The 125,912-nt window shown below is 48.5% G+C and overlaps 2 long non-coding RNA genes across 3 annotated transcripts; both read right to left on the bottom strand.

Moving 5' to 3' along the window:
• Positions 1–17,074: 17,074 nt before the first annotated feature.
• Positions 17,075–83,046, bottom strand: LOC139049558 (uncharacterized). 2 transcript variants are annotated; one of them, XR_011508398.1, is made up of 6 exons: positions 82,819–83,046; positions 77,991–78,179; positions 66,121–66,331; positions 51,039–51,247; positions 46,473–46,683; positions 17,075–17,279 (listed from the first exon to the last, which is right to left on the bottom strand). It is a non-coding gene; the product is annotated as an uncharacterized lncRNA (long non-coding RNA). The 2 variants fall into 2 exon arrangements; XR_011508399.1 differs by lacking the exon at positions 17,075–17,279 and adding an exon at positions 44,924–45,132.
• An 11,900-nt stretch (positions 83,047–94,946) lies between these two features.
• On the bottom strand, positions 94,947–124,635 carry LOC139049559 (uncharacterized). The gene is made up of 3 exons (XR_011508400.1): positions 124,469–124,635; positions 100,672–100,883; positions 94,947–95,142 (listed from the first exon to the last, which is right to left on the bottom strand). It is a non-coding gene; the product is annotated as an uncharacterized lncRNA (long non-coding RNA).
• Between the last annotated feature and the right edge of the window lie 1,277 nt (positions 124,636–125,912).

The raw sequence follows: 125,912 nt of genomic DNA, 5'->3' as shown, positions 1-125,912 counted from the left end.
TATACTCCGCCTACTTATAAAATTAACGATACTGCCATTATTTCCACGAACTCTTTTAAGTATCTTGGCATTAACCTTGCTAGTGACTTATCATGGTCTTGCCACATTAACCTTATAATAAATTTATATAATCAAGCAGTTGGGTATCTCCATCGTAACTTGCTCATGACACCTTCTTCCTTAAAATTACTAGCTTATAAAAGATTTGTGCTACCTAAACTTGAATAAGCTTGCGCAATATTTGACCCCCATCAGTCTAACCTTATCTCAGCCGTTGAATCTGTTCAGAATCGTGCCACTAACTCTATTCTTTCAAACTACTCCCGATACTCTAGCACATCCGCCTTGAAGTTGCAACTAAAACTCCCTTCTTTCGCTTCCCGTCACCAAATTTCACGTGTCTGCCTTTATCGCAGGTTTTTTCCATTGTTCGCCCCGTGACAGCAAGCTCATCCTACCAGTACGTCGAACACCCCGCACAGGCCATCCAAACAGCGTCATCCCGCATCCTTTCCGAACAACTACATTTCAGAAATCATTTTTATCCACCCAGCTCGCAACTGGAATAACCTTCCCTGCGACTTAGCACTAATCCCTGATCCAGCCCATTTCAATATTGCCATCGAGGAAGCCATGTCATCGTCATGATTCTCATGTACATTCATTGTTAACCGCCGTTCTTGCGCCCACCCCTCATGTAATGTACCGCCAGGGACCCTTGAGGTTTAAATAAAGAAAATAAAAAATAAAAAACTCTCCTAAACGGACGTGAGGCAGGAAACACAATCCATGTACTAATTCCCTTAAATGTAGACTGAGGCACAAATTATTTCACACGGGCAATAAGTCAGTCCACAGCAGTCAACAAATAAGAACAGTCTTATATTATCTGTCACAACCTTAGCGCCTGTGGTTACAACCAACTGTGATTGTGCCTGTTCCCCCCCTCCCCAAATTCTGAGTTAGCGTTGAAAGAAGGGCTTCAGGCGCATCACATTGGCTAGTTCAGGCCGTGAGCGGCAGCGCTGTGATTGCAGAATAGCGTCTGGCACGACTTCATGTCCTGTGTGGGAATACGTCACGTGATCTTGTAGGGTCCGAAATAGTGTCGCAAAAGCTTCTCGCTAACTATTCGCCGGCGTATTGAAGTCCAAACCCAAAGAAGGTCGCAGGACTGGCACTCGACGTAACGTCGTCGAAGATTGTAGTGTCGGCTTTCGGTCCTCCGCTGGTTCTTGATCGGCAGGCGGGTGAGCTGTCGGGCTTCATCGACGCGGTGAAGGTAGGCGGCGACTTCCAGAAAAACTTCGTCGGTGACGTGCGGCAGCATGGCGTCGAGAGTCGTGGCCGAGTTCCTGCCGCAAGCCAGCTTACGGTGCGATCTGCGCTGTTTCTCGCACAGCCATGTTGTGAGCGAAGGTTGCGAACGGGAGGACGGCATTGCACGTATTGTGTTCGATGTCGACATACATCGCTAACATGTCGGTGAGCGTCTTGTTCACGCGTTCTCTAGGCCGTTCGTCTGCGCCTTGTAGGCAGTGGTCCTCCTGTGACTTGCCTGGCTGTATTGCAGAATGGCTTGGGTGGGCTCCGCTTTAAAGGCCGTTCTTCTGTCGGTGATGAGGGCTTTTGGGGCGCCATGTCGCAGCAGGATGTTCACGACGAAAAATTTCGCTTCTTCCGCTGCACTACTTTAGGACAGGGCTTTCGTTTTGGCGCAGCGCGTAAGGTAGTCTGTGGCCACGACGATCCACTTGCTTACAGATATTGATGTCGGAAATGGTCCCGGCGAATTCACCACAATCTCCTGAAAGTGTCGGCAAGGACGCTCGATCAGCTGTAGTAAACGTGATGGCCTTGTCGTTGGTGTTTTTCGTCGCTGGCTATCACGGCCTGTCTTGAGGTAGCAGGCGACGTCAGTGGTCATGAGTGGTAATAGTACTTGTATTTTTGCGAGCCTACGGGAAAACCCAAGGTGCCCGGCTCTTTGATGGTCGTGCAAGACTTCTGGCCGGAGTGCTGCTGGCACAACGACAAGGTAGTTTGCACGGAGTGGGGAGAAGTTCTTTTTACGAGGAAATAGTTGCGCAAGGAAAACGAAAACTAAACGAAACAAAGAACTCGGTGTCTAGGAGGGAGAAACGATCTACGCGAGCCAAACGTCGTGATCGGCACGGATAGCCAGGCGGCGACGCGCCATGAAGGTGGACCCGATCATGGGGCTGACGCCTCGATGGGACCGTACACTATCTCTCTTGGGAGCACCATGCAGGCGCATGACTCCTCGCCAGCAGCACGGCACATATCGCAGGGGACCTTTCCCACCAGCCGCGCTACGGCACCGCGATCACTTCAGAGCGGCCCCGCATTAGCGCGCTGTGAGCGGAAAGAGGAGCCGCGTCGCATAAACAGGAGGGTTCGAGTGACGCACGCTGGGAGTTGCAAGGGGAGAGAGCGGGAAAAGTTATTAAACGCAAAGGTATTGGGGCATTCTCGCACCGGTCTCCGCAGGGTGTCCGCAATGCGCTCAAACGACACGAAGGCAAGATGGATGGATGGATGGATAGATGGATGGATGTTATGAGCGTCCCCTTTGGAACGGGATGGAAGGTTGCGCCACCAAGCTCCTGCTATTACACTGCCTAATGTCCTTACCTAAGTTAAACAAAAAAGCACTATAAACTACCCCACCCAAATTTTCTGATCCCCTATTTCGAACTGTGCTTTTGTACGTCTCCGCTTTTTTGTCTTTTCCCTACTTTTCTTCCACCAATCCTCTAATCGCCTCTTACTAATGCCTAATACGGACATGTTTACTTTTCCAGTGCTCTCGCTGAATCCAAGTGCTTCAAGGAGGCCAGTGGCGCCTAATCGACCGCTGGGTAGACGTCTTCACATTCTTATAAAAATGCTCCATATTCTCTCTAGCTTCACCGCAGCAAGCACATGCTTCTTCCGTTTAATATCTTGCTTTTATAGGTGCGTGTTCTAAGGCATGCCGATCTTGCTTTGAGAAGTAATCAGCTTCCCTTTGAGTTATCATAAATTGTTTCTTTCCTGATTTCATTTTTCCTCTTAAGTGGTTACTCATGGCAGTTTTCTTTGCCATTGCTGCCACCTTATGAGATCATTTCAGGCTCTCTTATTTTCCGCTTGACCTTATTTGTTGCTGTGTTGCCCACTCTACAGTCCGAATACTTGCCGGTAAGCTTCCTAATTCTTTTCCTCCACTGTGAATCAATGTTTTCCCTGTACAGGCACCTGAACACTCTCCCAGCTCCTTTACTTTCTTCCATATTCCTCAGCCGTTCTTCACACTCAATTTTACTGCGCACTTCCCTCACTTCAAAGCTAGTCCAGCCCATATCACCATGCACAGCTTCAGCTTCAACACAGCTTCAGCACAGCTTCAAAAGCGGGCGAGTGGCGCGCCACCTGTCGCTAGATAGCTCTGCGTGTGCGCCAAGCGCAGAATAAATGTAGCGGAAACGTATTCGCTATTCGTGTAACTGCGACTTCTGTAATTTATATGCTTATAATTACCAATATGCACCGCAACATAAGGCAACACCTCATTCACTAGAGACGCTTTTGTCGTGTTTCGAACCATCGAACTCATGGCTGAGTGGTAGCATCTCTGTCTCACACTCCGGAGGCCCTGGTACGATTTCCACCCAGCCCATGTTGTAAGTTGTTTTTATTTATGAATTACCTTCCTCCATTTTGCGCTCACAGCCAAAGCCGCCGACGACACCCGCTTTTCTGGGACACGAGCTCCGTAACGCTGTTACGTTAATACAAGGCGAAATACCCTAAGGGCAACGTCGGTGTATCCTTGTAAGTGCTCGACAAGGCTTCATAACTCTGCATTTGCTCGTTGCTATTGGGCGGTGTTGTCTGCAGTTATTGTTCCTTGAAAGGCGTCGTTGTCGAGTTCGCCTTCCAGTGGCGTGTCAATAGGGGTGCGCGACAGGCAGTCGCCGTCAGAATGCTTCCTCCCGGACTTGCGCATCACGGCGATGTCAAATTTCTAGTGTTTGAGACTCCATCGTGCTACTTGACCTGATGGATCCTTTAAGCTTGCTAGTCAACGCAAGCGAGCTGGTCGCTTATCACTTTTAAGCGCCTGCCGCATATGGAAGGTCGAAATTTCACCGTAACCCAAATGTCCGCAAGACAGTCTTTCTCCATCGTAGAATAATCCGCATGCGCTTTTGACAGTGACAGGCTAGCGGAAGCTAATTATGCTTTCTACTCTGTCCTTTCTATAAACTAGCACGGCACCGAGGCCTACGCTGCTTGCGTCGGTGTTCATTTCCGTCTCGGCGTCTTCGTCGAAGTGTTAAAGCACCGGTGGTGACTGCAGCCGTCGTTGCAGCTCATAAAAGGCGTCGTCTTGCAAAACTGAAAACAGCAAGCGCATTTCCATCGGCTGCTGGTTTTAGTTTTCCGGATAAGGGCTGACGGACCGGCCCCCGGCTTGGCCTGTGTATGGTCGGTGCTACGGTGACAGGTAACGGCCTGGGGACGGCGAACAGGATTGTCGTCGAGGGCTCCACTGAGTTACGGCGAGGTAGTGGGTGATATCGTGAGGGCGTTTACCTTGCTGAAGGAGTGGAGCGTAGACGGCGGACCCTGGTAGTCCCATTTTACGGTATGGGCACAAGCGATAAACGTGAACCGCTTCTCCGCAGTGATAGCAGAACGGTTGGTGGTCGGGTGTGCCCCAAGCGCCGGTCTTCCTTGGGATGCTGCGCTGGGCCACTGTCGAGCTTTCTGGCAGCGGCGGTGGTGGAAGACGGAACTCTGGTGCTGCAGGACCCTGGTGTGGGCGCGGAGGGGTACCATGGAGGCGGGTGACGGTAACTTATGTCATAGCGTCTGGCTAGAGTTGCGGCGATTGCGGCTGCAAATGACATATTCTAAGTGATCGTTGTAGTTCCTCCTGGACCTCCTCAGTGACCGAGGCCATTTGTAGTTGTGACGGAGGCAAGATATTGGGCACTTCTTCACGAACAGTGGTCCTGATGGTCTCTTGGAGGCCATCGGAACCAAATGCTTGGATGGCGCCCTGCGGCGTCGTGAGCACTTGGCGTTCATCTAGCGCGCATTTATCAAGTTTTCTCAGTCGTTGTTTCCTCTCTGAAGAACTCAGCTATGGTCTTGGTGGGGTTGCGGATCAGTTCGGCGTAAATTTCTTGCTTGACGCCCCGCACCAAGACGCGGACTTTTTTTTTTATTTCTGGAACATCCTGCCAGAAAGAACAGGTCATCTCTCCCGTGAAGATCGCGATGGTCTCATTGAGCAGCTGGGCTCGGCTTTCTAGTTGATTTTGCGTTCGCTGTTTGGCTATGACGTTTGTGAATGTCTGCAGGAAGTAGCTGCACAACAGGTGCCACTTTGTTAAGATGGTTTCTCGATTCTGGAGGCATATCCTGGCGGCGTCTTACAATGCGAAAATGACATGGTGCAGCTTGTCGTTGCTCTTTTAATTAGTAAATTTCATACCTCTCCAGCCATATTTCCGGGTCCACATATGTTTATCCCTGGTACGTCGGCGTTCCCCAGGGCTGCTGCAGCACGATTGGTGTTGGCGACGCTGGGGCTGCCCTTGTAGCTGATGTCATGGCCGTGCACTTCCTCGTCTTTTCAAGTAGAAATCTGTACTGCGGTAGCAGTCCTTGCTGCCTTCGGCCATCTCTCTGCTACTTGGTAACGTTGGTGTTGCCCTCGGGTGTCGGGCTTGGATCGCGGCTTCGCGGTGGCGTTCGTTACATGAACGCACGGGCACCTTCACCAGATGGCGAAACACAGCAGCAAAAGTGTCATTAGTTTCACTAAATTGTCAATTTGCGAACATGGACCCTGCAAGTTACACTCAAAGCACAACGATGGCTGCAAACACAGCCGGTTATCGTCGAAAAATTGATCTGCCGGTGAAGCGCAATGTGTCGTGTGAGGTAGTGAGAATAACCTACTTGGAAGTTTTGAAGAATGCCGCATAAGAACGCCTCAAGCAAACACGTCTCACTGTGTGTTCGGTGTATAATGACGACAAACAATAGTGGCAGACGCAAGGTAACAGGCACCAGCAACTCACCACACTCATATTTTGCTAACACTGAAGAAATGAAACATATGGGCCCTTAATATCACCGCTAGTTATCGTTAGTCAAAGCAAGCAACACAGAACGCTTGGCTTACGTCGATTTCCACAGTGAGTCGGATCCGTGTAATATTTTGTCTGAGTAATTTTCTCACCAGCGCTTGCACAGACGCTTATCTCGTTAAGAGTGATGATGTTCTCAAGTAAAAAAAAAAAGTTTAGGATGCATGCCGCTACCGTTGGAAGTTTCGCCAAGTCCTTTGCGCCCTTGTTTTGAATGCCTTACGCCATGGATATATCTATAGGAGCATAGTGCAACTGGCTTAGCACAGTTGCTGTAAAGTATTTTCTCTGCCTACGAGGTACGGTAGCTTGCGTTATTACTTACACCACATATGCAGCACAGGGGAACTGGCATAGAAGCTTTGATGCGTAGCGCCAACTATACAGCCATTGAACAGCGAGGACTCGAGAGACTCAACTGCGTAAATGGCTAATGACGCCTTGTCTTCACAAAGAGAGACTTTACTTGGAGAACTAACGTCAGCTATTGTTCCGTATAAACCTTCAAGTTCTTTTCGCTTGCACCATTATTTCTGTAACGCAGTTGCCGCAAAAAGCATTTCCAGTAGCTTTATAGACTAAGCATAGAGTCCACTTTTTGGACAAGCCTATTCGCTGCGTACAACGGAAGCAGCGCACAAAATTCACACCGTGAGAGAGAGAGAGAGAGAGAGAAAAAGAAACAGTACCTCAGGATTGACGTATCTGGACACACGTGCAGAGCAGTGTGGACCACTGTTGTCACTGTTCTAGCGCTGGTTACTACGCTCTCACCTTATGCCTGGTTGAATGTTTTAATGCTTCGTCAGGCGCAATATGTACACCACGTCTGTATGCAGGCGTAATTAGAGTTCCTCTATAGGATATACGAGAATTCTAGGACCACACTTTCTGAAGTGACCACAGTCCATGCCAGCGACGTGGAGAGCCGCCTGTGTACTACCATAAAGGTGTGGATCTATGACCGCCATATTGACAACCAGCCTCAAGAAGAGGGAGTTCCGAAGCCATGTGCTGCGTTGAATTAGGGCAGTGTATTTTGTACACCATGCTTTTAGCGCGTAGTAACGAACCATAGGCGATCATGCACAAGCCGGAGTTCTCTACGACGGAGTCCGCTGTGACAGAAAGTAGAGCTTTGGGAGATGTTAAGCCCGAAACCTATTTGAGTTTTGTGTTTCCTCGGTAAGTGCCTGCGCAAACTCGCTCTTAATTCTGTAAACTTGTTCGTATACGCATACCTTCCGCATCGGTTCTTCGCAAGCCAGTTTCGTGCTACATGTGCTTGCCCCTTGTACAAGTCCACAGCCCAAGAGGCCTACTGGTGTATATCACGGAAAAATATTATGGTGCTTTACATGCCAAAATCACGATCTGATTATGAGGCACGAAGTAGTGGGGGACTCCGGCTTTTTGGAGCACCTGGAATTTTTTTACGTGCACCCAAGTCTGCGTAGACGAGTGTTTTCGCATTTCGCCCCCATCTACTAAACGCAAGCTCTCGGCATGACAGATCGCTTTGTGCGCTGATATCCAAGCCCCGTGCAAGTATCGAGAATAAGTTTCCGATCTGATACGCTTCGATAGCTTGGTTGGAAGCGCTTTTCGGGCTTTCGTTATGCTGGGCTTACGAGGAAATTATTTCACGGCTTCATTACTGAAAAACCCAGGCGGTAGTAGTTTTGGGAACACCGGCTGCGTGTGCGTTGCGTGTCATATGAATGGTATAGTTATGTCTAACTGCGTAGTATTTTAGCTGAAACTGCAAATTTCAAAATTTGAGGCACCTGTTCTAGAAACAAAAAGAAATTGGCATACCTGCGTTTTGATAGGTTCAGCAAGTCGACGTCTTACGACTGATGCAGGGTTGTCAATGCGGAACGTCGCTATTGGCGAAATAGTTCGGCTGTAGGGGTCGGGCTGTGATCCTCTTTGGCCATGTCTTGGGGAAGTCGATGGCTACCGGCTGGAAGTAGAGTCTGCCGTCTGCTGCTGGGTGAAGAATTTGCGACGAAGACTGTAGCAGCGCCTGCGCGACGTGAAAAAGCCCTTTCGTTTGAATATAAATGAAAAAAGTAAGCGTTCAACCATCGCATGATCTGATTCACTTATTTTAAAATGTTTTCCACACGAAAAAACAAGAATGTGCAATTTAGCCACGGATGAAACTGTACATGTGGCATTCCAAATGAAATGGCGCTTACAGATTGACGGCATATCGACACATGCACTTGTTCATCCTTTTCCGGTGAGCGCATTTCACTCGCTACCAAATGTTGAACGTTATCGCTCGGTGGAGGACGCGCCTCCATACATCGGAAGTTTCTCGAATGGTATCGGTGGTTCTATTCGTTGTCTGTTGTCATGGCACGTTGTCTGACCAGATTGTACGCGCGACCCGATTTCTGCAGTGCGGTATACAAGGTATACGCATGCACCAGCGATTATGCTGGCACGCTTAGCACGCTGATCAGATTTCGACGATCGCCGACTGTGCTCACCGCTATCGTACTTTGAGTGTCACTTTCTGTTGTGGGCTCAGATCCGTCCACTAAAGAGTTATTTTCATGATTCGCTGTTTTCGCTCCTTAGTTCATCGTCACTAGAACGTGGCATCTGGTAGAGGTGCTTTGCGTTCATGTACAAGGTGGTCCTTCATAAAAGGGAACACGAGAGCGCATGGCCTGTGCTCTGCGGAGGCTGCTTAGAGTGCCATCAACAGGCAACAAAGGGAAGTGCGCACGCTTGTAGCGCCATCTACTGGCGGCCAGAATAAGCAGACACGGCTGATAGGCAAGCGGGTCTGGACTGCCTCCCACGTCAGGTGGATGCGCAACAGGCGGGGCATGCAACACAGCGTCTGCTGCTAGCAAACCGCACCTGTTACGCTAGCACCTTGGAAACATGGAAAGATCAACATATGCCCGCTAGGTAATAGGCAATCCCAGCGTACTTTAATGCGCAAGCATTCTTTGGGGAGTACCGTACCAAGATGGGCCCTCCACGCGAAATTTGTAATGCCTTGCATCTGGCTGAAAATGCGTGAAATTGCGACGTTACGACATTTATATTTATAAAGCTTATAGTAGTGTAAATGTAGATGATTGGTAGCTTTATCAGTGATGAGGAAGAATTGAAAAAAGATTGATTAGAGAGTATAACCATACAGATACATAGGGTCCACAGAAAATCCATTGTGAAGCCTATAGTAGGGCGGGGCCAACTTGAAATTTTGGTTTGGTTTGAAAAAAATTTTGGTTTGGTTGAAACTTGAAATTTTGGTTTTGAAAACGAAAAGCATCAACCTAAGGAGGTGGAGTTGCTGTACGTCGAAATGCCGAAGACAATCCGCCGACGTCGACAACGTAGCATCGACGTGCCGCCATCCCTACAAAGCTTCGAAGCCAAGAATACGCGAACCAAGGAAGACCTGACGACGTGACGTACCAGACATTTACTGCAATGTAACGCCAAGAACTACCGGCCTTGATGTTCTGGTAGAGGATCACGACGTAACTACTTTAGGCATTGCAGCAGCCGACTTTCTGTCGTCAGTGCACCCTTTCTTGGCCGACAAGATGATGAAAGTCACGAGTGCCTCTAGGCTTCTGGAGGGCCCGTAATAACGCTGACCGGAATCTGCATAGAAACAGTTCATTACCGGACCTACCCTGCCACCGTCGTTGTCCGGCTACAATGCTGACGGGACGTAATTCTCGACATCTATACGTCCTGAGTCAACAGGGTGCAGTCATCGACCTAAAATTGATAACTCTGTCGACAAACCAAGCGATACTACTGAAGGGGACTCTAGTTGGAGACCGAATCAGTATCGCGCCGCGCCAGCATGGTTTCCGTCGCCGCAGAAGCAGCCGGTGACATGAATGCCATCGTCGAGAATGACGAACAGCTGCTGGGTGATTGGTAATTGCAAATGGTAACGCACAGTTACGCCGAGGAAAAGTACAAGTATTGGTGACGAACTTCAGCCACGAACATAAGCACCTGAACTGTGGCACAAAGATCGCATGCCTGGGAGAAGTCACAGCAGTCAGCAGGCACGTACCCAGGTGGGGGAGCCCGGGTCCCCCTCCCGAAATCAGATGGCATACACCCCCCCCCCTCGCCACCCACGCGACCACTCCTCACACATTCCTAAAGCGCTGCCAGATCGATGTTGAGACTTGGCAGCTATTCATCGGTCAGCATTATGCTGGCTTTTTCACTCCTTTTGGATGGCGGTAGTTATCAACATCTCTTGGGATGTGAAGGCCAGTTTTCTCATAGATTCGGCGCCCGCGAGATTAACTCGAGATGCGTTCATTTGTCACCATCCATTCAGCTGTCACGTGCATAGCTGTTGCTTTTGTTATTTCAACCTTCTTTGTTTAGGCTCATCCTGGGACCAGGAAAGGGATGCGGCTGTTAGTCAGCTGGTCTGTACTCTCGTGGAACGAGTTGCGGGCGGTGAAAACGCCAATTGCGTTTAACGTTTCCTTTTGATTCATTATTTCCTTGAATGACAGCTCGTCGCGATGCTGGCAGATGCCCGGAATCATATACACGTGATATGGGTTAGATAAGGTGAGAAATAAAATTATGTGAAACAGCGTCCATCACGAAAACCTGCAATAACCCTCAAACCCATAATCAAGATGACTGTCGCCCGTTACCTCGTCTGGTTTTTCCCTAATTGTATAGCACTTTTCGTGCAAAATTGGCAACTGGAAACAAAAATTGCAAGGAGTTGAGAAATCAAGCGACCTACTAAGGGAGAGAGCCAAGGCAACAAACAAACAGCAAGGAAAAGAGAATTTAACAACAAATATAACAAATATAACCGCTACTTCATAAAATATTCATGGATCAACATCTTTTTATTTAAATAGGAAGTAGAGAAAACGCCGTCGGAAGCGGAGAACAATTACGTGTTTTGAATGACGCTTTTACAGTTATCGGTCGAACCACCTCACGTAGCCACTTCTCTATTGTGCTTCTGTGGGTGTTTTTCTAACCTTTCGCGGTGGGCGCAGTACGTCTACAATCGCAGTATCCTGCGCTCTACGCGGTTGTATGGGACTGGCGGCCACACAGCGGTACGCAACTTCCCAAATAACAACACGAGTCTTTTCGCACTTGGAGCAGTAAACGAGGAATCCAAAACAGCTGTGATTGTTCCGCAAATATATACTTCGCTGTAATTCTTCCAGAGCTAATAAAAAAAATGCTACTAAAGTCGGAGACAACTTAAGTCTACAGTGAAGCCTCGCCCACGCCCTCATTACAACCAGACACTGTTCCTCCACGAGGCTGGAAATAGTCCGTACTTCAAACTTTTCCTGTTACCCAAATAAGGCGGTAACCACAAAAAAGTAAAATTATTAGCGCTTAATTTTACACGTTTTCCCTCGCCTATTACAGTGGAATGACGAAAGCCCAATTCTTTATTGAACTGAAATGCTTGCTTCGCTGCAACTATTTGTTGTCAAGCTTCACTCCAGTTGGCAGTGAAGTTTCATGAGTAAACCGGCTCAGCAGTGAAAACAACTGTACCGCAGACTTTTGAAGAGTGAAATATACTCAGACTCCGTACACTTTGTCCATGTCTGCTGCATACCTCATTGGTTCCGCCGATGGAAAAACTCTTCAAGAACAGCGGACGATCCGGAGCTATCAAGCACGACGCCATTTTAATAAGGCCGCATGACGATGATTTTGTTTGCTTCTGTGATTAACTGGCGGAGTAATATTGCTACATGCGTGTGGTATTTGTTTGAACGAGGCGCGCGGGTGCCATCACTCCAGAAAAGAGGCGGAAGAAGGAACTGGGCTCGCGCTGTGAATCTAACCGGTCAGCGCTGCAAGCGTTGTTGTAAATATAACCTATAAATAGTTTCTCGTCTTACTGACTCGTCTTTCGCGTAAGAATATCTACAGAAGTTCTGCAGCTACCTTAATTCTACACAAGAAAAGCAGGGCGATACCTATAGAGAAAGGGGTCAGACAGGGAGACACAATTTCTCCAAAGCTATTCACCGCTTGCTAAGAAGAATTCAAGCTATTAAGCTGGGAAGGCTTAGGAGTAAAGATCGACGGCGAATATCTCAGCAACCTTCGGTTTGCCGATGACGATGTTCTATTCAACAACAATGCAGACAAGTTACAACAAATCATTGGAGACCTTAACAGAGAGAGTGTAAGAGTGGGGTTGGATATTAATATACAGAAGATAAAGATAATGATAAATAGCCGGGCAAAGGAACAAGAGATCAGGATCACCAGTATGCCTCTAGAGACTGCGAAGGAGCACACTTACCTAGGTCAGTGCATCACAGGGAACAGATTATGAGAAGGAAATTCACAGAAGAATAAAAATTGGCTTGATCGCATACGGCAGACATTGCCAGCTCCTGACTGGAAGCTTGCCATTATCATTGAAAAGTAAGATGTGCAATCAGTGCATTTTGCCAATGCTGACATATGGGGCAGAGAGTCGGAGACTGACAAAGATGTTTGAGAGCAAGGACCACGCAAAGAGCGATGGAACGAAGATTGCTAGGCATAACATTAAGATACAGAAAGACAGTTGTTTGGATCAGAGAGCAAACGGGTATAGACGATATTCTAATTGACATCAAGAGGAAAAAATGGAGCTGGGCAGGTCATGTAATGCGCTGGTTAGATAACCGTTGGACCATTAGGGTTGCAGAATGGGTACCAAGAGAAGGAAAACGCAATCGAGGATAACAAAAGACAAGGTGGAGCGATGAAATTAGGAAATACGCGGGCGCTAGTTGGAATCGGTTGGCGCAGGACAGGGGTAATTGGAGATCGCAGGGAGAGGCCTTTGTTCTGCAGTGGACTTAAAACAGGCTGATGATGATGATGATGATGACGACGACCACGACGACGACGACGATGATGTTGTTGTTGTTGATGATGATGATGAAGGTGGTGGGCCCCCTCCAAAAAAAAAATCCTGGGTATGTGCCTGGCAGTCAGTGATGTGATGCGCTTGTTCTCCTTTGAATATTGCTGAGGATATAACGAGGGCGCGTGGTCTTGAACCACACTTTAATATTGATAAATCTTTTCCCTGTTATAAGCAAGAACAGCTCAACGGTATCCTTCAGCTATGAAAGGACTGCTTCTCGTCGTCATCAAGGATCCGACAAACATCAGTTGCTAAGCATTGCATAATGACCGGACATGTGGTCCACCACTCCGCCACACCCCTTACTCAGTTTCCACGCGCAAATATGATGCTATATAAGTATCAAATCGGCGAAATTCTCCACGACGACATCATCCAGCTGTCGAAAAGTCTGTGGGCGTATCCTGTAGTCATCGCGAAGAAGGAGGCTAGAATTCTGCATTTCTGCATCGATTGGCACAGGATGAACAAAATCGCGAAGGACGTATACGGCCTCCTTGTGGGGGATGGCTCGAAAAAATTACTAACGGATGCGAAACTTTCGTTACCGAGAAGAACTAAGGCATTGGCATTTTTAGTGACTTTTAATAAAAGACTGAGCGAGGTCAAAGTGACTGCGTCAGAGAAACACTAGGAAAACAATTAATTACTAGACACTTGACGATTAGAACTAAAATCCCGGGGAATCAAGCACTAAAGTCTCACAGAGTATCGCTTGCTGCTCTTACTTTGAGGGATAAGGGCAGACGGTAGTCGACAGGCGACGGCGACAGGTAGCGGCCGGGTGACGGTGAAGTGGATAGTCGTCGACGGCTTCACTGAGTGGCGGCAAGCTAGTGGGGGATTATTGTGAGGGCATTCGTTTTGCTGAGGGCTTGGAGTGTTCACGGCGAACCCTCGAAGTCGAATTTCACTGCATGGGTACCAGCGACCCTCGTAGTCCCATTTCACGATATAGGCACCAGCGATAAACGTGACCGCTTCTGCGCAGTGATAGCAGAGTGGATGGTGGTCGGGTTGCGCGCCAAGAGCCGGCCTTCCTTGGAAGGCTACGCTGTGCCACAGTACGGCTTTGTGGCAGCGGCGTGGAGGCGAAGGGGCACCATGGCGGGGGCCGATGGTGGATTATGTCATCGCGATTGGCTGGAGTTGCACCGCTTGCGACTGCAACTGAGGAGCTTAAGTGGTCGCTGTAGCTCGCCCTGGACCCCTTCAGTGACCGAGGGCACCGGTGGTTGCTACGAAGGCAAGATGTTGCGCAGTTCTTCACGCACTATGGTCTTGATGGTCTCTTGGAGGTCATCGGAGCCCAGTGCTTGCATGGGGCCCTGCGGCGTCGTGAGCACTTGGCGGTTATATTATGTTGTACGCATTTACAAAGTTTTCTCAGTCGCCGTTGCCTTTCGCAAGAACTCAGCTATGGCTTTCGGCGGGTTGCGGACCAGTTCGGCGACTTTTTTTGCTTGACGCCCCGTATTAAGAAGCGCACTGTTTTTCTCCCGCGACATTTCTGGGTCCGCCTGCCGGAAAATACGGGTCATCTCTTCCGTGAAGAACGCGATGGTCTTGTTGAGCAGCTGGACTCGGTTTTCTAGTGCAGTTCGGGCTCGCTCTTGGCCCACGACGCTTGTGAATATCTGTAGGAAGCCGCTAAAGAACAGGTGCCTCTTTGTTAAGATGGTTTCTCGATTCTGGAGCTACGTTCTGTCGGCGCTTTACACTGCAAAAAAGACATGGCGCAGCTTGTTGTTGCTCTTTTAATTGGTAAATTTCATATCAGTGTAGCCAGCTTTCCGAGTCCTCATATGTTTATCCGTGGAACGTTGGTGGTTCCCTGCGCTGCTGCAGCACGATTGGTGCTGGCGACACTGGGGCTTCCATTGTAGCGGCTTCCGTGGCCGTGCACTTCCCGGTATTTTCAAGTAGAAGTCCGTAGTAGGGTAGCAGTCCTTGCTGCCTTCGGCCATCTCTCTGCTACTTGGTAACGTTCGAGTTGTCCTCGGGTGTCGGGTTGGATCGCGGCTTCACGGTGGCGTTCGTTGCATGAATGCACGGGCACCTCCACCAGATGGTGAAGCACGGCTGCAAAACCCTCAATAGTCTGTCTAAATTTAATTGAGCGAACCTGTGCTAATAAAAGCAAGTTGCACTCAAAGCACAACGATAGCTGCAAACACAGCCGGTTATAATCGAAAATTTGATCTGCCGGTGAAGCGCAATGTGCCGTGTGAGGCAATGACAATAACGTACTTGGAAATTTTGAGGAAGGGCGCATAAGAACGTCTCAAGCAAACACGTCTCACTGTGTGTTCTGCGCACTATGACGAGAAACAGCAGTTGCAGACGCAAGGTAACAGGCACCAGCAACTCAGTACACTTATATTTTGCTAAACACTGAATAAATGAAACATTTTCGCCGTGAATATCACCGCTAGTTATTGTCAGTCAATGTAAACAGCACAGAACGCTTACCTTACGATTTCCACAGTGCGTCGGATCCGCATAAGTTTTTGTCTGAGTAATTTTCTCACCAGCGCTTGCACAGACGCTTATCTCGTTAGGAATGATGTTCTGAAGTAAAAAAAAAAAAAACGTTTAGGATGCATGCAGGCCGGTTCCGTTGGAAGCTTGTCTCTTGCCTCCTTGTTTTGAATGCCTTGCGCTAAAAGCATTTTTTCTGGCTACGAGGTACGGTAGCCCATTTGTTACATACCAGCAACGCACTTGTCGCAAAAAGCATGTCCAGTAGCTTTAAAGCCTTTTGGAAAGCCAATTCGTTGCGTACAACCGAAGTAGCGCACAAAATGCACACAGTGAGAGAAAAAGAAACAGTGCTCCAGGATTGGCGTATGTGGACACACGAGCAGTGCAGTGTGGACCACTGTTGTCGCCGTTATAGCACCGGCTACTGCGCTGGTTTTTTGTGCCTTGTTGAAACTTCTAATGCTTTTTCAGGCTAAATATGCACACCGTGTCCGTATGCAGGTATAGAATTTGTCCCCCTTTAGGATATACGAGAATTCTAGGAACACGCTTTCTGAAGCGACCACAGTCTACGCCAGCGAGGTGGAGAGCCGCCTGTGTATTACCATAAAGGTGTGGATTTATGACCGCCATATCGACAACCAGCCTCAAGAAGAGTGAGTTCAGAAGCAATGTGCTGCATTGAATTAGGGCAGTGAAGCTTGCACACCATGCTTATAGCGCGTAGTAACGAACCACAGGCGATAGTGCACAAGCCAGAGTTCTCTACGGCGGAGTCCGCTCTGACAGAAAGTAGAGCTTTGGGAGATGTTAAGCCCGAAAACTAGTTTGAGTTTTGTGTATCCTCGGTAAGTTCCTGCGCAAACTCGCTCTTATTTTTGTAAACTTGTTCGTATACGCATAACTTACGCATGGGTTCTTCACAAGCAGTTTTGTGTTACATGTGTTTGCCCCCTATACAAATCCACAGTCCAAGAGGCCTACTGGTCTATTTCACGCAAAAATGTTATGGTGTTCTAGGTGCCAAAACCACGATCTAATTATGTGGCACGAAGTAGTGCAAGGACTCCGGAAATTTGGACCACCTGGGCTTTTTTAACGTGCACCCAAGTCTGCGTAGACGAGTGTTTTCGTATTTCGCCGCCATCTATTAAACGCAAGCCCTCGGCATGACAGATCGCTTTGTGCGCTGATATCCAAGGCCAGTGCAAGTATCGAGAATCAGTTTCCGATCTGATACGCCTCGACAACTCGGGTGGAAGCGCTGTGCGGGCTTTCGTTATGCTGGGCTTACGAGGAAATTATTTCACGGCTGCATTACTGAAAAAGCCGGGCGGTAGTAGTTTTGGGAACACCGGCTGCGTGTGCGTTGCGTGTCATATGAATGGTATAGTTATGTCTAACTGCGTAGTATTTTAGCTGAAACTGCAAATTTCAAAATTTGAGGCATCTGTTCTAGAAACAAAAAAAATTGGCGTACCTGCGTTTTGATAGGTTCAGTAGGTCGACATCTTACGACCGATGCAGGGTTGTCGATGCAGAACGTCGCTATCGGCGAAATAGTTTGGCTGTAGGGGTCGGGCTGTGATCCTCTCTGGACACGTCTTGGGGAAGTCGATGGCTACCGGCTTGAAGTGGAGTCTGCCGTCTGCTGCTGGGTGAAGAGTCTGCGACGAAGACTGTAGCAGCGTCTGCGCGACGTGAAAAAGTCATTGCTTTTGAACATAGATGAAAAAAAAAAGTAAACGTTCAACCACCGCATCATCTGATTCACTTACTTTCAAATGCTTTCCACACAAGAAAATAAGAATATGGGATTTAGCCATGGTTGAAACTGTACATGTGGCGTTCCGAAAGAAATGGCACTTACATATTGATGGCATATCGACACATGCACTTGTTCGTCTTTTTCCGGTGACGGCTATTCAGCCGCTACCAAACGTTGAACGTTATCGCTCGGCGGAGGACGCGCCTCGATATATCGGAAGTTTCTCGAATGGTATCAGCGGTTCTATTCATTGTCTGTTGCCATGGCACATTCTGTGACCAGATTGTACGCGCGACCAGAATTATGCAGTGCGTTATGCAAGTTACACAGGCCCCAGCGATTATGCTGGCACGCTTAGCACGCTGATCAAATTTCGACGATCACCGACTGTGCTCACCGCTACGGTTTTACTTTCAATGTCACTTTCTGTTGTGGGGTCAGATCCGTCCAATAAAGAGTTTGTTTCATGATTCACAGTTTTAGCTCCTTAGTTCATCGTCACTAGAACGTGGCATCTGGTAGAGGCGCTTTACGTTCATGTACCGGACGCCCCCGCAAAGCCGTGGGACCGGCGAGAATCTTTAATAGACCGCCAGCGCCGCCCAACATCATCGAGCCAGCTGCAGGCTACAATATCTGTCCCCCGAGCAAGAACTTGTTCCTCAGATGAGCGATAAGTGCCACGACAGAAGCCACAATGGCAACTTCAGTGGCACTTACACCGAACGTGTTGCAGCAGCCCAGTGAACCACCAACCTCCCGCAGGTCTTCATTCTTTACCTGGAAAGCTGGCTGGAAACTTACGAAAAGGTCAGCGCGTTCAAGAAGTCCAACTATGACGACAAGCTGCGTCATGCATAGTTCTCCGAAACTAAGCCGCATAACCCCCCTCGTCCCTCTCCCCCCGCCCATGCCGGCACTCCTCAATCATGTCCCTAAAGCGCCGCCAGACCAGTCTTGAGACTTGGCAGCTATTCGGCGGTCAGCACTGGAATGCTGTTGCAATATTATGGCCGAGGTGTCGAAACGATCACTCACCGGGTCTAGGAAAAGGCCGCTGAACTGATGGCATGAAGCAGCTCGACATTCTCCCAGCTAAGAGATGGCGGAATATTTTCGCCTTTCTCGTTATTTCGATGCTTGTTCCGAAATCTCAACGTGCTGCCGCTGGAAAGGCCGTACTGGTCACTTTTCAACGATCTATGTTTCACAGCCATCCCCCCGAAAATCGAAATTTGAATCAAACCGTGCAATAACCGTTCAATCTATAAGAAATATTAATGTCACCCGTTACCTCATGTGGTTTTTATCCTTATTTGTAGAACACTTTTCGGGCGCAATTGGCAACGGGAGAAAAGAGTCGCATGAAATTCAAAATTAAGCAATCTATGGAGAGAGAGAGCCGAGGAAACAGCCAAACTAGAAATAAAAGCAAAAAATAACAAATTTAGGCGCTGTTTGTGAAAATATTTGTCCACGAAAATCTTTTTATTTAAAAAGGAAGTAGAGGAAATGGCGCCGGATGTGAAGACTGGTTCTATGTGTTTCGAATGAAACTTCTAAAGTTATCATTCGAACAGCCTGATGAAGCTACTTCTTTGCTGTGCTTTTGTGGATGTTTTTATAAGCCTTTGCCGTGTCGTAGTGCGCCTAGAACCGCAGCGTCCAGCGCTCTACGCGGTTGTACGGGACTGGTGGCCAGGCTTCATTAAGCAACTTCCCAAATAAGGATACGAGTCGGTTTTGGCACCTAATTTGGTAGAGAAGTAAACGAGGGATACAAAAGAACTGTGATTGTTCCACAAATATATCGTTCTCGATAATTCTTTCAGAGCTAATTAGAAAAACAGTGGTAGAAATCTTCATTTTACGCTTTCGCTTGTTGACTTGTTCTTGGTTGTTTCCTTGCTGCGTTTCTTACCTGCGTGAGCCAATTTGATGTGGTTCCTGGTTTGTCATGTAAAGGATAGCTGTATGTCACAGACATGCTTGCGAAATACACCTTGTTTCGCTTCTCTTTAGTGGGTGTACGTGCTTTTATAGCGAATGGTGAGAATTAAGGTTTCTGCTAGTATAAGTACACCGCCCCTCATTTGCATAGAAAAGTTACTTTGGGGATGCGCCCCCCTCCCTCCTGAAAAAAAAAATCCTGGGTACGTGCCTCCTCGAAGCGAAGAATACGCAAAAAGGAGACCTGACGACCCGACGTATAAGACACTCTCTGCGATGTAAGGCTAAGAACTACCGACCTCGATGTCCTGGTTCATGATCACAGTGTCACTATCTTAGCCTGTACAGGAGCCGACTGCTGTGTCAGCGCTGGCCCCTTCCTTGTCCGACAGGTTGAGGAAACTCATGAGTGCCTAGGAAGGCCATCAAATCTTGGCAGCTGGAGGACACTTAATTACGCTGACCGGAATCTGCATGGCAAGGGTTACGGATGATGACCGGACTAGCCCAGCGACCGTCGTTGTTTTACAACAATGGTCATGGGTCGTAATCCTCGGCATATACTTCTTGAGTCAATGTGGTGAAGTCATCGACCTAATATTGATAAAGCCATGCGATACCGCCGCAGCGTTCTCACAGTAATCGCGCCCTAGGTGTACTTGAAGACCTGAGTCAGTAACGCGCATCGCGCCTCTATCATGATTTTCGTCGCCACAGAAGCAGCCGCAGGCATCAAACCATCGTTGAGAGCGACGAACAGCTACTGGTCGATTGTCAAATTGGTGCTGCAAACAGTATCGCACAGTTAAGACGAGGAAATGCAGAACTATTCGTGACGAACTTCAGCCACGAACATAAACACCTGAACAATGCACGAATGTGGCATAGCCGGAAGAAGTTGCAGCAGTCAGCGATGCATTTGTTCCCGCTTGGATTTTGCCGAAAATATAACGACGGCGCGTGGCCTTGAACCACTTTTTGATATTGATCCATCTATTCCTTGTCATAAGCAAGAACAGCTCAAAGGTATCTTTCTTTCTTTCTTTCTTTCTTTCTTTCTTTCTTTCTTTCTTTCTTTCTTTCTTTCTTTCTTTCTTTCTTTCTTTCTTTCTTTCTTTCTTTCTTAATACTGTTAACCCTCGCTTGAGGGTTGTTACAGGGAGGGAAAATAGTACAACACAAGCAAATTTGACACTTCATAGCATCAGGTTGGGTGTTCACGATAGAAAATATCAATCAAGCATTCAAATTTGTGCACATCCGTCTGATCGACAGCAACATCAGGTAAGGCATTCCACATTTCAATTGCATCCATTCAATTGCACATTCAATTGTATCTTCTTGCTATAAAAGGACTGCTTTTTGTCGTCATGAAGGATCCGAGAAAAAGCAGTTGCTAAGCATCGCATAATAACCGAAATATGCGCTCCACCCCTCTGCCAGTGCCTTTACCCTGTTTTATATATAATATATATGGGGTTTCACGTGCCAAAACCACTTTCTGATTATGAGGCACGCCGTAGTGGAGGACTCCGGAAATTTCGACCACCTGGGGTTCTTTAACGTGCACCTAAATCTAAATACACGGGTGTTTTCACATTTCGGCCCTATCGAAATGCGGCCGCCGTGGCCGGGATTCGATCCCGCGACCTCGTGCTCAGCAGCCTAACACCATAGCCACTGAGCAACCATTGCGGGTCTTTACCCTGTTTTGTGCACAAACATGAATCTATATAAAACAACAAATCGACGAAATGCTGCACGACGAAATCATCCAGCTGTCGAAAAGCTCGTGGGTGTCTCTTGTATTCTTGGCGAAGAAGAAGGATAGAATTCTGCATTTCTTCGTCGATTAGCGTAGCCTGAACAAAATCACGATGGAGGTATACGCGCTCACTGTGAGAGATGTTTGGAAAAATGACTAATGAATGCGAAACATTCGTTACCGAGAGGAACGAGGTAATTTGCATCTTGAGTGACTTTTAATAAAAGAATGGGCAAGTTGACGTGAACAGAAGCACTATTAAAACATGCAACTACTACACACTTGAATAATGGAGCTAAAGTCCCAGAGAATCAACTAGTAAGGTCTCAAAGAATTACAAAGTCCCACGCCGCGATAAATAATGTTTGTGAATGTTCACCTTGTGGACGTCGATATATTGTCGGCGGGTCGGTATATTCCGCTTCACAATGACGCCAGGGATGAGCGTGATATGGCCGTACGGGTCATGGAAGGCCTAGGAACGAACAGCAGGGTAGGCCTGGTACAGTCTTGTCCCACAGAACCAACGGAAGGCCCAGGGCTGGAATTAGTATCAGTCCAAGGGCAGGGTACCGTGGCCGGCTGAGGGATCGCCAGGTAAGTGGATTAACCAGGTAGCAGCTGGGCTTCGGTACGGGAACCCGACGAGCTCTGGCTGCCTGGCACTGCTCGCTTCTGATGATGATGATGAAGCCTCAATTCTGTGCTGTTCCTCGAGCTTCTCTCGGCACTTGTTTTTCCTTTTTCTCATTCTTCACGTGTTAAATCGCTATTGGTCAAATTTGTTCGTTCGTAATTTCCGGTCTTCTTTTTCTTTACCTTCCATTCGCCACACGGAACGATCATTGCCTCTTCGTCGTCTTCGTCGTGCTCGCGTCATTTCGGACAAGCACCGCACAGCACCACGGACACCGCCTACCACATCTGAATACCTCGCACAAAATAACCCCCTTCCCCCGCTTCTTTGTGAAAGATAAAAAACTCTCCTAAATGGGCGTGGGACCGCAAACACAAATATTTCCGTACAAAACAATCCATGAACTAATTCCCTTATATGTACACTGAGGCACAAATTATTTCACACGGGCAAAAACTCCACAGTAGTCAACAAACAAGAACAGTGTTATATTATCTGTCACAAGCTTAGCGCCTGTGGTTACAACCAACTGCGACATTTCCTGGTGCCCCCCCCCCTCCCCCCAAATTCTGAGTTAGCGTTGACAGAAGGGTTTCAAGTGCATAACATTGACTAGTTCAGGCCGTGAGCGGTGGCGCTGTGATTTCAGAATAGCATCTAGCATGACTTCATGACCTGTGCGGGAATACGTCACGTGATCTTGTAGGGTCCGAAATAGTGCCGCAAAAGCTTCTAGATAAGTATTCGTCGGCGTATTGGAGTCGAAACCCAAACACGGTCGCAGAACTGGCACTCGACGTAACGTCGTCGAAGATTGTAGTGTCAGCTTTCGGCCCTATGCTGGTTCTTGACCGGCCGGCGGGTGAGCTGTCGGGCTTCATCAACGCGGTGAAGGTAGGCGGCGACTTCCAGATACACTTCGTCGGTGACGTACGGGAGCACGGCGTCGAAAGTCGTGGTTGAGTTCCTGCCGCAAACCAGCTTGTATGGTGCGATCTGCGCTGTTTCTTGCACAGTCATGTTGTGAGCGAAGGTTATGAGCGGGAGGACGGCATTCGTCGTATTGTGTTCGATGTCGACATACATCGCTAACATGTAGGTGAGCGTTTTGTTCCTTGTTCACACGTTCTCTAGGCCGTTCGTCTGCGCTTTTTAGGCAGTGGTCCTCCTGTGGCTTGTCTGGCTGTATTGCAGAATGGCTTGGGTGAGCTCCGCTGTAAAGGACGTTCTTTTGTCTGTGATGAGGGCTACTGGGGCGCCATGTCGCAGCAGGATGTTATCGAAGAAAAATTTCGCTTCTTCCGCTGAACTACTTTTGGGCAGTGCTTTCGTTATGGCGTAGCGCGTAAGGTAGTCTGTGGCCACGAAGATCCACTTGCTTACAGATATTGATGTCGGAAATGGTCCCAGCGAATTCACCACTATCTGCTGAAAGTGTCGGCAAGGACGCTCGATCGGCTGTAGTAAACGTGATGACCTTGTCGGTGGTGTTTTTCGTCACTGGCTATCACGGCCTGTCTTGAGGTAGCGGGCGACGTCAGTGGTCACGAGTGGCTAATAGTACTTGTATTTTTGCGAGCGTACGGGAAAACCCTGGGTGCCCGGCTGTCTGATCGCCGTTCAAGACTTCTGGCCTCAGTGCTGCTGGCACGACGACAAGGTAGATTGCACGGAGTGGGGAGAAGTTCTTTTTACGAGGACGTCGTTGCGCAAGGAAAACGAAGACAAAACGAACCAAAGAACTCGGTGTCTCGGAGCGAGAAACGATCTGCGCGAGCCAAACGTCGTGATCGGCACGGACAGCCGGACCGCGATGCGCCATGAAGGTGGACGTGATCATGGGGCTGACGTCTCGATTGGATCGTACACTATCTCTCTTGAGAGCACCACGCAGACGCATGACTCCTCGCCAGCAGCGCGGTACACATCGCAGGGGACCTTTCCCACCAGACGCGCTACGGCGCAGCGATCGCACATCAGAGGGGTCCCGCATTGGACGCTGCACCTAAGAATCGCGCTGTGAGCGGAAAGAGGAGCCGCGTCGCCTGAACACGAGAGTTCGAGTGACGCACGCTGGAAGTTGGACGGGGAGAGAGGGAGAAAATTTATTAAACGCAACGGTATTGGGGCATTCGCGCACTGGTCCCCACACGGCCCCAATGCGCTCAAACGAAATGGAGGCGAGATGGATGGATGTTATGAGCGTATCCTTTGGAACGGGATGGTAGGTTGCGCCACCAAGCTCTTGCGATTATACTGCCTAATGTCCTACCTAGGTTAAACAATAAAAAGAAGAAAAAAGACTACGAACTACCCCACCCTAATTTTCTGATCCCCTCTTTCGAACTGTGCTTTTGTACGTCTCCATTTTTGTCGTTTTCCTACTTCCACCAATCCTCTAATCGCACCTTACTAATGCCTATTGCGGAAATGTTTGCTTTTTCACTGCTCTCGCTGAACCTAAGTGCTTGAAGGAGGCCAGTGGTGCCTAAATCAACCGCTGGGTAGACGTCTTCACATTCTAATAAGAAATGCTCCATAGTCTCCCTAGCTTCACCGCAGGAAGCACATGCTTCTTCTTCCGTCTTATATCTTCCTTTATAGGTGCTTTTTCTGAGGCATCCCGATCTCGCTTCGAAAAGTAATCAGCTTCCCTTTCAGTTTTCATAAATTGTTTGTTTCCTGATTTCATTTTTTCCTCCTAAGTAGTTACTCATGGCAGGTTTCTTTTCCATTGCCGCCACCAATGAGAATATTTAAGCCGCTCTTACTTTCCGCTTGACCTTTGTTGCTGTGTTGCCCACCCTACAGGCCGCATACTTGCTAGTAAGCTCCGTAGTTCTTTTCCTCGACTGCGAATCAATGTTTCTCCTATACAGATACCTGAACACTCTCCCAGCCCCTTTACTTTCTTCCATATTCCTCAGCCGTTTTTCACACTCAATTTTACTGCTCGCTTCCCTCACTACAAAACTAGTCCAGCCCAAATCACCCTGCACAGCTTCAGCTTCAACACAGCTTCAGCACAGCTTCAGAAGCGGGCGAGTGGCGCGCCACCTGTCGGGGCAGCGTGGTACATTGCGAGGAGGGGGTCTTCTACGTTGTCACAAGATGGCTCTGCGTGTGCGCCAAGCGCAGAAAAAATGCAGCGGAAACGTACTTAGCTACTCGTTAAACTGCGACTTCTGTAATTTAAATGCCTATAATTACGGATATACACCGCAGTATATCCTTCTTCGGCGCGTTTATAAGGCAACACCGCATTCACTAGAGGCCCTTTTGTCGCATTTCGAACCATCGAACTCATGGCTGAGTTGGTAGGAGAAGAGGAGACGACGAACATGCTGCGGGGGTTCGCTGCACGGTACCACGCCGTTGTGAGCCACGCTATCGGCAGGTCTGGTGGGTGCGTCCTCTTTGTTCGAAGGAATCCAGGACTGTCAGTTCAAAACGTTTTTTCGTGTTCTTCCGGTAGATTTGTGCTGTGTGATTTCACATATAGTGATATCGCATGGCGTGTTATGAGTGTTTATGCTCCAAGTGTGGCGCAAGAACGCGTTAATTTCATTTCTAACCTAAGACAGTGTTTGTGCATTGCTAAGCAGCTTGTTTTGGTTGGGGATTTTAATTGCGTTTTGAACTCAAGTGATAGGTCAACTGGAAGAATGCTTAGAGACAAAAGCAGTGATGTATTGTCACAAATGATTGCAGATCATGAGCTAGAGGATATTGCAGAGTGCCTAGAGGGCTCCCGAGCTGTGAAGTACACTCATTTTCAGGGCAACAGCCATGCCCGCTTGGACCGACTGTACCTGTCACTGGATACGATCCCAAACTGCCGCAGTTATGGTGTTTCGCCAATTTCTTTTACTGATCACTGCCTTGTGAAATGTCAAATAGGATCAAGGAAAGAGAGAAAGAGTTTTTCATGGGAGCAATGGAAATTGAATTCCAATTTATTAAGGGATGAATCTTTCAATGAAGCTGTGATTCGTGCAATTAAGAATATCCATGAAGATAGTGGGGAAAGAATAGGAGAGCAGTGGGAAATCTTCAAACAACAGATAAAAATTAAAGTGATAGAAAGATCCAGCATTTTATTGTTTGAAGCCAAAAAGAAGGAGAAAGAGCTCAAGACGATTTTTGAAAAGCTAACAGCGCTTGAATGCGAAACGCCAGGTGTGTATGCCGAAGATCTGCGTAGTATCAAACAGAAACTGGAGCTTTATGATGAGAACCGTTATCGCGGAGCGCAAGTGAGAGCCAGGGTAGAAGCGATGGCTATAGATGAATGTCCAACAAAACGCTCACTTGGACTCAAAAAATGTCGCGTCCGGCGGAACCATATAGATGTTATTGAAGATAACGGGATAGTAATGACAGACAATGACAGCATAGGACGTGCTTTTGCTCGACATTACGAAGCGCTTTTTGCTTCTAGACCTGTGAATGCAGAGAGGTTTAAAGAAGAATTTCTTGAGAGAATGCCACGACTGCAAGATGACACCAGAACAGAGTTGGAATCACCCATATCACAAACGGAAGTAGAAAAGGCTATAGATAACCTGAATCTCGGCAAGTCGCCAGGGCCTGACGGTCTGAGTGCTTCGTTTTACAAAACATTTAAAAAAGAATTGTCTCATCTGCTTACAGTTCTTTTTAATGAGGCTTACGAACTAAATTTCCTGCCCCGGTCTTTTGGGGGAGCTCATACTGTATTAATACCAAAGACAGAAGAGACAGAGAAGTTAAAATTGGTTTCCTCATACAGGCCTATATCATTAACTGTGATTATAAAATCTTGATGAAAGTGCTAGGAAGGCGGCTACAGAAAGTAATTAAGGAATTGGTTGGTCCTCACCAAACATGTGGAATTATGGTGCGTTCGATTGTGACTAATACACATAAGATGCGGTGTGTGCTGGAGTGCTGCGACATTATGCAAGCAGGGGTAGCAATTCTACAGCTCGATCTCGAGAAAGCTTTTGATTGTGTACCTCATGGTATTTTGCTTGACATCCTTGACCACATTAATGTCGGATCCATCATTAGAGATGGGGTAGCTCTGGCGTACCGGAACTGCACTACGCGATTCATTGTTAACAAGTCAGTGGGGGCCCCCATTAACCTAAAGCGTTCTGTACGCCAGGGCTGCCCCCTGAGCCCCCTTCTGTTCAGTATATACATAGAAACAATGTGCCTAGCGATCATTGAAAGCAGCAACATTCACGGCTTCAGATAAAATGCATCGGAAGTTAAAATTCTGGCGTATGCGGATGACGTCGCAGTTTGTTGTACAGATAAAGAGAGTGTAGCTGCAGCTATCGCTGTAGTGAAGGGTTTTGGCAAGGTAACTGGAAGCATGGTAAACTGGGGAAAGTGTCTTGGCTTCTGGCACGGAGAATGGCCTTCCACCCCTGTCACTTTCGCCAATGTCAAGTGGCTGACGACACCCGTTAAATACCTAGGCGTCCCACTGGAATATTACAAAAATAACGATGAGTATTGGCAAGATCAAACAAGAGAAACACAGATAAAAGCGAACAAGTGGAAAGGTGGACATCTGTCAATGTTTGCAAGAGCTACAGTCTGCAATCTATTTTTTGTCGCAAAAATATGGTATGTAATGCAGGTATTGCATTGTTCAAGGGTAAATATACAGAAGTTGCACCGAGTATTCGCAGTATTTGTGTGGGCTTCGAATTGGGAACGATTCAGTCGAACGAATTTGTTCAGGCGAGTTAAAGACGGAGGTTTGGGAATGACGCACCTTTTTATACGACAGGTCGTAAACCGGTTTTTATTTTTCCGCGAATTAAGCGATCCTTTCTTGCGCACGGTGTGCCAAGTGAGGCTAAGGAGCGCGTTACCTAGCTATGTAGTCTGCACAGACAATATGAGCGGTCCGGTTTGTGGATTCCTTAGAGAAGTTATTTTAAGTGTACGTTTTTTGTCCGTCAGATATTCAAATGAGTACCTTTTTTCAGTGAAACGTAAAACATTGTACAAAGATGTATGCGATGTAGTTCTCCGTGTGCCAATGTATAGGGCCATATACAGTGGAGGCCAAGGGCAAGACGTGCTTAAGCGGGTGAAAAGAATACCAGTAACGCCAGAGACGAAGTCTTTCTTTTTTAAGCTTCACACGGGTACGTTGAATGTCAAAACCTTTTTAGAAGATCGTGGGTTTTTCTTACCCTGGGGCTCGCATTGCTTGATCTGTAAGAAACCAGAAACTATAGATCATGTATTTCTAGATTGTTGGGCGGGTGTCTTCTTTTGGGATGTACTTCAGAGGACTATCAAAAAGGACTTTCCTTTAGATCCACAGGGTATTAGATATTTATCTATAGAAAACGATGATGGACTGCCATTTGACCTTATTATGCTAGTTGGCCTTCACTGTCTATGGCGCGCCCGTATGGCGGGCTATCACTGCGATCCGGATGCTCGGCCTGCAGGAATGCTTTTCCGAGAATGCATGTCGAGATTTGTGGAAATTCAGAAAGCACACGATTGTGTACCTGCGTGGCTGCCAAGGGTGGAACCCTTGACCGCGCTCAAAGAATTCTAAAATAGTCAGCCCTATAAAGCTGACACTTGGTGCTGAAAACTTGCAAATTTGCCTTGTTTTCTCAAATGTCATTTGTTGTTTGATATAGAAGCACAAAACAGGCAATAAAGAAAAAAAAACTCATGGCTGAGTAGTACCGTCTCCGTCTCACACTCCGGAGACCCTGGTTCGATTCCCACTCAGGCCATCTTGTAAGTTGTTTTTATTTATGAATTACCTTCCGCCATTTTTCGCTCACAGCCAAAGCCGCCGACGCCGACGACACCGGCTTTTCTGCGACACGTCCTCCTTAACGCTGTTGCGTTTTAATACAGGGTTAAATACTCGAAGGGCAACGTCGGTATATCCTTGTAAGTGCTCGACAAAGCGTCATAACTCTGCATTTGCTCATTGCTGTTGCGCGGTGTTGTCTGCAGTTATTGTTCCTAGAAAGGCGTCGTTGTCGAGTTCACCTTGCAGTGGCGGGTTAATTAGCCCCGAGAAAGAGGAATGGCGCCCTCTTGCGAGTGACGTCACGGCCAGGACGCCGCTCGCTCCGGCTCGCTCGGCTGCCGCGCGCGCTCGTTCCCTTCGTGTATGCTTGGGGTATAGGTGGCTCGAGCCGTACGTATTGAAGAATAAGTCGGCTTCTTTCAGCTGCAATACCTTAACCACAGTTTCTTCTTCAAAAGCGTGTGAGTCGAGAAACTTTGCGACTTGGATATCGCAAGCTAAGTAGCGTTAAAGGGGTCTACAAGTTTTTGCAATGCATATATGCGCCGTGTCTATCGGTAAATTTTGACTAAAAAAAGAATATCTGCAAATTCAACGCACGAAGTTGTGTATGATACTTCGCTAAACACTTAACATTCCTTTAGTATTTAGCTATGAGAGGTATTGCATTTTACGTGCAAGAAAAATTTGGTAATTGGCGTCAACATGTTATCCGATGTTAGAAAGACACTGCCCAGCGAAGCTGTCATCATGATTCCTATTACTCTGGTGTGTTGTTCTATTCAAATATGGCCATTCATTAATGCGTAAAAAAATAGTTAGGCGCGCATTTCTTATGAAAATGTTTGCTGCTACTTTCATCCCCCTCTGAAACAGGTCTCCAAAAAACGAATTGCTCATGGCTGCTAACACGACGGCGTGTCATGTAGAGTATTTACATAGTTAATTCACAAACACCATAGTAGCAATCACCTGAGAGAAAAGTTTCGTTGTTTAGATCGACAGCCACTCCATTGAAAGTGATGAAATGTATCATAGTGGCCCTCAGTAGCCTTTATCGACAATATGGCACACCCCTGATCACGTAACGGTAGCAATCGACTGTCCGTATGGCGAGGCACGCTATGTTCGCGAAACCCATCAGTTCACTTCAACTTCGAATTAAAACCATAAAGCATTTTTTACAGTGCCAACTGGAATGGCTAAAGTATTCTCGAGCTACTACTACGCAGCTTAGATTGCCTGCAATAGGAAAATTCAAGCACCTTTTGTCTCACCATGTCTCGATCCAGCGTTATTTAGTTATACAAACGGATAACTATTCGCTTCGTCGGTACTTAAAAGAGAACCTTGCAGGCTAATTTAAGTTTGCTCCAATCCAATCGCAAACATTCATAAAGAAAGCACCACAAGCATTGCATATACTTTCACTTGATTTCTGACTCTCCACAGGGGGAATTTCGATATCTTCAATATGTCCCATACTACTAGTCATTGACGCTTCGACTGCTTTCTGGCTGCAGCTATGTGGTCCAGCAGGCATACTTCACTAAAAAAATTGGGCCGAGCAGCCTGTGTCAGTTTGCCAAACAGATTCGTCATGTATATTCCTCAAGCAACAAGCACCAGTGAATTTCTCAAGTGAGTTTGATTTGATTTGATTTATTAATTTCTATTTACACACACACATGTACAGAGGAGTGGTAAATGGAGGTGGATGAGGGAAAAAAGCCGCACAGACGCGGCTTGAGGTAATCTCACCCTCTTAGGTACAATATGGCTGCATGGTGTAACACATCAAGCGCCATATAAATTACATCTATATAGTGGCCATAAAACATTGCAGTTATACAATGTATGAAAGCACAGTGAAATATTTCCACGATAACAATGCAAAACACACTGCGGCATTGAAATAAATAAATGATATACACTTGGTAACATAGACAAAAAAAGAGGAACATAACATGCATTATTAATCATTAACAAACGCGCTCTAAAGAGGTGAGTTGAACGTGTAGCACGGAAAAGGGAATATATATTGGTACATTACTATTTGTACTCTGTTAATAGCTGTAAGCCTTCATTAACTTTACTTCAAATTTCCGCCGCTTAAAAAAAATAAACACGTGAAGAACCGCCTAATGTTGACAAGCAGTTAAAGAAGCAAGTGAGGCGTGTAGAATCTAAGCTCCAGTATTAGTTAAGTCACCGTGCTACTGCCGAGCGTTTCTGTGAGGAAATTCAAAAATTCGATATTATACCATGAACTACTCGTCGTGAGCAAACCTGTTTTAGCGGAATAAAATCAACCTAACTGCTGTAGAAGTCATATATAGCCAGCTTTGTGACATACTTGTTGCACCGCGGCAGGTATGGTATCATAACTGGATTCCTATAGGCTATGCTTTTGCGATTGTCTATCCGCGTATGAAAAACCCGCAATGGGCTGGTCTGCGTCGCTTCGGCTGGCACTGTAGCGTTGCCTTCGAGAGCTGCATTGTTGACTAAGAAATTAGCTCTTTGAATAAATGTTCGCAAAGGAAGACGTCATAAAAATATATTTGAGACGACCACCATAAGTATACAAGCAGAGAGAACGAGGGCGAACAAACGAAAACACCGCAGAAAGCGCCCGTACAACGCACGAACTGTAGCAGACGACAGGCGCGAGTCCGTGCCCTGACGTCACGCGAGCGGCGCTGCGAGCGCCGCTCGTAGCGCCGCTCGACATGTTCGGCGAGCGCCGCTCGACTTGTTCTTGGTTGTTTCCTTGCTGCGTTTCTTACCTGCGTGAGCCAATTTGATGTGGTTCCTGGTTTGTCATGTAAAGGATAGCTGTATGTCACAGACATGCTTGCGAAATACGCCTTGTTTCGCTTCTCTTTAGTGGGTGTACGTGCTTTTATAGCGAATGGTGAGAATTAAGGTTTCTGCTAGTATAAGTACACCGCCCCTCATTTGCATAGAAAAGTTACTTTGGGGATGCGCCCCCGTCCCTCCTGAAAAAAAAAATCCTGGGTACGTGCCTCCTCGAAGCGAAGAATACGCAAAAAGGAGACCTGACGACCCGACGTATAAGACACTCTCTGCGATGTAAGGCTAAGAACTACCGACCTCGATGTTCTGGTTGATGATCACAGTGTCACTATCTTAGCCTGTACAGGAGCCGACTGCTGTGTCAGCGCTGGCCCCTTCCTTGTCCGACAGGTTGAGGAAACTCATGAGTGCCTAGGAAGGCCATCAAATCTTGGCAGCTGGAGGACACTTAATTACGCTGACCGGAATCTGCATGGCAAGGGTTACGGATGATGACCGGACTAGCCCAGCGACCGTCGTTGTTTTAGAACAATGGTCATGGGTCGTAATCCTCGGCATATACTTCTTGAGTCAATGTGGTGAAGTCATCGACCTAATATCGATAAAGCCATGCGATACCGCCGCAGCGTTCTCACAGTAATCGCGCCCTAGGTGTACTTGAAGACCTGAGTCAGTAACGCGCATCGCGCCTCTATCATGATTTTCGTCGCCACAGAAGCAGCCGCAGGCATCAAACCATCGTTGAGAGCGACGAACAGCTACTGGTCGATTGTCAAATTGGTGCTGCAAACAGTATCGCACAGTTAAGACGACGAAATGCAGAACTATTCGTGACGAACTTCAGCCACGAACATAAACACCTGAACAATGCACGAATGTGGCATAGCCGGAAGAAGTTGCAGCAGTCAGCGATGCATTTGTTCCCGCTTGGATTTTGCCGAAAATATAACGACGGCGCGTGGCCTTGAACCACTTTTTGATATTGATCCATCTATTCCTTGTCATAAGCAAGAACAGCTCAATGGTATCTTTCTTTCTTTCTTTCTTTCTTTCTTTCTTTCTTTCTTTCTTTCTTTCTTTCTTTCTTTCTTTCTTTCTTTCTTTCTTTCTTTCTTTCTTTCTTTTCTTTCTTTCTTTCTTTCTTTCTTTCTTTCTTAATACTGTTAACCCTCGCTTGAGGGTTGTTACAGGGAGGGAAAATAGTACAACACAAGCAAATTTGACACTTCATAGCATCAGGTTGGGTGTTCACGATAGAAAATATCAATCAAGCATTCAAATTTGTGCACATCCGTCTGATCGACAGCAACATCAGGTAAGGCATTCCACATTTCAATTGCATCCATTCAATTGCACATTCAATTGTATCTTCTTGCTATAAAAGGACTGCTTTTTGTCGTCATGAAGGATCCGAGAAAAAGCAGTTGCTAAGCATCGCATAATAACCGAAATATGCGCTCCACCCCTCTGCCAGTGCCTTTACCCTGTTTTATATATAATATATATGGGGTTTCACGTGCCAAAACCACTTTCTGATTATGAGGCACGCCGTAGTGGAGGACTCCGGAAATTTCGACCACCTGGGGTTCTTTAACGTGCACCTAAATCTAAATACACGGGTGTTTTCACATTTCGGCCCTATCGAAATGCGGCCGCCGTGGCCGGGATTCGATCCCGCGACCTCGTGCTCAGCAGCCTAACACCATAGCCACTGAGCAACCATTGCGGGTCTTTACCCTGTTTTGTGCACAAACATGAATCTATATAAAACAACAAATCGACGAAATGCTGCACGACGAAATCATCCAGCTGTCGAAAAGCTCGTGGGTGTCTCTTGTATTCTTGGCGAAGAAGAAGGATAGAATTCTGCATTTCTTCGTCGATTAGCGTAGCCTGAACAAAATCACGATGGAGGTATACGCGCTCACTGTGAGAGATGTTTGGAAAAATGACTAATGAATGCGAAACATTCGTTACCGAGAGGAACGAGGTAATTTGCATCTTGAGTGACTTTTAATAAAAGAATGGGCAAGTTGACGTGAACAGAAGCACTATTAAAACATGCAACTACTACACACTTGAATAATGGAGCTAAAGTCCCAGAGAATCAACTAGTAAGGTCTCAAAGAATTACAAAGTCCCACGCCGCGATAAATAATGTTTGTGAATGTTCACCTTGTGGACGTCGATATATTGTCGGCGGGTCGGTATATTCCGCTTCACAATGACGCCAGGGATGAGCGTGATATGGCCGTACGGGTCATGGAAGGCCTAGGAACGAACAGCAGGGTAGGCCTGGTACAGTCTTGTCCCACAGAACCAACGGAAGGCCCAGGGCTGGAATTAGTATCAGTCCAAGGGCAGGGTACCATGGCCGGCTGAGGGATCGCCAGGTAAGTGGATTAACCAGGTAGCAGCTGGGCTTCGGTACGGGAACCCGACGAGCTCTGGCTGCCTGGCACTGCTCGCTTCTGATGATGATGATGAAGCCTCAATTCTGTGCTGTTCCTCGAGCTTCTCTCGGCACTTGTTTTTCCTTTTTCTCATTCTTCACGTGTTAAATCGCTATTGGTCAAATTTGTTCGTTCGTAATTTCCGGTCTTCTTTTTCTTTACCTTCCATTCGCCACACGGAACGATCATTGCCTCTTCGTCGTCTTCGTCGTGCTCGCGTCATTTCGGACAAGCACCGCACAGCACCACGGACACCGCCTACCACATCTGAATACCTCGCACAAAATAACCCCCTTCCCCCGCTTCTTTGTGAAAGATAAAAAACTCTCCTAAATGGGCGTGGGACCGCAAACACAAATATTTCCGTACAAAACAATCCATGAACTAATTCCCTTATATGTACACTGAGGCACAAATTATTTCACACGGGCAAAAACTCCACAGTAGTCAACAAACAAGAACAGTGTTATATTATCTGTCACAAGCTTAGCGCCTGTGGTTACAACCAACTGCGACATTTCCTGGTGCCCCCCCCCCCTCCCCCCAAATTCTGAGTTAGCGTTGACAGAAGGGTTTCAAGTGCATAACATTGACTAGTTCAGGCCGTGAGCGGTGGCGCTGTGATTTCAGAATAGCATCTAGCATGACTTCATGACCTGTGCGGGAATACGTCACGTGATCTTGTAGGGTCCGAAATAGTGCCGCAAAAGCTTCTAGATAAGTATTCGTCGGCGTATTGGAGTCGAAACCCAAACACGGTCGCAGAACTGGCACTCGACGTAACGTCGTCGAAGATTGTAGTGTCAGCTTTCGGCCCTATGCTGGTTCTTGACCGGCCGGCGGGTGAGCTGTCGGGCTTCATCAACGCGGTGAAGGTAGGCGGCGACTTCCAGATACACTTCGTCGGTGACGTACGGGAGCACGGCGTCGAAAGTCGTGGTTGAGTTCCTGCCGCAAACCAGCTTGTATGGTGCGATCTGCGCTGTTTCTTGCACAGTCATGTTGTGAGCGAAGGTTATGAGCGGGAGGACGGCATTCGTCGTATTGTGTTCGATGTCGACATACATCGCTAACATGTAGGTGAGCGTTTTGTTCCTTGTTCACACGTTCTCTAGGCCGTTCGTCTGCGCTTTTTAGGCAGTGGTCCTCCTGTGGCTTGTCTGGCTGTATTGCAGAATGGCTTGGGTGAGCTCCGCTGTAAAGGACGTTCTTTTGTCTGTGATGAGGGCTACTGGGGCGCCATGTCGCAGCAGGATGTTATCGAAGAAAAATTTCGCTTCTTCCGCTGAACCAGTTTTGGGCAGGGCTTTCGTTATGGCGTAGCGCGTAAGGTAGTCTGTGGCCACGAAGATCCACTTGCTTACAGATATTGATGTCGGAAATGGTCCCAGCGAATTCACCACAATCTGCTGAAAGTGTCGGCAAGGACGCTCGATCGGCTGTAGTAAACGTGATGACCTTGTCGGTGGTGTTTTTCGTCACTGGCTATCACGGCCTGTCTTGAGGTAGCGGGCGACGTCAGTGGTCACGAGTGGCTAATAGTACTTGTATTTTTGCGAGCGTACGGGAAAACCCACGGTGCCCGGCTGTCTGATCGCCGTTCAAGACTTCTGGCCTCAGTGCTGCTGGCACGACGACAAGGTAGATTGCACGGAGTGGGGAGAAGTTCTTTTTACGAGGACGTCGTTGCGCAAGAAAAACGAAGACAAAACGAACCAAAGAACTCGGTGTCTCGGAGCGAGAAACGATCTGCGCGAGCCAAACGTCGTGATCGGCACTGACAGCCGGACCGCGATGCGCCATGAAGGTGGACGTGATCATGGGGCTGACGTCTCGATTGGATCGTACACTATCTCTCTTGAGAGCACCACGCAGACGCATGACTCCTCGCCAGCAGCGCGGTACACATCGCAGGGGACCTTTCCCACCAGACGCGCTACGGCGCAGCGATCGCACATCAGAGGGGTCCCGCATTGGACGCTGCACCTAAGAATCGCGCTGTGAGCGGAAAGAGGAGCCGCGTCGCCTGAACACGAGAGTTCGAGTGACGCACGCTGGAAGTTGGACGGGGAGAGAGGGAGAAAATTTATTAAACGCAACGGTATTGGGGCATTCGCGCACTGGTCCCCACACGGCCCCAATGCTCTCAAACGAAATGGAGGCGAGATGGATGGATGTTATGAGCGTATCCTTTGGAACGGGATGGTAGGTTGCGCCACCAAGGTCTTGCGATTATACTGCCTAATGTCCTACCTAGGTTAAACAATAAAAAGAAGAAAAAAGACTACGAACTACCCCACCCTAATTTTCTGATCCCCTCTTTCGAACTGTGCTTTTGTACGTCTCCATTTTTGTCGTTTTCCTACTTCCACCAATCCTCTAATCGCACCTTACTAATGCCTATTGCGGAAATGTTTGCTTTTTCACTGCTCTCGCTGAACCTAAGTGCTTGAAGGAGGCCAGTGGTGCCTAAATCAACCGCTGGGTAGACGTCTTCACATTCTAATAAGAAATGCTCCATAGTCTCCCTAGCTTCACCGCAGGAAGCACATGCTTCTTCTTCCGTCTTATATCTTCCTTTATAGGTGCTTTTTCTGAGGCATCCCGATCTCGCTTCGAAAAGTAATCAGCTTCCCTTTCAGTTTTCATAAATTGTTTGTTTCCTGATTTCATTTTTTCCTCCTAAGTAGTTACTCATGGCAGGTTTCTTTTCCATTGCCGCCACCAATGAGAATATTTAAGCCGCTCTTACTTTCCGCTTGACCTTTGTTGCTGTGTTGCCCACCCTACAGGCCGCATACTTGCTAGTAAGCTCCGTAGTTCTTTTCCTCGACTGCGAATCAATGTTTCTCCTATACAGATACCTGAACACTCTCCCAGCCCCTTTACTTTCTTCCATATTCCTCAGCCGTTTTTCACACTCAATTTTACTGCTCGCTTCCCTCACTACAAAACTAGTCCAGCCCAAATCACCCTGCACAGCTTCAGCTTCAACACAGCTTCAGCACAGCTTCAGAAGCGGGCGAGTGGCGCGCCACCTGTCGGGGCAGCGTGGTACATTGCGAGGAGGGGGTCTTCTACGTTGTCACAAGATGGCTCTGCGTGTGCGCCAAGCGCAGAAAAAATGCAGCGGAAACGTACTTAGCTACTCGTTAAACTGCGACTTCTGTAATTTAAATGCCTATAATTACGGATATACACCGCAGTATATCCTTCTTCGGCGCGTTTATAAGGCAACACCGCATTCACTAGAGGCCCTTTTGTCGCATTTCGAACCATCGAACTCATGGCTGAGTTGGTAGGAGAAGAGGAGACGACGAACATGCTGCGGGGGTTCGCTGCACGGTACCACGCCGTTGTGAGCCACGCTATCGGCAGGTCTGGTGGGTGCGTCCTCTTTGTTCGAAGGAATCCAGGACTGTCAGTTCAAAACGTTTTTTCGTGTTCTTCCGGTAGATTTGTGCTGTGTGATTTCACATATAGTGATATCGCATGGCGTGTTATGAGTGTTTATGCTCCAAGTGTGGCGCAAGAACGCGTTAATTTCTTTTCTAACCTAAGACAGTGTTTGTGCATTGCTAAGCAGCTTGTTTTGGTTGGGGATTTTAATTGCGTTTTGAACTCAAGTGATAGGTCAACTGGAAGAATGCTTAGAGACAAAAGCAGTGATGTATTGTCACAAATGATTGCAGATCATGAGCTAGAGGATATTGCAGAGTGCCTAGAGGGCTCCCGAGCTGTGAAGTACACTCATTTTCAGGGCAACAGCCATGCCCGCTTGGACCGACTGTACCTGTCACTGGATACGATCCCAAACTGCCGCAGTTATGGTGTTTCGCCAATTTCTTTTACTGATCACTGCCTTGTGAAATGTCAAATAGGATCAAGGAAAGAGAGAAAGAGTTTTTCATGGGAGCAATGGAAATTGAATTCCAATTTATTAAGGGATGAATCTTTCAATGAAGCTGTGATTCGTGCAATTAAGAATATCCATGAAGATAGTGGGGAAAGAATAGGAGAGCAGTGGGAAATCTTCAAACAACAGATAAAAATTAAAGTGATAGAAAGATCCAGCATTTTATTGTTTGAAGCCAAAAAGAAGGAGAAAGAGCTCAAGACGATTTTTGAAAAGCTAACAGCGCTTGAATGCGAAACGCCAGGTGTGTATGCCGAAGATCTGCGTAGTATCAAACAGAAACTGGAGCTTTATGATGAGAACCGTTATCGCGGAGCGCAAGTGAGAGCCAGGGTAGAAGCGATGGCTATAGATGAATGTCCAACAAAACGCTCACTTGGACTCAAAAAATGTCGCGTCCGGCGGAACCATATAGATGTTATTTAAGATAACGGGATAGTAATGACAGACAATGACAGCATAGGACGTGCTTTTGCTCGACATTACGAAGCGCTTTTTGCTTCTAGACCTGTGAATGCAGAGAGGTTTAAAGAAGAATTTCTTGAGAGAATGCCACGACTGCAAGATGACACCAGAACAGAGTTGGAATCACCCATATCACAAACGGAAGTAGAAAAGGCTATAGATAACCTGAATCTCGGCAAGTCGCCAGGGCCTGACGGTCTGAGCGCTTCGTTTTACAAAACGTTTAAAAAAGAATTGTCTCATCTGCTTACAGTTCTTTTTAATGAGGCTTACGAACTAAATTTCCTGCCCCGGTCTTTTGGGGGAGCTCATACTGTATTAATACCAAAGACAGAAGAGACAGAGAAGTTAAAATTGGTTTCCTCATACAGGCCTATATCATTAACTGTGATTATAAAATCTTGATGAAAGTGCTAGGAAGGCGGCTACAGAAAGTAATTAAGGAATTGGTTGGTCCTCACCAAACATGTGGAATTATGGTGCGTTCGATTGTGACTAATATACATAAGATGCGGTGTGTGCTGGAGTGCTGCGACATTATGCAAGCAGGGGTAGCAATTCTACAGCTCGATCTCGAGAAAGCTTTTGATTGTGTACCTCATGGTATTTTGCTTGACATCCTTGACCACATTAATGTCGGATCCATCATTAGAGATGGGGTAGCTTTGGCGTACCGGAACTGCACTACGCGATTCATTGTTAACAAGTCAGTGGGGGCCCCCATTAACCTAAAGCGTTCTGTACGCCAGGGCTGCCCCCTGAGCCCCCTTCTGTTCAGTATATACATAGAAACAATGTGCCTAGCGATCATTGAAAGCAGCAACATTCACGGCTTCAGATAAAATGCATCGGAAGTTAAAATTCTGGCGTATGCGGATGACGTCGCAGTTTGTTGTACAGATAAAGAGAGTGTAGCTGCAGCTATCGCTGTAGTGAAGGGTTTTGGCAAGGTAACTGGAAGCATGGTAAACTGGGGAAAGTGTCTTGGCTTCTGGCACGGAGAATGGCCTTCCACCCCTGTCACTTTCGCCAATGTCAAGTGGCTGACGACACCCGTTAAATACCTAGGCGTCCCACTGGAATATTACAAAAATAACGATGAGTATTGGCAAGATCAAACAAGAGAAACACAGATAAAAGCGAACAAGTGGAAAGGTGGACATCTGTCAATGTTTGCAAGAGCTACAGTCTGCAATCTATTTTTTGTCGCAAAAATATGGTATGTAATGCAGGTATTGCATTGTTCAAGGGTAAATATACAGAAGTTGCACCGAGTATTCGCAGTATTTGTGTGGGCTTCGAATTGGGAACGATGCAGTCGAACGAATTTGTTCAGGCGAGTTAAAGACGGAGGTTTGGGAATGACGCACCTTTTTATACGACAGGTCGTAAACCGGTTTTTATTTTTCCGCGAATTAAGCGATCCTTTCTTGCGCACGGTGTGCCAAGTGAGGCTAAGGAGCGCGTTACCTAGCTATGTAGTCTGCACAGACAATATGAGCGGTCCGGTTTGTGGATTCCTTAGAGAAGTTATTTTAAGTGTACGTTTTTTGTCCGTCAGATATTCAAATGAGTACCTTTTTTCAGTGAAACGTAAAACATTGTACAAAGATGTATGCGATGTAGTTCTCCGTGTGCCAATGTATAGGGCCATATACAGTGGAGGCCAAGGGCAAGACGTGCTTAAGCGGGTGAAAAGAATACCAGTAACGCCAGAGACGAAGTCTTTCTTTTTTAAGCTTCACACGGGTACGTTGAATGTCAAAACCTTTTTAGAAGATCGTGGGTTTTTCTTACCCTGGGGCTCGCATTGCTTGATCTGTAAGAAACCAGAAACTATAGATCATGTATTTCTAGATTGTTGGGCGGGTGTCTTCTTTTGGGATGTACTTCAGAGGACTATCAAAAAGGACTTTCCTTTAGATCCACAGGGTATTAGATATTTATCTATAGAAAACGATGATGGACTGCCATTTGACCTTATTATGCTAGTTGGCCTTCACTGTCTATGGCGCGCCCGTATGGCGGGCTATCACTGCGATCCGGATGCTCGGCCTGCAGGAATGCGTTTCCGAGAATGCATGTCGAGATTTGTGGAAATTCAGAAAGCACACGATTGTGTACCTGCGTGGCTGCCAAGGGTGGAACCCTTGACCGCGCTCAAAGAATTCTAAAATAGTCAGCCCTATAAAGCTGACACTTGGTGCTGAAAACTTGCAAATTTGCCTTGTTTTCTCAAATGTCATTTGTTGTTTGATATAGAAGCACAAAACAGGCAATAAAGAAAAAAAAACTCATGGCTGAGTAGTACCGTCTCCGTCTCACACTCCGGAGACCCTGGTTCGATTCCCACTCAGGCCATCTTGTAAGTTGTTTTTATTTATGAATTACCTTCCGCCATTTTTCGCTCACAGCCAAAGCCGCCGACGCCGACGACACCGGCTTTTCTGCGACACGTCCTCCTTAACGCTGTTGCGTTTTAATACAGGGTTAAATACTCGAAGGGCAACGTCGGTATATCCTTGTAAGTGCTCGACAAAGCGTCATAACTCTGCATTTGCTCATTGCTGTTGCGCGGTGTTGTCTGCAGTTATTGTTCCTAGAAAGGCGTCGTTGTCGAGTTCACCTTGCAGTGGCGGGTTAATTAGCCGCGAGAAAGAGGAATGGCGCCCTCTTGCGAGTGACGTCACGGCCAGGACGCCGCTCGCTCCGGCTCGCTCGGCTGCCGCGCGCGCTCGTTCCCTTCGTGTATGCTTGGGGTATAGGTGGCTCGAGCCGTACGTATTGAAGAATAAGTCGGCTTCTTTCAGCTGCAATACCTTAACCACAGTTTCTTCTTCAAAAGCGTGTGAGTCGAGAAACTTTGCGACTTGGATATCGCAAGCTAAGTAGCGTTAAAGGGGTCTACAAGTTTTTGCAATGCATATATGCGCCGTGTCTATCGGTAAATTTTGACTAAAAAAAGAATATCTGCAAATTCAACGCGCGAAGTTGTGTATGATACTTCGCTAAACACTTAACATTCCTTTAGTATTTAGCTATGAGAGGTATTGCATTTTACGTGGAAGAAAAATTTGGTAATTGGCGTCAACATGTTATCCGATGTTAGAAAGACACTGCCCAGCGAAGCTGTCATCATGATTCCTATTACTCTGGTGTGTTGTTCTATTCAAATATGGCCATTCATTAATGCGTAAAAAAATAGTTAGGCGCGCATTTCTTATGAAAATGTTTGCTGCTACTTTCATCCCCCTCTGAAACAGGTCTCCAAAAAACGAATTGCTCATGGCTGCTAACACGACGGCGTGTCATGTAGAGTATTTACATAGTTAATTCACAAACACCATAGTAGCAATCACCTGAGAGAAAAGTTTCGTTGTTTAGATCGACAGCCACTCCACTGAAAGTGATGAAATGTATCATAGTGGCCCTCAGTAGCCTTTATTGACAATATGGCACACCCCTGATCACGTAACGGTAGCAATCGACTGTCCGTATGGCGAGGCACGCTATGTTCGCGAAACCCATCAGTTCACTTCAACTTCGAATTAAAACCATAAAGCATTTTTTACAGTGCCAACTGGAATGGCTAAAGTATTCTCGAGCTACTACTACGCAGCTTAGATTGCCTACAATAGGAAAATTCAAGCACCTTTTGTCTCACCATGTCTCGATCCAGCGTTATTTAGTTATACAAACGGATAACTATTCGCTTCGTCGGTACTTAAAAGAGAACCTTGCAGGCTAATTTAAGTTTGCTCCAATCCAATCGCAAACATTCATAAAGAAAGCACCACAAGCATTGCATATACTTTCACTTGATTTCTGACTCTCCACAGGGGGAATTTCGATATCTTCAATATGTCCCATACTACTAGTCATTGACGCTTCGACTGCTTTCTGGCTGCAGCTATGTGGTCCAGCAGGCATACTTCACTAAAAAAATTGGGCCGAGCAGCCTGTGTCAGTTTGCCAAACAGATTCGTCATGTATATTCCTCAAGCAACAAGCACCAGTGAATTTCTCAAGTGAGTTTGATTTGATTTGATTTATTAATTTCTATTTACACACACACATGTACAGAGGAGTGGTAAATGGAGGTGGATGAGGGAAAAAAGCCGCACAGACGCGGCTTGAGGTAATCTCACCCTCTTAGGTACAATATGGCTGCATGGTGTAACACATCAAGCGCCATATAAATTACATCTATATAGTGGCCATAAAACATTGCAGTTATACAATGTATGAAAGCACAGTGAAATATTTCCACGATAACAATGCAAAACACACTGCGGCATTGAAATAAATAAATGATATACACTTGGTAACATAGACAAAAAAAGAGGAACATAACATGCATTATTAATCATTAACAAACGCGCTCTAAAGAGGTGAGTTGAACGTGTAGCACGGAAAAGGGAATATATATTGGTACATTACTATTTGTACTCTGTTAATAGCTGTAAGCCTTCATTAACTTTACTTCAAATTTCCGCCGCTTAAAAAAAATAAACACGTGAAGAACCGCCTAATGTTGACAAGCAGTTAAAGAAGCAAGTGAGGCGTGTAGAATCTAAGCTCCAGTATTAGTTAAGTCACCGTGCTACTGCCGAGCGTTTCTGTGAGGAAATTCAAAAATTCGATATTATACCATGAACTACTCGTCGTGAGCAAACCTGTTTTAGCGGAATAAAATCAACCTAACTGCTGTAGAAGTCATATATAGCCAGCTTTGTGACATACTTGTTGCACCGCGGCAGGTATGGTATCATAACTGGATTCCTATAGGCTATGCTTTTGCGATTGTCTATCCGCGTATGAAAAACCCGCAATGGGCTGGTCTGCGTCGCTTCGGCTGGCACTGTAGCGTTGCCTTCGAGAGCTGCATTGTTGACTAAGAAATTAGCTCTTTGAATAAATGTTCGCAAAGGAAGACGTCATAAAAATATATTTGAGACGACCACCATAAGTATACAAGCAGAGAGAACGAGGGCGAACAAACGAAAACACCGCAGAAAGCGCCCGTACAACGCACGAACTGTAGCAGACGACAGGCGCGAGTCCGTGCCCTGACGTCACGCGAGCGGCGCTCGCAGCGCCGCTCGTGTTCGTTCTCGGGGCTAATAGGGGTGCGCGAAAGGTAGTCGCCGTCAGAATGCTTCCTCCCGTACTTACGCATCACGGTGATGTCAAAGGTCTAGTCTGTGGCTCCATCGCGCTAGTTGACCTGATGGATACATTAAGCTTGCTAGTTATCGCAGGCGAGCTGGTCACTTACCACTTTTAAGCGCCTGCCGTATATGGAAGGTCGAAATTTCACTGTAACCCAAATGACCGCAAGACACTCTTTCTCCGTCGTAGAATAATTCACATGCGCTTTTGACAGTGACCGGCTAGCGCAAGCTAATTATGCTTTCAACTCTGTGCTTTCTATAAACTAGCACGGCACCGAGGCCTACGCTGCTTGCGTCGGTGTTCATTTCCGTCTCGGCGTTTTCGTCGAATTGTTAAAGCACCGGTGGTGACTGCAGCCCTCGTTGCAGCTCTTAAAAGGCGGCGTCTTACAAAACTGAAAACAGCAAGCTCATCTCCATCGGCTGCTCCTTTTAGTTTTCCGGATAAGGGCTGACGGACCGGCCGCCGGCTTGGCCAGTGATGGTCGGTGCTACGGCGACAGGTAGCGGCCTGGGGACGGCGAATGGGATTGTCGTTGAGGGCTCCACTGAGATGCGGCGAGCTAGTGGGCGATATCGTGAGGGCGTTCAACTTGCTGACGGAATGGAGCGTCGACGGCGGACCCTCGTAGTCCCATTTCACGGTACGGGCACAAGCGATAAACGTGACCCGCTTCTCCGCAGTGATAGACCGGACGGTGGTCGGGGGTGCGCCGAGCGTCGGCTTTCCTTGGGATGCTGCGCTGGGCCACTGTCGGGCTTTCTGGCAGCGGCGGTGGTGGAAGACGGAACTCTGGTGCTGCAGGACCCTGGTGTGGGCGCGGAGGGGTACCATGGAGGCGGGTGACGGTGGCTTATGTCATAGCGTCTGGCTAGAGTAGCGGGGATTGCAGCTGCATCTGAAGAACTCCACGTGATCGCTTTAGTTCCTCCTGGAACCCCTCAGTGACCGAGGCCATCTGTAGTTGCGACGAAGGCAAGACCTTGCGCAGTTCTTCACGCACAATAGTCTTGATGGTCTCTTGGAGGTCATCAGAGCGCAGTTCTTGAATGGCGCCCTGCGGCCCCGTGAGCGCTTGGCGTTCATATTATCTTGCGCGCATGTACCAAGTTTTCTCAGTCATCGTTGCCTCTCTGAAGAACTCAGCTATGGCCTTCGGTGGGCTGCGGATCATTTCGGCAAAAATTTCTTGCTTGACGCCCCGTACCAAGAAGCGGACTTTTTTTCTCTCCTGAGACATTTCCGGAACATCCTGCCAAAATGGACGGGTCATCTCATTCGTGAAGATTGCAATGGTCTCATTGAGCAGCTGGGCTGGGCTTTTTAGTCGACTTTGGTTCGCTCTTTGTCCACGACACTTGTGAATGTCTGCAGGAAGCCACTGCGCAACAGGTGCCGCTTTGTTATTATGGTTTCTCGATTCTGGAGCCATGTTCTGTCGGCGTCTTACAATGCGAGAAAGACATGGCGCAGCTTGTCGTCGCTCTTTTATTTGGTAAATTTCATACCAGTCCGGCTAATTTTCCGGGTCCTCATATGTTTATCCGCATAACATCGGCGTTTCCGTGGGCTGCTGCAGCACGATGCATGCTGGTGACACTGGGGCTGCCCTTATAGCTGCTGTCATGGCCGTGCACTTCCTCGTCTTTTCAAGTAGAAATCTGTACTTTGGTAGCTGTCCGTGCTGCCTTCAGCGATTTCTCTGGTACTTTCTAACGTTGGTGTTGTCCTTGGGTGGTGGATCGCGGCTTCGCGGTGGCGTTCGTTACATAAATGCACGGGCACCTCCTCCAGATGATGAAACATGGCTGAAAAACGTTTAATAGTTTAACTATATTTTTATTGGGTGAACCTGAGCCCACAAACGCAAGTTACATTCGAAGCACAACGATCGCTGCAAACACAGCCGGTTATCGTCGAAAATTGAAGCGCAATGTGCCGGTGAAGCCGGTGAAGCGCAATGTGCCATGTGAGGCAATGACAGTACTGTCATTGTCCTCTCTCTCTCTCAGACAGAGAGAGAGAGAGGAAAAACAACAGTGCCTCAGGATTGTCTTTTGTGGACACACGAGCAGTGGGGGCCACTGCTGTCGCGGTTACTACGCTGTTTTTTGTGCCTTGTTGATCGTTTGAATGCTTTTTCAAGCGCAATACGTACGCCATGTGCGTATGCAGGTGTACGATGTGTCCCTCTGTTGGATATAGCAGAATACTAGGAACCCGTTGTCTGAAGAGACGACAGTCCGCGCCAGCGACATGGTGAGCCGCGTCTATATTACCATAAATGTGAGGATTTATGATCGCCATATCGAAAACGAGCCTCAAGAAGAGTGATTCCCGTAACCATGTGCTGCATTAAATTAGGGCAGTGAGGCTTGCACACCATAGTTTTAGCGCGTGGTAACGAACCACAGGCGTTAATACACAAGGCGCAGCTCTCTACGATGGAGTCCACTGTGAGATAAGCTTTGGGAGATGTTAAGCCCGAAACCTATTTGACTTTTGTTGTTCCTTGGTAAGTGCCTGCGCAAATGCGCTCTTAATTCTGTAAACTTGTTCGTAAACGCATAACTTACGCATCGGTTCTTCACAAGCCGGTTTCGGGCTACATGTGCTTGCCACATGTACGAGTCCACAGCCCAAGAGGCCTATTGGTGTATTTCACACAAAAATATTATGGTGTTTTACGTGCCCCAACTATGATCTGATCATGAGGCACGAAGTAATGGGGGACTCCGGAAATTTCGACTACCTGGGATTTTTCAACGTGCACCCAAGTCTGCGTAGACGAGTGTTTTCGCATTTCGCCGCCATCTATTAAACACAAGCCCTCGGCATGACAGATCGCTATGTGCGCTGATATCCAAGGCCCGTGCAAGTATCGAGAATCAGTTTCCGATCTGATGCGCTTCCATAACTCGCGTGGAATCACTGTTCGCGCTCTCGTGATGCTGTGCTTGCGAGGAAATTATTTCAAGGCTACGTCACTGAAAAACCCGGGCACTAGTAGTTTTGGTAACTCCGGCTGTGTGTGCGTTGTGTCTCATATGAATGCTATAGTTATGTCCAAATGCGTAGTATTTTAGCTGAAACAGCAAATTTCAAAATTTGAGGCACCTGTTCCAGAAAGAAAAAGAAATTGGCATACCTGTGTTCTGACAAGTTCATCAGGTCCACGTCTTACGACTGATGCAGGGTTGTGGATACGGAACGCCGCTATTGGGGAAATAGTTCGGCTGCAGAGGTTGGGCTGTGATCCTCTCTGGCCATGTCTTGGGGAAGTTGATGGCTACCAGCTTGAAGTACACTCGGCCGTTTGCCGCTGGGTGAAGGATTTGCGACGAAGACTGTAGCAGCGCCTGCGCGACGTGAAAAAGGAATTCCCTTTGAACATAGAACTAAAAAAATAAAAACTCTGCCATCGCTGGATCTGATTGACGTACTGTCAAACGTTTTCCACACAAAAAAAATAAGAATGTGCAATAAAGCCACGGAGGAAACTATACATGTGGCGTTCCGAATGAATAGGCACTTACAGACTGACGGAATATCGACACATGCACTAGTTCATCTTTTTCCGGTGACCGCTTTTCAGCCGCTACCAAACATTGAACGCTATCGCTCGGCGGAGGACGCGCCTCCATATATCGGAAGTTTCTCGAATGTTATCGGTTGTTCTATTCGTTGTCTGTTGTCATGGCACGTTGTCTGACCAGATTGTACGGGCGGCCCGAATTCTGCAGTGTGTTATACAAGGTACGCAGGCACTAACGATTATGCTGGCATGCTTAGCACGCTGATCAGATTTCTACGATCGCCGACTGTGCTCACCGCTATCGTTGTACTTTGAGTGTCACTTTCCGTTGTAGGGTTAGATCAGTCCAATAAAGAGTTAGTTTCATGATTCACAGTTTTCGCTCCAATGTTCTTCACCGTTACCAGAACGTTGCATCTGATACAGGGGCTTTGCGTTAATGCACAGGGTGGTCTTTATGAAAGGCAACACGCGAGCGTGTGGCCTGTGCTCTGCGGAGGCTGCTTAGAGTGCCATCAACAGGGAACAAAGTGAAGCATGTACGCTTGTAGCGCCATCTAGTGGAGGCGAGAATAAGCAGACACGGCTGATAGCAAGCGGCTGTGGACTGCCTCCCGCGCCAGGTGGATGCGCAACAGGGGGGTCCTGCAACGCAGCGTCTGCTGCTAGCAAATCGCACCTGGTACTCTGCACCTTGGAAACATGGAAGGATGAACATATGCCCTCTAGGTAATAGATGCTCCCAGCGTATTTTAATGCGTAAGGATTCTTTGGCGAGTACCGTACCAAGATGGGTCCACCACGCGAAATTTGTAATGCCTTGTTTCTGGCGAAATATGCGTGATGTGCGACGTTACGGCATTTAATCGTTATAAAACCTATAGTGTAAATGTAGATGATTGGTAGCTTTATCAGCAATGAGGAACAATTGAAAAAAGATTGGTTGGAGAGTAAAACCATACAGATACATAGGGTCCACAGAAAATCTATGGGGAACCCTATAGTAGGGGTGGGCCAACTTGATATTTGGTTGTAGGCCACCATAAATTTGGGGGTGGGCCAATTTAAGTTTCCCGGTGGGCCACCAGCTTAAAATTTGGGGGTGGGCCAACCTGAAATTTTGAGAAACCTCGAGGTGGGCCAACGTGACATTCGAACGTGGGACAACTCAAGTATGGTAGTGGGTCAAGGTGAAATATGGGGGTGGGCTAACTTAAATTTTGGAGTACGCTTATGCAAGCTTTGACAACTCCAGTAGAGTTTCTGCGTACGTTTTTGCAATACGGAGCACTGGCTACATCCTCTCATAGCATGAATAAACGTCATCTGATTCGAAGTGGTTTCGGTGAGATGTGCACTCAAGTGAAACGTAAGGTTAGGTAAATAAACGTAATTACGTTGTTAGTTATTATTCATGCTTAGTTATTTCTGGGCCACGGCGGCCGAATTTTGATGGGGGCGAAATGCGAAAACACCCGTGTATTTAGATTTAGGTGCACGTTAAAGAACCCCAGGTGGTCAAAATTTCCGGAGTCCCCCACTACGGCGTGCCTCATAATCAGAAAGTGCTTTTGGCACGTAAAACTCCATAATCTAATCTAATCTTAGTTATTTCTGTATTGACGACGTTTGCTGAATTACTTAATCTTAGTGAAAGTTACGACAACGACGTTTATATATGTAATTATTAATTAAGCTTACTTAATTAGGTATAACTAATATCAAGGCATCCTTAATGCTTCATTAGGCTCCATTGATCTAAAGTTAGTAACTTTTGATTAGTCTAATTATTTAACATAAATTGGTTTTAATTAGCCGCAATATTCCTAGTTACCCTCTATTATTCGCCTTTAGACTTGACTAATTCTATCGTAACTAATTTTATTAGTCTAGTCCACCTTACTTACACTTATACCTCTCAGCGCTCACTATGTATAGTCAATATCATCAATATCATTAGTCATACGTAGTTATAAGGCATTCTCATATACACCTCCATAGCACTTCAGGTGTATTCATGCATGCAATGCATCCTGTCACGCGTTAGAGGCAGAAAACTGGACGGACGGACTGACGGACGGATAATGTTGCGAGGGAAGAAGGCCTAGAATGCTTACGCATTAATATGGGTACGCCAGGAGTGCCTAATAACTACCGGGCATATATTGACGCTTCCACGTTTCCAGTGCACTTGCGTATACAACGCGGTTTGCTAGCAGCAGGCATTGAGGTGCAGGCCCCGCTCCTTACCCAACAGACATACGAAGAGGGGGGAGGGATTCCAGCTGATTCCAGCAGGCGTTTGCTTATCAGCCACGCCTGGTTATTCTGGCCGCCAGCAGATGACGTCACAAGCAGACGTGCTTCTCCTTGCTGCCACATGCTGGCGCTCTAAGCAGCCTCCACAGAGCACGGGCCACGCGCTCGCGTGTTCCCTTTCATAAAGGACCACCCTGTACAACGAAAGCAGCGCACAAGATGCACACAGTGAGATAGAGACAGGAAAAAAAAGCAGCGCCTCAGGATTGTCGTATGTGGACATATCAGCAGAGCAGTGTGGACCATCGTTGTCGCCGTTATAGCACCGGCTACTATGCAGGTTTCTTGTGCCTTGTTGACCGTTTTAATGCTTTTTCAGGCAGAAAATGTACACCATGTGCATATGCAGGTGTACACAGTGTCCCTCTGTAGGATACACCAGATATCTAGGAGCACGCTTTCTGAAGCGACGACAGTCCACGCCAGCGACAGGGAGAGTTGCCTGTGTATTACCATAAAGGTGAGGATTTATGACCGCCACATCGAAACCCAGCCTCAAAAAGAGTGAGTGCCGAAACCATATGCTGCATTGAATTAGGTCAGTTTATCTTGATGATGATGTGTGGTGTGTTATAGCGCAAGGGCCAGGTATGGCCAAAGAGCGCCATGACAGAGGTAATGTTAACGGTGCATTGTGAATGGTGCAGGCAATGAATTAGACAATGAATTTCTCATGGTATATGTGACGTGGCTGTAAAAAGGCCTAAAATCGGTCGCTGTGGATGGCGTAAAATATATAGTTGCTAAAAGAATAACTCTAAGTAGTGCTGTGGGCTATGTTAATGGGGTTTCGTTAAAAAGCACGATGCAGTAAAACATAGCATTGACACTTTAGCTTCAAGAAAGCCTTTCAGTACAGGGCTGTTATACGTGAGCTAAAAATGTCCTGGCCAAATGATTGCCAGAGTGTCTGTTTCAGCTAAAAACGCTAAGACTAATTTCGGTTTAAAAAGCGGTTCATTGCTGAGAAAGAATTTCGGGTGAAGAGGAATATTTTAGCGATATGCAGAAATGAAATACTTTTTCCTCTGTGTTTCTATTGCAGGGCATGTGCAGGACTGTGAGATTTTGGGCAGTGAAGCTTGCAGAGCATGGTTTTAGCGCGTGGTAACGAACCACAGACGATAACACACAAGCCGGAGTTCTCTACGACGGAGTTCGCTGTGATAGAAAGTAGAGCATTGGGAGATGTTAAGCCCGAAACCTATTTGACTTTTGTTGATCCTCGGTAAGTGCCTGCGCAAACGCGCTCTTAATGCTGTAAACTTGTTCGTACACGCATAACTTACGCATCGGTTCTTCACAAGCCAGTTTCGTGCTACACGTGCTTGCCGCGTGTACATGTCCACAGCCCAAAAGGCCTACTGGTGTATTTCACGCAACGATATTATGGTGTTTTACGTGCCAAAACCACGATCTGATTATGAGGCACGAAGTAGTGGGGGACTCCGGAAATTCGGACCACTTGGGATTTTTTAACGTGCACCCAAGTCTGCATAGACGAGTGTTTTCACATTTCGCCGCCATCTATTAAACGCAAGCCATCGGCATGACAGATCGCTTTGTGCGCTGATATCCAAGGCCTGTGCAAGTATCGAGATTCAGTTTCCGATCTGATACGCTTCGATGACTCGGGTGGAAGCGCTGTTCGGGCTTTGGTTATGCTGGGTCACGAGGAAATTTATTCTAGGCTGCGTCATTGAAAAGCCCGGGCGGTAGTAGTTTTGGTAACTCCGGCTGTGTGTGCGTTGCGTCTCATATGAATGGTATAGGTATGTCTGACCGCGTAGTATTTTAACTGAAACTGCAAATTTCAAAATTCGAGGCACCTGTTCTAGAAATAAAACGAAAGTGGCATACCTACATTTTGACAACTTCAGCAACTCCACATCTTACGACTGATGCAGGGTTGTCAATGCGGAACGTCGCTATCGGCGAAATAGTTCGGCTGTAGGGGTCAGGCTGTCATCCTCTGTGGCCACGTCATGGGGAAGTCAATGGCTACCGGCTTGAAATAGTCTGCCGTCTGCTGATGCGTGAAGAATTTGCGACGAAGACTGTAGCAGCGCCTGCGCGACGTAAAAAAGCCCTTCCGTTTGAATATAAATTAAAAAAAGTTAACGTTCAACCATCGCATGATCTCATTCACTTAGTGTCAAATGTTTTCCACATGAAAAAATAAGAATGTGCAATTTAGCCATGGATGAAACTGTATATGTGGTGTTCCGAACGAAATGGCACTTACAGATTGACGGCATGTCGACACATACACTTGTTCATCTTTTTCCGGTGACCGCTTTTCAGCCACTACCATACGTTGCACGTTATCGCTCGGCGGAGGATGCGCTTCCATATATCGGAAGTTTCTCGAATGGTATCGGTGGTTCTGTTCGTTGTCTGTTTTCATGGCACTGTGTCTGACCAGATTGTACGCACGACCCGAATTCTGCAGTGGGTTATACAAGGTACGCAGGCGCCAGTGAGTATGCTGGCACGCTTAGCACGCTGATGAGATTCCGACGATTGCCGACTGTGCTCACCCCTATCGTTGTACTTTGAGTGTCTCGTGCTGTTGTGAGCTTAGATCCGCCCAATAAAGAGCTAGTTTAATGATTCAGTTTTCGCTGCGATGTTCTTCACCGTTATCAGAACGTCGCATCTGATAGAGGCGCTTTGCGTTAATGAACAGGGTGGTCCTTTATTAAAGGAAACACGCGAGCGCGTGGCCTGTGCTCTGCGGAGGCTGCTTAGAGTGCCATCAACAGGGAACAAAGGGAAGCACGTACGCTTGTAGCGCCATTTACTGGTGGCCAGAATAAGCAGACACGGCTGATAGGCAAGCGGCTGTGGACTGCCTGCCACGCCAGGTGGATGCGCAACAGGCGGGGCCTGCAACGCAGCGTCTGCTGCTTGCAAACCGCACCTGGTACGCTAGCACCTTCGAAATATGGAAGGACCAACATGTGCCCGCTTGGTATTAGGCACTCCCAGCGTATTTTAATGGGTAAGCATTCTATGGCGACTACCGTACGAAGATGGGTCCGCCACGCGAAATTTTAATGCCTTGTATCTGGCAAAAAATGCGCGGTGTGCGACGTTACGACATTTAATCGTTATAAAGCTTGTAATAGTGTAAATGTAGATGATTGGTAGCTTTATCACCGATGAGGAAGAATCGAAAGAAGATTGATTAGAGAATATAAGCATACAGATACATAGGGTCCACAGAACATGCATGGGGAAGCCTATAGTAGGGGTGGGCCAACATGAAATTTCGGTGTAGGCCAACAAATTCGGGAGTGGGCCAATTTAAATTGGAGGCTGGACTAACATGAACTTTGGAGGTGGGCCAACATGAAATTTGGGGTGCGCCAACTCGAAATTTGGTAGTCGGCCAAATCGAAATATGAGGGTGGGCCAACTTGAAATTCGGGGTGGGCCAACTTGAAATTTGGGGCGGGCCAACATCAATTCGGGGGTGGGCCAATTTAGGTTCCTCGTTGGGCCACCAGCTTAATATTTTGGTGTGGGCCGACGTGAAAGATTTAGAAATCTGGAGGTGGGACAAAGTGAAATTCGAGCGTGGGACAACTCAAATTTGGTAGAAGGTCAAGCTGATATTTGGGGGTGTGCCAACTTAAATTTGAGGGTAGGCCTATGCACGCTTTGACAGTTCCAGTGGAGTTTCTGCGTACTTTTTTGCAATACGGAGCCCTGGCTACATGCCCTCATAGGATAAATAAACATCATCTGATTCAAAGCGGTTTCGGATAGAAGTGCACTCAAGTGAAACGTGTTGTGGTTAACAGAGTGTTTTTGCACGGCGACGTACGATTAAGGCCCTATAGTTTTGAGGACTTCCAGGATGCCCTATCCAACGCTGGTGCGCTTCCCCATGTGGTGGCGTTGGGGGCGTGCCAAATCAAGCATGTTTGGGCGGTGACTCTCAACAGCACCGAAGCAACTAAGAAGCTGGCCGCTCTCAAGGAAGTGGAAATAAAAGGACGCCGATGCATTACCTTCGATCCAGATTACCAACTGGCGAAACTACGGCTGCACTGGATGTTTCACGGCTTGGCAGACGACGACATTCGGATGGCTCTCGCTGCTCACGGCAAACGTATCCGATGTGACCCGGGAGTGTTGGCGCGTCTCAGGCGTCAAGGAGAAGGGGTCCAGAACGAGGGCCGTGCTCCTGAAGCTGAAACCCGGTTTGAGGTCGATGACATACCTCACCAGCTACGCGTTGCAGGAGAGTTGGCCCTTGTGGTGGTGCCTGGGCGGCCTATGCAGTGCCTGCGCTGCCGTGGTAGGGGCCACGTTCGACGTGAATGCAAGGTGCTACGGTGCTCAAAATGCAGACGCTATGGTCACGTCGACAGCGATTGTGTCCGCACATACGCGGTGGCTACGGAGCCGGCATCGCAAGGGAAGTCGACGGAGCTGCTGATGGACGTCGATGAGGCGGAAGAGGCAGCGAAAGGAGGCGAGGAAGTGGGCAAGCCAGCAGGAATGACCGACCCGTTGGGGCTTGCCAGTGGTGACAACACCACGTCAAGCAACGGAGAGACGCATCCCGAGGAGAAGAAATTGCCTGCGTCTCGGGCGAAGGCGTCGGAGAATGGGAAGAGCGTTCCGCCACCCAAGGTCGTCGAACCAGCGAACAGCCCGCCGAACGCGGACCTGAGCGGCAGCCGCGCAGTCAGCGTCTCCGCGCCAGGCCAGCGTCCTTATGTCCACACCGGCAACGTAGGGGATAAGGTGGCAGCCTCCAGCGTGGAGGAGCCGCCTGCAAAAACAACTCAAGCCTGGCGGGCCAGTCTCCGGCAGCGACGTAACGTTTCGTCTGAACCTACGTATTATTATACGGACGCTAGTCACTCTGAGGGTCGATGTCTAACTGCAGCAGTCGGCCCTGACTATGAGCATGTAAACGCACACACAGGAGCCCCCGGCCCATCGGACACAGAGGCTCTTGCTATTCTCGAAGCAGTCACCCGGCCTCATCATCCTACCCAACGCATCGTAATTCGCACCGATAGCCAAGATGCATGCCGCATGTTTCGCGACAACTTGCTACCTGAGCATATACACAGCCTACTTCAATGTCACTTGGATGCACACCCTTCGGTCTGTGTTACCTTGCAGTGGATACCTGGGCACCAAGGCATGGGAGGGAACTCCCGCGCTCATGAGCTCACCCGCGTAGTTAGTTTTCCGGGTACCCCTGCGTAAGGCCATTCAAATTCAGCCCAAGAGAACACAGAAAGACTTTGCACAAGGAGCGCAGATCACTTTTAAAGCAACTTCGCGCCAAAGCCGTCGCCTTTATTACTCCCCCTGCTAACCTTTCGCGAGAAGACAGCGCTATTCTCCGAAGACTTCAAACAAACTCAATAGTGACTCGTCTTTTCCCTCACTATATTCAAGGCCTACCTGGGCAACCGAAATGCCCGAACTGCATGGAATATCCGTCCCTAGAACATTGTCTATGGCATTGCCCTCACACTTAACCCAAACTGTAGTCAGCCCTAACATTCCCACTAACATCAAGCCACGGTGATGGACGGACTGCATCATTCCACCACCCCATGCAACATTCTCCTGCCGGTGCTTATCCAGCACGTCAGAGACGTGTTGGGTGAGGACTGGTAGCTGACCGACTAGGGTTGAGCGCCGGACGCTGGCGTAAAAAAGTTTTTTTATAGCGCAGCTCTTTGGCGTCCGTTCCTGGGTTTCGCGTCGTCGTCGGCCTCGTAACCAGCTCCGCCCCCCTTTCATCCCCCCAGCGCTAGCAGCGACCGACTGATACCGCTGGATGCCGCTGACGCCGCTAGAGAGTCAAGATAACGTGACTGCATAGAACACCGTCGCCGCCATGCAGAAAGAGGAGGAAAGGGTCCCCCCCCCCCCCCTGTTCTTGTGTGGCGGATAGGGTGCTCTTCAGTTGCCGACGCGCCGGTTATTTCACGTAGGCCCCGGCACGTCGACGAATACGTGACCACCTTCCCACGGCTAGACCTGGTTCTTAGCGCTGCGGAAGCGAGGGTATCATATTGTTTGTGTCGGCATCGGCGGCGTTGTCCCTAAAACCAACTCCGCAGCTGGGGTTGACTCACTATCGGCGTCAGTGGCATCAGTCAGTCGCTGCTATCTCTTCCCTCCTCCCTTTATCGTGTTGTCCGCTTGCTGCGCGCGCTTCTGCCCCCATCGTTTGCCGCTGGGTGTACACGCCGCCCCCCTCCCCCTCTTCCTGCGAGTCTCCGGTTGTCAAAGCGCCGGCTCGAACTTAATTCCTTTCTTCGCTCCTCCTCCAATGCAACCCCTGTGCGGTGGCAATCAGAGAGCCAGATCGGTGGCGGCGGATCTGTATATGTGCACCGTCCGAGCCGAAATTGCCGCTGCCGTTCGCCCTGTGCGGTGGCAATCAGAGAGCCATCGTAACGCGTCCCACGGCTGTGACAACCTCGCGAGGCACTTGTATAGATCTCGTCTTTGAGAATCAAGCATTGGTGTACCAAGTCGAACATATATCAGTCTGTTTCTCCGACCACAAAGCTTCCTTCATGACTGTCAAGAACTGTTAGTGGAGTCTTTGTTAAAGGAATACGTGTGAAAAAAAAATTCTGTGATAGCGCATACATGTGTTGCTCGATTTATTTGCCTCAATCTATCGAAAAGGTGAAACAGCTTATTTGCTGCGCTCAAATTTCGCATTAGGGAGTAACGTAATCGTCGGTAATTTTTTTTTCTCTCTCTCTAACATTTCGTCTGAGAGGCGAACCGGCGATGCCGCACCTACGCTGCAAGGTTCGGAGCCTGCACAGGGCGGCTCCGGCATCAACGATGGCGTCTAGCCACGCGCTAGACGCGGAGGGTAAGCACCATGCTCTCGGCCTCTTCACTTCCTTGCGAAAATGGCGCCTGCATCTCCGTTGAAGTTAGCTACACCTAATGTCAGGCGCTTGGCAGGAAAGAAAAAGCAAAGTCAAGTGTATCAGCTTTTAACGGAGCACGACATTGATGTATTGGCCGTGCAGGAAACAAAAGTTGACGGGGAGGAAGAGACCGGGAGTATGGTGCGACGTTGCACGTCTAGATTCCATGCTATTGTAAGCCATGCCATCGGCACATCTGATGGTTGTGTCCTTTTATGCGAAGCATATTACGAGAGCTCAACCCAGCTCCTCAGGCGCGGCGGTGTCGCCTTCAATACCGTTCCGTTCCGTTCCAAAAACTTTTATTTCCATCAGAGAAGGAGACCCCCTACTCCCTGTCCCTGGCGCGCAGGCCTAGGGACAGGGGTGGGTGTCTCCGCGACTAGATGCAGGCAAAGAGTTGCTGACTCTTCGCGGCCTCTGCCGCCAGATGGATGGCTCTCCTCTGCATGGCGGGGTCCGCGCTTTGCAGAAGGGTGTCCCAGGCTTCTCTACTATTTATTCCTTCCTTGACACCTGGGGAGTCTACGCATTGCCAGATTATATGGTCGAGGGTCCCCCTCTCCCCGCATCTCTTACATTTATCGTCTATATCTTCGTCTTTCAGTACGTGGGACGCCCATACTGGATTTATGTAGTTTCCTGCTTGCAGTCTGCGCCAGGCTCTCGCCTCTCTATTTCCGAGCTCCTTGTCCGGAGGGGGGACAGTTCTACGCTGAAGCTTATAGTTTTCAATTATTTCTGTGTAGGTCTGTAGTCTCTCGTCTAGTCCCTTGCAAGCGGGCGGCTCTGTTCCTGCCCGGAAGTAGAGATCTCGGGCTAGGAAGTGTGCCGCCTCGTTGCCTGGGACCGACGTGTGAGCTGGTGCCCATACGAGGCTGATTTTTCTATACCACGTGACACCGTGACGTCACGACAGCGGAGAAACGGCGCTCCAACTCGCGCCGTCGCTCGCGGCGTCGCCCCCCGCATCGGACGCGGTGAGCGTCGAGCAACGCAGCCTTCGGCGCGACAACGAAATGTGCGCCTGAGCAAGCGCCGCACGCCTGAGCCGACGCCGACGACACCGGCTTTTCTGCGACACAAGCTACTTAACGCTGTCGCGTTAAAATAAAGGCTTGTATGCTTTTTATTAAGAAGTTGCCGGCTCTGGTCGTTCATCCTGATTTCTCGTGCTTGTCAGGTCGGTGTGCTGCTGTCGATTTCCCACTCAGCGATACAGAATGGCGTGTTTTATGTTTGCACGCACCAAATGTTGTGGATGAAAGGATTTTTTTTCCGAAGCGTTGAGCAGCGTCTCAGTTTTGATAAACAGCATATTATCATGGGTGACTTCAACTGAGTCCTCAGTGCTTGCGATAAGACTAGTGATCGAGGGTTCAGGGATGCAAGTACTGAGCTACTGTCGCTAATCATTGACAAATGGAACCATGAGGATGTGGCGGAGTGCATGCAAGGCGCGGGGTGTGTGAAGTACACACATTTCCATCGTGCAAGTCATTCCCGTCGGTACCGCATTTATGTAACGCTGGACGTGATTCCAAAATGCAACAGTTATCAAGTAGTGCCGGTGTCTTTCTCAGACCACTGTTTAGTAGAGGGCGGGATTGGGGCACAAAAACGTGGCAGTGCTTTTAGCTGGGAACTGTGGAAGATAAATCACACGCTGATTAAAAACGATGCTTTGAACTGTGCGGTAATTGAAGAAATTGGCAAAATAGAGCTGAATAAAGAACTGAAAAAATGGCAACAGTGGGAGCTTTGTAAGGAGAAACTTAAAATAAAAGGAATAGAGCGGTCTTGTTCCATGGCGTACGAGGAGAAACTAAATGGACGTAACCTAAGGTCGATGCTTGCAAAACTGCCCGAGAAAGAATGCGAAGTGCCTGGTAAATGTATCGATGACATTAGGAAAGCGAAACAAAAAGTTGAAGTGATAGAAGAGGAGCGTTATCGCGGTGTGCTGGTCAGGGCGAGACCGGAACATGTAGCTGCTGGGGAGACGCCGTCTAAACGAGCGCTCGGAATTGAAAAAGCCCACGCTCGCCGAAATCACATAAACATCATAGAATGAGGAGGTGTCTTGTCGGATGATAACGAACAAATTAAGCGTGCATTTTTTCAGTGCTATCAGGTGTTGTTAGCATTACATGTTGCCGAAACGAACACGTTTAAGGATAAGTTTCTTCGGGCACTGCCGCGACTCAACGATGAGCAGAAGAATACGTTAGCGCTGCCGATAACCGAATCAGAGGTAGAAAAGGCGATAAACAATTTAAACCCTGGTAAATCGCCAGGACCGGACGGGTTAAGCGCGGCGTTTTACAAAGCTTTTAAGCGTGGTATCGCGCCAATATTGGCGGTCGTGTTTAATGAAGCTTACGAAATTAGGGAATTACCTCCGTCTTATGCAAGATCACACACTGTCTTAATCCCCAAAACTGGCGAAGCAGAGAAGTTACGACAAGTAACAGCGTACAGGCCAATTACACTCACAAATGTGGATTACAATATATATATGAAAGTTTTAGCGCGAAGATTACAGTCAGTAATCCAGGAAATCGTTGGACCGCATCAAACGTGCGGGATCAAGGGACGATCTATTACGACTAATATTCACACAGCAAGATGCGTGCTGGAGGGCTGTGATATAAGAAATAGCCGCTTGGCCATCTTGCAACTAGACCTTGAAAAAGCTTTCGACTATGTCGCGCATGAAATTTTGCTTTGCATACTAGACCTCGTTAATGTTGGTTCTGTTACTCTCGAGGGTGTCGCCCTGGCGTATCGGAACTGCACGACGAGGTTGACCGTTAACCAGAGTCTGGGGGCCCCCATTAGCGTGCAGCGGTCGGTACGCCAGGGCTGCCCCCTTAGACCTCTTTTGTTTCGCATTTACACAGAGGCGATGTGCTTAAACATCGTGAAAAAAGAGACAATTCCTGGCTTTCGGTCGCAAGTAGCGGAAGTCAAGCTGTTGGCATATGCGGGTGATGTGGCAGTTTTTTCAACCAGTTGGGAAGGTGTAACTGAGGCTATTAAATGTGTAGAGAACTTCTGCCAAGTCACAGGCAGCAGAGTGAACTTAGCCAAATCACTAGGGCTCTGGCACGGAGAATGGCAATCGACGCCCGACCGCTTTGCAAGCGTGTCCTGGGTTACGACCCCAATGAGGTACTTGGGAATACCTCTAGAATGCTATCGTGATAGCGCGACATATTGGACAGCGCAGAGGCGTGATACACGTGGAAAGGCGCAAAGGTGGAAAGGAACGAACTTATCGATTTTTGCTTGAGCCACCATGTGCAATCTGTTCTTTAGTAGTATGCTGTGGTATGTAATGCAGGTGTTACATTGTGCAAGGCTCAATGTACAGAAGCTGCATCGAATTTTCGCCATTTTCGTGTGGGCTGCGCAATGGGAAAGGTGCAACCGAAGGAATTTGTTCAGAGGAGTCAAGAATGGTGTATTGGGCCTGGGACCTTTATTTGTGGCAGATTGTTAACAGGTTTCTTTTCCGTCGCCACGTCAGCGATCCTTTGTTGAGCACCGCATGTCAAGTAAGGCTCGGGCGCGCGTTGCCAGACTTTATTGTTTCAACGAAAACACTCACGGGAGGCAATTTTGGATATTTTAGAGAAGTTATCGCAAGTGTACGATTGCTTGCAACGAGGTTTTCAAATGAGTATTTATCTACTGTCAAAAAAATTGTACAAGGATTTGTGTGACGTTGTGCCGGAGCCCATGTACAGAGCCTTGTACAGTGGAGGCCCTGGCAGGGACGTGCTAAAGAGAGTAAAGAAGATGCAAGTTGCGCCAGGAGTCAAATCCTTTTTCTGTTAAGTTACGCACTTGAACGTTGCCAGTAAAAATGTTTTTGCAGAAAAAGGGCTTATTTCTTCCATGGGGAGCTCACTCCTTATCGGCAAACAACCAGAAACGATAGATCACGTTTTTAACGCGACAGCGTTAAGGAGCTCGTGTCGCAGAAAAGCCGGTATTGTCGGCGTCGGCGTCGTCGGCGTTGACCGAGAGCGATAAATCCCAGCAGGCACTTCACGAATAAAAAACAACTTGCAACATGGGCTGGGTGGGAGTCGAACAAGGGTCTCCGGAGTGTGAGACGGAGACTCTACCACTCAGCCACGAGTTCGATGCCACAAAGCGGTACAAAAGCGTCTCTAGTGAATGCGGTGTTGGCTTAGAAACGAGCTCTAAGGCTCAGGCGTGCGTCGCTTGCGCAGGCGCACATTTCGTTGCCGCGCCGAACGCGGCGCTGCTCGACGCTCACCGCGTCCGATGCGGGACGCGTAGTCGCTGCGCCGTAGCCCAGTCTTACACCACTTGGCGGGTCGACGGGAACGCTGTCGCGTTCCACTCTTGAAGGCGAAGCTTAAGCGTCCTCCAATTTTTTCTTCATTGTTGGGGAGGAGTATTTTTTTGGGACGTACTACAAAGAACGTCAAAGAAACAGTTTCGCCTCGACCCTCATGGAATACGGTATCTACCCATTACTAACGAGGATGGTTTTCCATCTGATTTAATTATGTTAATTGGCCTCCACAGTATTTGCCGTTCTCGAATGGCAGGATACCACTGCGATCTCGACGCACGACCTACGCGAATTCATTTCCGTGAAACTGTGCATAGGTTTGTTGAGATTTTGAAGGCCGGTGGCGATACTCCCGAGTGGCTGTCAAGGGTTGAGCAATTGATGGCTCTAAATGATTTTTATTGTGGCAAAGCCAGCCCCCTACCAGGCTGATTATGTCAATACGACGTGGCCATTGTATTCTTTATATATTGTTTTGTGTATTGCTATTGCTGTTCTTTCTTTGTCAAAGTCAGGCAATAAAGAAAAAACTCATGGCTGAGCGGTAGCGTCTCAGTCTCACACTCCAGAGACTCTGGTTCGATTCCCACCCAGCCTGTCTTGCAAGTTGTTTTTATTTATGAATTGCCTTCCGTAATTTTTCACTCATGGTAAACACCACCGACGCCGACAACACCGGCTTTTTTGCGACAGGAGCTCCTTCACGCTGTCGCGTTAATACACAGTGAAAAACCCTAAGGGCAACGTCGGTATATCCTTGTAAGTGCTTCACAAAGCACTGACTTCATAACTCTGCATTTGCTCGTTGCTGCTGGGTGGTCTTGTCTGCAATTATTGTTCCTAGAAAGGCGTCGTTGTCGAGTTCGCGTTGCAGTGGCGTGCCAATCGGTGTGCGCTACAGGCAGTCACTGTCAAAATGCTTCCTCCCGGACTTACTCATCACGGCGATGTGAAATTTCTAGAGTCTGAGACTCCATCGCGCTAGTTGACCTGATGGATCCTTTAAGCTTGCCAGTCAACGCAAGCTAGCTGTTCGCTTACCACTTTTAAGCGCCTGCCGTATATGGAAGAGCTAAATTTCTCTGTAACCCAAATGATCGCAAGACACTCTTTCTCCGTCGTATCGCCACCGGCCTTCAAAATCTCAACAAACCTATGCACAGTTTCACGGAAATGAATTCGCATGCGCTTTTGACACTGACCGGCTAGCGTAAGCTATTATGCTTTCAAATCCATCCTTTCTATAAACTAGCACGGCACCAAGGCCTATGCTACTTGCGTCGGTGTTAATTTCCGTCTCGGCGTCTTCGTCGAGTGTGAAAGCACTGGTGGTGACTGCAGCTGTCGTTTGAGCTCTTAAAAGGCGTCGTCTTGCAAAACTGAAAACAGCAAGCGCTTCTCCATCGGCAGCTTCCTTTTAGTTTTGCGGATAAGAGCTGACGGACCGGCCCCCGGCTTGGCCTGTGTATGGCGGGTGCTACGGCGACAGGTAGTGGCCTGAGGACGGCGAACGGGATTGTCGTCGAGGGCTCCACTGAGATGCGGCGAGCTAGTGGGCGATATCGTGAGGGCGTTCACCTTACTGAGGGAGTGGAGCGTAGACGGCGGACCCTCGTAGTCCCATTTCACGGTATGGGCACCAGCGATAAACGTGACCGGCTTGTCCGCAGTGATAGCAGAGCGGACGGTGGTCGGGGGCATCCGAAACGTCGGCTTTCCTTGGGATGCTGCGCTGGGCCACTGTCGGGCTTTCTGGCAGCGGCGGTGCTGGAAGACGGAACTGCGGTGCTGCAGGACCCTGGCGCGGGCGCGAGGGGGTACCATGGCGGCTGGTGACGGTGGCTTATGTCATAGCGTCTGGCTAGAGTAGCGGGGATTGCGGCTGCATCTGAAGAACTCAACGTGATCGCTTTAGTTCCTCCTGGAACCCCTCAATGAGCGAGGCCATCTGTAGTTTCGACGAAGGCAAGATCTTGCGCAGTTCTTCACGCACAATGGTCTTGATGGCCTCTTGGAGGTCATCAGAGCCCAGTTCTCGGATGGCGCCCTGCGGCCTCGTGAGCACTTGGCGTTCATATTATCTAGCGCGCATGTAACAAGTTTTCTCAGTCGTCGTTGCCTCTCTCAAGAACTCAGCTATGGCCTTCGGCGGGTTGCGGATCATTTCGGCGAAAATTTATTGCTTGACGCCCCGCACCAAGAAGCAGACTTTTTTTTTTCTCCTGCGACATTTCCGGAACATCCTGGCAAAATGGACGGGTCATCTCTTTCCTGAATATCGCGATGGACTCATTGAGCAGCTGGGCTCGGCTTTCTAGTCGAGTTTGGGTTCGCTCTTTGTCCACGACGCTTGTGGATGTCTGCAGGAAGCCACTGCGCAGCAGGTGCCACTTTGTTAAGATGGTTTCTCGATTCTGAAGGCACGTCCTGGCGGCGTCTTACAATGCGAAAAAGACGTGGCGCAGCTTGTCGTTGTTCTTTTAATTGGTAAATTTCATACCTGTGCAGCCGATTTTCCGGGTCTTCATATGTTTATCCGCAGAACATCGGCGTTCCCGTGGGCTGTTTGCAGCACGATTCGTGCTGGTGACACTCGGGCTGCCCTTGTAGCTGCTGTCATGGCCGTACACTTCCTCGTCTTTTCAAGTAGAAATCCGTACAGCGGTAGCTGTCCTTGCTGACTTCAGCTTTCTCTCTGGTACTTGGTAACGTTGGCGTTGTCCTCGGGTGAGTCGCGGCTTCGCGGTGGCGTTCGTTACATGAATGCACGGGCACCTCCTCCAGATGATGAAACACGGCTGGTAAACTTTTAATAGTTTGACTATATTTTTATTGGGCGAACCTGAGCCCACGAACGCAAGTTACATTCGAAGCATAACGACAGCTGCAAACACAGCCGGTTATCGTCGAAAATTGAAGCTGAATGTGCCGGTGAAGCCGGTGATGCGCAATTTGCCATGTGAGGCAATGACAGTACTGTCATTGTCCTCTCTCTCTCTCTCTCAGACAGAGAGAGAGAAACAGAGGAAGAAACAACAGTGCCTCAGGATTGTCGTATGTGGACGCACCAGCAGAGCAGTGTGGACCACCGTTGTCGCCGTTATAGCGCCGGCTACTATGAAGGTTTTTTGTGCCTTGTTGACCGTTTTAATGCTTTTTCAGGCACAAAATGTACACCATGTGCATATGCAGGTGTACATAGTGTCCCTCTGTAGGATATACCAGATATCTAGGAACACGCTTTCTGAAGCGACGACAGTCCACGCCAGCGACACGGGAGAGTTGCCTGTGTATTACCATAAAGGTGAGGATTTACGACCGCCATATCGAAAACCAGCCTCAAAAAGAGTGAGTGCCGAAACCATATGCTGCATTGAATTAGGTCAGTTTATCTTGATGATGATGTGTGGTGTTTTATAGCGCAAGGGTCAGGTATGGCCAAAGAGCGCCATGACAAAGGTAATGTTAACGGTGCATTGTGAATGATGCAGGCAATGAATTAGACAATGAATTTCTCATGGTATATGTGACGTGGCTGTAAAAAGGCCTAAAATCGGTCGCTGTGGATGGCGTAAAATATATAGTAGCTAAAATAATGACTCTAAGTAGTGCTGTGGGCTGTGGTAATGGGGTTTCGTAAAAAGCATGATTCAATAAACATAGCATTTTGTTACTTAAGTTTAATAAGTGTCCTTTTGTGTTTCGCTCTCTTTGTAGCATCGGGACGATGCTTATTAAGAGGGGGGTATTGACACGTGTATTTATATTTATCGGGCGACCAGGTTTCGCCGCCTAACAAATCTTATCGCACAGCGCGGGACGCGCTTGCATGTATCCGAAGTTTCTGGAAAGTTATCGATGCTTCTATCCGCAGTCTGTTATCGCCGAACCTTGTGTTATCTGATTTATTGACCTGACGCGAATGATGTAGAATTTTATGGAAGGTACGCGGGTCCCAACGATTAGTCTGGAACATTCGACGACTGTGTATAAAAGCCGACGCGCTTGACTCGCTGATCAGATTTTCGACGATCGCCGACTGTGTTAGCCGCTATCGTTGTGCTTTAAGTGTAGCCTGTTTTGTGAGCACAGGTTCGCCCAATGAAAGCTAGTTTTGTCTTTCACAGTACTGCTACTGTGTCATTTGACGTCACTACCACGTGACAATAGTGTCCCTCTATAGGATATACCAGATATCTAGGAATACGCTTTCTGAAGCGACGACAGTCTTCGCCAGCGACAGGGACAGTTGCCTGTGTATTACCATAAAGGTGAGGATTTATGACCGCTATATCGAAAACCAGCCTCAAAAAGAGTGAGTGCCGAAACCATATGCTGCATCGAATTAGGTCAGTTTATCTTGATGATGATGTGTGGTGTTTTATAGCGCAAGGGCCAGGTATGGCCAAACAGCGCCATGACAAAGGTAATGTTAACGGTGCATTGTGAATGAAGCAGGCAATGAATTAGACAATGAATTTCTCATGGTATATGTGACGTGGCTGTAAAAAGGCCTAAAATTGGTCGCTGTGGATGGCGTAAAATATATAGTTGCTAAAATAATGTTTCTAAGTAGTGCTGTGGGCTATGGTAATGGGGTTTCGTTAAAAGCATGATGCAATAAAACATAGCATCGACACTGTAGCTTCAAGAAAGCCTTTCAGTACAGGGCTGTTATACGTGAGCTAAAAATGTCCTGGCCAAATGATTTCGAGAGTGTCTCTTTCAGCGAAAAACGCTAAGACTAGTTTCGGTTTAAAAAGCGGTACATTGCTGAGAAAGAATTTCGGGTGAAGAGGAATATTTTAGCGATATGCAGAAATGAAATACTTTTTCCTCTGTGTTTCTATTGCAGGGCATGTGCAGGACTGTGAGATTTTGGGCAGTGAAGCTTGCAGAGCATGGTTTTAGCGCGTGGTAACGAACCACAGACGATAACACACAAGCCGGAGTTCTCTACGACGGAGTTCGCTGTGATAGAAAGTAGAGCATTGGGAGATGTTAAGCCCGAAACCTATTTGACTTTTGTTGATCCTCGGTAAGTGCCTGCGCAAACGCGCTCTTAATGCTGTAAACTTGTTCGTATACGCATAATTTACGCATCGGTTCTTCACAAGCCAGTTTCGTGCTACACGTGCTTGCCGCGTGTACAAGTCCACATCCCAAAAGACCTACTGGTGTATTTCACGCAACGATATTATGGTGTTTTACGTGCCAAAACCACGATCTGATTATGAGGCACGAAGTAGTGGGGGACTCCGGAAATTCGGACCACTTGGGATTTTTTAACGTGCACCCAAGTCTGCATAGACGAGTGTTTTCACATTTCGCCGCCATATATTAAACGCAAGCCATCGGCATGACAGATCGCTTTGTGCGCTGATATCCAAGACCCGTGCAAGTATCGAGGATCAGTTTCCGATCTGATACGCTTCGATGACTCGGGCGGAAGCGCTGTTCGGGCTTTCGTTATGCTGGGCTTATCAGGAAATTATTTCACGGCTGCATTACTGAAAAACCCGGGCGGTAGTAGTTTTGGTAACTCCGGCTGTGTGTGCATTACGTCTCATATGAATGTTATAGTTATGTTTGACCGCGTAGTATTTTAGCTGAAACTGCAAATTTCAAAATTTGAGGCACCTGTTCTAGAAATAAAAAGAAAGTGGCATACCTGCATTTTGACAACTTCAGCAAGTCCACATCTTACGACTGATGCAGGGTTGTCAATGCGGAACGTCGCTATCGGTGAAATAGTTAGGCTGTAGGGGTCGGGCTGTGATCCTCTCTGGCCACTTCTTGGGGAAGTCGATGGCTACCGGCTTGAAGTGGGCTCGGCCGCCTGCTGCTGGGTGAAGAGTTTGCGACGAAGACTGTAGCAGCGCCTGCGCGACGTAAAAAAGCCCTTCCGTTCGAATATAAATAAAAAAAAAGTAAACGTTCAACCATCGCATGATCTCATTCACTTACTGTCAAATGTTTTTCACACGAAAAAAAAAAATAAGAATGTGCAATTTAGCCATGGATGAAACTGTACGTGTGGCGTTCCGAACGAAATGGCACTTACATATTGACGGTATGTCGACACATGCACTTGTTCCTCTTTTTTCGGTGACCGCTGTTGAGCCGCTACCAAACGTTGAACGTTATCGCACGGCGGAGGACGGGCCTCCATATATCGGAAGTTTCTCGAATGGTATCGGCGGTTCTATTCGTTGTCTGTTGTCATGGCACATTCTGTGACCTGATTGTACGCGCGACCAGAATTATGCAGTGCGTTATGCTAGTTACACAGGCCCCAGCGATTATGCTGGCACGCTTAGCACGCTGATGTGATTTCGACGATCGCCTACTGTGCTCACCGCTATCTTTGTACTTTGAATGTCACTTTCTGTTGTGGGGTCAGGTTCGCCCAATAAAGAGAGTTTTATGATTCACAGTTTTCGCTCCTTATTTAATCGTCACTAGAACGTGGCATCTGGTAGAGGCGCTTTGCGTTCATGTACCGGACACCCTCGCAAAGCCGCGGGACCGGCGAGAATTTTTAAGAGAACGCCAGCGCCGCCCCACATCATGGAGCCAGCTGCAGGCTACAATATCTGTTCCCGGAGCAAGAACTTGTTCCTTAGATGAGCGATAAGTGCCACGACAGAAGGCACAATGGCAACTTCAGTGGCACTTACACCTTAGGTGTTGCAGTAGTCCAGTGAACCACCAACCGCCCGCGGATCTTCATTCGTTACGCGGAAAGCTGGCTGGAAACTTACGAAAAGGTCAGCGCGTTCAACGACTCCTACTATGACGACAAGCTGCGTGATGTATAGCTCTCCGAAATTAAGCGGCGTAGCCCCCCTCCTTCCTCTCCCCCCGCCCACGCCGCCATTCCTGAATCATACTCCTAAAGCGACGCCAAACCAGTCTTGAGACTTGACAGCTATTCGGCGGTCAACACTGGACTAATTAATAATATTTGGGATTTTACGTGCCAAAACCACTTTCTGATTATGAGGCACGCCGCAGTGGAGGACTCCGGAAATTTTGACCACCTGGGGTTCTTTAACGTGCACCTAAATCTAAGCACACGGGTGTTTTCGCATTTCGCCCCCATCGATATGCGGCCGCCGTGGCCGGGATTCAATCCCGCGACCTCGTGCTCAGCAGCCCAACACCATAGCCACTGAGCAACCACGGCGGGTAAGTCAACACTGGAATGCTGTCGCAATATTATGGCCGAGGTGTCGAAATGATCGCTCCCTGGGCTTAGGAAAAGGCCACTGAACTGATGGCGTGAAACAGCTCGATATTCTCCCAGCTAAGAGATGGCGGAATATTTTCGCCTTTCTCGTTATTTCGAAGCTTGTTTCGAAATCTCAACGTGCTGCCGCTATAAAGGCCGTACTGGTATCTTTTCGACGATCTACGTTTCACAGCCATCCCCCCAAAATTCGAAATTGTAATCAGACCGTGCAATAACCGTTCAATCTATAAGAAATAATTATGTCGCCCGTTATCTCGGGTGGGTTTTATCCTTAATTGTAGAGCACTTTTCGTGCAAAATTGGCAACGGAAGAAAAGAGTCGCAAGAAATTGAAAAATTAACCTATCTATGGAGAGAGAGAGCCGACGAAACAGTCAAACAGGAAAGGAAAGCTAACGAGCCGTTGTTTGTGAAAATATTTATCCACGAAAATCTTTTTATTTAACAAGGAAGTAGAGGAAATGGCGCCGGATGTGAAGAATGGTTCTATGTGTTTTGAATGAAACTTCTAAAGTTATCATTCGAACCGCCTGATGTAGCCACTTCTCAGCTGTGCTTTTGTGGATGTTTTTATAACCTTTTGCGGTGTTGTAGTGCGCCTAGAACCGCAGCGTCCAGCGCTCTACGCGGTTGTACGGGAATGGTGGCCAGGCTTCATTAAGCAACTTCCCAAATAACGATACGAGTCGGTTTTGGCACCTAATTTGGTAGAGAAGTAAACGAGGGGCACAAATAACTGTGATTGTTCCACAAATATATCGTTCTCGATAATTTTTCCAGAGCTAATTAGTAAAACAGTACTATAAATCGTCATTTTGCGCTTTCTCTTGTTTACTTGTTCTTGGCTGTTTCGTTGCTGCGTTTCTTTCCTGCGCGAGCCAATTTGATATGGTTCCTGGTTTGTCATGTAAAGGATAGGTGTATATGACAGGTGTACTTGTGAAATACACCTTGTTTCGCTTCTCTTTAGTGGGTGTACGCGCCTTTATAGTGAACGGTGGGAATTATTAACGTTTCTACTAGTAAAGGTACACCGCTCCTCATTGGCATAGAAAGGTTACCTTGGGGATGCGCCCCCCTCCCCCTTGAAAAAAATCCTGGGTACGTGCCTCCTCGAAGCGAAGAATATGCAAAAAGGAGACCTGACGTCGCGACGTATAAGACACTCTCCGCGATGTAAGGCTAAGAAATACCGACCTTGATGTTCTGGTTGATGATCACAGCGTCACTATCTTAGTCTGTACAGGAGCCGACTGCTCTATCGGCGCTGGCCCCTTCCATGTCCGACAAGTTGAGGAAAGCATTAGTGCCTAGGAAGGCCATCAAATCCCAGCAGCTGGAGGACACTTAATAACGCTGACCGGAATATGCATGGCAAGGGTTGCAGTTGATGACCGGACATACTCTGCGATCGTCGTTGTCTTTGAACAAAGCTCATGGGTCGTATTCCACGGCATATATTTCCTGAGTCAACGTGGTGAAGTGATCGACTTAAAATCGATAAAGCCATGCGATTACGCCGCAGCGTTCTCACAGTAATCGCGCCCTAAGTGTACTTGAAGACCCGAGTCAGTATCACACGTCGCGGCTACATCATGATTTTCGTCGCCACAGAAGCAGCCGGAGGCATCAAAGCCATCGTCGAGAGCGACGAACAGCTGCTGGTCGATTGTCAAATCGGCTTTGCAAACGGTATCGCACGGTTAAGCCGAGGAAAAGCAGAACTATTCGTGTTGAATTTCAGCCACGAACGTTAACACCTGAAGAATGCACGAATATGGCATACCCGGAAGAAGTTGCAGGAGTCAGCGATGCACTTGCTCCTGTTTCGATTTTGCCGGAGATACAACGACGCTGCATGGCCTTGAACCACTCTGATATTTATCCATTTTTTCCCTGTCATAAGCAAGAACAGCTCAATGGCATTTTCCTGCTATATGAGGACTGCTTTTCTTTGTCATCAAAGATCCGAGAAACAGCAGTTGCTAAGCATGGCATAACAACCGAAAAATGACCTCCACTCCTCCGCCAGTGCCTTTACCCTGTTTTGGCGCACAAACATGAATCTCGTGTTGCCCAAATATGGGGACAACGGTTCGTGTACTTAAAGGTTTTAAACGCTCTTTTAGGCGGAGCCTCCGAGAACCCAATTGAGGACAAAGCCGTCGGTTTTGAACACACACACAAATACTTTTAACGAAACTAGAAGCGTAAAAGAAATTATAGAAAGAAATAGAAAGAATAAACAAACTCTCAAACAGACATCACGGCGGTAAGACATATTTAGGGCTAGTGTGAAGCTAACTAGTGTGCGAGTACGGGCTCGCCACGATGGCAGGGACGCATAACAGTCTCGATGCGGAGACGCGGCGACAAGTTGGCGCAAGGAGTTGCGCCGCCCTCACCAAAGGTCGTGGTGTATGTTGACTGACCGGGCGACCGGAGCGCGCCAGCTCTGGCTTGGAGAGGTAAAGCAGGCGGCTTGGTGGCACAAGCAGACGGCGGCGGCGTTCTGGCCGGGCAGCTGGCGTAGAACTCGGGCCCGTAGCCCGACTGGTCTCGTCCTGCCCATGGGCGCAGAAGCTCACCTGTCTTGAGCAGCTGGCGGCACGCTCGGGTGGACGCAACGCACAGGAACGGGCTGACAGGAGGCCCCATTCGGGTGAAGTCCTGGTGGCTCGGGTTCGGAACCCGATGGCGCGTCTTCAACTCCCGGTCCAGTGGTTGACCTCCTCCTGGCGTCGCTTCGTGGAACTCTCCCGGTGTCTCTTCTGCGTCTCGACCCTCTTGCCAGCGCACCACGGTTTTTTCTTCTCTGGCTGATTAGGCATTCTCAGATTGGCTGCCTCACGCCCCATGGTCTTTCCTAATTGGTTGGCTTTTCTTTTAGTTGCTTTTCTTGCGCCACGCGTTCAGGTGCAGGACGCTCTTCGGCATTGTCGTTTTTCTCCTTCCAGCACAGAATTCGCCTCGGCGCGCGCACCCCTTGTCGTCTGCTCCTGTCCGACCCGACCACCGCACCATGTCGCGCACCACACATCACAAATCTTTATAAAACAACAAATTGACGAAAAGCTGCACGACAACATCATGCGGCTGTCGAAGAGCTTGTGGGCGTCTCTTCTATTCTTGGCGAAGAAGGATAGCATTCTGCATTTCTGCGTCGATTAGCGTAGCGTGAACAAAATAACGAATGAGGTATACGCCTCATTCGTGATGCGAAATTTTCGTTACCGATACGCCTCATGGATGCGAAACTTTCGTTACCGAGAGGAACGTTACCGAGAGAAACACTAGTAAAACATGTAACCACTACACACCTGAATAATAGAGCTAAAGTCCCATAGAATCAACGAGTAAGGTCTCAAAGAGCTATAAAGTCCCACGCCGCGATAAATAATGTTTGTGAATGTTCACCTTGTGGACGTCAATGTATTGTCGGCGGGTCGGTATGGTCGGGTCATGGAAGACCTAGGAATGAACAGCAGGGTAGGCCTAGCGCAATCTTGTCCCGCACAATCAACGGAAGGCCCAGGGCGGGAATTCGCACCGGTCCAAGTGCAGGGTAGCGTGGCTGGCTGAGGAACCGCCAGGTAAATGGAGTAACCAGGTAGCAGCTGGGCTTCGGGACGGGAGCCCGACGAGCTCTTGCTGCCTGACACTGCTCGCTTCTGATGATGATGATGAAGCCTCAATCCTGTGCTGTTCCTCGAGCTTCTCTCGGCACTTCCTTTTTCTCATTTTTCGCGTGTTAAATCGCTATTGGTCAAATTTGTTCGTTCGTCATTTCCGGCTTCTTCTTTTTCTTTACCTTCCGTTCGCCACACGGAAGGATCATTGCCTCTTCGTCGCGTTCATCGTGCTCGATTCGTTTCGGACAAGCACCACACAGCACCCGGACACCGCCTACCACATCTGAATACCTCGCACAAGATAACCCCCTCGCCCACTTCTTTGTGAAGGATAAAACTCTCCTAAACGGGCGTGGGACCACAAACACAAATATTTCCGCACAAAACAATCCATGAACTAATTCCCTTAAATGTACACTGAGGCACAAATTATTTCACACGGGCAAAAATTCAATCCACAGCAGTCAACAAACAAGAACACTCTGGTATTATCTGCCACAAGCTTAGCGCCTGTGGTTACAACCAACTGTGATTTTGCCTGGTTCCCCCCCCCCCCAAATTCTGAGTTAGCGTTGACAGAAGGGCTTCAAGTGCATAACATTGACTAGTTCAGACCGTGAGTGTCAGCGCTGTGATTTCAGAATAGCGTCTAGCACGACTTCATGCCCTGTGCGGGAATACGTCACGTGATCTTGTAGGGTTCGAAATAGTGTCGCAAAAGCTTCTCGATAACTGTTCGTCGGCGTATTGGAGTCGAAACCCAAACACGGTCGCAGGACTGGCACTCGACGTAACGTCATCGAAGATTGTTGGGTCCGCTTTCGTCCCTCCGCTGGTTCTTGACCGGCAGGCGGGTGAGCTGTCGGGCTTCATCGACGCGGTGAAGGTAGGCGGTGACTTCTAGATACACTTCGTCGGTGACGTGCGGCAGCATGGCGTCGAGAGTCGTGGTCGAGTTTCTGCCGCAAATCAGCTTGTACGGTGCGTTCTGCGTTGTTTCATGCACCACCATAGTGTGAGCGAAGGTTACGCATTGGAGGACGGCATTTCACGTATTGTGTTCGATGTCTACATACATCGCTAACATGTCGGTGAGCGTCTTGTTCCCACGTCCGTTAGGCCATTCGTTTGTGCCTTGTAGGCAGTGGTCGCGGCAGGATGTTCTCGACGGAAAATTATGCTACTTCCGCTGCACTACGTTTTGGCAGGGCTTTCGTTTTGGTGTAGCGGTGGCCGGTGGCCACGAAGATCCAATTGTTTACAGTTATTGATGACGGAAAGAGTCGCAACAAATTCACCACAATCTGCTAAAACATTCGGCAAGGACGCTTGATCGGCTGTTATAAACGTTATGGCCTTGCAGGTGTCGTCTTGCGTCGCTGGCAATCACGGAGTGTCTTGACGTAGCGGGCGAAGTCAGTGCTCACGAGTGGCTAATAGCACTTCTGTTGTATTCTTGCGAGTGTACGGGAAAACCCAAACCGCCCGGCTGTCTCATTGTCGTGCAGGGTGTGCAAGACTCCCTACCTTCTCGTTGTGCTACTGGCACAACGAGAATCTAGTTTGAGCGGACTGGGGGGACATTCCTTTTTACGAGGACGTCATTGCACAAGCAAAACCGAGACAATACATGGCGAAATAGCCTGAGGATAACGTCGCTATTTTCTTGTAAGTGCTCCACAAGGTTTTACAACTCCGCATCTGCTCGTTGCTGTTCGGCGGTGTTGTCTGCAGTTATTTTTCTTAGGAAGGCGTCGTCGTCGAGTTCACCTTTCGGTGGCGGGTCAATAGGGCTGCGGGACAGGCAGTCAGCGTCAGAATGCTTCCTCCCGGACTTACGTACCACTGTGATGTCAAATTTCTAGAGTCTGAGACTCCATCACACTAGTTGACCTGATGGATTTTGTAAGTTTGCCAGCCAACACAGGCGTGATGGTCGTTTACCACTTTGGAGCGCCTGCCGCACATTGAAGGCCGAAATTTTTCCGTAGCCCAAGTGACCGCAATGCGCTCTTTCTGCGTCGTAGAATAATTCGCTTCCACTTTTGACAGTGACCACCTAGCGTAAGCTATTGTGGTTTCAACTCCGTCCTTTCTATAACACGGCACCGAGGACTACGCTGCTTGCGTCGCTGTTGATTACCGTCTCAGCATCTTCGTCGAAGTGTGAAAGCACCGGTGCTGACTAAAGCCGTAGTTTCAGCTCCTAAAAAGGCGTCGTCCTGCAAAACTAAAAGCAGCAACGGTATCTCCATTGGTTGCTGCTTTTAGTTTCCGGGATAAGGGCTGATGGACCGGCCCCGGGCTTGGTCAGTGTATGGCCGGTGCTATAGCACCGGCCATACACTGACTGGTTATAGCAACAGGTAGCGACCTGGTGACGGCGAACGGGGTGGTCGTTAAGGGCTTCACTGAGTGGCGGCGAGGCAGTCGGCGATATTGTTAGGGCATTCGCCTTGCTGAGGGCACAGAGCGTTCACGGCAAACCTTCGAAGTCCCGTTTCACGGCATGGGCTCCAGCGGTAAACCTGACCCGCTTTTCCGCAGTGATAGCAGAGCGGACGGTGGTCGGGGGCGCGCCAAGCGTGTCTTCCTTGGAACGCTGCACTGGGCTACTGTCGAGCTGTCTGGCAGCGGCGGCTGCGGAAGACGAAATTTTGGGACTGCAGGGCCCTGGCATGGGCGCGAAGGGGTACCATGGCGGCGGGCGACGGTGGCTTATGTAATCGCGTCTGGCTGGAGTTGCGGCGATTGCGGCTGCAACTGAGGAACTCCAAGTGATCGCTGTAGTTCCTGCTGGACCCTCTCACTGAACGAGGCCAGCTGTGGTTGCGGCGAAGGCAAGCTCTTGCGTAGTTCTTCACGCTCAATGGTCCTGATGGTCTCCGGGAGGTCATCGGGGCCCAGTGTTTGGGTGGCGCCCTGCGGCGTCGTGATCACTTGGCGGTTATATTATGTAGTGCCTATTCACAAGGTTTTCTCAGTCGTCATTGCCTCTCCCAAGAACTCAGCTATGGCCTTCGGCGGGTTGCGGATAAGATCGGCAAAAAAAAGTCTATCTTGTCGCCCCGTATCAAGAAGCGGACTTTTTTTCTCCTGTGGCATTTCTGTGTCGGCCTGCCGGAAAAGACGGGTCATCTCTTGCGAGAAGATAGCGATGGTCTCGCTGTACCGCTGCACTCGGTTTTCTAATGGAGTTTGGGCTCGCTCTTTGCGCACGACGCTTGTGAATGTCTAAAGGAAGCCGTTGCAGAACGGGCGCCACTTTGATAAGGTGGTTTGTCGATCCTGGAACCACGTGCTGGCGCCGTCTGACAATGTGAAAGACATGGCGCATTTTGTGGTCAGTGTTTTAACTGGTAAATTTCATATTTCTCCAGCCAGCTTTCGGGATCCTCATATGTTTATCCTTGGAACGTCGGTGGTTCCTTTTGCTGCTGCAGCACTATTGGTGCTGGCGACACTGGGGCTTCCATTGTAGCTGCTCCCGTGGGCGTGCACTTCCTCATCTTTTCAAGTAGAAGTCCGTAGTACGGTAGCAGATCTTGCTGGCTACAGCCATCTCGCTGGTCCTTGTTGACGTTGGCGTTGTCCTGGGGTGTGGGGCTTGGATCGCGGCATCGTGGTGGCTTTCGTTACCTGAACGCACGGGCACCTCTTCCAGATGGTGCAACACAGCAGTAAAACTCTGAATAGCTTCACTAAGGTTTTTTGGGCTAACCTGTGCCCACAAGAGCAAGTTACACTCATAGCACAACGATAGCTAGAAACACAGCCGGTTATCGTCGAAAATTAATCTGCCGGTGAAGGGCTATGTGCCATGTGACGCAATGAGTATAGTAACCTACTCGTGGGTGGGCCGCCTAGCCCGGCAGTACACTGGTTATTGCTGCTGCGCAGGCCCTCCCCACCAGCCAGTGATGACGGTCAGGATCATCACCGAGCAGAATAGCCTCCCACTGCTCTTCTCAGAGATTTGGAATGGGATCAACTATGGGATTAAATTGGCAAGCGCACACCATGTGGTAGAGGTTAGCTACCTCTCCACAGTGTGGGCATTGCCGGGATTATAGTGTAGGGTACCACTGGTGTAACTTAGCTGGCGTTGGGTATGTATTAGTTTGTAGTTTCCTAAGAGTGTTCTCTTGTAACTTAATGAGGGATTGCTGTGGTGTTGGCTACTCCTTACTGGCTTTTCTGTATGGTGCGAGTTATTCAGCATACACTGCTGAAGCAGTTAGGTCCCAGCACCCTTCATGGTCATCAGGGGGAGACGCCCGGTATAAAACAGCTCCGGGATGGCTGTGAGCGGCTTCGTTTCTTCGGCGTAGGTCTAGGTGACCGGGAAACCAGAGGACTGAGGCTTGGCTGGGTGGATGCTTAGTCAGCAATGACAACCCTGAGCTGTGAAATTATCCATTATTGAAGTTGCGACAGGCGTTCCGGGAGTCAGTGTGCACATCGGCGTTGGGGTTAGATACTATAGCTAATGCAAGAGCTGCTTCCTCTGCGTGAGTGGGTTTGGATGTTTTCATCGAGGCGCAATTCACCATCGATCCTGAAGGCGTTGAGACCACAATAGTCATCACTCTATTTTTTGGCCCTGCGGCGTCCACATAGAGGGTGTTAGGTTGCTCGTCCCATTTCTTCTGCAGGGCTTCCCTTCTAGCCTTTCTCCTTTCGATGTTATATGCGGGATGCATGTTCCGCGGAATGGGGCACACGTTGATGCGTCTCCTCACATCACGTGGTACCTCTTACCTTTGGTCTATCGTATAGGGCAGTTTAATATGGATATTCCGAGCTGATCTCTACCTGGTTTTGTGAGTGCGAGCCTATTGAGTTGTGAGAGGCATTGTGCTTCCCGCATCTCTTTGAGTGTGTTGTGTACTCCTAGAGCCGCGAGATTTGCAGTTGGCATGGAGTTTGGTAGCCCCAGTGCCGTCTTGTAGGCCTTCCGAATCAGTGTCTCCAACTTTTCAATTTCTGACTTGGAGAGGTTAAGAAATGCCGCCCCGTACATTATCCGAGAAATCACGAAAGCCTGCACTAAGTGAATTGCGTCCCTTTTCTTCATGCCATGGTGCTCATTTCTGATAACGGAAGATTTGCTCGGTGGATGTTGTAAGCTTCTTCATAGTGGTGGTGTTCTATCACCCCTGCGGAATATACAGCCCTAGGATCTTTATCTCCGTGGGTTTCGGTACTGATTGGTTGTCTATATATACCGTGATGTTCTGCGTCAGGGGTGTCCTTGGTTTCTTCAGGCTGAGCTACTCGGACTTTTCCTGCGCACACTGGAGGCCTCTTTCCCTGGCGCACTGGCCCACCGTGTCCGCTGCTGCTTATGCTGCGCATAAACCTTCAAGATGTTTTCGCCTGCACCATAATTTCAGTGACGCCCTCGCGCAAGAACCTTCTCCAGTAGCTTTAAAGACTAAGCACAGCGTCCACTTTTTGGACAAGCCTATTCGTTGCGTACAACGGAAGCAGCGCACAAGTTGCACACCGTGAGAGAGAGATAGAGAGAGAGAGAGAAAAAAACAGTGCCTTAGGATTGTCGTACATGGATACACGAGCAAAGCAGTGTGGACCACTGTTGTCGGCGCCGGCTACTACGCTGGTTTTTTGTGCGTTGTTGAATGTTTTAATGCTTCTTCGGGCACAACATGTACACCATGTGCGTATGCAGGTGTACATAGCGTCCCTCTGTAGGATATACCAAAATTCTAGGAACACGCTTTTTGAAGCGACGAGAGTCCACGCCAGCGACACGGAGAGCCGCCTGTGTAATACCATAAAGGTGAGGATTTATGACCGCTTATCGAAAACCAGCCGCAAGAAGAGTGAGTTCCGAAACCATGTGTTGCATTGAATTAGGGCAGTTTATCTTGCACACCATGCTTCTAGCGTGTGGTAACGAACCACAGGCGATAATACACTAGCCGGGGTTCTCTACGACGGAGTCCGCTGTGATAGAAAGCAGAGCATTGGGAGATGTTAAGCTCGAAACGTATTTGGCTTTTGTTGTTCCTCGGTACGTTCCTGCGCAAACGCGCTCTTAATGCTGTAAACTTGTTCGTATGCGCATAACTTACGCGTCGGTTCTTCACAAGCCAGTTTCGTGCTACATGTACAAGTCCACAGCCCAAGAGGCCTAATGGTGTATTTCACGCAAAAATATTATGGTGTTTTACGTGCCAAAACCACGATCTGATTATGAGGCACGAAGTAGTGGGGGACTCCGGAAATTTGGACCACCTGGGATGTTTTACCGCGTACTCAAGTATGCGTAGACGAGTGTTTTCGCATTTCGCCAACATATACTAAACGGAAGCCCTCGGCCTGACAGATCGCTTTGTGCGCTGATATTCAAGGCGCGTGCAAGTATTGAGAATCAGTTTCCGATCTCATGCGCTTCAATAACTCGTGTGGAAGCACTATTTGGGCTTTAGTTACGCTGGGTTTACGAGGAAATTATTTCACCACTCCGTCACAGAAAAACCCGGGTGGTAGTAGTTTTGCGAACTGCGGCTGCGTTTGCGGGTCGTGTCATATGGATGCTGTAGTTATGTCTAACTGCGTAGTGTTTTATCTGAAACTGCAAATTTCTAATTTGAGGCACCCTTTCTAGAAACAAAGAAATTTGCGTACCTGCGTTTTGACAAGTACAGCAAGTCCATGTCTTACGACCGATGCAGGGTTGTCGATGCGGAACGTCGGTATCGGCGAAATAGTTCAGCTCTCTGGCCATGTCTTGGGGAAATCGATGGCTACCGGCATGAAGTATAGTCTGCCGTCTGCTGCTGGGTGAAGAACTTGTGACGAAGACTGTAGCAGCGCCTGCGCAACGTGAAAAAGCCATTCCGGTTGAATATAAATAAAGGAAAGGTAAACGTTCAACGATCGCAAGATCTGATTCACTTACCGTGAAATGTTTTCCACACGAAAAAAAAGGAATGTGCAATTTAGCCATGATGAAACTGTACATGTGGCATTCCGAATGAAATGACACTTGCAGATTGACGGCATATCGACACATGCATTTGTTCATCTTTTTCCGGTGACCGCTTTTCAGCCGCTACCAAACGTTGAACGTTAACGCTTGGCGGAGGACGCGCCTCGAGTTTCTCGAATGGTATCGGTGGTTGTATTCGTTGTCTGTTGTCATGACACATTCTGTGACCAGATTGTACGCGCGACCAGAATTATGCAGTGCGTTATACAAGGTATGCAGGCACCAGTGATTCTGCCGGCAGGCTTAGCACACCCATCAGATTTCGACGATCGCCGACTGTGCTCACCACTACGGTTTTACTTTCAAAGTCACTTTCTGTTGTGGGGTCAGGTTCGCGCAATAAAGAGAGTTTCATGATTCACAGTTTCAGCTCCTTATTTCATCGTCCCTAGAACGTGGCATCCGGTAGAGGCACTTTGCGTTCATGTGCCGGACCTGCCGGCATGGGACCTGGCCGTAGGAACTGCCAGAATATCTAAGCGAACACCAGCTTCGCCTCACATCATTGAACCAGCTGCAGGCTACAATATCTGCCCCCGGAGCAAGAACTTGTTCCTCAGATGAGTGATAAGTGCCACTACAGAAGCCGCAATGGCAACTTCAGTGGCACTTACACCGAACGTGTTGCAGCAGCCCAGTGAACCACCAACCTCCCGCGGGTCTTCATTCGTTACCTGGAAAGCTGGCTGCAAACATACGAAAAGGTCGGCGCGTTCAAGAGCTCCAACTATGACGACAAGCTGCGTCATGTATAGTTTTCCGAAATTAAGCGGCGTAGCCCCCCTCCTTCCTCTCCCCCCGCCCACGCTGCCATAAAGTGACGCAAAACCAGTCCTGAGACTTGACAGCTATTCGGCGGTCAACCCTGGACTGCTGTTGCAATATTATGGCGGAGGTTTCGAAACTATCGCTCACGGGTCTAGGAAAAGGCCACTGAACTGATGGCATGAAATAGCTCGCCATTCTCCCAGCTAAGAGATGGCGGAATATTTTCGCCTTTCTCGTTATTTCGATGCTTGTTTCGAAATCTCAACGTGCTGCCGCTCGAAAGGCCGTGCCGGTATTTTTTCGACGATCCATGTTTCACAGCCATCCCGAAAAAATTCGAAATTTCAATCAAACCGTGCAATAGCCGTTCAATCGATAAGAAATAATAATGTAGCCCGTTATCTCGTGTGGGTTTTATCTTTCATTGTAGAGCACGTTTCGTGCGAAATTGGCAACGGAAGAAGAGAGTCGCAAGAAATAGAAAAATAAGCTATCTATGGAGAGAGAGAGCCGAGGAAACAGTCAAACAGGAAAGGAAAGCTAACGAGCCGTTATTTGTGAAAATATTTATCCACGAGAATCTTTTTATTTAACAAGGAAGTAGAGGAAATGGCGCCGGATGTGAAGAATGGTTCTATGTGTTTTGAATGCATCTTCTAAAGTTATCAATCGAACCGCTTGATGTAGCCACTTCTTAGCTGTGCTTTTGTGGATGTTTTTATAACCTTTTGCGGTGTCCCAGTTTACGTAGAACCGCAGCGTCCAGCGCTCTACGTGGTTGTACGGGACTGGTGGCCAGGCTTCATTAAGCAACTTCCCAAATAACGATACGAGTCGCTTTTGGCACCTAATTTGGTAGAGAAGTATACGAGGGGTACGAAAGAACTGTGATTGTTCCACAAATATATCGTTCTCGATAATTCTTCCAGAGCGAATTAGAAAAACAGTACTAGAAATTTTAATTTTACGCTGTCGCTTGTTTACTCGTTCTTGGCTGTTTCTTTGCTGCGTTTCTTTCTTGCACGAGCCAATTTGATGTGGTTCCTGGTTTGTCATGTAAAGGATAGGTGTATATGACCGGTGTACTTGTGAAATACACCTTATTTCATTTCTCTTTAGCGGGTGTACGCGCCTTTATAGCGAACGGTGGGAATTATTAACGTTTCTGCTAGTAAAATATACCGCCCCTCATTGGCCTAGAAAGGTTACCTTGGCGATGCGCCCCCCTCCCCCTTGAAAAAAATCTTGCGTACGTGCCTCCTCGAAGCGAAGAATTCGCGAAAAGAAGACTTGATGTAGCGACGTATAAGACACTCTCCGCGGTGTAAGGCTAAGAACTACCGACCTTGATGTTCTGGTTGATGATCACAGCGTCACTATCTTAGTCTGTACAGGAGCCGACTGCTCTGTCGGCGCTGGCCCCTTCCTTGTCCGACAAGTTGAGGAAACTCATGAGTGCCTAGGAAGGCCATCAAATCTCGGCAGCTGGAGGACACCTAATAACGCTGACCGGAATCTGCATGGCAAGGGTTACAGTTGATGACCGGACTTACTCTGCGACCGTCGTTGTCTTGGAACAATGCTCATGGGGCGTAATCCTCGGCATATATTTCCTGAGTGAACGTGGTGAAGTCATCGACTTAAAATCGATAAAGCCATGCGATACCGCCGCAGCGTTCTCACTTAATCGCGCCGTAAGTGTACTTGAAGACCGGAGTCAGTATTGCACGTCGCGCCTACATCATGATTTTCGTCGCCATAGAAGCAGCCGGAGGCATCAAAGCCATCGTCGACAGCGACGAACAGCTGCTGGTCGATTGTCAAATCGGCTTTGCAAATGGTATCGCACAGTTAAGCCGAGGAAAAGCAGAACTATTCGTGAAGAATTTCAGCCACGAACGTAAACACCTGAAGAATGCACTAATATGGCATACCCGGAAGAAGTTGCAGCAATCAGCGATGCACTTGATCCCGTTTGGATTTTGCCGAAGATACAACGAAGCTGCATGGCCTTGAACGAATCTTTGATATTTATCCATCTTTTCCCTGTCATATGCAAGAACAGCTCAATGGCATCTTCCTGCTAGATGAGGACTGCTTTTCTTTGTCATCAAAGATCCGAGAAACAGCAGTTGCTAAGCATCGCATAATAACCGAAAGATGCGCTCCACTCCTCCGTCACTGCCTTTACGCTGTTTTGAGGCACAAACATGAATCTTGTGATGCCCAAATAGGGGGACAATGGTTCGTGTACTCGAAGGTTTTAACGGTTCTCTTAGGCGGAGCCTCCGAGAACCCAATTGAGGACAAAGCCGTCGGTTTTGAACACACACACAAATACTTTTAACGAAACTAGAAGCGTAAAAGAAATTATAGAAAGAAATAGAAAGAATAAACAAACTCTCAAACAGACATCACGGCGGTAAGACAAATTTGGGGCTAGTGCGAAGCTAACTAGTGCGCGAGTCCGGGCTCGCCACGATGGCAGGGACGCATAACAGTCTCGATGCGGAGACGCGGCGACGAGTTTGCGCAAGGAGTTGCGTCGGCCTCACCAAAGGTCGTGTTGTAAGTTGACTGATCGGGCGACCGGAGCGTGCGAGCTCTGGCTTGGAGAGGTAAAGCAGGCGGCTTGGTGGCACAAGCAGACGGCGGCGGCGTTCTGGCCGGGCAGCTGGGTGAAGAGCTCGGGCCCGTAGTCCGACTGCTCTTATCCTGCCTATGGGCACAGAAGCTCGAACGCCGGCCTCGGGCAGCAGGCGGCACGACAGACGGGGGCGGCGTTCTGGCCGGGCAGCTGGCGTAGAACTCGGCCCCGTAGCCCGACTGGTCTCGTCCTGCGCACGGGCGCAGAAGCCACCTGCCTTGAGGAGCTGGCGTCACGCTCGGGTGGACGCGACGCAGAGGAACGGGCTGGCAGGAGGCCCCGGTCGGGTGAAGTCCTGGTGGCTCGGGTCCGGAACCGCACGGCCCGTCTTCAACTCCCGGTCCGGTGGTTGACCTCCTCCTGGCGTCGCTTCCTGGAACTCTCCCGGCGTCTCTTCTGCGTCTCCCCCCTTTTGCCAGCGCACCACACTTTTTCTTCTCTCTGGCCGATTAGGCATTCTCCGATTGGCTGCCTGACGCCCCGTGGTCTTTCCTAATTGGTTGGCTTTTCTTCTTTTAGTTGCTTTTTTGCGCCGCCCGTTCAGGTGCCGGACGCTTTTCGGCGTTGTCGTTTTTCTCCTTACAGCACGGAATTCGCCTCGGCGCGCGCACCCCTTGTCGTCTGCTGCTGTCCGACCCGACCACCGCACGATGTCGCGCACCACAGACCACAAATCTATGTGAAACAACAAATTGACGAAAACCTGCACGACAACCACATGCAACTGTCGAAGAGCTCGTGGGCATCTCTTGTATTCTTGGCGAAGAAGAAGAATAGAATTCCGCATTTCTGCGTCGATTAGCGTATAGCCTGAACAAAATGACGAATGAGGTATACGCCTCATTCGTGATGCGAAACTTTGTTACCGATATGCCTCATGGATGCGAAACTTTCGTTACCCAGAGGAACGTTACCGAGAGAAACACTAGTAAAACATGTAACCGCTGCACACCTGAATAATATAGCTAAAGTCCCATAGAATCAACCAGTAAGGTCTCAAAGAGCTATAAAGTTCCACGCCGCCATAAATAATGTTTGTGAATGTTCACCTTGTGGACGTCAATGTATTGTCGGCGGGTCGGTATGGTCGGGTCATGGAAGACCTAGGAACGAACAGCAGGGTAGGCCTAGCGCAGTCTTGTCCCGCACAACCAACGGAAGGCCCAGGGCTGGAATTTGTACCGGTCCAAGTGCAGGGTAGCGTGGCTGGCTGAGGAACCGCCAAGTAAATGGAGCAACCGGGCAGCAGCTGGGCTTCGGGACGGGAGCCCGACGAGCTCTTGCTGCCTGGCACTGCTCGCTTGTGATGATGATGATGATGATGAAGCCTCAATCCTGTGCTGTTCCTCGAGCTTCTCTCGGCACTTCGTTTTTCTCATTCTTCGCGTGTTAAATCGCTACTGGTCAAATTTGCTCGTTCGTCATTTCCGGCTTCTTTTTCTTTACCATCCATTCGCCACACGGAACGATCACTGCCTCTTCGTCGTCTTCGTCGTGCTCGATTCGTTTCGGACAAGCACCACACAGCACCACGGCCACCGCCTACCACATCTGAATACCTCGCACAAGATAACTCCCTCCCCCACTTCTTTGTGAAAGAGAAAACTCTCCTAAACGGGCGTGGGACCGCAAACACAAATATTTCCGCACAAAACAATCCATGAACTAATTTTCTTAATTGTACACTGAGGCACAAATTATTTCACACGGGCAAAAATTCAGTCCACAGCAGTCAACAAACAAGAACACCTTCATATTATCTTTCACAAGCTTAGCGCCTGTGGTTACAACCAACTGTGATTTTGCCTGGTCTCCCCCCCCCCCCCCAAATTCTGAGTTAGCGTTGATAGAAGGGCTTCAAGTGCATAACATTGACTAGTTCAGGCCGTGAGTGGCGGCGTTGTGATTTCAGAATAGCGTCTAGCACGACTTCATGGCCTGTGCGGGAATACGTCAAGTGATCTTGTAGGGTTCGAAATAGAGTCGCAAAAGCTTCTCGGTAACTGTTCGTCGGCGTATTGGAGTCGAAACCCAAACACGGTCGCAGGACTGGCACTCGACGTAACGTCATCGAAGATTGTTGGGTCGGCTTTCGTCCCTCCGCTGGTTCTTGACCGGCAGGCGGGTGAGCTGTCGGGCTTCATCGACGCGGTGAAGGTAGGCGGTGACTTCTAGATACACTTCGTCGGTGACGTGCGGCAGCATGGCGTCGAGAGTCGTGGTCGAGTTTCTGCCGCAAATCAGCTTGTACGGTGCGTTCTGCGTTGTTTCATGCACCACCATAGTGTGAGCAAAGGTTACGTATTGGAGGACGGCATTTCACGTATTGTGTTCGATGTCTACATACATCGCTAACAAGTCGGTGAGCGTCTTGTTCCCACGTTCGTTAGGCCATTCGTTTGTGCCTGGTAGGCAGTGGTTGCGGCAGGATGTTCTCGACGGAAAATTTCGCTACTTCCGCTGCACTACTTTTGGGCAGGGCTTTCGTTTTGGTGTAGCGGTGGCCGGTGGCCACAAAGATCCAGTTGTTTAGAGTTATTGGTGACGGAAAGGGTCACAAGAAATTCACCACAATCTGCTAAAACATTCGGCAAGGACGCTCGATCGGCTGTGATAAACGTTATGGCCTTGCAGGTGTTGTCTTGCGTCGCTGGCAATCACAGACTGTCTTGACGTAGCGGGCGAAGTCAGTGCTCACGAGTGGCCAATAGTACTTCTGTTGTATTCTTGCGAGTGTACGGGAAAACCCAAAGTGCCCGGCTGTCTGATTGTCGTGCAGGGTGTGCAAGACTCCCTACCTTCTCGTTGTGCTACTGGCACAACGAGAAGGTAGTTTGCGTGGACTGGGGGGACATTCTTTTTACGAGGACGTCATTGCACAAGCAAAACCGAGACAATACATGGCGAAATAGCCTGACGACAACGTCGCTATTTTCTTGTAAGTGCTCCATAATGCTTTACAACTCCGCATCTGCTCGTTGCGCTTCGGCGGTGTTGTCTGCAGTTATTTTTCTTAGGAAGGCGTCGTCGTCGAGTTCGCCTTTCGGTGGCGGGTCAATAGGGCTGCGCGACAGGCAGTCAGCGTCAGAATGCTTCCTCCCGGACTTACGTACCACTGTGATGTCAAGTTTCTAGAGTCTGAGACTCCATCACACTAGTTGACCTGATGGATCCTTTAAGTTTGCCAGCCAACACAAGCGTCATGGTCGTTTACCACTTTGAAGCGCCGGCCGCACATTGAAGGCCGAAATTTTTCCGTAGCCCAAATGACCGCAAGGCGCTCTTTCCTCGTCGTAGAATAATTCGCTTCCACATTTGACAGTGGCCAGCTACCGTAAGCTATTATGGTTTCAACTCCGTCCTTTCTATTACACGGCACGGAGGACTACGCTGCTTGCGTCGCTGTTGATTACCGTCTCAGCCGGTGGCGTAGCCAGCAATTTTGTTCGGGGGGGGGGGGGGGGCTACGCCACCGGCCCAATATATATATATATATATATATATATATATATATATATGTATATATACATATATATATATATATATATATATATATATATATATATATATATATATATATCGCTGCACGTTGCATCTCAGCCTCCTCCTTAAAAGGAAGCTTTAGCTCGGGTGCTCCTATTTAAGTACATGTAGAAGGGGAATTCGTTTTTCCCTGCAACCACTTCACCAAATATGATATGAGGAGGTTTGTTACATTTAAAAGAAAACGTTTAATTCTAGTGACTACTGGCTTCGAATTTTTGATCTAGGTGGTCAATTATTTATTAAAAATTGGCCGAAATTGAACATTTTCAGAAAACGAAACTATCAAGTTTAAAACTCCGTGACTCAACAATGAAAAATGATATCACAATTCTGTGAGTTGCATCTAATAGTATATCTACAGCGGACAAAATAGATATGTTACACATGAATCTAAAAAAAATTGTGTTGTGGAAATACGGCTTTTGCAGAACCCTTGTACACAACGTAACCAATTCACATAAGATACAAATTGACACATCAAACTTGTCCGCTTTGACTGTTATAATAAATGCCATTTACAGAACCACAATATATGTTCTTCATGCATATAGCTATTAGTTTGTAAACGTCGTGCTTCTATTTTTTCAAACTTTCGAATTTTCCAAAATATTTTAAACAAAATTCAGGCCCTAAATCGAAGTTCTGTTTCCAAGAGACACTAGGATTTAACTTTCTCTCTCAAATGCAACCAATTTCAATAAAAGCGATTAGCAGGATTATCTCAGAAAAGCGTTTCTGCGTTTTACAAGTATTTGAATAGGCCGCGTCGGATTGGGCCCGAGCTAAAACTTCCTCTTAAACAATTTATCCAGGGATCAAATACATGCATAATAACTGCATTGTTATTGCCAAAGATGCTGCAAACGAATTCTTGAAAGCTACGCACTGTAAATACAAGTAAAATATGTATTTTTTCATAATATATTGTACTCGTATGTGCCAAAAATTGTGCCCAACATAACTGACGTCAATGCTTCCATGTTATTTGTCTATTTATTAAGTAAAGAAAATATCACACGAACTTTAGAACTATATCAGTTCGAAACCAGGAAAGCAGTGCATGCCGCTGATATGAAAAATTAAAAGGCAATGAACTGAACAAGTTGAGGACAAATATGTTAATGAAACTTTGTCATTCAAGACCCGTGCTTACATTCTTGTATATATGCAATGGCCAGTGAAAAATCTCAATGACGCTGTCGTTTGTTCCAATGTATTACGCAGGAGTAGCTGTCCCTTGTCGTGTATCGTGAGTAATTGCACCGAAGTTATAGTCGCGACAGAGAGCACGTATAAAAAGCAGGAGTTTTGCAAGATATATGAGGGCAAGTCAAATGAATGAGCCAACAACGGGGTACTTTATTTAAAAGCAGTCTTCATGAGAATGTAGACATTTGTCCTATTGACTAACGAGTTGCGTGATTCCCGTCTTATAAAACTCCTTGGGTTGCTGCTTCAAAAAGTCTGTATCTGGTTCCCTTGAGCTGTTTTTTCGGTTGTCCCAAAATGTAGAAGTCGCAAGGTGACAGGTCTGAGCTGTATGGCGGATGTTGCAGCGTTTCCCACTTGAACTTTGCCAGTTTTGTATTAACCACATAAGCGACGTGGGGACAGGCATTGTCGTGGAACAAGATGACTCCATTCATCAATTTTCCACGTTGTTCGTTCTTGATTGCGACACGCTGCCGTTCTGGCGTTTCACAATATCGGAAACAATTGATAGCCTCTCAAGATTTAGCAAATTCTATCAGTAATGGACCCTGTCGATCGAAAAAAAAAGTCAACAAAACCTTTCCAAGGGAAATGATGGCCTTTACGTTCTTTGGGCGTGGTAAATTCGAATGTTTCCACTGTAGGCTTTGGCGTCGTGCTTCAGGCTCGTAGTAGTAGCACCAAGGTTGGTCCCCGATCACAGTTGCAAACAAGAAGTCGTCATGCTCCTTGTGATACCCGATCAGATGAGTCAAGGCAGCGCGAAACTTCTCCGTCTTCTCGCAATGGATAAAAATCTTGGGGATCCATTGCGCACCAAAGAGGCGATAACCGAGAAGCTCATGAATTATGGCGTGAACCGAACCATGACTGATGTTCAGACGGTCTGCCGGTTCATCGATGCTTATCCTCCGTTCTTGTTTCAGCAGCTCATGAACCTTTGAAATTGTGTGGGGGGTTGATTGCACGATGGTTCTGGCCCGTTCTTGCAATGTCTTTGCAACGTGCTTTGAACCGTTTGCTCCAACGTTTCACAGTGGTCAATAAAATGCAGTGTTCAACGTACACGGCAGTCATATGGTGATTAATTTCTGTTTTGGAAACACCTTCAGCTGTCAAAAAATTCGCGACACCGAGCTGTTCAACTTTTGAAGTGTCCATTATGTGACGCAACCATATTCAACCCAGTGTATGAGAGCATTAAAGAACATTTATCTTCACACCTGCGTGTCACATTTGTAAATGAGACATGCCGTTCTCCTGCGCGCATGCCTCGCAGATAATGAACCGAATCATTATTGCGCGGTTAGGGTAGGTTCACTTTCATTTGACTCGCCCTCGTACATTAGAAATGCAAAGATACAATGGGATATGCAACTGCGAAAATACGGCTTGATAAAGGACAAAAAAGTGTCACTGGAAACAAAGTTCACTGCATCTATACACAAAACCTCGCAACAAGATATTTAAGTATACGTATAAGTCTCCAATGAGTCTATGTATGTAAGAAGAAGTAACTGTATATAATGCGTCAAACAAGTCAAATAAACATATTGCACAATCATAGATTCACAGAATCCTAGATTCCGCCCCCATTCCATCCACTACCCCTGATGTATTGCGCGCGACGGAAGGCGGCGCACTTGCTCTCCGTTTTTCTCCTTTGCGCACACAAGACTGAGCCACCATCGTCGGCTCACCCATTCCACCTCCCCTCCTACGCTTTCACTCGCACATACAGCATGCAGTGCGTGGTCACGACCATTGTTTTTTTTTTTCTCGTCTGCTAGCCAGAAAGCGTCCAAAACCCTGTCCGGTGAAAATCCACTCGGCCAGAGCAAACCGAACGCGCACCGAAGTGCACCGCGCGGTGGTCCATATAATTGCTTTCGCAATAATATAATAAACGTATCCGACAAATTAAGCGTCCCGTCGCCCATTACTTTCCGCAAAAAAGTATCAAAATCGAACTTTCACCATGCGACAATTCGCTGCGCCGCAACAATGTATTTTTTTTTCTGTGAGGTGGAGGCACCAAAATGAATAAAAAAACGCATAGGAAAGTATGTTGGGCAGAATCTAATGCCTACGTCGGGCACCTAATGGGGCTACGGAAGGAATACCGAAAAAAACATGAGGCGCTTGGTCCACTGAGAACCATACGCATACTGCTCAGTATCCTACAGCGGCGAAACAAGACTTTCCGGAAAGGTTCCGCTCAAGGAATGCGGTGCAATCCTTCGAGTCCCCACAGTGATGGCGGCGAGCGACCATTGTTTTTTTTCTCGTCTGCTAGCCAGAAAGCGTCCAAAACCCTGTCCGGTGAAAATCCACTCGGCCAGAGCAAACCGAACGCGCACCGAAGTGCACCGCACGGTGGTCGGGGCCATACGAGAAAAACGTTTGCGCTCTGGCTGGCTCTGGCAGCCCGCGGGTAGTGTAGCGAGAACAAAAAAAAATTGAAGAGGCTCAATGTGTCCTCGCGAATAGAAGTCATAGTAGAAAAAATAAATAAGAACGTAGTTACTTTGGCTGGCTTTTAGTGTCTTGACATGGATGTTCTGGCGTAGGTTAAAAAAAATGTTGATATTTTTTTATTTGACATGACGGCACAAATGAACCACCCCAACGCTTCGTCTCATTGGACCTCGCTGCCTGCTTTGTCAACTCGTCTGCTAGTGTGTTGATTTGGCTTGTCTCGTTGTATGTTCCGATTTAAGACTTCAGAAAAGTCAATAGACCTTTGGCGCCAAATGTTTATAACAACAATAAACCCACAAAGTTTCGCAATTGAAAATCTAAAGCACAACTTTGGAAATGTCAATGCACCTTTCACATCAAGAGCTTATGAGATTTATACCCATAAAGTTTCGCAATTGCTATCCATGCGCTCCATAGATTCCGTGGCCTCAGTGAGATGCCGCGGCGAGCCCCCTCACCATCAAAGCGCCCTTAAAACTTTGTGCTCGGATGGGACTGCTTGGCGTTATGTGACTCCCGGTGTATGGGCGATGCCACGAAATCCAGCCCGAGTTTGCAATCTTCGCGGTTAAATGTCTTTTTGAGCGTCAAAAAAACATTCTAGACAAAATCCAGAGTGATTTCCGGCGCCGGGGGTCGCTTTGGTCGGTGGTGCATGGACAGCACGAAAAAATTTCGGGGGGGGGGGGGCTGAAGCCCCATAAGCCCCCCCCCCCCCTGGCTACGCCCCTGGTCTCAGCATCTTCGTCGAAGTGTGAAAGCACCGGTGCTGACTAAAGCCGTCGTTTCAGCTCCTAAAAAGGCGTCGTCCTGCAAAACTAAAAGCAGCAACGGTATCTCCATCGGTTGCTGCTTTTAGCTTTCGGGATAAGGGCTGATGGATCGGCCCCGGGCTTGGTCAGTGTATGACCGGTGCTATAGCACCGGCCATACACTGACTGGCTATAGCAACAGGTAGCGACCTGGTGACGGCGAATGGGGTGGTCGTTAAGGGCTTCACTGAGTGGCGGCGAGGTAGTCGGCGATATTGTTAGGGCATTCGCCTTGCTGAGGGCACAGAGCGTTCACGGCAAACCCTCGAAGTCCCGTTTCACGGCATGGGCTCTAGCGGTAAACGTGACCCGCTTTTCCGCGGTGATAGCAGAGCGGACGGTGGTCGGGGGCGCGCCAAGCGTGTCTTCGTTGGAACGCTGCACTGGGCTACTGTCGAGCTTTCTAGCAGCGGAGGCGGCGGAAGACGGAATTTTGGGGCTGCAGGGCCCTGGCATGGGCGCGAAGGGGTACCATAGCGGCGGGCGACGGTGGCTTATGTAATCGCGTCTGGCTGGTGTTGCGGCGATTGCGGCTGCAACTGTGGAACTCCAAGTGATCGCTGTAGTTCCTGCTGGACCCTCTCAGTGAACGAGGCCAGCTGTGGTTGCGGCGAAGGCAAGCTCTTGCGTAGTTCTTCACGCTCAATGGTCCTGATGGTCTCCGAGAGGTCCTCGGGGCCCAGTGTTTGGGTGGCGCCCTGCGGCGTCGTGATCACTTGGCGGTTATATTATGTAGTGCCTATTCACAAGGTTTTCTCAGTCGTCGTTGCCTCTCCCAAGAACTCAGCTATGGCATTCGGCGGGTTGTGGATAAGTTCGGCAAAAAGTTCTATCTTGTCGCCCCGTATCAAGATGCGGACTTTTTTCTCCTGTGGCATTTCTGTGTCGGGCTGCCGGAAAAGACGGGTCATCTATTGCGAGAAGATAGCGATGGTCTCGCTGTACAGCTGCACTCAGTTTTCTAGTGGAGTTTGGGCTCGCTCTTTGCGCACGACGCTTGTGAATGTCTAAAGGAAGCCGTTGCAGAACGGGCGCCACTTTGTTAAGGTGGTTTGTCGATCCTGGAACGACGTGCTGGCACCGTCTGACAATGTGAAAGAGACATGGCGCATTTTGTGGTCATTGTTTTAATTGGTAAATTTCATACCTCTCCAGCCAGCTTTCGGGATCCTCATATGTTTATCCTTGGAACATCGGTGGTTCCTTTGGCTGCTGCAGCACTATTGGTGCTGGCGACACTGGGGCTTCCATTGTAGCTGCTCCCGTGGGCATGCACTTCCTCATCTTTTCAAGTAGAAGTCCGTAGTACGGTAGCAGATCCTGCTGGCTACAGCCATCTCACTGGTCCTTGTTGACGTTGGCGTTGTCCTGGGGTGTGGGGCTTGGATCGCGGCATCGTGGTGGCTTTCGTTACCTGAACGCACGGGCACCTCTTCCAGATGGTGGAACACACCAGCAAAACTCTGAATAGCTTCACTAAGGTTTATTGGGCGAACCTGTGCCCACAAGAGCAAGTTACACTCATAGCACAACGATAGCTAGAAACACAGCCGGTTATCGTCGAAAATTGATCTGCCGGTGAAGGGCTATGTGCCATGTGACGCAATGAGATTAGTATCCTACTCGGAGGTTTTGAACAATGGCGCATAACAACGCCTCAAGCAAACACGTGTCACTGAGTGTTCCGTGTACTACGATGACAAACAGCAGTGGCATACGCAAAGTAACAGTCACCATCAACTTACCGCTCTGCTATTGTACTAAATGCTGAAAAAATGCAAAATTAGCCGTGAGTATCACCGCTAGTTATCGTCAGTCAAAGCAAACAGCAGACAACGCTTGGCTTACGTCAATTTCCACAGTGCATTGGACGCGCATAATTCTTTGTGTCAGTAATTTTCCCATCAGCACTTGCAGAGATGCATATCAGGTTAAGAATGACATTCTGAACTCGAAAAAATTTAGGCTGCATGCCGCTTCCATTGGAAGTTTCGCCATGTCCTTTGCGTCCTTGTTTTCAATCCCTTAGGCCTTACGCTATGGATATATGTATAGGAGCGCAGTGCAACCGGCTTAGCAGAGTTGCTAGAGAGTATTTTTTCTGCCTACGTGGTACGGTAGCTTCCGTTATTACTTACACCGCATATGCAGAACAGGGGAACTGGCATGGAAGCTTTGATGCATAGCGCCAACTATACAGCCATTGAACAGCTAGGACTCGGGAGTCAACTGCGTAAATGGCTAATGACGCCTTGCCTTCACAAACACAGACTTAACATGGAGAAAGAACGTCAGCTGTTGTTCCATATTGATTGAAAACATCTTTATTTGCAGGATATTCGTAGAACTCGTGGGTGGGCCGCCTAGCCCGGTAGTACTCTGGTTATTGCTGCTGCGCAGGCCCTCCCCACCAGCCAGTGATGACGGTCAGCATCATCGCCGAGCAAAATAGCCTCCCACTGCTCTTTTCAGGGATTTGGAATGGGATCAACTATGGGAATAAATTGGCAAGCCCACACCATGTGGTAGAGGTTAGCTACCTCTAAACGGTGTGGGCACTGCGGGGATTATAGTGTAGGGTACCAATGGGGTAACTTAGCTGGCGTTGGGTATGTATTAGTTTGTAGTCTCCTAAGAGTGTTCTCTTGTAACTTATTGAGGGATTGCTGTGGTGTTGGCTACTCCTTCCTGGCTTTTCTGTATGGTGCGAGTTTGTCAGCATACACTGCTGAAGCAGTTAGGTCCCAGCACCCTTCATGGTCATCAGGGGGAGACGCCCGGTATAAAAGAGCTCGGGCATGCCTGTGAGCGGCTTCGTTTCTTCCTGGTAGGTCCAGGTAACCGGGAAACCAGGTGACTGAGGCTTGGCTGGGTAGATGCTTAGTCAGCAATGACAACCCTGAACTGTGAATTATTCCATTATTGAAGTTGCGACAGGCGTTCTGGGAGTCAGTGTGCACATCGGCGTTGGGGTTAGATACTATAGGTAATTGAATAGCTGCTTCCTCTTCGTGAGTGGGGTTGGATGTTTTCATCGAGGCGCAATTCACCATCGATCCTGAACGCGTTGAGACCACAATAGTCATCACGCCATTCTATGGCCCTGCGGCGTCCACACAGAGGGTGTTAGGTTGCTCGTCCCATTTCTTCTGCAGGGCTTCCCTTCTTGCTTTTCTCCTTTCGATGTTATATGCGGGATGCATGTTCCGCGGAATGGGGTACACGTTGACGCGTCTCCTCACATGACGTGGTACCTCTTACCTTTGGTCTATCGTATAGGGCAGATTATTATGGATATTTCGAGCTGATCTCTAATTGGTTTTGTGAGTGCGAGCCTATTGAGTGGTGAGAGGCAGTGTGCTTCCCGCATCTCTTTGAGGGTATTATGTACTGCTAGAGCCACGAGCTTTGCCGTTGGCGTGGAGTTTGGTAGCCCCAGTGCCGTCTTGTAGGCCTTCTGAATCAGTGTCTCCAACTTTTCAATTTCTGACTTGGAGAGGTTAAGAAATGCCGTCCAGTACATTATCCGAGAAATCACGAAAGCCTGCACTAAGCGAATGGCGTGGATTTGCTCGGTGGATGTTGTAAGCTTCTTCATAGTGGTGGTGTTCTGTCGCCCCTGCGGGATATACATCCCTAGGATCTTTATCTCCGTGGGTTTCGGTACTGATTGGTTGTCTATATATACCGTGATGTTCTGTGCCAGGGCTTTCCTCGGGTTCTTCAGGATGATCAACTCGGACTTCTCCTGCGCGCACTGGAGGCCTCTTTGCCTGGCGTACTGGTCCACCGTGTCCGCTGCTGCTTATGCTGCGTATAAACCTTCAAGATGTTTTCGCCTGCACCATAATTTCAGTAACAGACTTGCGAAAAAAGCATCTTCAGTAGCTTTAAAGACTATGCATAGCGTCCCCTTTTTGGACAAGCCTATTCCTTGCGTACAACGGAAGCAGCGCACAAGATGCACACCGTGAGAGAGAGAGAGAGAGAGAGAGAGAGAGAGCAGAACAGTGCCTTAGGATTGTCAGATGTGGACACACGAGCAGAGCAATATGGACCACCGTTGTCGCCGTTATAGCGCCGGCTATTACGCTGGTTTTTTGTGCCTTGTTGAACGTTTAATGCTTTCTCAGGCACAACATGTACACCATGTGAGTACGCACGTGTAAATAGCGTACCTCTGTAGGATATACCAGAATTTTAGGAACACGCTTTTTGAAGCGACGACAGTCCACGCCAGCGATACGGCCTGTGTATTGCCATAAAGGTGAGGATTTATGACCGCCATATCGAAAACCAGCCGCAAGAAGAGTGAGTTCCGAAACCATGTGCTGCATTGATTTAGGGCAGTTTATGTTGCACACCATGCTTCTAGCGCGTGGTAACAAACCACAGTCGATAATACACAAGCCGGAGTTCTCTACGACGGAGTCCGCTGTGATAGAAAGTAAAGCATTGGGAGATGTTAAGCGCAAGACGTATTTGACTTTTGTTGTTCCTCGGTAAGTGCCTGCGCAAACGCGCTCTTAATTCCATAAACTTGGTCGTATACGCATAACTTACGCGTCGGTTCTTCACAAGCCAGTTTCGTGCTATATGTACATGTCCACAGCCCAAGAGGCCCAATGGTGTATTTCACGCAAAAATATTATGGTGTTTTACGTGCCAAAACCACGATCTGATTATGAGGCACGAAGTAGTGGGGGACTCCGGAAATTTGGACCACCTGGGATGCTTTACCGCGTACTCAAGTATGCGTAGACGAGTGTTTTCGCATTTCGCCCCCATCTAACAAACGCAAGCCCTCGGCATTACAGATCGCTTTGTGCGCTGATATCCGAGGCCTGTGCAAGAATTAGTTTCCGATCTTATACGCTTCGATAACTCGGGTGGAAGCGCTGTTCGGGCTTTCGCTATGCTGGGTAAAGAGGAAAATATTTCACGGCTACGTCATTGAAAAAGCCGGGCGCGAGTGGTTTCTGGAAATCCGGCTGTCTGTGCGTTGCGTCTCATATGAATGCTGTTGTTATGTCTGACTGCGTAGTATTTTAGCTGAAACTGCAAACTTATAATTTGTGACACCCGTTCTAGAAATAAAGAAATTTGCGTACCTGCGTTTTGACAAGTACAGCAAGTCCATGTCTTACGACCGATGCAGGGTTGTCGATGCGGAACGTCGCTATCGGCGAAATAGTTCGGCTGCAGGGGTCGGGCTGTTATCCTCTCAGGCCATGTCTTGGGGAAATCGATGGCTACCGGCTTGAAGTATAGTCTGCCGTCTGCTGCTGGGTGAAGAGCTTGTGACGAAGACTGTAGCAGCGCCTGCGCAACGTGAAAAAGCCATTCCGGTTGAATATAAATTAAAAGGAAGGTAAACGTTCAACGATCGCATGATCTGATTCACTTACCGTCAAATGTTTTCCACACGAAAAAATAAGAATGTGCAATTTAGCCATGATGAAATTCTACATGTGGCGTTCCGAATGAAATGGCACTTACAGATTGACGGCATATCCACACATGCACTAGTTCATCTTTTTCCGGTGACCGCTTTTCAGCCGCTACCAAACGTTGAACGTTATCGCTCGGTGGAGGACGCGCCTCCATATATCGGAAGTTTCTCGAATGGTATCAGCGGTTCTATTCGTTGTCTGTTGTCATGGCTCGTTCTGTGACCAGATTGTACGCGCGACCCAAATTCTGCAGTGCGTTATACAAGGCACGCAGGCACCAGCGATTATGCTCGCACGCTTAGCACATCCATCAGATTTGGACGATCGCCGACTGTGCTCACCGCTATCGTTGTACTTTGAGTGTCACTTTCTGTTGTGGGCTCAGATGCGTCCAATAAAGAGTTAGTTTCATGTGTCACAGTTTTCGTTCCGATGTTTTTCACCGTTACCAGAACGTCGCATCTGGTAGAAGCACTTTGCGCTCATGTACAGGGTGTACCTTTATGAAAGGCAACACGCGAGCGCATGGCCTGTGCTCTGCGGAGGTAAAGCGGAGGCAGCTTAGAGTACTATCAACAGGCAACAAAGGGAAGGATGGATGGATGGATGTTATGAGCGTCCCCTTTGGAACGGGGTGGCGGGTTGCGCCACCAAGCTCTTGCTACTATACTGCCTAATATTCTACCTAGGTTAAACAATGAAAAAATACAAAAAAACACTATGAACTTTCACGCCCAAATTTTCTGATCCCCAATTGCGAACTGTGCTTTTATACGTCTCCGTATTTTGTCGTTTCCCTACTTTTCTTCCACCAATCCTCCATTCGCCTCTTACTAATGTCTATTGCGGACATGTTTACTTTGCCACTGCTCCCTCTGAACCCAAGGGCTTCAAGGAGGCCAGTGGTGCCTAAATAGACCGCTGGGTAGACGTTTTCACATTCTAATAAAACATGCTCCGTAGTTTCCCTAGCTTTACCACAACAAGCACATGCTTCTTCTCCTTCTTATATCTCGCTTTATAGGTGCGCGTACTAAGGCATCCTGATCTCGCTTCGAAAAGTAATGAGCTTCCCTTTGAGTTATCATAAATGGTTTCTTTCCTGATTTCGTTTTTTCCTCTTAAGTAGTTACTCATGGCAGGTTACTTTTCCATTGGCGCCACCCATGAGATTAATTCAGCTTCTCTGACTTTCCGCTTGATCTTTGTTGTGTTGTCCACCCGACAGGCCGCATACTTGCTGCTAAGCTTCCTAGTTCTTTTCCTCCACTGTGAATCAATGTTTTTCCTGTGCAGATACCTAAACACTCTCCCAGCCCCTTTACTTTCTTCCATATTCTTCAGCCGCTCTTCCATATTCTTCAGTTCGCCTTCCAGTGGCGGGCCAATAAGGGTGCGCGACAGGCAGTCGGCGTCAGAATGCTTCCTCCCGGACTTACGCATCACGGTGATGTCAAATTTCTAGAGTCTGACAGATATTAGCCAGACGTTGCAAATCACTTTGTTTGTTAGCTAGCAACACAATGTCGTCCGCATAAAATAAACCTGGGAGTTGCTGCTCTATTACTGTACCCGCCTGTTTGTATGAGAGATTAAGCCCGATATTACTTCCTTCTAGCGCCCTCTCCATCCTCACCATGTACATCATAAACAACAGCGGGGATGAAGGGCGCCCCTGCCTCAGTCCCTTGTTGATACGAACTTTCTCCTCGCTCCTCATTCCTTCCCATTCAACCCAAACGGTATTTTCTAGGTAAATCTCTCTCAAAAGCTGTATGCAATTGTTACTTAAGCCTTCCCCTTCCAGGATATCCCACAAAATGTTGCGGTCCACGTTGTCGTAGGCTCCTGTAATGTCTAAAAAGGCTACATACAACGGTCTGCTTTCTGCTTGTGATATTTCAATACACTGAGTAAGAACAAACAAGTTATCATCCAAACGCCTACCTATTCTGAAGCCATTCTGAAGCTCTCCCAAAATGCCATTATTCTCTGTCCATACTTGAAGCTTTAATTTGATTGCCTGCATTGGTAGCCTGTGTAATGGTCAACGGTCTATAGGAGTGAATTCTGTCTTTCCCCCCCTTTCCTTTATAAATCAAATTCATTCTGCTTTGTCGCCAACTGTCTGGTATTCGTCTATCTTTTAATGTTCTGTCCACTGCTTTCACCAGAGCTTCCTTACTTTTTGGTCCTAGTTCATTTATCAGCCTAATGGGAACCTCGTCGAGCCCTGTGGCTGTACGCTTAGGAATTTTCTCTTCCGCTTTCTTCCAGTTTAAGCGCATACGCTTGTAGCTCCATCTACTGGCGGCCAGAACAAGCAGAGACGGCTGATAGGCAAGCGGCTGTGGACTGCCTCCCACGCCTGGAGGATGCGCAATAGCCGGGTCCTGCAACGCAGCGTCTGCTGCTAGCAAACCGCACCTGGTATGCTAGCACCTTGGAAACATGGAAGGATCAACATATGCCCGCTAGGTATTAGGCACTCCCAGCGTATTTTAGTGCGTAAGCATTCTTTGGCGAGTACCGTACCAAGATGGGTCCGCCACGCGAAATTTGTAATGCCTTGTATCTGGCCAAAAATGGGTGATGTGCGGCGTTACGACATCGAATCGTTATAGAACTTATACTGTAAATGTAGATGACTGGTAGCTGTATCAGTGATGAGGAACAATTGAAAAAAGATTGATCAGAGAGTATAACCATACAGATACATAGGGTCCACAGAAAATCCATGGCGACGCCTATAGTATGGGTGGGCCAACTTGAAATTTCGGTGTAGGGCAACATAAATTTGGAAGTGGGCCAATATAAATTGGGGGTTGGACGAACTTGAATGTTGGAGGTGGGCCAACATGAAATTCGGGGTCGGCCAACTTGAAATTTGAGGATGGACCAACTTAAATTTGGTAGTCGGCGAAGTTGAAATATTAGGGTGGGCCAACTTGAAATTTGGGTGTAGGCCAACATAAATTTGGGGGTAGGCCAATTTAAGTTGCTCGGTGGGCCACCAGCTCAAAATTTGGGGGTGGGCCAACTTGAAATTTTGAGAAACCTGGAGGTGGGCCAACGTGACATTCGAGCGTGGGACAACTCAAGTTTGGAAGTGGGTCAAGCTGAAATTTGGGGGTGGGCCAATTGAAATTTGGGGTTTGGCTTATGCATGCTTTGACAACTCTAGTAGAGATTCTGCGTACTTTTTTTTTGCAATACGGAGCCCTGGCTACATCCCCTCATAGCATGAATAAACGTCATCTGAGTCGAAGCGGTTTCGGAGAGATGTGCACTCAAGTGAAACGTAAGCTTAGGTGAAAAAGCGTAATTATTTTGTCACTCATATTCAGGCTTAGTTATTTATATATTGACGACGTTTGCTGAATTACATAATGAATTATTCTTAGTTAAAATTACCACGACGATGTTTATATATGTAATTGGTAATTAAGATTATTTCGAATTCCGTATAACTAATGTCAAAGTAACCTTATTCCTTGATTAGGCTCCGTTGATCTAAAGTTAGTAACTTTTGATTAGTCTAATATTTTAACATCAATTGATTTTGATTAGCCGCATTATTCCTAATTACCCTCTATTAATCGCCTTTAGACTTCACTAATTTTATCGTAACTAATTTTATTAGCCTTTTCAACCTTACTTACACTTATACCTCTCAGCACTCACTATATATTGTCAATATCATCAATCTCATTAGTCATACGTAGTTATAAGGCATTCTCATATACACTTCCGTAGCACCTCAGGTGTATGAATGCATGCAATGCATCCTGTCGCGCGTTATAGACAGAAAACTGGTCGAACGGACTGACAGACGGACAAGGTTCCGAGGGAAGAAGGCCTAGAATGCTTACGCATTAACACGGGTACCCCAGGAGTGCCTAATAACAAACAGGCGTATATTGACGATTCCGCGTTTTCAGTGCACTTGCGTATACAACGCGGTTTGCTAGGAGCAGGCATTGAGGTGCAGGCCCCGCTCCTCGCCCAACAGACATACGAGGAGGGATGGGGGGATTCCAGCTGATTCCAGCAGGCACTTGCTTATCAACCACGACTGGTTATTCTGTCCGCCAGTAGATGACGCCACAAGCAGATGTGCTTCTGCTTGCTGCCACGTGCTGGCGCTCTAAGCAGCCTTCACAGAGCACGGGCCACGCGCTCACGTGTTCCCTTTCATAAAGGACCAGCCTGTGCAACAAAAGCAGCGCACAAGATGCACACAGTGAGATATAGAGAGGAAGAAAAAAACACCGCCTCAGGATTGTCGTATGTGGACATACCAGCAGAGCAGTGTGGGCCACCGTTGTCGCCTTTATAGCGCCGGCTACTACGCTGGTTTTTTGTGCCTTGTTGAACATTTTAATGCTTTTTTCAGGCACATATACACGATGTACACTAGCAGGTGTATATAGTGTCACTCTGTAGGATATACCAGATATCTAGGAACACGCTTTCTGAAGCGACGACAGTCCACACCAGCGACGTGGAGAGCCGCCTGTGTATTACCATAAAGGTGAGAATTTACGACCGCCATATCGAAAACCAGCCTCAAGAAGAGTGAGTTGCGAAACGATGTGGTACATTGCATTAGGGCTGTTTATCATGCATACCGTGCTTCTAGCGCGTGGTAACGAACCACAGGCGATAATGCACAAGCCGGAGTTCTCTACGACGGAGTCCGCTGTGACAGAAAGTAGAGCATCGGGAGATGTTAAGCCCGAAACCTGTTTCAGTTTTTGTTCCTCGTAAAGTGCCTGCGCAAACGCGCTCTTAATTCTGTAAACTTCTTCCTATACGCGTAACTTACGCATCGGTTCTTCACAAGCCAGTTTCGTGCTACATGTGCTTGCCTCTTGTACAAGTCCACAGCCCAAGAGGCCTACTCGTGTATTTCACGCAACATTATTATGGTGTTTTACGTGCCAAATCCACGATCTGATTATGAGGCATGAAGTAGTGGAGGACTCCGGAAATTTGGAGCACCTGGGATTTTTTAACGTGCACCCAAGTCTGCGTAGACGAGTGTTTTCGCATTTCGTTCCTCTACTAAACGCAAGCCCTCGGCATGACAGATCGCTTTGTGCGCTGATATCCAAGGCCAGTGCAAGTATCGAGGATCAGTTTCCGATCAGATACGCTTCAATAGCTCGGGTGGAAGCGCTGTTCGGGCTTTCGTTATGCTGGGCTTACGAGGAAATTATTTCACGGCTGCGTCACTGAAAAATCCGGGCGGTAGTAGTTTTGGGAACACCGGCTGCGTGTGCGTTGCGTGTCATATGAATGGTGTAGTTATGTCTAACTGCGTAGTATTTTAGCTGAAACTGCAAATTTCAAAATTTCAGGCACCTGTTCTAGAAACAAAAAGAAATGGGCATACCTGCGTTTTGATAGGTTCAGCAAGTCCACGTCTTAAGACTGATGCAAGGTTGTCGATGCGGAACGTCGCTATTGGCGAAATAGTTCAGCTGTAGGGGTCGGGCTGTGATCCTCCCTGGCCACGTCTTGGGGAAGTCGATGGCTACCGGCTTGAAGTAGAGTCTGCCGTTTGGCCGCTGGGTGAAGGATTTGCGATGAAGACTGTATCAGCGCCTGCGCGCCGTGAAAAAGTCATTCCTTGTGAATATAGATGAAAAAAAAATGCAAGCGTTCAACCACCGCAAGATCTGTTTCACTTACTTTCAAATGTTTTCCACACAAGAAAATAAGAATATGCGATTTAGCCATGGCTGAAACTGTACATGTGGTGTTCCGAATGAAATGGGACTTACATATTGACGGCATACAGACACATGCACTTGTTCATCTTTTTCCGGTGACCGCTTTTCAGCTGCTACCAAACGTTGAACGTTATCGCTCGGCGGAGGACGCGCCTCCATATATAGGAAGTTTCTGGAAGGTTATGGGTGGTTGTATTCGTTGTCTTTTGTTATAGCACGTTGTCTGACCAGATTGTACGCGCGATCCGAATTCTGCAGTGCGTTATACAAGGTACGCAGGCAACAGCGATTCTGCTGGCATGCTTAGCACACCCATCAGATTTCGACGATCGCCGACTGTGCTCACCGCTATGGTTTTACTTTTAATGTCACTTTCTGTTGTGGGGTCAGATCCGTTCAATAAAGAGTTTGTTTCATGATTCACAGTTTTAGCTCCTTAGTTCATCGTCACTAGAACGTGGCATCTGGTAGAGGCGCTTTGCGTTCATGTACCGGACGCCCCCGCAAAGCCGTGGGACGGGCGAGAACCTTTAAGAGAACGCCAGCGCCGCCCCACATCAAGCCAGCTGCAGGCTACAATATCTGTCCCCGGAGCAAGAACTTGTTCCTCAGATGAGCGATAAGTGCCACGACAGAAGCCACAATGGCAGCGTCAGTGGCACTTACACCGAACGTGTTGCAGCAGCCCAGTGAACCACCGACCTCCCGCGGATCTTCATTCGTAACCCGGAAAGCTGGCTGGAAACTTACGAAAGATCCGCGCGTTCAACAACAACTATAACGACAAGCTGCGTCATGTATAGTTCTCCAAAATTAAGCGGCATTCTCCTCCCTCTCTTACCTCTACTCCGCCCACGCCGCCATAAAGCGACGCAAAACCAGTCCTGAGACTTGACAGCTATTCGGCGGTCAACACTGGACTGCTGTTGCAATATTATGGCCGAGGCGTCAAAACGATCACTCACGGGTCTAGGAAAAGGCCACTGAACTGATGGTGTGAAACAGCTCGCTATTCTCTCAGCTAAGAGATGGCGGAATATTTTCGTCTCTCTCCTTATTTCGATCCTTGTTTCGAAATCTCAACGTGCTGCCGCTCACAAGGCCGCGCTGGTATTTTTTCAACGATCCATGTTTCACAGCCGTCCCCCGAAAATTCGAAATTTCAATCAAACCGTGCAATAACCGTTGAATCCATAAGAAATAATAATGTCGCCCGTTATCTAGTGTGGGTTTTATCCTTCATTGTAGAGCACTTTTCGTGCAAAATCGGCAACCGAAGAAAAGAGTAGCGAGAAATTGAAAAAATTAAGCTATCTATGGAGAGAGAGAGCCGAGGAAACAGCCAAACAGGAAATAAAAGCTAAAAATAACAAATTTACCCGCTGTTTGTGAAAATATTTATCCACGAAGTTTTTTTTATTTAAAAAGGAAGTGGAGAAAATGGCGCGCATGTGAAGACTTGTTCTATGTGTTTTGAATGAAACTTCTAAAGTTATCATTCGAGCCGCCTGATGAAGCCACTTCTCTGCTGTGTTTATGTGGATGTTTTTCTAACCTTCCGCGGTGTCATAGTGCGCCTAGAACCGCAGCGTCCAGCGCTCTACGTGGTTGTACGGGACTGGTGGCCACGCTTCATTAAGCAACTTCCCAAATAACGATACGAGTCGGTTTTGGCACCTAACTTGGTAGAGAAGTAAACTAGGTGCACAAATAACTGTGATTGATCAACGAATATATCGCTCTCGATAATTTTTCCAGAGCTAATTAGAAACACAGTACTAGAAATCCTCATTTTACGCTTTCTCTTGCTTAATTGTTCTCGGCTGTTTCGTTGCTGCGTTTCTTTCCTGCGCGAGCCAATTTGATGTGGTTCCTGGTTTGTCATGTAAAGGATAGGTGTATATCACCGGCGCACTTGTGAAATCCACCTTATTTCATTTCTCTTTAGTGGGAGTACGCGCCTTTATGTGAACAGTGGGATTTATGAATGTTTCTGATACTAAAAGTACACCCCCCTCATTTGCATAGAAATGTTACCTTGGGGATGCGCCTCCCTCCCTTTTGAAAAAAACAATCCGGGGTATGTGCCTCCTCGAAGCGAGGAATATGCAAAAAGGAGACCTGACGACGCGACGTGCATGACACTCTCTGCGATGTAAGGCTAATAACTACCGAGCTTGATGTTCTGGTTGATGGTCACAGCGTCACTACTTTAGTCTGTACAGGAGCCGACTGCTCTCCTGGCGCTGTACCCTTCCTTGGCCGACAAGTTGACGAAAGTCTTGAGTGCCTAGGAAGGCCATCAAATCTTTGCAGCTGGAGGACACTTAATAACGCTGACCGCACTCTGCATGGCAAGGGTTACAGTTGATGACCGGGCTTAGCCTGCGACCATCGTTGTCCTGCAACAATGCTCATAAGTCGTAATCCTCGGCATATATTTCCTGAGTCAACGTGGTGAAGTCATCGACCGAAAATCGATAACTTTGTAGACAAGCCATGCGATACCGCCACAGCGTTCTCACAGTAATCGCGCCCTAAGATTACTTGAAGACCCGAGTCAGTGTCGCGCGTCGCGCCTGCATCATGATTTTCGTTGCCAGTGAAGCAGCCGGAGGCATCATATCCATCGTCTAGAGCGACGAACAGCTGCTGGTCGAATGTCAAATTGGCGCTGCAAGCGGTATCGCAGAGTTAAGTATAGGAAAAGCAGAACTATTCGTGACGAACTTCAGCCACGAACATAAATACCTGAGGAATGCACGAATATGGCATACCAGGAAGAAGTTGCAGCAGTCAGCGATGCACTTGTTTCCGTTTCGATTTTGCCGAAGATATAACGACGGCGCCTGGCCTTGAACCACACTTTGATATTGATCCACCTTTTCCCTGTCATAAGCAACAACAGCTCAATGGTATCTTCCTGCCATATGAGGATTGCTTTTCGTCGTCATCAAGGATCCGAGAAACAGCAGTTGCTAAGCATCGCATAATAACCGAAAAATGCGCTCCACTCCTCCGCCAGTGCCTTTACGCTGTTTTGACGCACAAACATGAATCTCGTGATGCCCAAATATGGGGACAAGGGTTCGTGTACTCAAAGGTTTTAACGGTTCTTTTAGGCGGAGCGTCCGAGAACCCAATTGAGGACAAAGCCGTCGGTTTTGAACACACACACAAATACTTTTAACGAAACTAGAAGCGTAAAAGAAATTATAGAAAGAAATAGAAAGAATAAACTAACTCTCAAACAGACATCACGGCGGTAAGACATATTTAGGGCTAGTGTGAAGCTAACTAGTGTGCGAGTACGGGATTGCCACAACGGCGTGGACGCATAACAGTCTCAATGCGGAGAGGCGGCGACAAGTTTGCGCAAGCAGTTGCGCTGGCCTCACCAAAGGTCGTGGTGTAAGTTGACTGACGGGCGACCGGAGTGAGCCAGCTCTGGCTTGGAGAGGTAAAGCAGGTGGCTTGGTGGCACGAGCAGACGGTGGCGGCGTTCTGGCCGGCAGCTGGCGTAGAACTCGGGCCCGTAGCCCGACTGGTCTCGTTCTGCCCACGGGCGCAGAAGCTCACCGGCCTTGAGCAGCTGGCGGCACGATCGGGTAGACGGGCGACGCACAGGAACGGGCTGGCAGGAGGCCCTGGTCGGGAGAAGTTCTAGTGGCTCGGGTCCGGAACCCGACGGCCCGTCTTCAACTCCCGGTCCGGTGGTTGACCTCCTCCTGGCGTCGCTTCCTGGAACTCTCCCGGCGTCTCTTCTGCGTCTCCCCCCTTTTGCCAGCGCACCACGCTTTTTCTTCTCTCTTGCCGATTAGGGATTCTCCGACTGGCTGGCTGACGCCGCGTGGTCTTTCCTAATTGGTTGGCTTTTCTTCTTTTAGTTGCTTTTCTTGCGTCGCGCGTTCACATGCCGGACGCTCTTCGGCATTGTCGTTTTTCTCCTTCCAGCACGGAATTCGCCTCGGCGCGCGCACCCCTGTTCTGCTCCTGTCCGTCCCGACCACTGCACCATGTCGCGCACCTCACATAACAAATCTATATAAAACAACAAATTGACGAAAAGCTGCACGACAACATCATGCAGCTGTCGAAAAGCTCGTGGGCATCTCTTGTATTCTTGGCGAAGAAGGAGGATAGAATTCTGCATTTCTGCGTCGATTAGCGTAGCCTGAACAAAATCGCGAATGAGGTATACGCCCTCCCTGTGAGAGCTGGGCTCAAACATGACTAATGGATGCGAAACTTTCATTACCGAGAGGAACGAGGTAATTTGCATTTTCAGTGACCTTTAAAGAAAGAACGAGCGAGGTGAAGCGATGAGAAACACTAGTAAAACATGTAAGCACTACACACCTGAATAATAGAGCGAAAGTCCCATAGAATCAACTAGTAAGGTCTCAAAGAATTATGTAGTCGCAGGCCGCGATAAATATTGCTTGTGAATGTTCACCTGGTGGACGTCAATGTATTGTTGGCGGGTCGGTATATTCCGCTTCACGATTACGCCAGGTATGAGCGTGATATGGCCGGACGGGTCATGGAAGGCCTAGGAACGAACCGCTGGGTAGGCCTGGCATAGTCTAGTCCCGGACATCCAAGGGAAGGCCCAGGGCTAGAATTCGTACCAGTACAAGTGCAGGGCACCGTGGCCGGCTGAGGAATGGCCAGGTAAATGGAGTAACCAGGTAGCAGCTGGGCTTCGGCACGGGAGCACGACGAGCTCTTGCTGCCTGGCACTGCTCGCTTCTGATGATGATGATGATGATGATGATGTAGCCTCAATCCTGTGCTGTTCCTTGTGCTTCTCTCGGCATTTCTTTTTCCTTTTTCTCATTCTCCGCCTGTTAAATCGCTATTGGTCCAATTTCTTCGTTCGCTAATTTTCCGTCTCCTGTTTCTTTACCTTCCGTTCGCCACACGCAAACATCATTGCCTCTTGGTCGTCTTCGTTGTGCTCGCGTCGTTTCCGACAGGCGCCACACAGCACCCCGGACACCGCCTACCCGCATCTGAATACCTCGCACAAGATAACTCCCCTCTTCCCGCTTCTTTGTGAAAGATAAAAAACTCTCCTAAACGGGCGTGCGACCGAAAACACAAATATTTTTGCACAAAACAATACATGAACTAATTCTCGTAAATGTACACTGAGGCACAAATTATTTCACACGAGCAAGAAGTCAGTCCACAGCAGTCAACAAGCAAAAACAGTCTTCTATTATCCGTGCCAAGCTTAGCACCTGTGGTTACAACCAACTGTGATATTGCCTGGTCCCCCCTCCCCCCCCCAAATTCTGAGTTAGCGTTGACAGGAAGACTTCAGGTGGATAACATTGAATAGTTCAGGCTGTGATTGGCGGCGCTGTGATTTCAGAATAGCGTCTAGCACGACTTCATGTCCTGTGCGGGAATACGTCACGTGATCTTGTAGGGACCGAAATAGTGTCGCAAAAGCTTCTCGCTAAGCATTAGTCGGCGCATTGGAGTCCAAACCCAAACACGGTCGCAGGACTGGCACTCGACGTAACGTTGTCGAAGGTTGTAGTGTCGGCTTTCGGCCCTCCGCTGGTCCTTGATCGGCAGGCGGGTGAGCTGTCGGGCTTCATCGACGCGGTGAAGGTAGGCGGCGACTTCCAGATACACTTCGTCGATGACGTGCGGCAGCATGGCGTGGAGAGTCGTGGTTGAGTTCCTGCCGCAAACCAGCTTGTACGGCGCGATCTGCGCTGTTTCTTGCACAGCCGTGTTGTGAGCAAAGGTTATGAACGGGACGGCGGCATTCCACATATTGTGTTCGATGTCGACATACATCGCTAACATGTCGGTGAGCGTTTTGTTCATTGTTCACACGTTCTTTAGGCCGTTCGTCTGCGCCTTGAAGGCAGTGGTACAGTGAACTTAGAATGTTCTAGTTCACTATAGCAGTGGTCCTCCTGTGGCTTGTCTGGCTGTATTGCAGAATGGCTTGGGTGAGGTCCGCTGTAAAGGCCGTTCTTCTGCTGGTGATGAAGGCTTCTGTGGCGCCATGTCGCAGCAGGATGTTCTCGACGAAAAATTTCGCTTCTTCCGCTACACTACTTTTGGGCAGGGCTTTCGTTTTGGCGTAGCGCGTAGAGTAGTCGGTGGCCACGAAGATATACTTGTTTACAGATATTGATGTCGGAAATGGTCCCAGCGAATTCACCACAATCTGCTAAATGTGTCGGCAAGGACGCTCGATCGGCTGTAGTAAACGTGATGGCCTTGTCGGTGGTGTTTTTCGTCGCTGGCTATCCCGGCTTGTCTTGAGGTAGCGGGTGACGTTAGTGGTCACGAGTGGCTAGTAGTACTTGTATTGTTGCGAGCGTGCGGGAAAACCCAGGGTGCCCGGCTGTCTGATCGTCGTGCAAGACTTCTGGCCGCATTGCTGCTGGCACAAAGACAAGGTAGTTTGCACGGAGTGGGGAGAAGTTCTTTTTACGAGGACGTCATTGCGCAAGGAAAATGAAGACAAAACGAACCAAAGAACTCGGTGTCTCGGAGGGAGAAACGATCTACGCGAGCCAACCGTCGGGATCGGCACGCACAGCCGGGCCGCGACGCGCTATGAAGGTGGATGCGATGATGGGGCTGACGCTTCGATGGGATCGTACACTATCTCTCTTAAGAGCACCACGCAGACGCATGATTCCTTACCAGCAGCACGGAACACATCGCAGGGGACCTTTCCCAGCACACGCGCTACGGAGCAGCGATCTCGTCACAGGGGTCCCGGATCGGACGCCGCACCTAGGAATTGCGCTGTGAGCGGAAAGAGGAGCCGCGTCGCCTAAACATGAGGGTTCGAGTGACGCACGCTAGAAGTTGGAAGGGGAGAGAGCGAGAAAAGTTTTTTAACGCAACGGTATTTGGGCATTCTCGCACCGGTCCCCGCACGGCCCCAGTGCGCTCAAAGGACACGAAGGCGAGATGGATGGATGGATGTTATGAGCGTCCCCTTTGGAGCGGGGCGGTGGGTTGCGCCACCAAGCTCTTGCTAATATATTGCCTAATGCCCTACCTAGGTAACACACTAAAAAGAAAAAAAGAACGCTATGAACTACCCCACCCAAATTTTCTGATCCCCTATTTCGAACTGTGCATTTACGTCCCCGTTGTTGTCGTTTCCCTACTTTTCTTCCACTAATCCTCTAATCGCATCTTACTAATGCCTATTGTGGACATGTTTACTTTTCCACTGCTCTCGCTGAACCCAAGTGCTTCAAGGAGGCCAGTGGCGCCCAACTCGACCGCTGGGTAGACGTCTTCACATTTTAATAAAATATGCTCCATAGTCTCCCTAGCTTCACCGCAGCAAGCACCATGCTTCTTCTTCCGCCTTATATCTTGCTTTATAGGTACATGTTCTAACGCATCCCGATCTCGCTTCGAAAAGTAATGAACTTCTCTGAGTTAATCATAAATTGTTTCTTTCCTGATTTCATTTTTTCCTCTTAAGTAGTTACTCATGGCAAGTGTCTTTTCCATTGGCGCTGCCTATGAGATTATTTCAGCCTCTCTTACTTACCGCTTGACCTTCTTTGTGGCTGTGTTGCCCACCCTACAGGCCGCATACTTGCTGGTAAGCTTCCTAGTTCTTTTCCTCCACTGTGAATCAATGTTTTTCCTGTACAGATACCTGAACACTTTCCCAGCCGATTTCTTTCTTCCATATTCCTTAGCCGTGCTTCACACTCAATTTTACTGCGAGCTTCCCTAACTTCAAAACTAGTGCAGCCCATATCACCCTGCACAGCTTCAGCTTCAACACAGCTTCAGAAGCGGGCGAGTGGCGCGTCACCTGTCCGGGCAGCGCAGTACATTGTGAGGAGGGGATCTTCTGCGTTTGCTGCAAGATGGCTCTGCGTGTGCGCCAAGCGCAAAAGAAATGTAGCGGAAACGTACTTCGCTACTCGTTTAACTGCGACTTCTGTAATTTATATTCGCATATTTACTGAAATACAGCGCAGTATAACTTTCTACGGCGCGTTTCTAAGGCAACACCGCTTTGACTAGAGGCGCTTTTTTGCCGCTTCGAAACATCGAACTCATGGCTGAGTCACTTCCTCTTCAGCCACCGAGGTGTGCGGACGCGGAATGTCGGGCTCTTCACGAGCGGTCTCAGTGGCCCACCCGGAGCGCGGTAACAGGATGGTAGCAGAAGACGAGAAGGATTTGCAGATTATTTTGCCGCATTTGCCAACAGGACGCGTCATTTTGAACCCATTGTTCTTGCACGGAGATGTACGAGCACGGCCCTTCAGGGTCGAAGATTTCCGGGACGCTTTGCACAAGGAACGGCTGCTCCCTGACGTTGTGGCTTTGGGTGCCTACCAGATCAACCATGTGTGGGCGGTGACATTAAACAGCCCAAAGGCGACGAAGCAGTTGGCTGGATTTAAAGAACTTCAGGTCAAAGGGTGACGCTGTCTCGTCATCGACCCGCAGGAGCAGCAGGTGAGGCTTCGGCTTCATTGGTTGCTACACAGCGTTGCGGACGACGACGTGCGTACGGTGTTGGCGGCGTTTGGCAAAGTGACCGAGGTTACTCGGGAACGCTGGCGTGCGGAAGGAGTGAACGAGAAAGGATCGACTTCTCGGACTGTGCTCCTGAAGCTCAAGAGTGGTCTCAAGGTTGACGACCCGCCATACCAGATTCGCGTCGCCGGTGAACTAGCGCTGTTGGTTGCACCAGGTCGGCCTATGCAGTGTTTGCGCTGCCATGGTTCGGGACATGTGCGTCGCGAGTGCAAGATGCCACGTTGCTCACATTGCCGGCGTGTCGGTCACGTTGACGCCGAGTGCGTTCGTTCCTACACCGCAGTGACCGCAACGCCGGTGAGGAGGATTCAACGGTGGACATTATGGACGTGACCGAGGTGGAGGACGCAGCGAAAGGTAGCGGGGATGTGAGCACAGCTGGGCCGCATTGCGATGCAACTCCAGCAAGTGAAGGTCGATCAGAGGCAGTACACAGCCCGCCGGACTCTGCGGCAAAAATGGCTGAGGGAAGAGACGACTCTGCTAAAGAAGTAAGTTCTCAAGTAGCCGAAACTCCCACAAACGAAGTGTCTAAAAGGGTGGTGGTGAAAAGCGTCCCTCGTAGTTCAAGTGTCGACATGAACGCTTTCGGTGAGTCATCGAATGCCAGGGGCGTCACGGGGAGTACTGGCATCAGCTCGGCAGTTAAAAGACCCCTGGAAGACGCCATAAGCCAAGGAGACAAGGTTGGCGCGCCTGAGGGCATGGCGGATAGAAAAGTTGACGACAAGCCACTTTCGCAAAGTAGTAAGACCATCTCACCGGGCGGTCCCGGAGGCGTCTAGCATTGAGCTAGACGCGCAATGTAAGCGCCCTGCTCCGGGCCTACCGTTTCCAGAAATCAACGATGGCTTCTCAAACGTCACTTGCAATCGCCACTTTAAACGTTCGAGGTCTCGCCTCTAGGAAAAAAACAAAATCAACTGTACCGGTTGTTAGTGGAAGAAGGATCTGGACGTTTTGGCTGTGCAGGAGACCAAAGTGGAAGGAGAAGAGGAGACTGCGAACATGCTGGGGGGGGGGGGGGGGTTCACTGCACGGTACTACGCCGTTGTGAGCCACGCTATCGGCAGTTCCGCTGGGTGCGTCCTCCTTGTTCGAAGGAATCCAGGACTGTCAGAGCAAAACGTTTCTCCGTGTTCTTGCTGTAGATTTGTGCTGTGTAATTTCACATATAGTGATATTGCATGATGTGTTATGTGTGTTTATGCTCCAAGTGTGGCGCAGGAAGGCGTTAATTTCTTTTCTCACCTAAGACAGTATCTATGCATCGATAAGCAGCTTGTTTTGGTTGGGGATTTTAATTGCGTTTTGAACTCAAATGATAGGTCAACTGGAAGAATGGTTAGAGACAAAAGCAGTGATGTGTTGCCACAAATGATTGCAGATCATGAGCTAGAGGATATTGCAGAGTGCCTGAAGGGCTGCCGAGCTGTGAAGTACAATCATTTTCAGGGCAACAGCCATGCCCGCTTGGACCGACTGTACCTGTCAGTGGATACGATCCCAAAGTGTCACAGTTATGGTGTTTCGCCAATTTATTTTACAGATCACTGCCTTGTAAAATGTCAAATAGGATCAAGGAAAGAGAGCAAAAGCTTTTCATGGGAGCAACGGAAATTGAATTCCAATTTATAAAGGTAAAATCTTTCAATGAAGCTGTGATTCATGCAATTAAGAATATCCATGAAGATAGTGGGGACAGAATAGGAGAGCAGTGGGAAATTTTTAAGCAACAGATAAAAATTAAAGCGATAGAAAGATCCAGCATTTATTGTTTGAAGCCAAACAGAAAGAGAAAGAGCGCAAGATGATTTTTGAAAAGCTGACAGCGCTTGAATGCGAAACGCCAAGTGTGTATGCCGAAGATCTGCGTAGTATCAAACAGAAACTGGAGCTTTATGATGAGAACCATTATCGAGGAGCGCAAGTGAGAGCAAGGGTAGAAGCGATGGCTATAGATGAATGTCCAACAAAACGCGCACTTGGACTCGAAAAAAGTCGCGCCCGGCGGAACTATATAGATGTTATTGAAGATAACGGGATAGTAATGACATACAATGACAGCATAGGACGTGCTTTTGCTCGGCATTACGAAGCGCTTTTTGCTTCTAGACCTGTGAATGCAGAGAAGTTTAAAGAATTTCTTGAGAGAATGCCACGACTGCAAGATGACACCTGAACAAAGATGGAATCACCCATATCACAAACGGAAGTAGAAAATGCTATAGATAACCGGAATCTCGGCAAGTCGCCAGGGCCTGACGGTCTGAGCGCTTCGGTTTACAAGACGTTTAAAAAAGAATTGTCTCATCTGCTTACAGTTTTTTTTAATAAGGCTCACGAACTAAATGTCCTGCCCCGGTCTTTTGGGGAAGCACATACTGAATTAATACCAAAGACAGAAGAGACAGACAAGTTAAGATTGGTTTCCTCATACAGGCCTATATCTTTAACTAATTGTGATTATAAAATTTTGATGAAAGTGCTAGGAAGGCGACTACAGAAAGTAATTAAGGAGTTGGTTGGTTCTCACCAACCATGTGGAATTATGGGGCGTTCGATTGTGACTAATATACATAATATGCGGTGCGTGATGAAGTGCTGCGACGTTATGCAAGCAGGGGTAGCAATTCTACAGATCGATCTTGAGAAAGCGTTCGATTGTGTACCTCATGATATTTTGCTTCACATCCTAGACTACATTAATGTCGGATCCATCATTAGAGATGGGGTAGCTTTGGCGTACCGGAACTGCACTACGCGAGTCATTGTTAACAAGTCGGTGGGGGCCCCCATTACCCTAAAGCGTTCTGTACGCCAGGGCTGCCTCCCGAGTCCCCTTCTGTTCAATATATACATAGAAACAATGTGCCTAGCGATCATTGAAAGCAGCAACATTCACGACTTCAGATTAAATGCATCGGAAGTTAAAATTCTGGCATATGCGGATGACGTCGCAGTTTGTTGTACAGATAAAGAGAGTGTAGCTGCAGCTATTTCTGTAGTGAAGGGTTTCGGCAAGGTGACTGGAAGCATGGTAAACTGGGGAAAGTGCCTTGGCTCCTGGTAAGGAGACTGGTTTCCACCCCGGTCACTTTCGCCAACGCGAAGTGGCTGACGACACCCGGTAAATACCTAGGCGTCCCGCTGGAATATGATAAAAATAACGATGAGACGATGAGTATTGGCAAGATCAAACAAGAGAAACACAGATAAAAGTGAACAAGTGGAAAGGTGGACATCTGCCAGTTAAGTTTTTTGATTGTGTTCTTTTCTCCTTGAAGTCGACCAAAGTCTCTTCAAGGTGTTTATCGGCGTTGATGAAGCAGGAGGCAGGTTGGAGGTAACAAAACTTGAAGATTTATTGCAACGGAAATATTTACACAGTCAAATACAGAGTTAGCAAAAGAACACTGATGCAAAACACACAAGTAAACAGCGCCTTACTCTTCTACTTTCTCTTAAGTTAGAGCCTAGGACAACTGTCACTACATACGACCAACCGAGTCTCACTGTTCTACCACTAAGTGGTTACGGCCCAGACTAGCGTTGCATCGTACGGAGTCTTACTGTTCTATCAGGTTTAGTGATTACAGCCTAGACTGAGGAACCAGCACCTCGTCTCGGTTGTTATAGGGGAAAGAGACAAAGAAAAAGGGCGGTAGGGTCGTTAGCCCATCCCACGGAAGCAATTGCCAATGAGAGTTGACAGTTTCTTAAGCCACAACCCAAAGGGATGGGCTTACTCTCACAAGTGAATCTATTGGAAAACCACCCTGTTTTCCCTCTTCCCACATCTTCCTCTCCCCCTCCTATTTCCACGTGGTCAGTGACGGCCTCGTCAAACACGCCAGGCATGCATGATTTATTGAGGCCATCTCGCACCTCAGCGGCGTTTCTAGCCAGCAAGGGGGGCTCGGGCGCTGGTGTCCCAACACCGCGTACCGTAGTCCCCCTCAAGGTTTTTCCTGGTAGAAAACTAATTACCGCTGGCGGCATCCGGACTCGGGTGCTCTTCAAACGACGCCGCGCCCCTCTCTACGGCGCGCACTGCATGTTGCAACACGACACAAAGCGGGCTCTCCCCAGTGCTCAAAACAAGATGCACGTGGCTGCCGTCCGAATGCGAGGGGCGCGAACCCCCCGCTCCGTACGCGCCAGACGTGGTCAACATTGCTAGCAGCTGCGTCTCCAATTAGCAGGGGACTCAAGAGCCGGCGCCACAACGTCGCGTATACAACCGTCCCGCTCGAGCTTTGTCCGCGTGGCCCTATTATGACCATCGGCGGAATGTCAACAAAGCCCGCGCAAAAGCATTTGCTCCGAATCCGTTTTGCGCCTCTGCACCGCGCCCCCCGCGGCGGCGCGCGCCTCGGCTCGTTACCGACACCACGCGGGCCGTCCGACCCCTCACAAACAGAATCGTTTGCCGCCCGAGGCGCTGGGGGGTGGACGCTTCTCCATTCACAAAACGCACGTGCAACTAGCGGCACTTCAAAAGTATATACAAAACAATCATGCAGCCCTACGCCGTCCCTTCTTCCTGTTCGAGAGATGAGCGGCCTAACACGTTCCCCCTAAAGAGTATACTGGGCTGATTTTCGCTCAGTGATACGATAAATCACTGCCGCGATTACGTAATGAACATTCTAACCACACCCTAGCCTAATTACATCACAAGAACAAACACTTTCAAGTAACAAAGCAAGAAGAGAGTAAAAAGAAATACACAATACATGTCATCAAACTATTAAGCACACGATTGCAGTTCCAAACTGTAAGAGCACTCTAGTGTCTCTGGGTCTTGAATCGGCACTCACAAAGTCCGCAATATACAGCGCCAAGTGAGCAGGAACATTCACGCCCATCCAGTTGGCATGGCACTATAGTATTACGCTGGCTTCCATGAGCTGTTGTGAAGCCTGGGCAAAGCATCCGCGTTACCATTACTGACACCCTTCCGATGTCGCACTGACACGTGATATCGCTGTAAAGCCAGCGCCCATCTTGTCAATTTTGCCCCGTGTGGAGTCGAAGTTGTAAGGTACGACAATGGATTGTGGTCGGAAACAACGTTTATCTCGGCACCAAAAAGCCAGTAGTCAAACTTCTTTAAGGCCCATATAATAGCAAACGCTTCCCTCTCAATTGTCGACCATTGCGTCTGAGTCGGCGTGAAGCGGTGGTTGGCAAAGGCAATAGGCCTCTCCTTTCCCTCGGCTGTCATTTGCGCCAAACAAGCGCCCGCCGCCGTAGCTGACGCGTCTGTGAAAAGCCAGTAGGGCTCAGATGGGTCTGGAGTGCTGAGCGCCACGGCCTCGCACAGGGACTGTTTCAGTGTCTTAAACGCCGTCTGAGCTTCCTCTGACCAGGGTATGCTATTGGGTACCCCCTTCTTTGTTAACCGCGTGAGCGGGCTCGCCACCTCTGCACATTCTCGGACGCACTCGCGATAGTAGCCGCACAGTCCTAGCAGGCTGCGTAGCTCCTTTTTAGTGCGTGGTGTCGCCACATTCTTTATTGCAGCTATTTTCTCTTCGTGTTCTGGGGTTGAGAATCTTGGTGCGCAACCTAATTTCTCGAGCATCGACTGTGTGAGCTGTGATTTGAAATTAGTGCCCTGGTCGGAACAGATCATTTCCGGAACGCCAGTGCGACTGAAAATTTCAATCAACGCGTCGCAAGTCGCCTTAGCTGTCAAAGAACGCAGTGGGACAACCTCTGGCCACCCTGTGCAAATGTTCACCAAGCATAGCGCGTACCTATGACCTTTCGCTGACGGTCTGTCTAAGGGTCCAATGATGTCTGCATTGACAATTTGAAAAGGGTGATTTGGCCTAGTGGGAGGAGTTATAGATACTCTGTCCGTGCGACGCCTGTCAGAGCGAATTTGACAATCATGGCATGAACGACAATGCTCTAATACCTCCTTCTCCATGCCAGGCCAAAAAAAATTATACCTAATGCGCGTTTTAGTTTTCTTCGGGCCTAGGTGCCCTCCGCATAGTGACTCGTGAGCCAAATGCATCACCTCACTGCGCTTGTCTTTCGGAACAACTAGTTGTCTCACTCGGGTGCCTACTATTGAGTCCCAGTGGTATAAGAGTCCATCAGAGACGAACATGCCGGATTTCCCACTCCGAGCATCTTCCCAACCTTTCTTTAAGGTAGCGTCAGCTAGCTGCAATCTGCGGAACTCTTCTCTCTGGCTTATTGACGCATCCCTCTCTTCATCAATTAGCTCAACTTCTCCAGAAACACCTTCCTCCTCCAAAGTAACATTGCAGGCTACTGCCTCGGCTTTCTCATTTGATCGCTCTATCCTCTGAGCAGGCTCGGCCGGTGCTACAATGGATTCCAGAGAGCTGCTGGCCTTGAATAAATGTTCCCAATCTTCCTTGGTCAACAAACAATCTGTGCCCTCGACGAGCTCATTAGTCAACGCGCAGAGTAGGTCAATGTTCTGGGGCTCCGCCGCCATTTGCGGGCTATTTAACTTTACCGGCAACGTTGCTAGCTTTGCCTCGATAGTTTTACCAAATGCAGACACCAATCTTATTGTGCCTGATGGCTCCACGATACTTTTCGGAAGGAGACTCTCGCGTATGACAGTTATTTCACTTCCCGTATCTAGAATCGCATCTGTGGATACGTTTCCGCATGAGATAGGGATCAACTGCAGGTTAGTCATGCCTTCGCCTTTGTGTTTCAAGGCCTCTACCTTTGCAGTGAGGACTCCATTCGGTATCTCACTTCCCGTCTCGTGGGCTATCGACACCCTTTGTGCCCTCTGCCTTGGCTCGATAGCCTTCTTTGGCTGATTTTCCTTGTCACTAGACATCGGGCAATCCTTAGCGAAATGGCCTGAGCTGTGACATACGTGGCACCTGAGGGCGCTTTTCGCTACGCGCGTCTGCTTTTGCCCCATCTCTGCCACTGATGACTTTGAGGCGTATCCTTTGCCTTTCGCTTGTTCCAAAGTTTGCAGTACTTTGGCAATCTCAGGTGGCTTAAGCCATTCCTCGCCTTCTCGTAGCCTCACGTACTCAAGACCCTCTATACTAAGGCCCGCTTTTATACGATCCGCTACCATGAGTTCTGCCATCACTTCTACAGTGTCGGCTCCTCTTACTTGAAGGTAGTAGGAAAAATACGTTTTCACTCGCGACGCGAACTGTGACCACGTTTCCTCCTTCCGCTTCACTGCTCTCTCAAACCTTTGCAGATACTCTGCCGGAGAAAGCTTCAGTTCCATCAACACTGCCTGTTTAACTGACTCGTAATCTGTACTCTCTTCCTGGTTGAGGTTACGCAGTAGGTAGCGAACGCGCTCAGTTAGAGCTGGCATGACTAAATGCACGCGACTCTCATACGGTACCCCGTAAGTAGCAAAAAGTCTTTCTACCTCCTCGAACCATAAGGGTACATCCGCGTCACACGGCAGGCGGAACCCTTTCAGCACTTTTACGCATTGCCCGACGGAGTCGAAGCCCATTCACCTCCGATCGCCCCGCTCCGACTCAGCGCTGGACGACGTGCCATTGAGACGTTCAGCATTCGTCCTTGCCTGCAACAGCCTTTCGTACTCGATCTGAAGTTGTATACAGGTAGTCTGAGCATTGAGCCTTTGAATTTCAAGCTCAAGCGTTCTTGTATCATTCGGAATTTGCAGAGGCTGAGATGCCTGCTGCGAAAATTCCTGGCTCTGACTGCGTTCTCTCATTTCATTTGACTTATCGGAATTTAGCCTATCGTCATTTGATAACTCCCGATTCCGATCCACTTCCGCCACCGTCGCACCCTCAACTCCATTAGACTCCATTGTCTCTGCGCCCCCGCGTGTCCTCACCATTTGCTCTACACATCAACTGCCATGCCAACTTGAGAAAGACGCAAGAAATCCTGCTCACCCTTTGCTGAATGCACTGTCGTTTTCGGATCTCCTCCACGGTGCCGGGCTTGGCTGCTGTGGGATCTTCTCAAAGGTGCAGGAGGTGCTCGTTGGATGACTTGATCCCTTCACCACTGGTCCAGGATTCGATGTTGTAGAGTTCGCCGATCCTGTCGGCTGCGCCAGTTAAGTTTTTTGATTGTGTTCTTTTCTCCTTGAAGTCGACCAAAGTCTCTTCAAGGTGTTTATCGGCGTTGATGAAGCAGGAGGCAGGTTGGAGGTAACAAAACTTGAAGATATATTGCAACGGAAATATTTACACAGTCAAATACAGAGTTAGCAAAAGAACACTGATGCAAAACACACAAGTAAACAGCGCCTTACTCTTCTACTTTCTCTTAAGTTAGAGCCTAGGACAACTGTCACTACATACGACCAACCGAGTCTCACTGTTCTACCACTAAGTGGTTACGGCCCAGACTAGCGTTGCATCGTACGGAGTCTTACTGTTCTATCAGGTTTAGTGATTACAGCCTAGACTGAGGAACCAGCACCTCGTCTCGGTTGTTATAGGGGAAAGAGACAAAGAAAAAGGGCGGTAGGGTCGTTAGCCCATCCCACGGAAGCAATTGCCAATGAGAGTTGACAGTTTCTTAAGCCACAACCCAAAGGCATGGGCTTACTCTCATAAGTGAATCTATTGGAAAACCACCCTGTTTTCCCTCTTCCCACATCTTCCTCTCCCCCTCCTATTTCCACGTGGTCAGTGACGGCCTCGTCAAACACGCCAGGCATGCATGATTTATTGAGGCCATCTCGCACCTCAGCGGCGTTTCTAGCCAGCAAGGGGGGCTCGGGCGCTGGTGTCCCAACACCGCGTACCGTAGTCCCCCTCAAGGTTTTTCCTGGTAGAAAACTAATTACCGCTGGCGGCATCCGGACTCGGGTGCTCTTCAAACGACGCCGCGCCCCTCTCTACGGCGCGCACTGCATGTTGCAACACGACACAAAGCGGGCTCTCCCCAGTGCTCAAAACAAGATGCACGTGGCTGCCGTCCGAATGCGAGGGGCGCGAACCCCCCGCTCCGTACGCGCCAGACGTGGTCAACATTGCTAGCAGCTGCGTCTCCAATTAGCAGGGGACTCAAGAGCCGGCGCCACAACGTCGCGTATACAACCGTCCCGCTCGAGCTTTGTCCGCGTGGCCCTATTATGACCATCGGCGGAATGTCAACAAAGCCCGCGCAAAAGCATTTGCTCCGAATCCGTTTTGCGCCTCTGCACCGCGCCCCCCGCGGCGGCGCGCGCCTCGGCTCGTTACCGACACCACGCGGGCAGTCCGACCCCTCACAAACAGAATCGTTTGCCGCCCGAGGCGCTGGGGGGTGGACGCTTCTCCATTCACAAAACGCACGTGCAACTAGCGGCACTTCAAAAGTATATACAAAACAATCATGCAGCCCTACGCCGTCCCTTCTTCCTGTTCGAGAGATGAGCGGCCTAACACTGCCAATGTTTGCAAGAACTACAGTTTGCAATCTATTTTTTGTCGCAAAAATATGGTGTGTAATGCAGGTATTGCATTGTTCAAGGGTAAATATACAGAAGTTGCACCGAGTATTCGCAGTATTTGTGTGGGCTTCGAATTGGGAACGATGCAGTCGAACGAATTTGTTCAGGCGAGTTAAAGACGGGGGTTTGGAAATGATGCACCTTTTTATACGTAAACCGGTTTTTATTTTTCCGCGGCTTAAACGATCCTTTCTTGCGCACGGTGTGCCAAGTGAGGCTAAGGAGCGCGTTACCTGGTTATGTAGTCTGTACAGACAATATGAGTGGTCCTGTTTGTGGATTTCCTAAAGAAGTAATTTTAAGTGTAAGGTTTTTTTCCGTTAGATTTTCAGATGAGTACTTTTTTTTAGTGAAACGTAAAACATTGTACAAAGATGTATGCGATGTAGTTCTCCCTGTGCCAATGTACAGGGCCATATACAGTGGAGGCCAGGGGCAAGACGTGCTTAATCGGGTGAAAAGAATGCAAGTAACGCCAGAGACCAACTCTTTTTTTGTTAAGCTTCACACGGGTACGTTCAATGTCAAAACCTTTTTAGAAGATCGTGGGCTTTTCTTACCCTGGGGCTGGCATTGCTTGATCTGTGAGAAACCAGAAGCTATAGATCATGTACTTCTAGATTGTTGGTTGGGTGTCTTCTTTTGGGATGTCCTTCAGAGGACTATCAAAAAGGACTTTCCTTTAGATCTACAGGGTATTAGATATTTATCTATAGAAAACGATGATGGACTGCCGCTTGCCCTTATTATGCTAGTTGGCCATCCCTGTCTATGGCGCGCCCGTATGGCAGGGTATCGCTGCGATCCGGATGCTCGGCGTGCACGAATGCTTTTCGATAATGCATATCGAGATTTGTGGAAATTCAGAAAGCACAAGATTGTGTACCTGCGTGGCTGTCAAGGGCGGAACCCTTGACCGCACTCAAAGGATTCTAAAATAGTCGGCCCTGTAAGGCTGACACTTGGTGCTGAAAACTTGCTAATTTATCTTGTTTTCTCAAATATCATTTGTTGTTTGATATAGAAGTACAACACAGGCAATAAATAAAAAAACAAAAAACTCATGGCTGAGTGGTAGCGTCTACGTCTCACACTGCAGAGACCCTGGTTCGATTCCCACCCAGCCCACCTTGCAAGTTACTTTTATTTATGAATTGTCTTCCGCCATTTTTTGCTCACGGCCAAAGCCGCCGACGCCGATGACACCGGCTTTTCTGCGACACGAGCTCCTTAACGCGGTCGCGTTAATACACGGCGAAATATCCTAAGGGCAACGTCGGTATATCCTTGTAAGTGCTCCACAAGGCTTCATAACTCTGCATTTGCTCGTTGCTGTTGGGCGGTGTTGTCTGCAATTGTTGTTCCTAGAAAGGCGTCGTTGTCGAGTTCGCCTTGCAGTGGCGTGCCAATAAAGGTGCGCGACAGGCAGTGGCCGTCAGAATACTTCCTCCCGGGCTTACGCATCACGGTGATGTCAAATTTCTAGAGTCTGAGGCTCCATCGCGCTAGTTGACTTCATGGATCCTTTAAGATTACTAGTCAACGCAAGCGAGCTGGTCGCTTACCAGTTTTAAGCGCCTGCAGTATATGGAAGGCCGAAATTTCACCATAACCCAAATGATCGCAAGACACTTTTTCTCCGTCGTAGAATAATTCGCATGCGCTTTTGACAGTGACCGGCTAGCGTAAGCTATTATGCTTTCAACTCCGTCCTTTCTATAAGCTAGCACGGCACCGAGGCCTACGCTGCTTGCGTCGGTGTTCATTTCCGTCTCGGTGTCTTCGTTCAAGTTTGAAAGCACCGGTGGTGAGTGCAGCCGTCGTTGCAGCTCCTAAAAGGCGTCGTCTTGCAAAACTGAAAACACACGCGCATCTCCATCGACAGCTCCATTCAGTCTTCCGGATAAGGGCTGACGCAGCGGCCCCCGCCTTGGCCAGTGTATGGTCGGTTCTGCGTTGACAGGTAGCGGCGTGGGGACGGCGAACGGGATTTGCATCGAGGGCTCCACTGGGTTACGGCGAGCTAGTGGTCCATATCGTGAGGGCGTTCACCTTGCTGAGGGAGTGGCGCGTAGGCGGCGGACCCTCGTAGTCCCATTTCACGGTATGGGCACCAGCGATAAACGTGACCGGCTTGTCCGCAGTGATAGCAGAGCGGACGGTGGTCGGGGGCGCCCCAAGCGTCGGTCTTTCTTGGGATGCTGCACGGGGCCACTGTCGGGCTTTCTGGCAGCGGTGGCGGTGGAAGACGGAACTGTGGCGCTGCAGCGCACTTGCGCAGGCGCGAAGGGGTACGATGGCGGCGGGTGACGGTGCCTTATGTCATAGCGTCTGGCTAGAGTAGCGGTGATTGCGGCTGCATCTGAAGAAATTGCAAGTGATCGCTTCAGTTCCTTCTGGGCTCCAAGGCGACCGAGGCCATCTGTAGTTGGGGCAAACCGAAGATCTTTCGCAGTTCTTCACGCGTAATGGTCCTGATGATCTCTTGGAGGTCATCGGAGCCCAGTCCTTGGATGGCGCCCTGCGGCGTCGTGACCACGTGGCGGTTATATTGTGTAGCGCTTATTCACAAGGTTTTCTCAGTCGTCGTTGCCTATCTCAAGAACTCAGCTATGGCCTTCGGCGGGTTGCGGATCAGTTCGGCGAAAATTTCTTCCTGGACGCCCCGCACCAAGAAGCGGACTTTTTTTTTTTTCTCCTGCGATATTTCATGAACATCGTGCCAGAAAGCACGGGTCATCTCTTCCGTGAAGATCGCGATGGTCTCATTGAGCAGCTGCGCTCGGCTTTCTAGTTGAGTTTGGGTTCGCTGTTTGCCCACGACGCTTGTGGATGTCTGCAGGAAGCCGCTGCACAACTGGTGCTACTTTGTTAAGATGGTTTCTGGATTCTGGAGGCACGTCCTGGCGGCGTCTTACAATGCGAAAAAGACATGGCGCAGCTTGTCGTTGTTCTTTTAATTGGTAAATTTCATACCAGTCACGCCAGTTTTCCGGGTCCTGGTATGTTTATCCGTGGAACGTCGGTGTTTCCCTGGGCTGCTGCAGCACGATTGGTGCTGGCAACACAGGGGCTGCCCTTGTAGCTGCTGTCATGGCCGTGCACTTCCTCGTATTTTCAAGTAGAAATCCGTACTGGGGTTGCAGTCGCTGCAGCCTTCGGCCACATCTCTGGTACATGGTAACGTTGGCGTTGTCCTCGGGTGTCGGGCTTGGATCGCGGCTTCGCGGTGGCGTTCGTTACATGAATGCATGGGCACCTCCTGTAGGTGATGAAACATGGCTGCAAAACTCTTAATAGTCTAAGTTTTATTGGGCGAACATGTACCCAAAAAGGAAGTTACGCTCAAAGCACGATAGCTGCAAACACAGGCCGTTATCGTCGAAAAATTGATCTGCCGCTGAAAGGCTATGTGCCGTGTGAGGCAATGCCAGTACTAACCTACTCGGAGGTTTTGAACAATGGCGCATAAAAACGCCTCAAGCTAGCACGTCTCACTGTGTGTTCTGTGTATTACGACGGCAAACAGCAGTAGCACACACAAGGTAACAGTGACCATCAACTCACCACTCTCGCATTGTCCTAAACGCTGAATAAATGAAACATTCGGCGTGAATATCACCGCTAGTTATCGTCAGTCAAAGCGAACAGCACAGAACGCTTGGCTTACGTCGAGTTCCACAGTGCGTCAGATCCGCATAATTTTTTCCCATTAATTTTCTCCCTAGCGCTTGCACAGACGCGTATCAGGTTCAGAATGACATTCTGAACTCGACAAAATTGCGGCTGCATGCCGCTTCTGTTGGAAGTTTCGCGAGGTCCTTTGCGTCCTTGTTTTGAATGTCTTACGCTATGGATGTATCTATAGGAGCATAGTGCAACTGGCCAAACACAGTTGCTAGAAAGCATTTTTTCTGCCTAGGAGGTATGGTAGCTTCCGTTATTACTTACACCGCATATGCAGCACAGGGGAACTGGCATGGAAGCTTTGATGCATAGCGCCGACTATACAGCCATTGAACAGCTAGCACTCGGAAGACCCAACTGTGTAAATGGCTAATGACGCCTTGTCTTCACAAAGACAGACTTTACTTGGAGAAAGAACGTCAGCTGTTGTTTCGTATAAAGCTTGAAGATGTTTTCGCCTGCACCATTATTTCAGTAACCCACCTGCCGCAAAAATATCTCCAGTAGTTTTAAACACTAAGCATAGCTTCCACTTATTGGACAAGCCTCTTCGTTTCGTACAACGGAAGCAGCGCACAACATGCACACAGTGAGAGAGAGAGAGAAGAACAGTGCCTCAGGATTGTCGTACGTGGACACACGAGCAGTGCAGCTTGGACCACTGTGGTCGTCTTTATAGCGCCGGCTATTATGCTGGTTTTTTGTGCCTTGTTGAACGTATTATTGCTTTTTCATGCGCTATATGTACACCATGTGCGTGTGCAGGTGTACATTGGGTCTCTCTGTAGGATATACGGGAATTCTAGGAACATGCCTGAAGCGACAACAGCCCATGCCAGCGATATGGAGAGCCGCCTGTGTATTACCATAAGGGTCAGGATTTATGACTGCCATATGGAAAACCAGCCTCTAGGAGAGTGAGTACCAAAACCATGTGGTACATTGCATTACGGCAGTGAAGCTTGCAGACCATGACTTTAGCGCGTGTTAACGAACCACAGGCGATAACACACAAACCGCAGGTCTCTACGACGGAATCCACTGTGACAGAGTGTAGAGCTTCGGAAGATGTTAAGGTCGAAATCTATTTGACTGTTGTTGTTCCTCGATAAGTGCCTACGCAACCGCGCTCTTAATTCTGTGAACGTGTTCTTATACGCACAACTTAGGCATCGGTTTTTCACAAGCTTGTTTAGTGCTGCATGTGCTTGCCACGTGTACCAGACCACAGCCCAAGAGGCGTACTGGTGTATTTCACGCAAAAATATTATGGTGTTTTACGTGCCAAATCTACGATCTGATTATGAGGCACGAAGCAGTGGGGGAGTCCGGAAATTTGGACCACCTGGGATTCTTTAGCGTTCCTACCTAACTCTGCGTAGACGAGTGCTCTCACATTTCGCACCCATCTATTAAACGCAAGCCCTCACCATGATAGATCGCTTTGTGCGCTGATATCCAAGGCCCGAGCATGTATTGACCATCAGTTTCCCATCTGATACGCTTCGATAACTCGGGTGGAAGCGCTGTTCGGGCTTGCGTTATTCTGGACTTACGAGGAAATTATTTCTCGTCTGCTTCATTGAAAAACCCGGCACTAGTCGTTTTGGGAACTCCAGCTGTATGTGCGTTGCGTCTCATATGAATGCTATTTATGTCTGACTGCGTAGTATTTTAGTTGAACCTGCAAATTTCTAATTTGAGACGCCTGTTATAGAAACAAAAAGAAAGTGGCATACCTGCGTTTTGACAAGTTCAACAAAGTCCACTTGTTACGAATGAAGTCGTGTCGAGGACACTGGCCCTTGAACTTCTTATTCGCTTCGTAGCTCGTATTGACTGATGCAGGGTCATCGATGCGGAACGTTGCTATAAGCGAAATTGTTCGGCTGTAGGGATCGGGTTGTGATCCTCTCTGGCCACGGCTTGGGGAAGTCGATGGCTACCGGCTTGAATTATAGTCTGCCGTTTGCCGCTGGGTGAAGGATTTGCGACGAAGACTGTAGGAGCGCCTGCAAAAAGCCATTCCTTTTTAATATAGATAAAAAAAGTAAACATGCTACCATCGCGTGAACTGATTCACTTGCTGTCAAATGTTTACCACACGAAAAAAATGGCTGTGGCTTAGCTAAGGTTAAGCCCAGGATGCGAAGCATACTAGCCTTTATTTTAGTTGTTGAACCACTGTTTAGCCTGGTTCACTGCTGTTGCTTGGCTATATTTGGTTCGGCTAGACGAAGAAACAACTCATGCAGGCGAGCGCACGAGCTGAGACCCGGCTATGTAGCTACGCGGCCGCAAGCGAGCGCACGAGTTGAACCTCCGCTTTTGCAGCTGTTATGACGTCATATGGTAGCTACGCGGCCGCGCGCGGCGCAGCAAGGAAGAGCGTAGTTGTGCGGCTAGTATGCTTCGCAGAAAAAGAATGTGCAATTTAGGCACCGATGAAACTGTACATGTGGCGTTCCGAATGAAATGGCACTTACAGATTGATGGCATATTGACACATGCACTTGTTCATATTTTTCCGTTGACGGCTTTTCAGCCGCTGCCAAATGTTAAACGTTATCGCTCGGCGGAGGACGCGCCTCCATATATCGGAAATTTCTCGAATGTTATCGGTGGTTCTATTCGTTGCCTGTTGTCATCGCATGTTGTCTGACCCGATTGTACACGCGACCAGAATTCTGCAGTGCGTTATACAAGGTACGCAGGCACGAGCAATTATGCTGGCACGCTTACCACGCTGATCAGATTTCGACGATCGCCGACTGTGCTCGCCGTTACCGTTGTAATTTGAGTGTCACTTGCTTTTGTGGGGCTCAGATTCGTCCAATGATGAGTTTCACGATTCACAGCTTTCGCTCCTCTGTTCATCGTCACCAGAACGTGGCATCTGGTAGAGGCGCTTTGCGTTCATGTACCGGACGCCCCCGCAAATCCGTGAAACAGACCCGAATGTCCGAGAGAATACCAGCTTCGCCCCACATCATCGAGCCAGCTGCAGGCTGCAATATCTGTCCCCGGAACATGCACTTGTTCCTCAGATGAGCGATAAGTGCCACGACAGAAGCCACAATGGCAACTTCAGTGGCACTTGCAGCGAAAGTGTTGCAGCGGCCCAGTGAGTCACCGACCTCCCGCGGATCTTCATTCAAAACGAGGACAGCTGGTTGGGTCACC

Source organism: Dermacentor albipictus, chromosome 9 (assembly GCF_038994185.2).
Source record: "Dermacentor albipictus isolate Rhodes 1998 colony chromosome 9, USDA_Dalb.pri_finalv2, whole genome shotgun sequence".
In the NCBI taxonomy this organism is placed as follows: Eukaryota; Metazoa; Arthropoda; class Arachnida; order Ixodida; family Ixodidae; genus Dermacentor; species Dermacentor albipictus.
The sequence above is the reverse complement of the archived record's forward strand: the minus strand, read 5'-3'. Positions and strand labels throughout refer to the sequence as shown.